This window comes from Dendrobates tinctorius, unplaced genomic scaffold (assembly GCF_039654945.1).
Source record: "Dendrobates tinctorius isolate UK_male_01 unplaced genomic scaffold, ASM3965494v1 ptg000028l, whole genome shotgun sequence".
Classification (NCBI taxonomy): domain Eukaryota; kingdom Metazoa; phylum Chordata; class Amphibia; order Anura; family Dendrobatidae; genus Dendrobates; species Dendrobates tinctorius.
The window spans coordinates 49,873,020-50,017,198 of NW_027361696.1; the positions used below are offsets into that span (position 1 = coordinate 49,873,020).

General features: G+C 43.7%; 3 protein-coding genes across 3 annotated transcripts; all 3 read right to left on the reverse strand.

Annotated features, from left to right (window-relative positions):
* Positions 1-7,362: 7,362 nt before the first annotated feature.
* On the reverse strand, positions 7,363-77,651 carry LOC141085001 (urokinase plasminogen activator surface receptor-like). The gene is made up of 7 exons (XM_073569927.1): positions 77,519-77,651; positions 41,327-41,440; positions 27,966-28,106; positions 27,328-27,468; positions 23,798-23,953; positions 21,550-21,681; positions 7,363-7,610 (listed from the first exon to the last, which is right to left on the reverse strand). The coding sequence occupies exons 1-7, from the start codon at positions 77,649-77,651 to the stop codon at positions 7,363-7,365; spliced, it is 1,065 nt and encodes a 354-aa protein (XP_073426028.1).
* A 10,037-nt stretch (positions 77,652-87,688) lies between these two features.
* Positions 87,689-110,126, reverse strand: LOC141084923 (urokinase plasminogen activator surface receptor-like). Its single transcript, XM_073569868.1, has 7 exons — positions 110,072-110,126; positions 105,989-106,105; positions 93,364-93,513; positions 92,291-92,428; positions 92,072-92,215; positions 88,439-88,570; positions 87,689-88,265 (listed from the first exon to the last, which is right to left on the reverse strand). Exons 1-7 carry the CDS (start codon positions 110,124-110,126, stop codon positions 88,024-88,026), a joined length of 978 nt encoding a protein of 325 aa, XP_073425969.1. The 3' UTR covers positions 87,689-88,023.
* Positions 110,127-122,682: 12,556 nt separating this feature from the next.
* PLAUR (plasminogen activator, urokinase receptor) lies at positions 122,683-142,461 on the reverse strand. The gene is made up of 7 exons (XM_073570659.1): positions 142,303-142,461; positions 133,725-133,844; positions 132,685-132,831; positions 132,378-132,521; positions 126,956-127,102; positions 123,446-123,556; positions 122,683-123,348 (listed from the first exon to the last, which is right to left on the reverse strand). Exons 1-7 carry the CDS (start codon positions 142,349-142,351, stop codon positions 123,182-123,184), a joined length of 885 nt encoding a protein of 294 aa, XP_073426760.1. The 5' UTR covers positions 142,352-142,461; the 3' UTR covers positions 122,683-123,181.
* Between the last annotated feature and the right edge of the window lie 1,718 nt (positions 142,462-144,179).

Here is a 144,179-nt window from a genome sequence, read left to right on the forward strand (position 1 = left end):
GGGGAGAGAAGAAGCCAAGTACCTCGGATATGTAGTGGGGCGTGGCGAGATCAAACCCCAAATCAATAAAGTGGAAGCAATTCAGACATGGCCAAGACCTCTGTCAAAGAAGCAAGTTAAAGCTTTCCTGGGGATTGTGGGATATTACAGGAGGTTCATCCCAAACTTCGCCACAATGGCTGCACCTCTAACTGATCTGCTTAAGGGGACGAAGTCAGTGATGGTCAGCTGGTCCGAAGAAGCAGAGTCAGCCTTCCAAGAAATGAAGGGAGCTCTTTGCAAGCAACCCGTTTTGGTGGCCCCAGACTTTAAACGTGAATTTGTCCTCCAGACAGATGCCTCAGATGTCGGGATAGGAGCAGTCCTCTCCCAAGAGATACGTGGGGAGGAGCATCCTGTTCTCTACTTGAGTAGGAAGTTGACTCCTTGTGAGAGAAATTACTCAGTTGTAGAGAAGGAGTGTTTGGCCATAAAATGGGCAGTGGACACATTACGGTACTACCTGGTGGGACGGAAGTTTAGATTAATATCCGACCATGCCCCACTCAGGTGGATGAGGGAAACAAAGGGCAAGAATGCTAGGGTCACCCGCTGGTTCTTAGCCCTACAAGACTTCAGCTTCCATGTAGAGCATAGGGCCGGGAAGCTACATGGGAATGCCGATGCCCTCTCCAGAATCCCTTGCCTGGTAGGTGAAAGTGCCAAGCCCCACGGCTTTAGGCAGAGGGGGGAGGTATGTGGCAGGGCTAAGGGTCGTGTAGTTGATGGGAGATATGTGCCTCATAAATGGCTTGTCTCTATAATGTAAGGCATAAGTAAAGCGTACCAGATATTATTATTGTGGTTGTTTGAAGGACCTGTGGTGAGGTCACAGTCAGGTGACCAGTCAGCTGCTGAGTTTGTGGGTGTGGCTACAGCCTTATAATGTGGCCTGCTCCTGAACCAGGGAGTTGTGTGTGGGGAGGACTAAGCCTCCCATGTGTGCTGAGACTCCTGCTCTGAGTCTACAACTATGGACATTTTGTGTTATTTTGCCTGAGCTTAAAGGCTATTTGTTTGGTGTTACGTTGCCTTGTGCGTTTATGCCGTGAATAAACCGCAAGCACTGTTGAAGAACCTGTCTCATATTTGTCTCCCGCTGCACCTAAGCGAGCCACATCCCCACAATACATATAGATAGATAGATACATATGTATATATTGTGAGTCAGTGACCCCTGTTACAGCTAGGGGGCGCTGTGTGTTCTCCCCAGGATGCGCACGAAGGCGTATTGGGTCTATGGGAATGCATTGAGTTCACAGGCGTAGCTGGGATTGCAATGGGGAAGCAGTGACTGATGTCACAGGTAGGGGTCGCTGTGTAGTCTCCCCAGGATGTGCACGGAAGTGTATGAAGGCCATAGGTGTGCATGGCAGTCACGGGCATAGCTGTGACTGCAATGCAGACTGATAATAAAAGTAAGTGTTAGTCATGGACATGTGAGGCTGTGTGCCCACGTTGCGTTTTTTAAGCATTTCCGCCGTGTTTTTGCCACAGCGGAAATGCTATGGGATTCCGCAGTTGCTGTGCCAATGCTGCCGATTTTTCCACTGCGAAATCGCATAGCGGTAAAATCCGCAGCATGTCCATTAATTCTGCAGAATCGCGGCAATTCCGCTGCCATAGGATTGCATTGAAACACTCACTTTACGCATGTGGCTATGCCCACCATGCATAAAGTGAGCGCTTCATGTGCGGATGGTACCCAGGGTCCGGAGGACAGGAGACCCTGGGGCACATAATGTGAAGTGTTATCATAGGAACACACAAGCAGTGGAGCATAATTACGGTAAGAATACAAAAAAATAATTTTTACATTTTTAACTTAAACTGAAAGATTTAAGTTATTTTTTCTTGCTCGTAGAAGAATCAGGCTGCGCACAATATGACAATCTTTATTTTTATTGCATTGATGTGCAAGGTACAAAACTTTTTTGACTTTTGTATGTCTTTTGCGATGCCCAGAAACGAAGTTAAGAGCAAAATATACATTTTATCGTCCCATAAAATGCATCGTACTTATCAGACAATATATACATCGTAGTATAAGCATCACTATCATGTAAAAATGGCGCTGCAAGTATCCAGCACACAGTCATGATTTACAGTGGGTCACAAACATAAGGGCTGTTCATTCCCACACATGGTCTCTGTCCAAAAAGAAAGAAGGGGCATCGCCCATCACATAGGAAAGTGAAAAAATAAAAAACTTTTGGATACAGTACGGTCTCTACATTGCAGCAGCTAGGTGACCATGCTACAGCTTGTATTACAGCCAAGGGCTGATTCTCCTGGTCATTAAAACATACAGTCAGCAAGATGCAGGTTAGAAGCAATCCCAGCAGATTATCTGTGTATAAGGCTAAGTGCACACGTACCGGAACTCTCGCGGAAGTTACCGCGAGAATTCCGTAATTCCAGTCCACGGGAAAATCACATTTTAAATTCCCGCGATTTTCCCGCGGAAAAACTAGCATTTTGCAAGCGTAATTAGCTTGCAGAATGCTAGCGTTTTCCAAGCGATCTGGAGCATCGCTTGGAGAACTGATTGACAGGTTGGTCACACTCGTCAAACACAGTGTTTGACGAGTGTGACCAACATTTTACTATTGAGGCCGCCTATGCAGCATCAGTAGTAAAAGATAAAATGTAAAAAAAAATAAAAAATGGTGTTATTCTCACCCTCCGACGTCCCGCGCATCCGTTCCCAGTAATCCTTTGCGAAAATGCCTGCGATGACGTCCGTTCTCGCGGGATCGCGATGTCTCGCAGTAAATTCGCGATGACGTCGCGCGAATGACCGCGAGACTTCGCGATCCCGCGAGAATGGACGTCATCGCGGGCATTTTCGCAAAGGACTACTGGGAACGAGAGTGTGAAGAGAAGCGGGAAGGCTGCGCGGGACGTCGGAGGGTGAGAATAACAATATTTTTTATTTTTAAATTCTATTTTTTTACAGGGATATGGTACCCAAAGCCCGGAGGACAATCTCCTCTCCTCCGGACAGTGGGTACCATCCGCAAATGTTCTGCTTACTTTCCGCATGGTGTGCACAGCCACATGCGGGAAGTAAGCGGAACAATGCATTCCTATGGGTGCGGGATCGCCGTGATTCCGCAAATTAATGAGCATGCTGCGGTTTTTACCGTGAAGCGATTCCGCCGCGGTAAAAACCGCAGCATTAGCACAGCATTGCGGAATCCCATAGGAATGCATGGGATGCTTATTTTTCGCGTTTTCGCGGCAAAATCGCGCAGTTAAAACCGCCGCGGGAACGCGAAAAAAACGCCACGTGTGAACTCAGCCTTAATGCAGATGCTGAATAAGCCGGAATTAGTTTAATATTACAATTAAAGGTTTCAGAATAGTGAGTGCAGCTCTGGGGTATAATACAGGATGTCACTCAGAATCAGTAATGTAATGTATGTACACAGTGACTGCACCAGCAGAATAGTGAGTGCAGCTCTGGAGTATAATACAGGATGTAACTCAGGATCAGTAATGTAATGTATGTACACAGTGACTGCTCCAGCAGAATAGTGAGTGCAGCTCTGCTGTATAACACAGGATGTAACTCAGGATCAGTAATGTAATGTATGTACACAGTGACTGCACCAGCAGAATAGTGAGTGCAGCTCTGCTGTATAACACAGGATGTAACTCAGGATCAGTAATGTAATGTATGTACACAGTGACTGCACCAGCAGAATAGTGAGTGTAGCTCTGGAGTATAATACAGGATGTAACTCAGGATCAGTAATGTAATGTATGTACACAGTGACTGCACCAGCAGAATAGTGAGTGCAGCTCTGGAGTATAATACAGGATGTAACTCAGGATCAGTAATGTAATGTATGTACACAGTGACTGCTCCAGCAGAATAGTGAGTGCAGCTCTGCTGTATAACACAGGATGTAACTCAGGATCAGTAATGTAATGTATGTACACAGTGACTGCACCAGCAGAATAGTGAGTGTAGCTCTGCTGTATAACACAGGATGTAACTCAGGATCAGTAATGTAATGTATGTACACAGTGACTGCACCAGCAGAATAGTGAGTGCAGCTCTGCTGTATAACACAGGATGTAACTCAGGATCAGTAATGTAATGTATGTACACAGTGACTGCACCAGCAGAATAGTGAGTGTAGCTCTGCTGTATAACACAGGATGTAACTCAGGATCAGTAATGTAATGTATGTACACAGTGACTGCACCAGCAGAATAGTGAGTGTAGCTCTGGAGTATAATACAGGATGTAACTCAGGATCAGTAATGTATGTACACAGTGACTGCACCAGCAGAACAGTGAGTGCAGCTCTGCAGTATAATACAGGATGTAACTCAGGATCAGAAATGTAATGTATGTACACAGTGACTGCACCAGCAGAATAGTGAGTGCAGCTCTGGGGTATAATACAGGATGTAACTCAGGATCAGTACAGGATCAGTAATGTAATATATTTTCAATGTTACTTACATTTTTATAAATTATATCTATGTATATATACCGTATATCAACTATAACAGATTTTAAAATTACACATAAACGTATAATAGAAGTGCATTTATAATATATCTATGACCAGCATAGCTTGTATTCCGACTTGTCATTCACGTTTTGCTGCTTTTTGCACACTTTCCCAGCAGAGGGCGCTATTGGTTTATAAAATAAGTATTTTTTCTTTCCATGGGTTGAAATGTCACAAAGAAATCTGATGAATTTAAAGATATTATTCCCTAGTATTATCCCTGCCTTGATCTATATAATTTAGCTTGGAGCAAACAAGAGTCATTCTAACAAGAAGACCTGCATTTATCAATTTTCAGGAACTATCGTTTAGTTGAGCAAATACCTACTAGAGAGCCAGGAAATTATCCTACCTATGTCACAAGGTGCAGAGGAATCCTGTAGAACGAGCTTTTTTTTAGGCCATTGTTTTGAAAAAGGAATTGGTGCTATATGACCATAAATGCTTCTGCTTGACCCTTGGGCCAAAAGCAGCAAAGCCATAATTGAGTCTTATATCGTCCCACATAAGACTTGTCTCAAAAAAATTGGTACAGTTTCTCTGAGAATTTCATCCAGACTTCAGAGAGGTTTGAGATTAGTACACAGAGTTCCAAATCCCCTTCATAGACTTAAAGTGGTTGGCAACCTTTTTGTACATTTTTTTTAATTAAATGCATGTATTTGGGGCCAAAACTCATTTTTGCAATTGTGCCTCAAAAAATGTTTTGCCACGTTTGCCTTCTGTAGCATTTATGTTGCTTTGTCTATTGCTGGCTGTGGAATGAGTTAACTGAGAATCCGTCAGTCAACTCATTAAACTAATGTGACAGAGTTTGTAACTCTTTTATTTGTCATTTTCTGAGCTGCTCTCCTACGATTCATAACCAGAGACCACATCAAACTTTAATATGCAGAGACTGAAAGAGCCTGTAAAAGCCAAACGGTGCAAAATATTTAATGAAACCCAAATACAAAAATGATTTTTAGTTACAAATACATGGAATTATGTAAGAAAAAAAGTGTCCCCCAACCCCTTTAACAAATTATAAAGTTTACCATAAATGAACTGCATATTGCTTTATCATGAAGTTCTATGTATAAACAGTATGCAGTAAATGATTGAGCTCCTACTAGTGGTGGCTAAATACAGGAAATATTTTAAAGTTTACTTCTATAGCTATTTAAAGGGAATCTGTCACCCCATTTTCGGCCTATAAACTGCGGCCACCGCCATCAGGGGCTTATCTACAGCATTCCATAATGCTGTAGATAAGCCCCCGATGTAACCTGAAAGATAAGAAAAACAAGTTAGATTATACTTACCGGGGGCGAGATCCGGTGCGGTGGGTATCGCGATCCGATCCGGCGCCTCCCACCTTCTAGAGATGATGTCCTCCACCTTGCTTCATGCTGCGCTCCGGCGCAGGCGTACTTTCTCTGCCCTGTTGAGGGCAGAGTAAAGTAGTGCAGTGCGCAGACGGTGGAAAAGGTCAGAGAGGTCCGGCGCCTGCGCACAGCAGTACTTTTACTCTGCCCTCAACAGGGCAGAGAAAGTACGCCTGCGCAGGAGCACAGCATGAAGCAAGGAGGAGGACGTCATCGCTAGAAGATGGGAGGCACCGGATCGGACCACGACACCCATCGGACCGGACGCCTGGGTGAGTATCATCTAACTTGTTTTTCTTATCTTTCAGGTTACATCGGGGGCTTATCTACAGCATTACGGAATGCTGTAGATAAGCCCCTGATGGCGGTGGCCGCATCTTTTAGGCTGAAAATGGGGTGACAGATTCCCTTTAAGCGATTTCGAGCTATGTAGAAAGCTGGACAGATAAATGTTGGCCAAAGACTCATTTTAAGTTTAATATTAACATAAATTTTAGAAAATTCCAACACAATTTTAGTGGCAGGGTATGGCACCGCTATGGGGCCCCAAAAAAGTAACGTGGTTTCGAAGGGGGAAAGAACATTGTGTTCACATGTAAAACTGTAATCTCCATCAAGCTCATGACCTATTTATATTTTAATTAACATATTTCACTACTGAAAAAAAATTCAATTTTTGTCCCCCCGCCCTATCCTGAGTCCGACATCGAGGCTATAGACTTACTTTTTGTCTCATGCAAAATTTTGTAGTTTGTCGAGTTCACACTGAAAAGACTTAAGAATGTGTGAGAAAATAAATTTAATTTCCGGGAACATGTAACACATTGTGCAATGACATTAGACATTCCAGGAGAGGTACAATTTTTTACACAACACTTTTAAAAGCGCTGACGATGGTGAAGAAAAGACGTAATTGGGGCAGCAGTATAGCTGGAGTGGCACATCGTGGAATGGCGGATTTATTAATTTCATTTTCTCGTTAATTTTCTATACCGATGGAGAGTAACAAACAAATCTAGGTTACATTTCAAAATACTTAAAATATTAAAAGTAACAAACAAAGCCAAGGGAGCCTCAGCAATAAGCCAAAGCTGAAGTAGTCAAATGTTGACCATTCGAGGTGGTGGTGTCACCATTAATCTGGAGGCAGTAATTGCTTATCGGATGGCGGAAAGTCAACTTATTTAGGAAAGATTACCCATTTTGCCATGGATACCTGGACTCTTGAGGCACAATTGGAAATTGGACCTGGCATTCCGGTTAACTCTTCAATCATTTCCATAAGAACCAACACAATGGAGAAGGAGTCGGAGCATTTTGGTAAATCCAATTGGTATCCAAATTAAAGGACATGTCCTGAGTTCTCCAATATAAATAGCACGTCTTCTGTACAAGTCTTTCTTAGGGTTTTCTGTAGGATAATGCTAGGGAAAGTGTCGCATTATAGCATATATTAAGCCTATAAGGAAGGCAGGGAGCCTTAAGTCTGTGTTTAGTCTCGTGGAGCTACTGATCACATCAGTGGTGGTGTTGGTCTCCCGTGTAAAATTATTACAGTAGCTTCCAGCGCAACACTGGATCTCCGAAACGTTGGGTATTTCCTGTGATGGGTACGTGGATGAACAAAATGTCACTGTACTGCAGCCTTTCATGATTGTTGTCCGATTCTTATCTACAGATAAAAAGATGAAAAAGGAAGTCTACACTGTTCATCTTTACATGTATAGCACTCTAACAATATAAAGAGATGGCACTGTCTGCTTGGCAGTAATCTCGATGTGTACATGAGGCAACAAACACCTTCCATGGGTACAGTATTTTTTATGTCTTTGGTGTATATTGCTGGAGGAGCGTGATTATGTGCGTGCATGCACTCATTAAGCCCAAGGCAAGAAAAGTTTAGCAGTTAAAGCATCTTCAAAACAGGGAAATAATTTTTTGCTTCAGCATGTAAAGCTTGAAGAATTAGTGATTTACTTCCTTGAACAACATTTAATATAAACAAAATGTAACCCTAATACTGCCCCTATGCACAAGAAAAAAACTGCTATAATATTGCCTCTTATGTACAAAAATCTAACTACTAGAATACTGCCCCCTATGTACAAGAATATAACTACTATAATACTGCTCCTATGTACAACAATATAACTACTATAATATTGCCCCTATGTACAAGAATATAACTACTATAATACTGCCCCTATGTGCATGTGCAAGAATACAACTACTGTAATGCTTCCCCTATGTATAACAATATAATTAATATAATACTGCTCCTGTGTACAAGAGTATAACAACTATAATACTGATCCTTTTGTACAATAATATAACTAATATAATACTGCTCCTATGTACAAGAATATAACTATTATAATACTGCCCCCTATGTACAAGAAAATAACTAATAAAATAATACCCCTATGCACAAGAATATAAATACTATAATACTGCTCCTATGTGCAAGAATATAACTACAATAATTCTGTCACGTATGTACAAGAAAATAACTACTATAATACTGCCCCCTATGTGTAAGAATATATCTAATACTGCCCCTATGTACAAGAATATAACTACTATAATACTGCTCCTATGAACAAGAATATAACTATTATAATACTGCCCCTTTATACAAGAATATAACTACTATAATACTGCTCCTATGTACAAGAGTATAACTACTATAATACTGCACATATGTACAAGAATATAACTGCTATAATACTACACATATGTACAAGAATATAACTACTATAAAACTGCTCCTTATGTGTGGGAGAGAGGGTCCCCGCCGAGTGTCCGGGTCGGAACCAAGGGGACCGTCACCTGGGTTCCGGGGGAAACTGTTTCCGGGGGACAGAGTTCAAGGATGGACCATGGAGACAGACAGGTGGGCTGGGGAGAAGCCAATATAAAAGGGGCGGGGAACGCGAGTCACCGTGAGTCAGCAGAACGAGACAGAAGGAGCAGGAGACCGTGGGAGCGACTGAGAGCCAGAGCGACTTACCGGAGCCAGGAAGGAGGCCAGAGACAGGAGAGATACTCCCCTTGGACATCAGTGGGACGACGCCGAGACGACCATCCGAAAACCGCTGCCCCGTTGCCGCCTCGCTCCTGCCCGTGGCTGCGGCCTGCCCGCAGACACCAGCGGCCGCTGCCGCCTCACTTCAGCCCGAGGCTGCGGCCTGTCTCCCGCCACCCGCAGCCACTCCACTTCTACCCGTGGCCACGGCTAGTTCTGTGCCGTCGTCGGCCACCACTGTCCCGCTCCAGTCCGCGGCAAGGGCCAGGCCGTTGCTCGCCGCGGGTCCTCCGTTGCAAACACTGGCTGCGCAGGTGACCTGCCAGCCGCCACCCCGCATCGCCGCTGCTTGCCCCTATCTGGGGGCTGCGGCCCATCTGTCCAAGGACTCCTCCAGGGCCTGTTGTGCCCCTGCTCCACCGGAGCGTTGGAACGCTCGAAGACTACGAAAGATCTTTAGCGGCTGGGCCCAGCGGCTGCTATGCCGAAGAACCCTCGTCCGGGACGCCGAGGGACGTCGAGCCGGTTAAGTGACACTATATAGTTAAGGACCCGTAGTCGGCCATACCGTGGCCCTATAGTGACCGGCTTTGCCGGACTTAATCGTGTTCTTAGATATCCGTGTTGGCTTGTATTGAGTCCCTGCGAGGACAATTCCTGTTATTTTGGTTGGTTGATTAGACTATCCTTGCGGATAGTTACCTATCTAATATATAAAGCTCAAAGTGTGTGTGTATGTATGTATGTATGTGTATGTATGTGTGTGTGTGTGTGTATGTCCGGGATAGGCATCCGCACCGTCGCAGCTATAGCCACAAAATTTGGTACAGTCACACGTCTGGACCCTGAGAGCGTCCTAAGCTATGTTGTGAGGTGAAATTTTAACCCCACGCGTTCCAATTCACCAAACAATTTTGCCCCTGTCTACATACTGAGGAAAAAGTGTGTGCGCGTCAAGCCCCGCCCCTCATTATGATGTCATAATGCCCCTATCTACATAATGGGGAAACAGTGTGTGCGTATCAAGCCCCGCCCCTCATTATGATGTCACAATGGTTGCCATGGCGACGCTGATGTCATCATAGGTTGCAAGCCCCGCCGCTCATAATGATGTCATAATGGTTGACTATGGGATGGAGGTTGTGTGATGGGTATATGGGCACTGGACTATGGGATGGAAGATATGTATGACGGGTATATGGGCACGGGGCTATGGGATGGAGGATGTGTGATGGGTATATGGGCACTGGACTATGGGATGGAGGATATATATGACGGGTATATGGGCACGGGACTATGGGATGGCGGATATGTATGATGGGTATATGGGCATGGGACTATGGGATGGAGGATATGTATGATGGGTATATGGGCATGGGACTATGAGATGAAGGATGTGTGATGGGTATATGGGCACTCGACCATGGGATGGCGAATATATATGATGGGTATATGGGCATGGGACTATGGGATGGAGGATGTGTGATGGGTATATGGGCATGGGACTATGGGATGGAGGATGTGTGATGGGTATATGGGCACTCGACTATGGGATGGAGGATATGTATGATGGGTATATGGGCACGGGCCTATGGGGTGGAGGATGTGTGATGGGTATATGGGCACGGGACTATGGGATGGAGGATATGTATGATTGGTATATGGGCATGGGCCTATGGGATGGTGGATATGTATGATGGGTATATGGGCACGGGACTATGGGATGGAGGATAATTATAATTTGTTATAACTAACCACAGTTAGTTACTATGCCTGGGCAGCGCCGGGCTCTTCAGCTAGTAAACCTATAAAAGTTGTTACAAAAAACACAAAACTGTCTCGCATCTCGACACTGCATCCTGCGTAACTGCTAGTACCACATATGTACAAGATTATAACTGCTATAATACTGCACCTATGTAGAAGAATATATCTACTATAATAATTCTACTATGTACAAGAATATGACTACTATATTACTGCCCCCTATGTACAAGAATATAATTACTATAATAATGCCCCTATGTACAAGAATATAACTACTACAGTAAAATGCTGCTTCCCTACGTCCAAGAATATAACTACTATAATACTGCTATTACGTAAAGAATATAGCTACAATAATACTGCTCCTATGTACAAGAATATAAATACTATAATACTGCCCCCTATGTTCAAGAATATAACCATTATAATACTGTCCATATATAAAAGAAAATAACTACTTTAATACTGCCCCCCTGTGTACAGAAATATAACTACCATAACACTGTTCCCTATGTACAAGATTATAGCTACTATAATACTGCCGCTTTGTACATGACTACTATGTACATGACTATAACTACTTTAATACTGCCCTCTGTGTACAGGAATATAACTACTATAATCCTGCCCCTATGTACAAGAATATAACTAATATAATACTGCTCATATATTCAAGAATATAACTACTATAATACTGTTGCTATGTACAAGAATATAACTACTATAATACTACCCCCTATGTATAAGAATATAACTACTATAATATTGCTTTTATGTACAAGAATATAGCTATTGTAATACTGCCCCTATGGACAACAATATAACTACTACAGTATAATACTGCTCCTTATGTGCAATAATATTGCCCCTGTGTACAAGATTATTACTATTATAGAGGTGCCCCTATGTACAAGAATATAACTACTATAATACTGCCCATATGTACAAGAGTATGACTGCAAGAATACTGACCATATGTACAAGATTATAACTACTATAATACTGTTCCTATGTACAAGAATATAACTACAATAATACTGCCCCCTATGTACAAGAGTATAACTACTATAATACTGCTACCTATTGTGAGGCAGTGACCCCTGTTACAGCTAGGGGGCGCTGTATGTGCTCCTCAGGATAAGCATGAAGGCGTAAGGGTGATAATGAGACAGTGAACGGCATGGTTGTAAATGGCCGGTATGTGTCGCAGAGGAAGTCTGCGCTGTAAGCCCGAAATGTTGTTGCTCTGGGATTTGTAGTTCCACAAGTGGTTTTGTTTGTTTACTAGGGGGGCTTATAGGGTTAGTTGGAGAGCTGGGTGGGAATGACTAACCACACATGCACCTCCCACCTATCGGGTTGGCTACAGTTATATAATGTGACTGAGGTCTGGTCACATGGTCCGAGTGTATGCACCTGAATGGTCAGTGTATAAAAAACTGGAGTCTGAACTGAAAAAGTAAATTAATGTGTATGCACAATGAAAGTGCATATTAACACATGGCCATTAACCAGAGAAAACAAAAAACACAAAAATCCTAAGCTAAAAAGTAAAAAATAATGCATAAAGGTAATAATAATAAGGGTATTTAGTAAACATAATTTTGATCAAAATAATGTACAAGCCATCCCGCCACGTCACGGCAACCCTTGTGGGACAGTCCTACTCTAGTATTTAAAACCTTTTCACTTGCCAAGTGACGTGAATGTGAACAAGGATCGAGCGACTGAACCACTTGTAACAGCTTAGGCCAGACAGGATGGTTTTCCCAGCTCAGAAAGAGGGCGGTCACACTCATATATGCACAGAATGCACAATGAAATGAATAAAAAACTGGAGTCTGAACTGAAAAAGTAAATTAATGTGTATGCACAATGTAAGTGCATATTAACACATGACCATTAACCAGAGAAAACAAAAAACACAAATATCCTAAACTAAAAAGTAAAAAATAAACTGCAAATAATGCATAAAGGTAATAATAATAATAATAAGGGTATTTAGTAAACATAATTTTGATCAAAATAATGTACAAGCCATCCTGCCACGTCACGGCAACCCTTATTAGGTTTTAAATACTAGAGTAGGACTGTCTCACAAGGGTTGCCGTGACGTGGCGGGATGGCTTGTACATTATTTTGATCAAAATTATGTTTACTAAATACCCTTATTATTATTACCTTTATGCATTATTTGCAGTTTATTTTTTACTTTTTAGTTTAGGATATTTGTGTTTTTTGTTTTTTCTGAATGGTCAGTGTGTAAGGTCCCGGAAGGCTGTGTGTTGGAAGGTCCCTCTTTCTGAATAGCACATGGAGAAGCCATGGACCTGAAGACCGTGTATGTGCAGAGTCTGACGGCACTGCGTCGGGGAGCTACCGTTCTTCTAAGGATTTGGACTGTCGAGAGTGCCCTGGTCACAAGGACGGTGATCCCAGTAAGACATTTTCCCAGGAGTAAGGACTGACAAAGAGTCAGCATGTGGAGCAGGAGCTCCTGTAAGGTAACTCTACAGACTATTGGTGCATGTTATGCTCCATGGAGGTTACTGGACTGTTCGGAGTGCGGTCACCCACGGCAACTGGACAGTGATACGTCCGGCGTGTTTAGTGGCTGTGAGTTAAGCCATGAATTATGAAGTGTAATGGACTATGTGTGGTGCGGTTTATGATGGTCAAATAAACCGTAATAAGACTGTTTTGTGGGGAAAATGTGCCTGCGTGCTTTCATCCCGTTGCTAAACGAGTGTCCCCCAACACAATGAGTAAGCGCTGTCTTACACTATGTACACAAACTATAACTACTACTCTTGGTGAGAGAGGTAAAGAAGAACCCCAAGATCACTGTGACTGAGCTCCAGAGATGCAGTAGGGAGATGGGAGAAAGTTCCACAAAGTCAAATATCACTGCAGTCCTACAGCAGTAGGGCCTTTATGGCAGAGTGGCCAGATGGAAGCCTCTTCTCAGTGCAAGACATATGAAAGCCTGCATAGAGTTTGCTCAAAAACACATGAAGAACTCCCAGACTATGAGAAATAAGATTCTCTAGTCTAGTGAGACGAAGATAGACCTTTTTGGTGATAATTCTAAGCTTTATGCGTGGAGAAAACCAGGCACTGCTCATCACCTGCCCAATGCAATCCCAACAGTGAAACATGGTGGTGGCAGCATCATACTATGGGGGTGTTTTTCAGCTACAGGGATGGGGCGACTGGTTGCAATTGAAGGAAACATGAATGCGGCCAAATACAGAGATATCCTGGATGAAAACCTCTTCCCGAGTGCTCTGGACCTCACATTTGGCCGAAGGTTCACCTTCCCACAAGACAATGACACTAAGCTAAAATAACAAAGGAGTGGCTTCGGAACAACTCTGTGACCATTCTTGACTGGCTCAGCCAGAGCCCTGACCTAAACCCAATTGAGCATCTCTGGAGAGACCTGAAAATGGCTGTCCACAAATGTTCACCATCCAACCTGACGGAACTGGAAAGGATCTGCTAGGAAGAAAGGCAGAGGATCCCCAAATCCAGGTGTGAAAAACTTGTTGCATCATTCCCAAGAAGAATCATGGCTGTACTAGCTCAAAAGGGTGCTTCTACTCAATATGAGCAAAGGGTCTGAATACTTATGACCATGTGATATTTCAGTCTTTCTTTTTAATAAATTTGTAAAAATTTCTACATTTCTGTTTTTTTCCATCAAGATGGGGTGCAGAGTGTACATTAATGAGATAAAAAATGAACTTTTTTGAATTCACCAAATGGCTGCAATGAAACAAAGAGTGAAAAATTTAAAGGGGTCTGAATACTTTCCGTACCCGCTGTAACTACTATAATACTGCCCATATGTACAAGATTTAACTACTATAAAAGTGCCCCTATGTACCACAATATAACTACAATATCACTGTTCCCTACGTACAAGAATATAATTACTATAATACTGCCCCTATATACAATAATATAACTACTTTAAAACTGCTCTTATGTACAATAATATAACTACTATAATCCTTCCCTCATCACAAAAAGAAAACCGGAAGCTATAATACCATAAAATTTACAAAATTTTATTAGAATATATTAAAAAATGGCACATCAATATACCGTGCGCTCCCTTGGAAGAAGCAGCATGTGAAACGTGCATCGGAGTGCCACGGTCTACAAAGGTACAGAGTATTTTACTCAGCTGTTTTCCGCGATATATTTTTTTGCTACACACTTTTTTAGTTGCGCTTATTCCTATGTACAATAAGTAATTCATTTCTGAGAATACTGGATTTTTTCATGCAAACCAGCTGGTTTTCCTGGATAGGAGTTATATATAAGTGATCCAACCCCGTTATTCATTATGCACTTTAAGAGATATATTCAGCCTTAATTGAACCTTTGGTCTCATTGAAGCCGTTTTTTTTCGGTTCCCTATGCACTTAGCACTTTATTTTTATGACTGACTAATTAGTAGTTTATATATTGCATGCATGCACTTTTTTTACAGTAGTAGCGGGACTGTATAGCTAATATTTTAGTCTCATATACCCTACCAGGTTCTCTGTGATTTTCCTAGTGACCGTTTTTTTGCATTTTCTGTCCCCATTTTTTAATTATATTGATGTACCACTTTTTAATATATTCTAATAAAATTTTGTAAATTTTATGGTATTATAGCTTCCGGTTTTCTTTTTGTGATGATTTGTATTTGGAGGCTGCCATTTATCTAGGTAATTTATGGTTTCTGAAGTTTATAATTCTTCCCTATATGTACAATAATATAACTACTATAATACTGCCCCGTATGTACAAGAATATAACTACTATAATACTGCTCCTATGTACAAGAATATAATTACTATAATACTGCCCCGTAGCAAATAGGTAATAGACATACTATATGAGGAGGCCAAAAAATCAACGATTTATGATGGCCGTAAAAGTGATCAATAATATAAATCATATATCATGATCCACATAGTTGAAACAGGACAAATGCAGGACAACTGCACATTGACTAGAAATTACCAAAAAAGAAAGCAGTAAAAAAATCCATAAAATAACAATGTTTATTGAAAATACTAATAAATATGGACACACGGTATATGGAAGGGGAGGAACAGCATATAAAAAAGCACAATGGTCCTTAGGGCCAACTATGCTGCGGACACCCCATCAGGCAAATAGAATGCAGAGCTAAACATTATGGCCAATAATAAGACAGGGGCACATAATTACATGTAATATGGCAAGAAGTGTATATAACATCATCATGTAGCGAGTGCTACTGCCCTTAATAAAAGATGCTCCCTGACAAAATAAAGGGTACTGGGTCATTAGATGATTTGTGCACTGAGCACATCATGGCAACAATATAAAGAACTGCACAACTATACCTGGGAGGAGTGAAGCAGCAAGGTCGGTCCTATCCCCGACGCGCGTTTCGGAGCCAACAGGGCTCCTTCCTCAGGGGGCGTGGAGAGTGGCGCAACCATCGAGTTTATATAACGCGCCCGCCATAGGTCATCAAAATGCGCAGCAGCCCATCGTCAGTCAGCTGGATCAGTGCTGCAGCGAAACCGGAAACACGCGGGCCCACGTGATCCAGCACACCGGGCAAGGAACGCCCACTGGCTAACCGATGGACAGCGCGCATGCGTGTGAATGACGCCAGGCTGAAGCCGCCATATTTAGAAAGGGCAAAGTATGGGGCAAAGATACATGAATACACAAAAAAGCAAAATATAAATAGAATATACACCCAAAGTATAGCGTCAAAGTACAAACTGATAACAGTTATACAAAAAAGGCATGTATATAAAATATCTGAACAACAAATATTACACTGGGCATATTGCACCGGCCTATGTCAATAACAGATAGCCATTGCCAATGGCAGAGCGCTGCATATAGAGTATATCAATGCTCACATATTCAAATTCGGAGCTAAACAGACCCATAATTGTGCGAAACCCGCTGTTTTTGGCTCTATGTTGTACAGAAAATAATATCCATATATAAATGCAGCTGTCACAATTTACGCATAGACTATTACTGTATGCCAAGGTGTCTTAAGACCATCAAAAAATCCCCACATATGAATGGTTAAATACATGGAGGAAAAGGTCACAATATACACATGCACAGTGAAATAAAAGATTACAAAACACAAAAAAATGACAGAATATGGTTAACCAACATAAAATTGTACAGTACACTTGACTATAATACAATATGAATGGCAAAAAAACAGACTGTCACTAAAAGATGACAAGTATATACTACCCCATATATACCGGGTGAGTCATAAAGGACGGACGTTTTTAAACTAATCATAAAATCGTTAAATATTTATTAAATATAAATGTATTCACAGATTTGGTTACGTATACTAATAGCATTTGACAAATTCAAGTGTGGAAAACAACATCTGCCATGTGGTGGCCATTATCAGTGATGCATTTCCAAAGGCGTTCTTGGAAGTTGGCATCAACACGTTCCAACACAACTCTGTCGATTTGGGCAACTTCCACTCGAATAGCTTCCTTCAGTTCTTGTAATGATCGAGGCTTAAGCTTGTATACACGTGATTTGAGGTGACCCCATAAGTAATAATCGCACATGGACAGGTCTGGGGACCTAGGAGGCCAATTAATATCGCCAAACCTGGAAATGATGCGACCAGGGAAGAGAGGGCGAAGAACGTTCATTGTTGCTCCGGCTGTGTGGGCCGTTGCCCCATCTTGTTGAAACCACACACTAGAGATGGGGATATGTTGCCGTCGTAACTCAGGAACAAAGAAGTTATTTATCATGGCGATATAACGTTGTGAGTTCACGGTAACAGTATTGCCATTATCGCCTTCGAAAAAGTACGGACCGATCACGCCATATTTGCCCATAGCGCACCACACCGTTACCTTAGGGCTGTGCAGCGGTCGTTCATGTAATTCTTTCGGATTTTCATAGGCCCAATAACGGCAGTTCTGCTGATTAACCATGCCATTGACATGGAAATGAGCTTCATCACTCATGAATAAAATAAGGTTGTCGTTTTGCTCAATAATTGCTTCCATCTCATGTGCGAACTTCAGTCGCGCTGCGTAATCCCCGCGCTCCAACTGTTGCACAATGGCCAATTTATAGGGGTGGAAATGCAGGTCTAAATGCAAAATACGCCTTACTGTACGATTACTGAGGGCAAGTTCTAAAGAATGTTTCCGAGCAGATCGACTCGGACTACGCAGCATGGCTTGCCTGACGCGTTCCACATTTTCAGGGGTACGTGCCGTTCGTGGAGCCCCCGGTGGTCGTTTGTTCATTAGTGTACCTCGTGTACGGAGTGCTTCAACCCAACGTAGGATAGTGTTACGAGCGGGAACAGCTTGATTTCTGTGAATATTGAAATGACGCCGAAACTCACGCTGAACGGCTGTGATACACTCATTATTCTTGACAAAACTGTCGTACGCAAAAACGCGATGTTCTATCGTCCACGGCACCATAGCTTAAACTGAAACTAAAATAAAAACAATGCTTTCACCTCACAAACATAACCCCGCCTCCCGCACATCTCTACCTACACCTGGTGGTGAGTTATAGCCACTTCAAATACATCCGTCCTTTATATTTAATGATTTTATGATTAGTTTAAAAACGTCCGTCCTTTATGACTCACCCGGTATATTATGTATTGATAAAATGAGTAAACTGATACATAACACAAGTCTGTCAAACTATATCAAGTTATATCAGAAAAGCCAACATAGGTATGGCATCCACATAGCAACTTTATGGTGCCAGACGATCTTCAGACTCTATCAACAGTTCCAAGAGATATCAGATCATGTTCAGAATACTACAAAAAATAATAAATAATAGCACTGATCCAGCTGACTGACGATGGGCTGCTGCGCATTTTGATGACCTATGGCGGGCGCGTTATATAAACTCGATGGTTGCGCCACTCTCCACGCCCCCTGAGGAAGGAGCCCTGTTGGCTCCGAAACGCGCGTCGGGGATAGGACCGACCTTGCTGCTTCACTCCTCCCAGGTATAGTTGTGCAGTTCTTTATATTGTTGCCATGATGTGCTCAGTGCACAAATCATCTAATGACCCAGTACCCTTTATTTTGTCAGGGAGCATCTTTTATTAAGGGCAGTAGCACTCGCTACATGATGATGTTATATACACTTCTTGCCATATTACATGTAATTATGTGCCCCTGTCTTATTATTGGCCATAATGTTTAGCTCTGCATTCTATTTGCCTGATGGGGTGTCCGCAGCATAGTTGGCCCTAAGGACCATTGTGCTTTTTTATATGCTGTTCCTCCCCTTCCATATACCGTGTGTCCATATTTATTAGTATTTTCAATAAACATTGTTATTTTATGGATTTTTTGACTGCTTTCTTTTTTGGTAATTTCTATAATACTGCCCCATATGTACAAGAATGTAAATACTATAATACTGCTCCTATGTAGAAGAATATAACTGCTATAATACTGTCTGTGCCCTACGTACAAGACTATAATAATTATAATACTGACCCTATGTGCAAGAATATAAGTACGATAAGACTGTCCTCTATGTACAAGAATATAACTACTATAATGCTGTCTTTTGTACCAGAATATCAATACTATAATACTACCCTATGTACAAGAATATAACTACTAAATACTGCTCCTACGGTATGTACAAGAATATAACTACTATATTACTGCCAGTATATACAAGAATATAACTACTATAATACTGCCCCTATGGACAAGAATATAGCTGCTATAATACTGCACCTATTTAATAGAAAATATCTCCTTTGTAGAAGAATATATCTGCTTTTAAACTGCTCCTTACGTGCAAGAAAAAAACTAGTATAATACTGCCCTTATGTATAAGAATGTAAGTACTATACTATTGCTCCTATGTACAAGAATATATCTGCTATACAGTGCTGTGCAAATTAATTGGGACCAAGCTTTTTTTTAAGTAAAATCGTAAGTTGGTTACCAGTCAGTGATTCAAACCAGTTTTAACTGCTTTGAACAGGCACTCACACCTACAGTGGGGAAAAAAAGTATTTAGTCAGTCAGCAATAGTGCAAGTTCCACCACTTAAAAAGATGAGAGGCGTCTGTAATTTACATCATAGGGAGACCTCAACTATGGGAGACAAACTGAGAAAAAAAAATCCAGAAAATCACATTGTCTGTTTTTTTTCATTTTATTTGCATATTATGGTGGAAAATAAGTATTTGGTCAGAAACAAGCAATCAAGATTTCTGGCTCTCACAGACCTGTAACTTCTTCTTTAAGAGTCTCCTCTTTCCTCCACTCATTACCTGTAGTAATGGCACCTGTTTAAACTTGTTATCAGTATAAAAAGACACCTGTGCACACCCTCAAACAGTCTGACTCCAAACTCCACTATGGTGAAGACCAAAGAGCTGTCAAAGGACACCAGAAACAAAATTGTAGCCCTGCACCAGGCTGGGAAGACTGAATCTGCAATAGCCAACCAGCTTGGAGTGAAGAAATCAACTGTGGGAGCAATAATTAGAAAATGGAAGACATACAAGACCACTGATAATCTCCCTCGATCTGGTGCTCCACGCAAAATCCCACCCCGTGGGGTCAGAATGATCACAAGAACGGTGAGCAAAAATCCAAGAACCACGCGGGGGGACCTAGTGAATGAACTGCAGAGAGCTGGGACCAATGTAACAAGGCCTACCATAAGTAACACACTATGCCACCATGGACTCAGATCCTGCAGTGCCAGACGTGTCCCACTGCTTAAGCCTGTACATGTCCGGGCCCATCTGAAGTTTGCTAGAGAGCATTTGGATGATCCAGAGGAGTTTTGGGAGAATGTCCTATGGTCTGATGAAACCAAACTGGAACTGTTTGGTACAAACACAACTTGTCGTGTTTGGAGGAAAAAGAATACTGAGTTGCATCCATCAAACACCATACCTACTGTAAAGCATGGTGGTGGAAACATCATGCTTTGGGGCTGTTTCTCTGCAAAGGGGCCAGGACGACTGATCCGGGTACATGAAAGAATGAATGGGGCCATGTATCGTGAGATTTTGAGTGCAAACCTCCTTCCATCAGCAAGGGCATTGAAGATGAAACGTGGCTGGGTCTTTGAACATGACAATGATCCAAAGCACACCGCCAGGGCAACGAAGGAGTGGCTTCGTAAGAAGCATTTCAAGGTCCTGGAGTGGCCTAGCCAGTCTCCAGATCTCAACCCTATAGAAAACCTTTGGAGGGAGTTGAAAGTCCGTGTTGCCAAGCGAAAAGCCAAAAACATCACTGCTCTAGAGGAGATCTGCATGGAGGAATGGGCCAACATACCAACAACAGTGTGTGGCAACCTTTTGAAGATTTACAGAAAACGTTTGACCTCTGTCATTGCCAACAAAGGATATATCACAAAGTATTGAGATGAAATTTTGTTTCTGACCAAATACTTATTTTCCACCATAATATGCAAATAAAATGAGAAAAAAACAGACAATGTGATTTTCTGGATTTTTTTTTCTCAGTTTGTCTCCCATAGTTGAGGTCTACCTATGATGTAAATTACAGACGCCTCTCATCTTTTTAAGTGGTGGAACTTGCACTATTGCTGACTGACTAAATACTTTTTTTCCCCACTGTATATTATAGTAGTTATACTACTCTACCATGTTCTTGTCTCATCCATAAATTAACAGTGCTCACTGCTCAGTATAATAATATTTATAAAATATAAGGTTTTTTTTTAGTACTGTTTGATATTTAGGCACATTTTTGATAATTGCAATGCTTACCAAAAACCTCCATGCATCTGATGAGTGTGCCTTTACACTGCACCGATACTTGTTTCGCTACAGCGCACTCATTTTTTCCAGTCTCCAAGCATCCAAAACATGATATTCCATTGTTGTTAGTAAGTTTAGGAACTGGGAAGATAAAACAGTAAAAAATAAATAAATCACATCAACATCAATAAGCAAAAGCTAGAAACCTCTTTTACACCATAAAATAAAATGCTGGACATTTTATGAACTATAAAGTAATTTTCTTTAACTTAATACAAATAGATATATTTCATTAATTGGATGTTACCCTCCGAAAACAAAATAATATTCAATATTTATCAAAATGATGGGTATATGATTTTATTTGATTAATTTAGTAGATACATTTGCTCATCTCGAATGTGGGAGGGCACTTTCTGGCGATACATAAGAGGTGTGCTGAAAGCCAATTAGATGATTCCCTTAGCTGCTCTTGCTCCTCTCTCACAGCTTGCAGTCTCACTTACGCACTATGAGGAGCTGACTATGAACTAAAGATTATTAGACCAATGGACGTAGAGCAGAGTCCAAGGGTCTAAGGGATACAGACTTTTTTCCAGCACGGAGCACCAGTATGTTGATCTCATTGTTTTGTTTTATTGGAGAGTTTCTTGCTCATCTCTTTAAGGTGCACAAATCTCTCCTGGAAAGTGTTCAATCTCAGGAATCAATGTTTCCATTCAGTGACAGTAATCAGAGTAAGATTTAAGGGCTGGATCTCATGCATAAGGCCTACATTAGCTGTCCTGCATCTGATGGGGAGCATGTGGGACTTTGTTCCTTTGTGCATGGGGCTTCCCTACTACACAACCCTCTAGAGAGGCTGGAGACTGAGCTTCTAGAACATTCTTCAGTAAATGTTTAAAGGGGATAGTGTGAACACTTCTGCCCATCCAGGTGGCTGATCCCAGGAGAGGGAGAACAATAAGTGACATTAAGGGGTGAGGATCTTTTGCTGAGATCCTAGAGCCCATGTATGGATGTCCTATGTAGAAAGGCTATCGATTGCTGGCTGGAGATGGATACACGTTTTGCGGTCATGGGATCTGTTGTCTGAAATTGAGGAACTATTCTAAGGACTTTTTTTTGCTGGCTGGAGCTGGATACATGTGCTACAGTCATGAAATCTGTCGCCTGGAAGAGCACGGAGTGTGACTACACATTATTTTGGTCGGAGATTTAAAAGCTGTGAGCCAACAAAAAGTTGGGATACAGTGGATATCGTATGGTATAGGGGCAGTGGAACTACTGGCCCCGGGTTGGGATCTTGTGGACTGGGGGCCATTGCATTGTGGCCATCTACCTGGAATTGCTGTAAGACCATGGACGTAAGGAATAAAAAATAATTATTACAACACACAACTTCAGATCCTCACAAAAACTGGTTGAGAAAAACTGCATACTCTCCTCCCTGCCTTTTATTTTCTTTGTTACACAAGGTGGGTTTTTTAAGTGGGAGGGACGGCAGGGTGGGAAAGAGGGGAAGTCGAGCTGCATTATGGTGCAAGTCTTAAAAATTTTCCAACCCATGTATGTAGTAGATCCTAAAGGTACTGTCACACTTAGCGATGCACCAGCGATCCCGACCAGCGATATGACGCGGTCAGGATCGCTGGTACATCGCTAAGTGGTCTCTAGTGAGCTGCCACACAGGCAGATCTCACCAGCGACATCGCAGGGGTCGGGGGTCGCTACTTACCTGTCAGACGAGGCGATCCTGACGTCCTCCCGCCCGCGTCCACGCGTCGCTCGTCTCCACAGCAGGAAGCTGACGACGAGAAACGGTCCAGGACGTTCTCACGCTATCAGCGATAACCAGCGGGGGAGCGGTCGGAGGTAAGTATCAGACATAGCGATATCGCTAGCAATATCGCTATAATGTCACAAATACCAGTGACGTTATAGCGATATTGCTAGCGATATTGCTTAGTGTGACAGGCCCTTAAGTTGTATTATTTTAGATTTCTATGGGTTAGTTCATCTATGGGTTGCAATAGTCTGTCTATGTCCTGTGGAAAGGAAGTATTACCAATGCCTGCTTTGAAAACTTTATCCACTAAATACATGCACTTTGTGATATCAAGTAACATCAAGGTAAAAGTTCTCAGCTGTCATGTGGCAAAGGGCAAAAGATGGATGTTATTGACAGTTTCAAGAAAATCTTTTATGGGATCGATATTATAGCACTATATGAGACCTCCAAGCATATTGTACTTACCTTGCTGACTGGCGGTGTTGCAGCGATTCGTATTGCAGCATGAAAAATAACTGTACCGTTCATAGCTTCCTGTGTTGAAGGCAAACAGGTTTGTACATGTTTCTCCAATATTTGCTGATCCACAACCTAGCACATTCGATGATGTAGAAAGTACACCTGAAAGAAAACATGGCTGTGTTGTTTATTGCATGAATTCAGTAACCTTCACGATAGATGCCTTACCGTGTCACAATGATTACTGTCCTGTATTTTTTTTATAAAGATGATGGCTCATGGTAACTTATCAATTTCTCCACCAAAGTAAGAGCAACCAAAGGCAATTGTTAGTTTCTCCATTACTTGTTATTATTGAGCTTTTTGAAGGCACAAGAAGCCCTTTAGGGGTCATGAGACGAGAAGGAAGAACAAACTCACGTGGTCTTCATTCTCCAAGGATGATGTCAACCTGTAGTGGTTTACATGACCTGGAGATGAAGGTACAAGTAGCCCTTTACTTGTCACAAGACCTATAGCAAAAAAAAGAATCCTAAATTCATGTGGTTTCCAACTCCTTTCCCAAAGATAATGTCAACCTGTGGTAGATTATATGATCAGGAATATATTTTTTCTATGGCCAACCTTTTGCTTCTGATTTATCGTACAGAGGAAGGCCCATTTCACTAAAATGATTTTAAACTGTGGTGGTTCCTTCTCTCCGAATGCACCACTGGGAAACATGGAAATAGCCTATAAACATGGATATTGAGTAAATGTGGGTGGGTGTTCCAGGCCAGATTCTTGCTCATGGCAAACACTGATTGATACAACAAGCTGATTAGCACTTATTTAAGACCGATTAAAACAAACCGCTTCAAACTACATGGAGACTAATGATTGCCAGTCCAGCTAAGTACATACTGTATATTGTCAGCGGCACATCCTCCAGTATGACCAACAGTTTGGACTTCCATCTTTCCATAGTTCTCTTCTAAATCATCTAAAGAGCATGAATTCCTTTATCTCCTGGTGATGTGAACCACCACAGATTGACACCAACTTTGGGGAAGGAGATGGAGACAAAATGAGTTTGGACTTTCTTCTTTCCATAGGTCTCATAGCATCAAAAGAGCTTCAAGTTACTTTATTGACAGATTATGTGAACTACCATAGGTTGACATCATCCTTATGGAAGGATGTAAAAAAAACACATGTATTTGGGCTTTCTTCTCCTCATAGGTTTAATAGTACATAAAGGGTTTCTTGCACCTTCATCTCCAGGTGAGATAAACTACCATAGGTTGACATTATCCTTGGAGAAGGAAGTAGAGACGTGTTAGGGCTTCTTTCTCTCCTTAGGACATACATCCTTTGTTTACACAAGGCAATGAGCTTGCAAGCTAGAATTATTATCAAGCCTTCATGAACTATGTGATTTTGTTAATTCATCAGCTGATCACTACAGTTTACAGGGCCCACTGATCATGAATGAGCATTCTCATTGTCATGCTCACGCCTTGACTGGTGGGCGTGAGCCGGGGGGTTGTGGCCCCACTGTGCCACAAACCAGACTTCCCTAGAAGGGGTGTGACTAAGACAGCTGCCTTGGTCTTCTCTGGAGCCTCTAATGGTGAGGTCAGTCTTGTGCGGCAGGCAGCTGCCAGGTGCCACTCCAGGGTGGTGTCTGGCTGTGGCTGCTGATCCCACTTGGGGAGACGGTGGCACAGCTGAGACACTGGCAGGCAGGCTGGCACAGCAGAGACACAGGGCAGGCTGGCACGGCAAAGACACAAGGCAGGCAGGTGTGGTGTACGAAGGAACAGGTAGGGGCCTGTTCACACAGCAGGTGCGGGTACTGGCCAGAAGGAATGGAATATGGAGGAACAGGTAGAGTCCTGTTCACACCGGAGATGCAGGTACGGGTACTGATAGGAAAGAGTGGAGTATGACGGAACAGGCAGAGAGCTGTTCAGACAAAAGATGCAAAAACTGGTTCAGGAACCAGTACAGGTGGGTACAACAAGGATCCACAGGATACGGAATGGAAACGGAGCAGAACCACAGGGTTGCAGAGCAGGGTAGAACCGCAAGGGGCGGAGCAGGGTAGAACCGCAAGGCTGCGGAGAGAAACTGCAGTTTGCAGCAAGAGGTTCTGCAGCAGCAGGTGCAACCAATTGCTCAGGCAAAGTTCAGTGGGAGCAGCTGCCCTAAATACTAGAGGGCTCTTGGTAATTGGTGCACCCTGACTCCATAAGAACTAGAGAGATCCGGCGCCGCCCCCCTATACACACAGCCAGGAAATAAGCAAAGAGCAGACAGGAGACAAAGCATGGAGCTGGCAGTACACAGAAATCACAGCATGGCCTGGAGCAGTGAGCAAGTTGGTGAGTGGGGCATGGATACCATGCAGCGATGCCAGCAGGGTTGTTACACTCATTATTATTAATCTGCGGAAAAGGACTTTAAGGATTGCTGCAGATGACTTGGGTTGTGCACCAGCAGCAGAAGTAGACTCTATTTTAGTTCCTCCTGGCTTGAACTTGATTGTCTCTTCATTTTCCCTCATGCTATGACTTTTAATGTGTCATTATGTATACCTTTATCTTGGTCTCCATTGTAAATTTCGTCATCGTAAATTATTAAGATTAAAACAATCTAAAACTTTGAACTAAATTCCAAAAGAACATTCTTCTCTTGTCTGCAGCAGGAACCCAATGATCCAGGCCACACATTAAGTAGAGTAGTGCTTCAAACAGGAATATGTAAACAGCAGATCAATTTCAAGGAATGTTAAGAAGAGATGGGATAAAGAGTTCTGACGCGCACATCAAAAACCAAATGGAAATCAGACTTCAAGACTTTATTTATAATGACAGGACAGCAGCCGGCTCATATGATTAAATGGCCTCCTGGGGGAGTCACTCTGCACAGTCTGGCTCAAAAATAGGCCATTATAAGCCGACCACTGGGGTGTCAAAGTTTCCTCTTCAAAAAAATGGAAGTCGAAGAAAAAGCTTAGCTTTATATAGCTTTATACCTTGAGGGCGAGTTTACAAGACAGATGGGGCACAGGAAAATTCATTTTATTTTACCAGATTTAATTATTTAGTCATGAGAAGTCAAAGAAAAAAGAATAGGTGAAAACTTGTTGATTGCTCATGGTCCAACTGCTGGGGCAACAAATGATTCCAGGATCGGGGCTCTAGGAAATTGAGAATAGGACTTTTTTCATGCTTGACTTCTGCTCCATTCTTCGTCTATTGGACTGCCAAAAGTAAAGAAATAAACTAAGTACAACAGCCCTATAAAAAAGAATGGAGTGGAGGCCAAGCATGCTTAAAGTCCTGTTTCCAGGTCCAAGTGTTTGGACTTCCAGTTGATGGAAATTTATATCCCCATAGGACAGGATAAAAATTGTCAGAATATTGTTATGATGCTGGCTTATTGGAATTAGAGTAAATATTCAGATCTTGTCTGTTATAAACCAAATGAAGCAATGTACAAGTTCCAGCAGCATCAAATAACATAAAATATGGTGCAAACGAGGCTCTCACCATTCTTCCATTCCTTTGTGGCCATGTTCACACAATAGTTGCTGACTTCATCGCAAAATATGGATTTATACGAGGACGAGCAGCCAACAGAAGAACTTGGACAAGAATTACATTGTAAGCGGTTCATGTAAACCTGAGAAGCTGAAGAAAGAAAACAGTGATACTTGTATTATTGGACAAGATACATCGGGGGCAAGCAGTATTTTATAGATAAGGAGCAAGTGACATTGTAGCCGCTTGCTAATAATCATCTGGCAATAAAAAGTTTTTTCATTGGTTTCCAAATGTAAATGAATTGAATCAAAGATGGTGATGTTGCAGTTTCAATACCAGTTTTATGATTCTGACATCGACAGAGCTTCCTTCCTCTCTCTACCCAAGCTGTAATGAAGGGCGCTGGCTTAGCTAATGAACTGACCAAGATAGCTAGTCCCCCTTAATCATACAAGATTGGCAAAACCTTTTGATTTGTTGCAAAACCCTTTTAACTATTTGTCTGTAAAAACACGGTGGCTTGTAGGGGAAAACCAATGAAAAACACTTTTAATAATTGTTATAAATTGCAAAATTAACTATTCAGGTATGGCCAAATTACAACCCTCAGCATACTAATAGCTACAGATGATGTGAATACTTACTGGAGTACCGGTTGATGTTGCAGAAGTTACTTTCACAGCATGTTGAAGTCATGTAGACTGAACGAGTCCCTGTATCGATGATTGAGGTTTGGTTGCACATATAAGTGGTGGAGCAGCCCTTCATCACAGTGTTACTATCACCTGCAGGTTACAAATTGGTCAATGTATTAGTCATTAATTATTCAAGTTATGCTTCAAGACTTGCCTCTCCGAATCTTCCTAATTCTAAGGCTTAAGTTACTGAGTCACCATCTTTGGGTCATTCTTTGATCTTTCTGCTCCTTTGTCACTGATCATAAGTTAGGCAAGCATAAGTGAAGTGCCCATTATGGGACCTGCAGGTCATGTATTCAGCCTAAATTTACCAATTAGGGTGATGATAAAACAAATAAATGTGTCATGAAGTTAAGGACAAAATTCTATAAAATGTGGGTTTAGTTCACAAAAGTGTCAAATAATACACATATATGATATTTTAGAGAGGAGCAAATAAATTTGCAGGACCAAGTCGGGATTCCATGGCCTTTTGCATGCCATTTTTCCCTTAGCTAATAATCTAGGGTTCTATTGAAAAGTAAATGTATCTTTCCTTATATGACTGAGTCAACAGAAAAATAAAAAACTAAAAATGCTTGGTTCTAAAAGCCCAATTGATAGGAGTCGTTGGACACAACTCTTGGTTTTATCTAGCAGTACATGCCCTAACAAGGTCCAAGACTGGTGGGCAGAATAAAAATGTGGACAGTTAGGATGCATATAGGATCCGAACCCCCTTCGAAGTTAGCAAGAGATGTCTAACATTGCAGACCTTCAAGAGTTGGTCTCCACTTTCGGCACTGGCTCATAGTGGAGGGTCTCGATTGGAGAAGCTCCTTTATTACCTCCATCTACACCATCAAGGCAAGAGCAATAACCAAAATGGAGAGCCCCTTAAAGATATATTTCCCCCCTTAAACATCATAAAGGGTGATCCAGATTTAGAGAGCCATTCTTAACGAATCACTTCCATTCTGGTTCACATAACCTGTCCATGCATTTCCTGCATATGTCATGGCTTTCTAAAACCACATCCTAAGTGATCACCAACTGTGTCTATTTAAATAGAACCCCTGTAAAAGATGTGAAGACGTTAATCGTTTTTAACAAGATCGCCCCCTGTGTTTCAATCTCTACTATTCTACAGGTTGGGGCAATGCCATAATGTTAAATATTCTGCTTAGTAAAGATTTATATCTGACTGAGATACTGAAGAGCTCAAAATCATTCTGCCAGAAGAACGTCAGTGGTGTTCAGAATGTATAAAGATTTTCCCGGCTTGGGGGCTTACCATGAATTTACAACTGTGACAGAACCAGTCTAGACAACTTCAGTCTCATAACAGCAGTCTCAGCAATGGAAAATGTATGAAGAGGTACCTAAGTCAATGCGCAAGCTCCGCCGAATCATACATTTGCATATTGTTCTCTCATCTGTGAGATTCATTTGATAAAACAACATTTTCTCCTCTATTTAAAAAAAAAATCCACAAATTGCAGTTTTTATTGGGGTAGTTTAACCAAATTTGTATATTTTTTCTGGGCTAGCAGACTCTTCAGCTTGCCATATGAGTAGTAAACCAAGAAGAGAAGAATACAGTTAGGTCCATATATATTTGGACAGAGACAACATTTTTCTAATTTTGGTTCTAGACATTACCACAATGAGTTTTAAACAAAACAATTCATCAGATGCAGTTGAAGTTCAGACTTTCAGCTTTCATTTGAGGGTATCCACATTAAAATTGGATGAAGGGTTTAGGAGATTCAGCTCCTTAACATGTGCCACCCTGTTTTTAAAGGGACCAAAAGTAATTGGACAATTGACTCCAAGGCTATTTCATAGACAGGTATGGGCAATCCCTTCATGATGTCATTCTCAATTAAGCAGATAAAAGGCCTGGAGCCACTCTTGCCTCTGGTTCGCTCTTCCAGATATCAGCTTTTCAGTGGAAGAAATCCAGTGGACCCCCATTTTAAGAACAGATCCCTGTACAGAAGTTAAAGGTTGAACACCGAGGTTCCTCTGGAATCTGTCAAATATAGTAGCTTGCGCTAAGTGTGTCCAAGGTAGCATTTTTGAGCCTGTGGCCTCTGACAGATGGAGCTCCATCTGTTGTCATTTCCACCAATCCAGTTCTTGCACACCCCCTCGTTTTGCATCCCTCATACAAAAAAAGAAATGTATGATTCTTGGGCCCTCACGTGTGTTCTATTGCTTCCTGTGTGCACCCTATTACATACCCAATAACAAAATAGTATGGACCAGCTTGAGTTGTCCCTCCTGGGATCCATGCCAATTGGTGGTCATCTGAAGATATGCTCTTCTCCTTTGCTTTCGAATTTTAAGAGCACAAAATTGGATCCATATTTTGATTACAAAGAATGTTCAACTAATCTCCATAGGGATTCTGCACACCCTAAGCAGGTCTCTAATGGGTTCAGTCTCTGCCAGAGCATAGTTTAAAAAAATGTCAGTTTTGGGACCTGATGGTTCATTTTGGCAGCCATGGCAGTAGAGATACCCTAGTACCCACCTTATCCAGCAAACAAAGTTAAAGAAAATCCTATCTGCTGCACAGTAGACTGCCTTGTTATCTTGCAAAGACTTGTTTCGACCTCCTCCACCGAGGCTACAGAAAACAGTTGAAAATTGCACAAGACATTGCTTATCTTCAGGCGAGAAAACATTTCAAACTAGGGGAAAAAAGTGCGGCACAAAAAACATGTTCAGAGGAATGCTAGTGGTAGTCAATAATTAATAAATGGAGATAAGTTGAATTATGTGCTGATTAATTTAATCATATATGTGTTAGGAACGGCGGAACACACTAAATAAATAAATAATAAAGTGCGTTCGCCGCTCGGGGTCCCCCGTGCAGGAGATGACAAAACTGCTGCTAATTAATGGCAGACGCGCTATATGGCGATATAATGCGCTCGGGTTCAACGTCACCCGAAGTGCGCAGAGGGGACACTGTTTAACTCACAGAGGCACTGGAACATAAACATACACACGGAGCCAGTTAGACTTCACCGGACTCAGTGAAATTGCACGCACGGTATCTGGTCACAGGACACGGGTCCAAGACAGGGGACGGTGTCCGTCTAGACCTACCGTGCGTGCGGCGTCGCTGCTGCGGACGTCGGTAAGTGCTGCTACATGCAGCACGGTGGCAGAGACAGCCGCTAAGTGATGGTGCATTGAGAGACGTGACACCACCGGACGCTAGTGTAGAGGTGCGGTGTGCACAGTGGCCTATGGCTTGCCACTGACTGGCGCGGACTCTTACTATAGTTCCCTATCCACATATGAAATATCAGAGGGAAGGGGTTTCAAATGAGTCAGTCACCAGAATCATACATCCATCACCAATCACATATCTAGCAAGAAGAGTCTATACTAGCGCATGGCCGAATGGCCATGCGGTCCTTTTATAGCCGTGCACTGCCGGGACCTTCCAGATCTCTGAGATGGACCAATCAGATCAGGAGAAGGACCTGAGCACATGACTCCCGACCTCCAATGGGAGATCGTCTCATGAGCATGCTCAGTGGAGTGGCAGCGGGACTTAGCCTCAGGAATAACTTACTGCAAAGCAGTATGTGAGGCTCTGGACTCCTGTTGTGTACCTGCAGGAATCTGATGCCTAACAATATATTGGTAGCAGCTCAGTTTATCTCTTATACAGAGTCCAGCGTACACTATGAATAGTGTAACAATGCTACATTCTTGTAGGGCGATATGAGGTATTACAGGAACCGTTTCAGTTTAAAAGTCTGGCTGGTTTATTTATTACAAACCACTTAATAGGAAATTTAAATAAAGCCCTTGTCCGGCACAAAGTGAAACATAAAGTAAACCGTCCATGTGGGTCGCCCCCGCTGGCTTCACCCAGGGCTGTGGGGTACTCGGTACCGGGCCGGTATCAGGGGGATGATGTGTCACAGCAGCGCTGACCCGGTTCGTGGCCCTGGGCCCCAATATCAATGGCGGTGGTGTTTGGTTGTAATGTAAAGTTCGTGACGCCACCCGTGGTATTCGGCAGGTAAGATGGTAAGCCAACGCTGCTTGCAGATCCACTGGGACTGATGGTGTGATGCAGCTAAGATGGTGTAGCTCCCCACAGGTGGAGCTGTAGTCCCAGGGCAGTGTATAGGTGCGATGGAGGAGTAGGGGCACAGAATGGTGTAGATGTTGATACCCCCAATGTAGCGGTGCTGATGCGGAATGAATGGAGGACACCAGGGCTTGCAGTTTCAAAGCTTTACTCACAGTTCGTAGTGCACACAAGTGCTCACTTCGGTACCGTGTCCTCCAGGACAGAGGCCCAGCCAACCTCCAGGCAAGATCGGGCTCTCCCCGCCAGCACCCCTCCAACATGTGCCTTTGCTAAACGACTCCTCTATAGCGCCTACTGGTGTGAAGAGCTCCAGCACCGTGGTTCTCTGAAGTTCCTCCTGTCAGATGTTCCTAACAACTCTCTCACTTGTATGACAGACACCTGTAGCCTGCTTCAGGGACTCCCTTCTCCTGAATCCCGGCTCTCTATCCATTTCGCTGTTGTGTCCCAAGTCTTGGATGGGAGTAGTGCATTTACAGCCAACTACTCCACCGGTGTCTGCTGCAGAACCATAAGTGTCCATACAACCTCGGGGACCGGGCCCCGGCCGTGCGCTGAGAACCTATAGGTAGGGTTCCTATCCAACCCACTCCTCCTCTCTGTTCTCCTTCCACTTCGTTCCGTACTTGTCTTTCTCTCTCTTATGGAAATGCAGGTTACAGTTCTACGTCTCTCTCTCTCTCTCTCTTTCCCCTGCCAGCTGGCTCAGGTCACTGAGGCGGCTGCAGCACTCTTTCTTCTCTTTCTTTCTTCCAGGGACCCTCACTCCTGTCTGAGTGGCTTCCGTCCCAACTGACCTTCTGTCAGCCTGTCCTCCTCAGGGACTGACCTCGACTCCCCTCTGGTAGACTGACCTAACTATCTCTGACGGCCAAGGGACTAAGTCCTAAGGGACTTACCTGTAATTCTATCTTTCCCATTCTTTTTATACTAACTCCACCCACCTCCCAGCACATCTCGTGTTACGAAACAGGGTTCCATGAAGGGTGCTCTGCTACCCCAAGCCTGAAGCTGCTAGGTGTCCCTGCTGAACTATCCTGTGTGTGGGATGCAGGTGTTGGAGTGTGGCAGGGAGTTCCCACCTTACCTGGATGGTGGGGCACTACACCTTAGGAGAAGGTGCAGTATCTCTGTGGCGACTGAGCCTCAGGGGCACCACACATGCAATAGTGCGGGTTTGCACGCTTGGCTTAGAGTCCAGCTTCTTAGTTGTTTAGCAAAGCCACACAATCCAGGAGGTCTACACACCTCCATACACAGAACCATCTATCAGATAAACAGGTCAAATTTTACAATGTGAAACACATCCAGGAGTAGAGATACGGTGAGCAGCTGTCCCGCCCTAAAGGCCCCTTTACATTTAGCGATGCAAAAGCGATCCCGACCACGATACGACCCAGTCAGGATCGCTGGTGCATCGCTAAATGGTCGCTAGTGAGCTGCCAAACAGGCAGATCTCACTAGCGATGCAGCAGCGGTCGGCGGTCATACTTACTTTTCAGACGCGGCGAGGGTGTCCGTCTTTCGCCTGCGTCCATGGCTCGCTCGACGAGAAATGGACCAGGTCGATCTTGCGCGATCAGCGATAACCAGCGGGGGAGCTGGTCGGAGGTAAGTATCACATGTAGCGATATCGCTAGCGATATTGCTGCTGCGTCACAAAATCGGTGACGCTTTAGGGATACTGCTAGCGATATCGCTATGTGTAAAGCCCCCTTAACTCTTCACCTGCTCACAATAAGACCTGGCCCTAACATGTCTGATTAACCCCTCTTAGTACTATGTGTACTAGAGCATTATTCCAGGTTTATATCACAGATGACATGCACCCCTTTGATACATATCACCCATCCACTATGTCCGGCAGCCACCTTACAATAAATATAAAGTTAAAACATCTGAAACATCCTATTTGTTTCTGCCTGCATCTGCCACTTGGGGGAACTTAGGTGCTGACTGCATACTGTTAAAATTACTTTGCATAAACCAATAGTATAATTGAGGAAACTTTGTAAATTATCTTATCTGAGATCTATGCTTCACTTCCTTCTTATGTGCTTGTTTTTGTCTCCCCCCACCACCTGAAATCATCATTCACTCTAAAAATCAGCTTAATTCCATCAGGATAACTAACAACTCACTGAAGGATAATTTTATATCTACCTATTGAAGTCTTTAGGTTGTAAGAGGAGAGAGTGAGAGAGACAGAGAGAAGGTGCTGCTGTGGGGAGGAGGACTCCCAGACAGTGAATGGGCAGGTACCCAAGGGACCGCCTTCAGGGTTCTTGAGGGAACGATACCGGGAGGACAGTAAAAGGAAAGACTTGACTGAAGTTGTCAGGGAAACAGGGGGTGGGGCAAGCTTAAAGGGAGCAGGGGGCCCGCTGAAGTGGCAGTTGACAGGAAGTCGGACAACAGACAGGAAGCCGGGTGAGACAGAGAGAACCGAGGGAGCAGACAGTGTGTGGTGGAGAGACCGACAGGGGCCTGTGAAAGGAAGGAGACGCCTGCACCGCCCCACCGTCATCGTTTCTTCAGGGCCTGTTGCGCCCCACCGGCATCGTTTCTTCAGGGCCTGTTGCGCCCCACCGGCATCGTTTCTTCAGGGCCTGTTGCGCCCCACCATCATTGTTTCTTCAGGGCCTGCTGTGCCCCGCCGGCATCGTTTCTTCAGGGCCTGTTGTGCCCCACCGGCATCGTTTCCTCAGGGCCTGTTGCGCACCACCGGCATCGTTTCTTCAGGGCCTGTTGCGCCCCACCGGCATCGTCTCTTCAGGGCCTGTCGAGCCCAGTTCCGTCCCGGAATATCAAGGCGTCAAGGCAGCCGCATCAGCGATCTCAATGCGGCCACGCTTGTGATTCTAACAGACCCCCTGGAAGGATAAGTTTAATATAGGAGCTAAGGACCCGTAGTTTGGTCATACGTGGCCTATAGCACCCGGGCAAACCGGGTTAATCGCATTGCAATAAGAAACAAATAGTCCCTGCGTGGACTATTTGTTGTTAAAGCTTTTAGTTTGCTCAAGATAGCCCCAGCGGCTACAGTTTATAAAAGTTTATTCCACACACCATACTCAGTCTCGTGTCTCGTAACTGCATCCTGCGAACCTGCTGAACCCTACACTGCTACTTTCAAGTAAGAGTTTATCAAATTTCAGAGCTGGATTCACAGCTACACTACTCTGTACTGATCTTTCAGTTCCTGCTTCAGAACATGTACTACCCAGAGACAGAAGACCAGTAATCCCTTATATCGCTGTGTGTAGTATATGGGAGACATCATAACTGTTAGTCTCCATTTACAAGTTCAGAGACAACTGAAAATTAGAGAGAGAGCCCACAAAGGGGAAAACTACAAAGTTCAAATCATATAATTGACGGAATTAGTGTTACTCCTCTAATCACAAGACAGCTTATTCTCACCAGTCACCTGAAATGACAGTTACGCTTCAATAACAGCACAGTAAGTAGGAGTAATAGCTGCACTGCTCAGTATATAGTCATCCATTGACTGCTGCTTCTAAATTTGTGCTACATAGACATAGAAGACCAGGAGTCCCTCATGTCTGTGTGTTCAGTTTATGGGAGACATCATAGCAGCTATTCTCCACTCACTATCTCAGAGACAAATAAAAATTAAAGATGGAGCCTGCAGAATAAAAAACTGCCGGCTACAGATGATGTACTGCCCAGAAATAGAATTAAGTTATATACAGGACAACTTATTATGAACATTTGGAAATGTCAGTTACACTTTAATCCCTTTCTGACGTCTCACGTAATGATCTGTCCGTGTGACCTGGGCCTGTCTGACTATGGACGGATCATTACGTCATCGCGGGGTGTGCGCGGCCGATCACGGCCGGGTGTTAGCTGATTCTCACAACTGATACCTGGCACTAGGTGCCAGGAGTGGTCACAGACTGCTCCTGGCACTTTAACCCCCGAAATGAGGCGATCGAACATGATCGCAGCATTATGGGAGCAGGCAGAGGGCTGACAGCCCCTCTGCCTTTGGATCGGAGACCCCGCGGCATGACACGGGGTCCCGATCACTGCCATGGTAACCCGATGTCATCACGACGACATTTGGGTTGCGAGAGCTAAAAAACTTCCTGGTCATGTGCAGTGCATGATCAGGAAGTCTCTCAGTGTCAGTGCACTAAGTGCAGCGCTGACAGCTTCTATAGCATGCAAATGCTGTTTCATCTGCATGCTATAGAAGCAATCAGCCTGCAAAAAATGGATGTCCCATAGTGGGACAAAGTGTAAAAGTCAGAATGAAGTAAAAAACATTTTTTATATAAGGTAATTGTAAAATATTTTAAGATATAAAAAATAGTAATAAAAAAAAGTATACACTATATTCTATCACTACATAAATATTTGAATGAAAAAAAATATAAACAGTAAAAGTACACATATTTGGTATCACCACGTCCGTAACGACCTGACCTATAAAACTGTCCCACTACTTAACCCCTTTAGTGAACACCATAAAAAAGGCAAAACAACAATGCTTTATCATCATACCACCGAACAAAAAGTGGAATAACACCGGATATAAATAAACATGGTACCACTGAAAACGTCATCTTGTACCGCAAAAAACAAGCCACCATATAGCTCCATCAACAGAAAAATAAAAAAGTTATAGCTCTCAGAATAAAGTGATGCAAAAATAATTATTTTTATATAAAATAGTTTTTATTGTATAAAAGTGCCAAAAAATTTAAAAAATGATATAAATGAGGTATTGTTGTAATCATACTGACCCGAAGAATAAAACTGCCTCGTCAATTTTATCACACACGAAATGGTATAAACACTCTTTCCAAAAAGAAATTCGTGAATTGCTATGTTTTGTTCATTCTGCCTCCCAAAAATCGGAATAGAAAGCGATCAAAAATGTCACGTGCCCGAAATGGTACCAATAAAAACGTCAACTCGTCCCGCAAAAAACAAGATCTCATATGACTCTGTGGGCCAAAATATGGAAAAATTATAGCTCTCAAAATATGGTGATGCAAAAACTATTTTTTGCAATAAAAAGCGTCTTTTTGACAGCAGCCAAATATAAAAACCCACTATAAGGCCTCTTTCACATGACCTGATATTTCCAGTACCGGAGATGTCAGTGTCTGTGTGTGTAATACTTGCGGCACATGTGTGGCATACGTGTGCCGCATCAGTACCACAAGGACGGGCGCGAGTGAAGAAGCGTTACAGTAAGCGCTGTTCCCCGGCGCCGGGTACTGAACACGGCTCTCATCATTCTCCCCTGCTCTGCTGGTTCTTTCCAAAATGGGGTCACTTGTGGGGGGTTTCCACTGTTTACGCACATCAGGGGCTCTCCAAACACAACATGGCGTCTGATCTCTGCCATGTGTCCAAACAGTGGTTTACCCCTACATATGGCATACTCAGGACAAGTTGCACAACAATTTTTGGGGTCCAATTTGTTCTGTTACCCTTGGGAAAATCAAAAATTGGGGGCAAAAAGATCATTTTTGTGAAAAAAATATGACTTTTTAGTTTTACGGCTCTATGTTATAAACTTCTGTGAAGCACTTAGGGGTTGAAAGTGCTCACCACACATCTAGATAAGTTCCTTAGGGGGTCTAGTTTCCAAAATGGTGTCACATGTGGGGGGCTTCCACTGTATAGGCACATCAGGGGTTCTACAAACGCGACGTGGCGTCCGATCTTAATTCCAGACAATTTTGCGTTGAAAAAGTCAAACGGTGCTCCTTCCCTTCCGAGCTCTGCAATGCACCCAAACAGTGGTTTACCCCACATATGGGGTATCAGTGTACTCAGGACAAATTGCACAACAACTTTTGTTGTCCAATTTCTCCTGTTACCCTTGGTAAAATAAAAAAATGGACCTGAAGTAATTTTTTTGTGAAATAAAGTTAAATGTTCATTTTTTTTAAACATTCCATAAATTCCTGTGAAGCACCTGAAGGGTTAATAAACATCTTGAGTGTGGTTTTGAGCACCTTGAGGGGTGCAGTTTTTAGAATGGTGTCACTTTTGGGTATTTTCTATCATATAGACCCCTCAATGTGACTTCAAATGTGAAGTGGTCCCTAAAAAAATGATGTTGTAAAAATGATAAACCGCTGTTTAACTTTTAACCCTTATAACTTCCTAACAAAAAAAAATTTGGTTCCAAAATTGTGCTTATGTAAAGTAGACATGTGGTAAATTTTACTTATTAAGTATTTTATGTGACATATTTCTGTGATTTAAGGGCCTGAAAATTCAAAGTTGGAAAATTGCAAAATTTTCGCCAAATTTCCATTTTTTTCCCAAATAAACTCAAGTCATATCAAAGAAATCTTACCACTATCATGAAGTAGAATATGTCACGAGAAAACAATGTCAGAATCACCGGGATCCATGGAAGTGTTCCAGAGTTATTACCATATAAAGGGACAGTGGTCAGAATTCTAAGAATTAGCTTGGTCATTAACGTGCAAACCACCCTCAGGGGTAAATGATTAAAGGGGTTGGCCAAAAATCATTTTTCAATTAAATAATCCACTAGTAAAATAGATCAAATGTATACTCACTTTGGCCGGGTCTGTGGAAGTTATCTGACATTGCACATGAGCCCAGTAACCAGTCTGTGGCGTTTTTTCAGTTGCCGAGTTCTTACTTCCTTCGGACGAATGGCGAACAAGTGAAAGAAGTAAAAGTGCAGCAGGCCAATAGCGGCCTCTGATTGGCTGCAGAACTGCATAATAATTCCACAAGTATCCTGGCAGACCCAGCGGCAACATTGCTGGAACAGCACCGGTGTGAGAAGTGAGTATGCGTTTTTTTAAATTTTACTTAATTGTTTGTAAAAAAGTGTTGTCCAGAGAGTGGACAACCCCTTTAATAATAGCACCATTTTCAGTAAACTCCTCTGCTCCCCCTTGGGATCGCTGCAGGGATCTAAAATTCTATGTTTTAACTGTATGTATTTGCAGAGGTTTGGTGTCACTATTGCGTCTACCACACCGGAAGCAGTGAATGACAGTTCATCCAGTCTTGGACAGGGGTGTGCTGAGCTGTGAGTATGTTGACTGATAGTTCAACAGTCCAATCAGGGCCGGGGAGTGTCGGGGCTTCCTCCATGTGTCTGCTATTTAGCTGGCTCTCTGCCTACAATTAGTGCCAGTTGTACCTGTGCTCAAATAATGTGCACTTGCTCTGCTCTCTGTGTTCTTGTATTTGATCTTTGCTGCCCGACCTTGGACCTTGCCTCTGACCATCCATTTGCCTTGCCCCTTTTGTCTTGATTCACTGCCTTCCTGGAATTCTGACCTCGGACGTTGACCTGACTATGCCTATGCCTTACACATTTGTATATGACGAGCCTTGTTGGTATCTGACCCTGGACCTCTTTACTACCCGAACCTCATGGCTTGTCTGTGAGTTGTAAAGTATCAGCATAGAGCCTTGGAACTAATGACATGATTATAAAGCTTGCAAATTGAGGACTATTCTTTTTGCTCCGATCTCTTCACCCTTTTTGTCTGTAATCATCAGAGGTGATGAATGGCTCCAGAGATTGCTTTCCTATTAGCATTCATCTTGTATTATCTTATTAGCTGTTTTGTTACTCCTTTATGTTCCTTAGTCTCCTGCGATCGGGGGAAATGAACTGAAAGGCTGCTGCTGAAGGGCTCGAGGGAGCGGAGAAATGCATGAATAAGCAGGACTAGGGTCCACTGAACCTTAAAAAGATCCATAAGCTGGCACTAGGCGAATGCCCATAGGACTGTTTTATGGAAGCAGAATAGTACAGATCTACTTACTACTATCTTCTCCTCTTTCTAGACCTGCATATCAAGCAAATCTAAGCTGGAAATGAGAATACAGGAGGCAGACAAACGCTCAAACTAACTGCACTGTAGGAAGCAACATTAACCCTTCCAAAGCCGTACCACATACAACAAGGCAGTGGAAGATTTTGAAGGGTTTTTTGCTAACATTTTTTTATCCAGAGTAGAGAGCTGACTGTCTGTTTGGCTACAGGGATTATTTTGGAAACACATAGTTTTGCATAGGAGATGCATGCACAAATCGGTAGACTATTCGACATCTCGTTTTTGTTACATGCACTGGATTTGTAAAATGGCTTCAAACTTATGCATACTGTGAGGCAGTGACCAGTGTCACATGTGAGGGTCGCTGTGTGTCTCCCCCAGGATGGCGTATTGAGGCCATGAGAGTGCATTGCAGTCACAGGCGTAGCTGTGGTTGCAATGCAGACTAAAGTGAGTATACTGTACATCTTGGACATGCTAGTTGTCAAGGGCAGATTTAGGGAAAACCTGATCTGGGTTTTTCGTGTTTTGAAAAATGGTAGATGGTGCAGACCATTTCATTCCCAGCCCAGGTTTTCCATGTGCCTGAAGGCCACAGATTTCTGTTAAAAGCCTTGCAGTATATGGTTTGGGTGTGTCAGGTTCAGAGTCAGTGTCAGTCTGGTGTTGGCAGGAAAACAGAGCAGGAGGCTCTGCAGAGCTCCACCTGTGTGAGGTAACATAGGCCAGCGGAGCCAAACAGCCAAGGCAGCCGAAAGGCCTTGCACCCACAGCGTACACAGTAGTACAGTCACCCACGGTAAATGGTCAGAGGAGGCCTGGTGTATTTAGTGACTGTAAACTGGAGGATATGGTTCCTGGCTGCGATCTGGAGGATATTGTGCACTGTGTCATGCTGTAAGTAGAACATTAACACGGCGGTGCAGTCGCCCAGGGCAACCGATCAGAGGTGGACTGGTGTGTTTAGTGACTGCGATCCAGAGGATATCGTGTGCTGTGTTTTGCTGAGTTGACCATTACAGAGACGTTTTGCTTTGAAATTTGCTGGTTCACTGCCTCATCACTGCTCAGTGTGGATACCACTGCACTACAATACCCATTCATTTAATTTACTGGACTTATCCTTAAATGCTTTGCTTTTAGACTAAATGTCAATTAAAGATACAGAAGGATTCTAATGAGTGCTCTAGTTCATTTCATCGTCTCCGCAGGGCAAATGAAGTATTACATAGCGTTTCTAAAAATGAACGTATTGTCTGTACAATGCAGGACAGAACAGGTCCTCCAGACTGAGAGGTTCTTTGTAACCGCTCTTGTTTTAAAGGAATACCCTCTATTTACTGAGAACTGGACAACCCCTTTAATGCATTTTGTCTCACCTTGTGACCTATAAGCTATGGAGATGCAGCTGGTCTCGTAGGATGCACATGTCCTCACCACCATACGGCACGATGAGCTTGTACCGATGCACTGTAAGCATCTCAGGCAAAGCACTGGGGGAAAAGAAAAAGACATGAGTAACACAAAGAATTAATTGTATCCTCTTGCATAAAGTCTTCATATTTCATTGAGAAGATTCTCAGCCATATATGTCTCCTAAAGAAACACCAACCAATATACCAGTACCCTTCCAACCCGTTACCATGTCAAGAGACAAGTCAGGGGAACGACATGGAACATTTTGGATTTGTGGCTCTGCTGCACCTAATATTGGAATTTTCTGTCCTCGAATCTCACCATTGTGTCAACTTTCATAATCCGCCTCCCAACTTTTCTAAACTTGTCCCGATTGTCGTAGTCCATCTCTTTCATAGTGAACCTTTAGTTTAACTCATTCACAACCGGCGACATGTCCCTAACTTTGATGCGGGCTCACAAGCTGAGTCCGTATCCTTTCCTGCACTCGATGGTTGATTTAATAAGCCATCAAGTGCCTCTAACAGCGGCGAGTGGATCCGAGAACCAACTGCTCTGTTAACATGTTAAATGCCGCTGTCAATCATTCATTTCATACTAGCAGACAGTAAGTGCATGATTGATCCCGCCCATCGGCGCCTTTTTCTTGTGATCGCAGGGCGGTGATGGGCTATCATGACAGCCAAGGGTTTTCTGAACTAACCTAATCCTCCTGTGAGCACCGACTCATGGCCTGCAATCATAGGAGATCGCAGGGCTGGAGCTCTGCTATGTGTAACACAGGTGATTGGACTATAGCAGCTTCAAGTCCCCTAAGGGGACTATTAAATAAAGTAGAAAGTAAAAAAAAAAAGTTTTAAAAAATATTCAACAAATAAAAAAACATAAACTTTCAAAACACCCCCGTTTTGTGTTGCTCTGTTTCTTGCTGGCTGCAGAATGAGTTAACTGATAATCATCAGTGAGCGATATTTTGGATACCAGTTTGTTTTTTTTACCTGTATTTTTCTTAGCTGTTATCAGCTGATTTATGACCACAGACCACATGAAAGTTCAATGTGCAGGTTAACAAAGAGCCGAGTGAAGCAAAACGGGGTAAAATTTGAGAGAGAGAGAATTTTTTCGACCGCCAGAAATGATTTCAGGGTTAAATTTCCAGCTGACTTCTTTCCCCCGGGCATGCGCATTATAAAATGCGGATCCTGCAGCACAAAAAAATGTTGCATGGTCCGTCCGGGCATGTCGGCGGATGCCAAAAAAATGTCGGATGCGCAAAAAAACGGATCCAACGGATGGCCATCCGTCAAGATCCGCCGTTAATGCAACTCAATGGGGAAAAAAAAGGATCCGCCAAGCAAAATGGTGGATCCGTTTTTTGGGGAAAACGGCGGATTTTGACTGATGGTGACAAACGGAAGTGTGAAACAGGCCTTAGTCCTAATAATTTGCTACAACGTATCATTTCAGGTAGAATGTATCAGCTTGCAATGGTTTGTATAATCTAGGTAAAAGTTGTGGCAAAAACTAAACTGTGAGAACCATTGTTTTTTGTGGTACATTATAATTTATGATATTGGTACATTTAGGTCAATCTGTTTTGTGTTTATTTATAAGCCTAGTAACTTTGGGGGTCTTAATATACTGAAAAAAACTCAAAAATAATATCATTTTTAAAACTGCACTCACAATGAAAACTGCTGTCAAGCAGTTTATTAACCCTTTGGGTGATTTTCAGGAATTAATGCAAAGTGACATAACAGGAATGAAAAAGTGTATTTTTACCATCTAAATGTTGCTGACTTGGGAACAGCTCCCTATAACAGACTTGAAGGTCGGTATTTGGTCATGAATTGCCATGGCAAATGTCAGGACCACACAGTGATCTCAGGGTGCCGATGGGGATAAAAAGGGAGAAGCCACACTCTTTTAAACATTTATATGATGTAGTAACTATTGAAAGCAGCATCTAAGGGGATAAACAGATATGGATGGTGACAACACTGATTGAGGCTGATGCAGCAAGTTGTCATCTATAGGGAACAGCCGACAGCTGCTGCATTGTCACCTCTATGGGGATGCTATTGTCTTATATCTCAGGTCAGTAAAAAGATGTATTGGTGGTCATTAAGGGGGTTTTAAAAGAGATGACTTGAAACCTAAAGTGTATTCAAAAGTTACAGTGTTTTTCAATACTGTGTATGTGGTCTAGGTTCTGCAATTTTTCAGCCAAGGGTGGAGGAGCAACTATGATGTCTGCCATACACAGCACACAGACATGATGGACTCCTGCTCTCCTGTCTCTATAGCACACACAGACATGAGGGACTCCTGCTCTCCTGTCTCTATAGCACACACAGACATGAGGGACTCCTGCTCTCCTGTCTCTATAGCACACACAGACATGAGGGACTCTTGCTCTTCTGTCTCTATATCACACACAGACATGAGGGATTCCTGCTCTCCTGTCTCTATAGCACACACAGACATGATGGACTCCTGCTCTCCTGTCTCTATAGCACACACAGACATGAGGGACTCCTGCTCTCCTGTCTCTATAGCACACACAGACATGATGGACTCCTGCTCTCCTGTCTCTATAGCACACACAGACATATTAATAATCTTTATTTATATAGCGCCAACATATTCCGCAGCGCTTTACAGTTTAACAGTTTCAAAACACAAGTCATAAGGAACAACGTTAACAATACAATAATTATAGCAAAATAAGACGAAATAAGATGAAAAAAGACATGATGGACTCCTGCTCTCCTGTCTCTACAGCACACACAGACATGAGGGACTCCTGCTCTCCTGTCTCTATAGCACACACAGACATGATGGACTCCTGCTCTCCTGTCTCTATAGCACACACAGACATGAGGGACTCCTGCTGTCCTGTCTCTATAGCACACACAGTCATGATGTACTCCTGCTCTCCTGTCCCTATAGCACACACAGACATGAGGGACTCCTGCTCTCCTGCCTCTACAGTACACACAGACATGATGGACTCCTGCTCTCCTGTCTCTATAGCACACACAGACATGATGGACTCCTGCTCTCCTGTCTCTACAGCACACACAGACATGATGGACTCCTGCTCTCCTGTCTCTATAGCACACACAGACATGAGGGACTCCTGCTCTCCTGTCTCTATAGCACACACAGACATGATGGACTCCTGCTCTCCTGTCTCTATAGCACACACAGACATATTAATAATCTTTATTTATATAGCGCCAACATATTCCGCAGCGCTTTACAGTTTAACAGTTTCAAAACACAAGTCATAAGGAACAACGTTAACAATACAATAATTATAGCAAAATAAGACGAAATAAGACGAAAAAAGACATGATGGACTCCTGCTCTCCTGTCTCTACAGCACACACAGACATGAGGGACTCCTGCTCTCCTGTCTCTATAGCACACACAGACATGAGGGACTCCTGCTCTCCTGTCTCTACAGCACACACAGACATGAGGGACTCCTGCTCTCCTGTCTCTATAGCACACATAGACATGATGGACTCCTGCTCTCCTGTCTCTACAGCACACACAGACATGATGGACTCCTGCTCTCCTGTCTCTATAGCACACACAGACATGAGGGACTCCTGCTCTCCTGTCTCTATAGCACACACAGACATGAGGGACTCCTGCTCTCCTGTCTCTATAGCACACACAGACATGATGGACTCCTGCTCTCCTGTCTCTATAGCACACACAGACATGGGGGACTCCTGCTCTCTTGTCTCTACAGCACACACAGACATGCTGAACTCCTGCTCTCCTGTCTCTATAGCACACACAGACATGAGGGACTCCTGCTCTCCTGTCTCTGTAGCACATATAGACATGATGGACTCCTGCTCTCCTGTCTCTGTAGCACACACAGACATGATGAACTCCTGCTCTCCTGTCTCTATAGCACACACAGGCATGATGGACTCCTTCTCTCCTGTCTCTACAGCACACACAGACATGATGGACTCCTGCTCTCCTGTCTCTATAGCACACACAGACATGAGGGACTCCTGCTCTCCTGTCTCTATAGCACACACAGACATGAGGGACTCCTGCTCTCCTGTCTCTATAGCACACACAGACATGATGGACTCCTGCTCTCCTGTCTCTATAGCACACACAGACATGGGGGACTCCTGCTCTCTTGTCTCTACAGCACACACAGACATGCTGAACTCCTGCTCTCCTGTCTCTATAGCACACACAGACATGAGGGACTCCTGCTCTCCTGTCTCTGTAGCACATATAGACATGATGGACTCCTGCTCTCCTGTCTCTGTAGCACACACAGACATGATGAACTCCTGCTCTCCTGTCTCTATAGCACAAACAGGCATGATGGACTCCTTCTCTCCTGTCTCTACAGCACACACAGACATGATGGACTCCTGCTCTCCTGTCTCTATAGCACACACAGACATGAGGGACTCCTGCTCTCTTGTCTCTATAGCACACACAGACTTGATGGACTCTTGCTCTCCTGTCTCTATAACACACAGACATGAGGGACTCCTGCTCTCCTGTGTCTACAGCACACAAAGACATGAGAGGACTCCTGCTCTCTTGTCTCTATAGCACACACAGACATGATGGACTCCTGCTCTCCTGTCTCTATAGCACACACAGACATGATGGACTCCTGCTCTCCTCTCTCTATAGCACACACAGACTTGATGGACTCTTGCTCTCCTGTCTCTATAACACACAGACATGAGAGGACTCCTGCTCTCTTGTCTCTATAGCACACACAGACATGATGGACTCCTGCTCTCCTGTCTCTTTAGCACACACAGACATGATGGACTACTGCTCTCCTGTCTCTATAGCACACACAGACATGATGGACTCCTGCTCTCCTGTCTCTATAGCACACACAGACATGATGGACTACTGCTCTCCTGTCTATATAGCACACACAGACATGATGGACTCCTGCTCTCCTGTCTCTTTAGCACACACAGACATGATGGACTCCTGCTCTCCTGTCTCTATAGCACACACAGACATGATGTACTCCTGCTCTCCTGTCCCTATAGCACACACAGGCATGATGGACTTCTGCTCTCCTGTCTCTGTAGCACACACAGACATGATGGACTCCTTCTCTCCTGTCTCTACAGCACACACAGACATGATGGACTCCTGCTCTCCTGTCTCTATAGCACACACAGACATGATGTACTCCTGCTCTCCTGTCCCTATAGCACACACAGGCATGATGGACTCCTGCTCTCCTGCACACACAGGCATGATGGACTTCTGCTCTCCTGTCTCTATAGCACACACAGACATGATGGACTCCTTCTCTCCTGTCTCTACAGCACACACAGACATGATGGACTCCTGCTCTCCTGTCTCTATAGCACACACAGACATGATGTACTCCTGCTCTCCTGTCCCTATAGCACACACAGGCATGATGGACTCCTGCTCTCCTGTCTCTGTAGCACACACAGACATGATGGACTCCTTCTCTCCTGTCTCTACAGCACACACAGACATGATGGACTCCTGCTCTCCTGTCTCTATAGCACACACAGACATGGGGGACTCCTGCTCTCTTGTCTCTATAGCACACACAGACATGATGGACTCCTGCTCTCCTGTCTCTATAGCACACACAGACATAATAATAATAATCTTTATTTATATAGCGCCAACATATTCCGCAGCGCTTTACAGTTTAACAGTTTCAAAACACAAGTCATAAGTAACAACGTTAACAATACAATAATTAAAGCAAAATAAGACGAAATAAGACGTGATGGACTCCTGCTCTCCTGTCTCTATAACACACACAAACATGAGGGACTCCTGCTCTCCTGTCTCTACAGTACACACAGACATGATGTACTCCTGCTCTCCTGTCTCTATAGCACACACAGACATGATGGACTCCTGCTCTCCTGTCTCTATAGCACACACAGACATAATAATAATAATAATAATAATCTTTATTTATATAGCGCCAACATATTCCACAGCGCTTTACAGTTTAACAGTTTCAAAACACAAGTCATAAGTAACAACGTTAACAATACAATAATTAAAGCAAAATAAGATGAAATAAGATGAGATAAGACATGATGGACTCCTGTTCTCCTGTCTCTACAGCACACACAGACATGCTGAACTCCTGCTCTCCTGTCTCTATAGCACACACAGACATGAGGGACTCCTGCTCTCCTGTCTCTGTAGCACATATAGACATGATGGACTCCTGCTCTCCTGTCTCTGTAGAACACACAGACATGATGAACTCCTGCTCTCCTGTCTCTATAGCACACACAGGCATGATGGACTCCTTCTCTCCTGTCTCTACAGCACACACAGACATGATGGACTCCTGCTCTCCTGTCTCTATAGCACACACAGACATGAGGGACTCCTGCTCTCTTGTCTCTATAGCACACACAGACTTGATGGACTCTTGCTCTCCTGTCTCTATAACACACAGACATGAGGGACTCCTGCTCTCCTGTCTCTATAGCACACACAGACTTGATGGACTCTTGCTCTCCTGTCTCTATAACACACAGACATGAGGGACTCCTGCTCTCCTGTGTCTACAGCACACAAAGACATGAGAGGACTCCTGCTCTCCTGTCTCTTTAGCACACACAGACATGATGGACTCCTGCTCTCCTGTCTCTATAGCACACACAGACATGATGGACTACTGCTCTCCTGTCTATATAGCACACACAGACATGATGGACTCCTGCTCTCCTGTCTCTTTAGCACACACAGACATGATGGACTCCTGCTCTCCTGTCTCTATAGCACACACAGACATGATGTACTCCTGCTCTCCTGTCCCTATAGCACACACAGGCATGATGGACTTCTGCTCTCCTGTCTCTGTAGCACACACAGGCATGATGGACTCCTGCTCTCCTGTCTCTGTAGCACACACAGACATGATGGACTCCTTCTCTCCTGTCTCTACAGCACACACAGACATGATGGACTCCTGCTCTCCTGTCTCTGTAGCACACACAGACATGATGGACTCCTTCTCTCCTGTCTCTACAGCACACACAGACATGATGAACTCCTGCTCTCCTGTCTCTATAGCACACACAGGCATGATGGACTCCTGCTCTCCTGTCTCTGTAGCACACACAGACATGATGGACTCCTTCTCTCCTGTCTCTACAGCACACACAGACATGATGGACTCCTGCTCTCCTGTCTCTATAGCACACACAGACATGAGGGACTCCTGCTCTCCTGTCTCTGTAGCACACACAGACATGATGGACTCCTGCTCTCCTCTCTCAATAGCACACACAGACTTGATGGACTCTTGCTCTCCTGTCTCTATAACACACAGACATGAGGGACTCCTGCTCTCCTGTGTCTACAGCACACAAAGACATGAGAGGACTCCTGCTCTCTTGTCTCTATAGCACACACAGACATGATGGACTCCTGCTCTCCTGTCTCTTTAGCACACACAGACATGATGGACTACTGCTCTCCTGTCTCTATAGCACACACAGACATGATGGACTCCTGCTCTCCTGTCTCTTTAGCACACACAGACATGATGGACTCCTGCTCTCCTGTCTCTATAGCACACACAGACATGATGGACTACTGCTCTCCTGTCTATATAGCACACACAGACATGATGGACTCCTGCTCTCCTGTCTCTTTAGCACACACAGACTTGATGGACTCCTGCTCTCCTGTCTCTATAGCACACACAGACATGATGTACTCCTGCTCTCCTGTCCCTATAGCACACACAGGCATGATGGACTTCTGCTCTCCTGTCTCTGTAGCACACACAGGCATGATGGACTCCTGCTCTCCTGTCTCTGTAGCACACACAGACATGATGGACTCCTTCTCTCCTGTCTCTATAGCACACACAGGCATGATGGACTCCTGCTCTCCTGTCTCTATAGCACACACAGACATATTAATAATCTTTATTTATATAGCGCCAACATATTCCGCAGCGCTTTACAGTTTAACAGTTTCAAAACACAAGTCATAAGGAACAACGTTAACAATACAATAATTATAGCAAAATAAGACGAAATAAGACGAAAAAAGACATGATGGACTCCTGCTCTCCTGTCTCTACAGCACACACAGACATGAGGGACTCCTGCTCTCCTGTCTCTATAGCACACACAGACATGATGGACTCCTGCTCTCCTGTCTCTATAGCACACACAGACATGATGGACTCCTGCTCTCCTGTCTCTATAGCACACACAGACATGAGGGACTCCTGCTCTCCTGTCTCTATAGCACACACAGACATGATGGACTCCTGCTCTCCTGTCTCTACAGCACACACAGACATGATGGACTCCTGCTCTCCTGTCTCTATAGCACACACAGACATGAGGGACTCCTGCTCTCCTGTCTCTATAGCACACACAGACATGATGGACTCCTGCTCTCCTGTCTCTATAGCACACACAGACATATTAATAATCTTTATTTATATAGCGCCAACATATTCCGCAGCGCTTTACAGTTTAACAGTTTCAAAACACAAGTCATAAGGAACAACGTTAACAATACAATAATTATAGCAAAATAAGACGAAATAAGACGAAAAAAGACATGATGGACTCCTGCTCTCCTGTCTCTACAGCACACACAGACATGAGGGACTCCTGCTCTCCTGTCTCTATAGCACACACAGACATGAGGGACTCCTGCTCTCCTGTCTCTACAGCACACACAGACATGAGGGACTCCTGCTCTCCTGTCTCTATAGCACACATAGACATGATGGACTCCTGCTCTCCTGTCTCTACAGCACACACAGACATGATGGACTCCTGCTCTCCTGTCTCTATAGCACACACAGACATGAGGGACTCCTGCTCTCCTGTCTCTATAGCACACACAGACATGAGGGACTCCTGCTCTCCTGTCTCTATAGCACACACAGACATGATGGACTCCTGCTCTCCTGTCTCTATAGCACACACAGACATGGGGGACTCCTGCTCTCTTGTCTCTACAGCACACACAGACATGCTGAACTCCTGCTCTCCTGTCTCTATAGCACACACAGACATGAGGGACTCCTGCTCTCCTGTCTCTGTAGCACACACAGACATGATGAACTCCTGCTCTCCTGTCTCTATAGCACACACAGGCATGATGGACTCCTTCTCTCCTGTCTCTACAGCACACACAGACATGATGGACTCCTGCTCTCCTGTCTCTATAGCACACACAGACATGAGGGACTCCTGCTCTCCTGTCTCTATAGCACACACAGACATGAGGGACTCCTGCTCTCCTGTCTCTATAGCACACACAGACATGATGGACTCCTGCTCTCCTGTCTCTATAGCACACACAGACATGGGGGACTCCTGCTCTCTTGTCTCTACAGCACACACAGACATGCTGAACTCCTGCTCTCCTGTCTCTATAGCACACACAGACATGAGGGACTCCTGCTCTCCTGTCTCTGTAGCACATATAGACATGATGGACTCCTGCTCTCCTGTCTCTGTAGCACACACAGACATGATGAACTCCTGCTCTCCTGTCTCTATAGCACACACAGGCATGATGGACTCCTTCTCTCCTGTCTCTACAGCACACACAGACATGATGGACTCCTGCTCTCCTGTCTCTATAGCACACACAGACATGAGGGACTCCTGCTCTCTTGTCTCTATAGCACACACAGACTTGATGGACTCTTGCTCTCCTGTCTCTATAACACACAGACATGAGGGACTCCTGCTCTCCTGTGTCTACAGCACACAAAGACATGAGAGGACTCCTGCTCTCTTGTCTCTATAGCACACACAGACATGATGGACTCCTGCTCTCCTGTCTCTATAGCACACACAGACATGATGGACTCCTGCTCTCCTCTCTCTATAGCACACACAGACTTGATGGACTCTTGCGCTCCTGTCTCTATAACACACAGACATGAGAGGACTCCTGCTCTCTTGTCTCTATAGCACACACAGACATGATGGACTCCTGCTCTCCTGTCTCTTTAGCACACACAGACATGATGGACTACTGCTCTCCTGTCTCTATAGCACACACAGACATGATGGACTCCTGCTCTCCTGTCTCTATAGCACACACAGACATGATGGACTACTGCTCTCCTGTCTATATAGCACACACAGACATGATGGACTCCTGCTCTCCTGTCTCTTTAGCACACACAGACATGATGGACTCCTGCTCTCCTGTCTCTATAGCACACACAGACATGATGTACTCCTGCTCTCCTGTCCCTATAGCACACACAGGCATGATGGACTTCTGCTCTCCTGTCTCTGTAGCACACACAGACATGATGGACTCCTTCTCTCCTGTCTCTACAGCACACACAGACATGATGGACTCCTGCTCTCCTGTCTCTATAGCACACACAGACATGATGTACTCCTGCTCTCCTGTCCCTATAGCACACACAGGCATGATGGACTCCTGCTCTCCTGTCTCTGTAGCACACACAGACATGATGGACTCCTTCTCTCCTGTCTCTACAGCACACACAGACATGATGGACTCCTGCTCTCCTGTCTCTATAGCACACACAGACATGATGTACTCCTGCTCTCCTGTCCCTATAGCACACACAGGCATGATGGACTCCTGCTCTCCTGTCTCTGTAGCACACACAGACATGATGGACTCCTTCTCTCCTGTCTCTACAGCACACACAGACATGATGGACTCCTGCTCTCCTGTCTCTATAGCACACACAGACATGGGGGACTCCTGCTCTCTTGTCTCTATAGCACACACAGACATGATGGACTCCTGCTCTCCTGTCTCTATAGCACACACAGACATAATAATAATAATCTTTATTTATATAGCGCCAACATATTCCGCAGCGCTTTACAGTTTAACAGTTTCAAAACACAAGTCATAAGTAACAACGTTAACAATACAATAATTAAAGCAAAATAAGACGAAATAAGACGTGATGGACTCCTGCTCTCCTGTCTCTATAACACACACAAACATGAGGGACTCCTGCTCTCCTGTCTCTACAGTACACACAGACATGATGGACTCCTGCTCTCCTGTCTCTATAGCACACACAGACATGATGGACTCCTGCTCTCCTGTCTCTATAGCACACACAGACATAATAATAATAATAATAATAATCTTTATTTATATAGCGCCAACATATTCCACAGCGCTTTACAGTTTAACAGTTTCAAAACACAAGTCATAAGTAACAACGTTAACAATACAATAATTAAAGCAAAATAAGATGAAATAAGATGAGATAAGACATGATGGACTCCTGTTCTCCTGTCTCTACAGCACACACAGACATGCTGAACTCCTGCTCTCCTGTCTCTATAGCACACACAGACATGAGGGACTCCTGCTCTCCTGTCTCTGTAGCACATATAGAAATGATGGACTCCTGCTCTCCTGTCTCTGTAGCACACACAGACATGATGAACTCCTGCTCTCCTGTCTCTATAGCACACACAGGCATGATGGACTCCTTCTCTCCTGTCTCTACAGCACACACAGACATGATGGACTCCTGCTCTCCTGTCTCTATAGCACACACAGACATGAGGGACTCCTGCTCTCCTGTCTCTATAGCACACACAGACTTGATGGACTCTTGCTCTCCTGTCTCTATAACACACAGACATGAGGGACTCCTGCTCTCCTGTGTCTACAGCACACAAAGACATGAGAGGACTCCTGCTCTCCTGTCTCTTTAGCACACACAGACATGATGGACTCCTGCTCTCCTGTCTCTATAGCACACACAGACATGATGGACTACTGCTCTCCTGTCTATATAGCACACACAGACATGATGGACTCCTGCTCTCCTGTCTCTTTAGCACACACAGACATGATGGACTCCTGCTCTCCTGTCTCTATAGCACACACAGACATGATGTACTCCTGCTCTCCTGTCCCTATAGCACACACAGGCATGATGGACTTCTGCTCTCCTGTCTCTGTAGCACACACAGGCATGATGGACTCCTGCTCTCCTGTCTCTGTAGCACACACAGACATGATGGACTCCTTCTCTCCTGTCTCTACAGCACACACAGACATGATGGACTCCTGCTCTCCTGTCTCTGTAGCACACACAGACATGATGGACTCCTTCTCTCCTGTCTCTACAGCACACAAAGACATGATGAACTCCTGCTCTCCTGTCTCTATAGCACACACAGGCATGATGGACTCCTGCTCTCCTGTCTCTGTAGCACACACAGACATGATGGACTCCTTCTCTCCTGTCTCTACAGCACACACAGACATGATGGACTCCTGCTCTCCTGTCTCTATAGCACACACAGACATGAGGGACTCCTGCTCTCCTGTCTCTGTAGCACACACAGACATGATGGACTCCTGCTCTCCTCTCTCCATAGCACACACAGACTTGATGGACTCTTGCTCTCCTGTCTCTATAACACACAGACATGAGGGACTCCTGCTCTCCTGTGTCTACAGCACACAAAGACATGAGAGGACTCCTGCTCTCTTGTCTCTATAGCACACACAGACATGATGGACTCCTGCTCTCCTGTCTCTTTAGCACACACAGACATGATGGACTACTGCTCTCCTGTCTCTATAGCACACACAGACATGATGGACTCCTGCTCTCCTGTCTCTTTAGCACACACAGACATGATGGACTCCTGCTCTCCTGTCTCTATAGCACACACAGACATGATGGACTACTGCTCTCCTGTCTATATAGCACACACAGACATGATGGACTCCTGCTCTCCTGTCTCTTTAGCACACACAGACTTGATGGACTCCTGCTCTCCTGTCTCTATAGCACACACAGACATGATGTACTCCTGCTCTCCTGTCCCTATAGCACACACAGGCATGATGGACTTCTGCTCTCCTGTCTCTGTAGCACACACAGGCATGATGGACTCCTGCTCTCCTGTCTCTGTAGCACACACAGACATGATGGACTCCTTCTCTCCTGTCTCTACAGCACACACAGACATGATGGACTCCTGCTCTCCTGTCTCTATAGCACACACAGGCATGATGGACTCCTGCTCTCCTGTCTCTGTAGCACACACAGACATGATGGACTCCTTCTCTCCTGTCTCTACAGCACACACAGACATGATGAACTCCTGCTCTCCTGTCTCTATAGCACACACAGGCATGATGGACTCCTGATCTCCTGTCTCTGTAGCACACACAGACATGATGGACTCCTTCTCTCCTGTCTCTACAGCACACACAGACATGATGGACTCCTGCTCTCCTGTCTCTATAGCACACACAGACATGAGGGACTCCTGCTCTCTTGTCTCTATAGCACACACAGACTTGATGGACTCTTGCTCTCCTGTCTCTATAACACACAGACATGATGGACTCCTGCTCTCCTGTCTCTATAGCACACACAGACATGATGGACTCCTGCTCTCCTCTCTCTATAGCACACACAGACTTGATGGACTCTTGCTCTCCTGTCTCTATAACACACAGACATGAGGGACTCCTGCTCTCCTGTGTCTACAGCACACAAAGACATGAGAGGACTCCTGCTCTCTTGTCTCTATAGCACACACAGACATGATGGACTCCTGCTCTCCTGTCTCTTTAGCACACACAGACATGATGGACTACTGCTCTCCTGTCTCTATAGCACACACAGACATGATGGACTACTGCTCTCCTGTCTCTATAGCACACACAGACATGATGGACTCCTGCTCTCCTGTCTCTTTAGCACACACAGACATGATGGACTCCTGCTCTCCTGTCTCTATAGCACACACAGACATGATGGACTACTGCTCTCCTGTCTCTATAGCACACACAGACATGATGGACTCCTGCTCTCCTGTCTCTTTAGCACACACAGACATGATGGACTCCTGCTCTCCTGTCTCTATAGCACACACAGACATGATGGACTACTGCTCTCCTGTCTCTATAGCACACACAGACATGATGGACTCCTGCTCTCCTGTCTCTTTAGCACACACAGACATGATGGACTCCTGCTCTCCTGTCTCTATAGCACACACAGTCATGATGTACTCCTGCTCTCCTGCCTCTACAGTACACACAGACATGATGGACTCCTGCTCTCCTGTCTCTATAGCACACATAGACATGATGGACTCCTGCTCTCCTGCACACACAGACATGAGGGACTCCTGCTCTCCTGTCTCTACAGCACACACAGACATGAGGGACTCCTCCTCTCCTGTCTCTATAGCACACACAGACATGAGGGACTCCTGCTGTCCTGTCTCTATAGCACGCACAGACATGATGGACTCCTGCTCTCCAGTCTCTATAGCACACACAGACATAATAATAATAATAATCTTTATTTATATAGCGTCAACATATTCCGCAGCGCTTTACAGTTTAACAGTTTCAAAACACAAGTCATAAGTAACAACGTTAACAATACAATAATTAAAGCAAAATAAGATGAAATAAGATGAGATAAGAAATGATGAACTCCTGCTCTCCCGTCTCTATAGCACACATAGACATGATGGACTCCTGCTCTCCTGTCTCTACAGCACACACAGACATGATGGACTCCTGCTCTCCTGTCTCTACAGCACACACAGACATGATGAACTCCTGCTCTCCTGTCTCTATAGCACACACAGAAATGGTGGACTCCTGCTCTCCTGTCTTTATAGCACACACAGACATAATAATAATAATCTTTATTTATATAGCGCCAACATATTCCGCAGCGCTTTTCAGTTTAACAGTTTCAAAACACAAGTCATAAGTAACAGCGTTAACAATACAATAATTAAAGCAAAATAAGATGAAATAAGACGAAATAAGACATGATGGACTCCTGCTCTCCTGTCTCTACAGCACACACAGACATGAGGGACTCCTGCTCTCCTGTCTCTATAGCACACACAGACATGAGGGACTCCTGCTTTCCTGTCTCTATAGCACACACAGACATGAGGGACTCCTGCTCTCCTGTCTCTATAGCACACACAGACATGAGGGACTCCTGCTCTCCTGTCGCTATAGCACACATAGACATGATGGACTCCTGCTCTCCTGTCTCTATAGCACACATAGACATGAGGGACTCCTGCTCTCCTGTCTCTATAGCACACACAGACATGAGGGACTCCTGCTCTCCTGTCTCTATAGCACTCACAGACATGAGGGACTCCTGCTCTCCTGTCTCTATAGCACACACAGACATGAGGGACTCCTGCTCTCCTGTCGCTATAGCACACATAGACATGATGGACTCCTGCTCTCCTGTCTCTATAGCACACATAGACATGAGGGACTCCTGCTCTCCTGTCTCTATAGCACACACAGACATGAGGGACTACTGCTCTCCTGTCTCTACAGTACACACAGACATGAGGGGACTCCTACTCTCTTGTCTCTAAAACATACACAGACATGAGGGACTCCTGCTCTCCTGCCTCTATAGCACACACAGACATGAGGGACTCCTGCTCTCCTGTCTCTATAGCACACACAGATATGAGGGACTCTTGCTCTCTTGTCTCTATAGCACACACAGATGAGTCGCCCTCGCACACCCAGGGCAGCGGGGTACTCGGTGCCGGGCCGGTGCCAAGGTGGGAATGTGTCACAGCAGCGGTGACCCGGTCCGTGGCCCTGGGCGCCTAATATCAATGGCGGTGATGTTAATGGTGTTAAAGTCTATATGAATAGTTCGTGACGCCACCCGTGGTGTTTGGCAAGTAAGATGGTAAGCCAACGCTGCATACAGATCCGCTGGGACTGATGGTGTGGTGCAGCAGAGATGGTATAGCTCCCCACAGGTGGAGCTGTAGTCCCAGGGCAGTGTAGGTGCAATGGATGAGGAGAGGCGCAGAATGGTATGGAGGCTGGTAACCAGGTGTAGTGGTGCTGGAATAACTGGAGGACACCAGAGTATGCGGTTCCAAAGCTTTACTCACTGTTTGCAGTTCACACAACTGCCTGTCTCCGTACTGTGTTCTCCAGGTCAGGGCTCCAGCCAACCTTCAGGCAGGATAGGATTCTCCCTTCCACACTCCACCAATATGTACCTTCACTGAACTACTCCTCCAATGCGCCTTTAGGTGCGAAGCACTCCAGTACTTAGTTACCCTGGAATGCCTCTCTCTAGGTGTTCCTAGTCTTTACTTGTATGACAGACAGCTGTAGCCTGCTTCGGGGACTCCTCCCTGCGTCCCGGCTTTCTATTCAGTTGCTGTTGTGTCCCTAGTCTATGATGGGAGCAAGGCGTTAGCGGCTCGATACTCCTCCGGTGTCTGTTGCCGGACATAAAGATCCAATCAACCTCGGGGACCGGGCCCCGGCCTTTGCTTTCTCTGGACTGGAAGGGTTCTCTCTCTTTCTCAACCTGCTTCCCACCGTCCTTCTATTCTCCTTCGTTCCGATCTGTTCTCTCTCTCTTATGGAAGGTTAGGTTATCAATCTTATCAGTCTCTTTCTCTGGTCTTTCTCGTGTCAGCAGCCCAGATCACTGGGACCTGCTGCAGCACGTCCCTCAGACACCCATCTTCTCTCTCCTCTAACCAACTAGCTACTAACTTTCACTCTTCCCACTCTTTTGTATCATCTCTCTCCACCCGCCTTCCAGCACATCTCGTGTTACGAAGCAGGGTTCCACGAGGGGTGCTCTGCTAACCCCCAGCCTGAAGCTGTTAGGTGGCCCCACTGAACTATCCTGTGTGTGAAATGCAGGTGTGGAGCGTGGTCAGGAGTTCCCAGTCTCTATAACACACACAGACATGAGGGACTCCTGCTCTCCTGTCTCTATAGCACACACAGACATGAGGGACTCCTGCTCTCCTGTCTCTATAGCACACACAGACATGATGGACTCCTGCTCTCCTGCCTCTTTAGCACACACAGACATGATGGACTCCTGCTCTCCTGCCTCTATGGCACACACAGACATGAGGGACTCTTGCTCTTCTGTCTCTATATCACACACAGACATGAGGGATTCCTGCTCTCCTGTCTCTATAGCACGAACAGACATGATGGATTCCTGCTCTCTTGTCTCTATAGCACACACAGACATGAGGGACTCCTGCTCTCCTGTCTCTACAGCACACACAGACATGAGAGGACTCCTGCTCTCCTGTCTCTATATCACACACAGACATGATGGACTCCTGCTCTCCTGTCTCTATAGCACACACAGACATGATGGACTACTGCTCTCCTGTCTCTATAGCACACACAGACATGATGGACTCCTGCTCTCCTGTCTCTTTAGCACACACAGACATGATGGACTCCTGCTCTCCTGTCTCTATAGCACACACAGTCATGATGTACTCCTGCTCTCCTGTCCCTATAGCACACACAGACATGAGGGACTCCTGCTCTCCTGCCTCTACAGTACACACAGACATAATGGACTCCTGCTCTCCTGTCTCTATAGCACACATAGACATGATGGACTCCTGCTCTCCTGCACACACAGACATGAGGGACTCCTGCTCTCCTGTCTCTACAGCACACACAGACATGAGGGACTCCTCCTCTCCTGTCTCTATAGCACACACAGACATGAGGGACTCCTGCTGTCCTGTCTCTATAGCACACACAGACATGATGGACTCCTGCTCTCCAGTCTCTATAGCACACACAGACATAATAATAATAATAATCTTTATTTATATAGCGTCAACATATTCCGCAGCGCTTTACAGTTTAACAGTTTCAAAACACAAGTCATAAGTAACAACGTTAACAATACAATAATTAAAGCAAAATAAGATGAAATAAGATGAGATAAGAAATGATGGACTCCTGCTCTCCGGTCTCTACAGCACACACAGACATTATGAACTCCTGCTCTCCCGTCTCTATAGCACACATAGACATGATTTACTCCTGCTCTCCTGTCTCTGTAGCACACACAGACATGATGGACTCCTGCTCTCCTGTCTCTACAGCACACACAGACATGATGAACTCCTGCTCTCCTGTCTCTATAGCACACACAGAAATGGTGGACTCCTGCTCTCCTGTCTTTATAGCACACACAGACATAATAATAATAATCTTTATTTATATAGCGCCAACATATTCCGCAGCGCTTTTCAGTTTAACAGTTTCAAAACACAAGTCATAAGTAACAGCGTTAACAATACAATAATTAAAGCAAAATAAGATGAAATAAGACGAAATAAGACATGATGGACTCCTGCTCTCCTGTCTCTACAGCACACACAGACATGAGGGACTCCTGCTCTCCTGTCTCTATAGCACACACAGACATGAGGGACTCCTGCTCTCCTGTCGCTATAGCACACATAGACATGATGGACTCCTGCTCTCCTGTCTCTATAGCACACATAGCCATGAGGGACTCCTGCTCTCCTGTCTCTATAGCACACACAGACATGAGGGACTCCTGCTCTCCTGTCTCTACAGTACACACAGACATGAGGGGACTCCTACTCTCTTGTCTCTAAAACATACACAGACATGAGGGACTCCTGCTCTCCTGCCTCTATAGCACACACAGACATGAGGGACTCCTGCTCTCCTGTCTCTATAGCACACACAGATATGAGGGACTCTTGCTCTCTTGTCTCTATAGCACACACAGATGAGTCGCCCTCGCACACCCAGGGCAGCGGGGTACTCAGTGCCGGGCCGGTGCCAAGGTGGGAATGTGTCACAGCAGCGGTGACCCGGTCCGTGGCCCTGGGCGCCTAATATCAATGGCGGTGATGTTAATGGTGTTAAAGTCTATATGAATAGTTCGTGACGCCACCCGTGGTGTTTGGCAAGTAAGATGGTAAGCCAACGCTGCATACAGATCCGCTGGGACTGATGGTGTGGTGCAGCAGAGATGGTATAGCTCCCCACAGGTGGAGCTGTAGTCCCAGGGCAGTGTAGGTGCAATGGATGAGGAGAGGCGCAGAATGGTATGGAGGCTGGTAACCAGGTGTAGTGGTGCTGGAATAACTGGAGGACACCAGAGTATGCGGTTCCAAAGCTTTACTCACTGTTTGCAGTTCACACAACTGCCTGTCTCCGTACTGTGTTCTCCAGGTCAGGGCTCCAGCCAACCTTCAGGCAGGATAGGATTCTCCCTTCCACACTCCGCCAATATGTACCTTCACTGAACTACTCCTCCAATGCGCCTTTAGGTGCGAAGCACTCCAGTACTTAGTTACCCTGGAATGCCTCTCTCTAGGTGTTCCTAGTCTTTACTTGTATGACAGACAGCTGTAGCCTGCTTCGGGGACTCCTCCCTGCGTCCCGGCTTTCTATTCAGTTGCTGTTGTGTCCCTAGTCTATGATGGGAGCAAGGCGTTAGCGGCTCGATACTCCTCCGGTGTCTGTTGCCGGACATAAAGATCCAATCAACCTCGGGGACCGGGCCCCGGCCTTTGCTTTCTCTGGACTGGAAGGGTTCTCTCTCTTTCTCAACCTGCTTCCCACCGTCCTTCTATTCTCCTTCGTTCCGATCTGTTCTCTCTCTCTTATGGAAGGTTAGGTTATCAATCTTATCAGTCTCTTTCTCTGGTCTTTCTCGTGTCAGCAGCCCAGATCACTGGGACCTGCTGCAGCACGTCCCTCAGACACCCATCTTCTCTCTCCTCTAACCAACTAGCTACTAACTTTCACTCTTCCCACTCTTTTGTATCATCTCTCTCCACCCGCCTTCCAGCACATCTCGTGTTACGAAGCAGGGTTCCACGAGGGGTGCTCTGCTAACCCCCAGCCTGAAGCTGTTAGGTGGCCCCACTGAACTATCCTGTGTGTGAAATGCAGGTGTGGAGCGTGGTCAGGAGTTCCCAGTCTCTATAACACACACAGACATGAGGGACTCCTGCTCTCCTGTCTCTATAGCACACACAGACATGAGGGACTCCTGCTCTCCTGTCTCTATAGCACACACAGACATGATGAACTCCTGCTCTCCTGTCTCTATAGCACACACAGACATGAGGGACTCCTGCTCTCCTGTCTGTTTAGCACACACAGACATGAGGGACTCCTGCTGTCCTGTCTCTATAACACACACAGACATGAGGGACTACTGCTCTCCTGTCTCTATAGCACACACAGACATGAGGGACTCCTGCTCTCCTGTCTCTTTAGCACACACAGACATGATGGACTCCTGCTCTCCTGCCTCTATGGCACACACAGACATGAGGGACTCTTGCTCTTCTGTCTCTATATCACACACAGACATGAGGGATTCCTGCTCTCCTGTCTCTATAGCACACACAGACATGATGGATTCCTGCTCTCTTGTCTCTATAGCACACACAGACATGAGGGACTCCTGCTCTCCTGTCTCTACAGCACACACAGACATGAGAGGACTCCTGCTCTCCTGTCTCTATATCACACACAGACATGATGGACTCCTGCTCTCCTGTTTCTATAGCACACACAGACATGAGGAACTCTTGCTCTCCTGTCTCTATAGCACACACAGACATGAGGGACTCCTGCTCTCCTGTCTCTATAGCACACACAGACATGATGGACTCCTGCTCTCCTGCCTCTATGGCACACACAGACATGAGGGACTCTTGCTCTTCTGTCTCTATATCACACACAGACATGAGGGATTCCTGCTCTCCTGTCTCTATAGCACACACAGACATGATGGATTCCTGCTCTCTTGTCTCTATAGCACACACAGACATGAGGGACTCCTGCTCTCCTGTCTCTACAGCACACACAGACATGAGAGGACTCCTGCTCTCCTGTCTCTATATCACACACAGACATGATGGACTCCTGCTCTCCTGTCACTATAGCACACACAGACATGAGGGATTCATGCTCTCCTGTCTCTATAGCACACACAGACATGATGGACTCCTGCTCTCCTCTCTCTATAGCACACACAGACATGATGGACTCTTGCTCTCCTGTCTCTATAGCACACACAGACATGAGGGACTCCTGCTCTCCTGTGTCTACAGCACACAAAGACATGAGAGGACTCCTGCTCTCTTGTCTCTATAGCACACACAGACATGATGGACTCCTGCTCTCCTGTCTCTATAGCACGCACAGGCATGATGGACTCCTGCTCTCCTGTCTCTTTAGCACACACAGACATGATAGACACCTGCTCTCCTGTCTCTATAGCACACACAGACATGAGGGACTCCTTCTCTTCTGTCTCTACAGCACACACAGACATGAGAGGACTCCTGCTCTCTTGTCTCTATAGCACACACAGACATGAGAGAACTCCTGCTCTCTTGTCTCTATAGCACACACAGACATGATGAACTCCTGCTCTCCTGTCTCTTTAGCACACACAGACATGATAGACTCCTGCTCTCCTGTCTCTACAGCACACACAGACATGATAGACACCTGCTCTCCTGTCTCTATAGCACAAACAGACATGATGTACTCCTTCTCTCCTGTCTCTATAGCACACACAGACATGAGGGACTCCTTCTCTCCTGTCTCTACTGCACACACAGACATGAGAGGACTCCTGCTCTCTTGTCTCTATAGCACACACAGACATGATGGACTCCTGCTCTCTTGTCTCTATAGCACAGAAAGACATGATGGACTCCTGTTCTCCTGTCTCTATAGCACACACAGACATGAGGGACTCCTGCTCTCCTGCACACACAGACATGAGGGACTCCTGCTCTCCTGTCTCTATAATACATATAGACCTGAGGGACTCCTGCTCTCCTGTCTCTATAGCACACACAGACATGAGGGACTCCTGCTCTCCTGTCTCTATAGCACACACAGACATGAGGGACTCCTGCTCTCCTGTCTCTATAGCACACACAGACATGAGGGACTCCTGCTCTCCTGTCTCTACAGCACACACAGACATCTGGGACTCCTGCTCTCCTGTCTCTATAGCACACACAGACATGAGGGACTCCTGCTCTCCTGTCTCTATAGCACACACAGACATGAGGGACTCCTGCTCTCCTGTCTCTACAGCACACACAGACATGGGGGACTCCTGCTCTCCTGTCTCTATAATACATATAGACCTGAGGGACTCCTGCTCTCCTGTCTCTACAGCACACACAGACATGAGGGACTCCTGCTCTCCTGTCTCTACAGCACACACAGACATGAGGGACTCCTGCTCTCCTGTCTCTACAGCACACACAGACATCTGGGACTCCTGCTCTCCTGTCTCTATAGCACACACAGACATGATGGACTCCTGCTCTCCTGTCTCTATAGCACACACAGACATGAGGGACTCCTGCTCTCCTGTCTCTATAGCACACACAGACATGAGGGACTCCTGCTCTCCTGTCTCTACAGCACACACAGACATCTGGGACTCCTGCTCTCCTGTCTCTATAGCACACACAGACATGATGGACTCCTGCTCTCTTGTCTCTATAGCACAGAAAGACATGATGGACTCCTGTTCTCCTGTCTCTATAGCACACACAGACATGAGGGACTCCTGCTCTCCTGCACACACAGACATGAGGGACTCCTGCTCTCCTGTCTCTATAATACATATAGACCTGAGGGACTCCTGCTCTCCTGTCTCTATAGCACACACAGACATGAGGGACTCCTGCTCTCCTGTCTCTATAGCACACACAGACATGAGGGACTCCTGCTCTCCTGTCTCTATAGCACACACAGACATGAGGGACTCCTGCTCTCCTGTCTCTACAGCACACACAGACATCTGGGACTCCTGCTCTCCTGTCTCTATAGCACACACAGACATGAGGGACTCCTGCTCTCCTGTCTCTATAGCACACACAGACATGAGGGACTCCTGCTCTCCTGTCTCTACAGCACACACAGACATGGGGGACTCCTGCTCTCCTGTCTCTATAATACATATAGACCTGAGGGACTCCTGCTCTCCTGTCTCTACAGCACACACAGACATGAGGGACTCCTGCTCTCCTGTCTCTACAGCACACACAGACATCTGGGACTCCTGCTCTCCTGTCTCTATAGCACACACAGACATGATGGACTCCTGCTCTCCTGTCTCTATAGCACACACAGACATGAGGGACTCCTGCTCTCCTGTCTCTATAGCACACACAGACATGAGGGACTCCTGCTCTCCTGTCTCTACAGCACACACAGACATCTGGGACTCCTGCTCTCCTGTCTCTATAGCACACACAGACATGATGGACTCCTGCTCTCCTGTCTCTATAGCACACACAGACATGATGGACTCCTGCTCTCCTGTCTCTATAGCACACACAGACATGAGGGACTCCTGCTCTCCTGTCTCTATAGCACACACAGACATGAGGGACTCCTGCTCTCCTGTCTCTACAGCACACACAGACATCTGGGACTCCTGCTCTCCTGTCTCTATAGCACACACAGACATGAGGGACTCCTGCTCTCCTGTGTCTACAGCACACAAAGACATGAGAGGACTCCTGCTCTCCTGTCTCTATAGCACACACAGACATGATGGATTCCTGCTCTCCTGTCTCTATAGCACACACAGACCTGAGGGACTCCTGCTCTCCTGTCTCTACAGCACACACAGACATCAGGGACTCCTGCTCTCCTGTCTCTACAGTATTTTGCCAATGATTAGAAGCAGTTGTAGCAGCATGGAGGAGCAAACACAATATAAAAAGTTGTACAATGTTACAACATACTTTTTGCCTCAATTATTTTAAGGATCTTGCCTGCTGTCAGTGAGTAGAAGCTTTCGGAAATAATACTTGGACATACATGGAAGGTACCTGTTACATGACAGCAAGCAGAAGTCTTTAAAAGTTTTGAATGTGTTGTAAGAAGCATATTGTGAAAATGTAAAGCTTTACAAAGGCAATGTCATTTGGGGAGGGTTTGGTAAAAAATGCAAATTTTTTTTTTTTTTTTCGAAGCCGGAAACTATTTGTAGTTGCATCCCTTGTGTACGCCTGCTTCAGCCTTTTGCCCCCGGGGGCTGTGACATTTGCTCCTGGAGCTTGGAGCTTTAAATAGAACTATTCTCAGTACACAAAGGAGTAGGCGTCATGGCGGAGACTGCGACACATATACATACAGACAATACGCGCTGAAAAGATGTTTGCCAAGATTTCTAAATACAAAAGCAGCACATTCTGCAAAGTCCAAAAATATTGCGAGTGTCGTATAGCTGAGGCCCAGCCCTACATGCCTCAGATTGCTAGTGAGGCAGCGCACAGCCCTACGTCATGGGCAGGGTCGTCATGTGGGATGCATCACTTCCTCTGCTTAGAAATCTAAACAATTAGGGACGTCAGTGCCGCAAATGTGGGGAAATTCCCCAATTTCCGATGCTTTGGTGTTTATTTTGCTCATTATTCTCATTAAAATTCATGCTCTAAGTGACGAGCTCAGCTTTGTTGTATTGTCAGATGTGGATCTGCTGCATCTGATCCCTGAGAATTGTCCAGGAGACTGTGGGATCCTGGAAAAGTGTTTTCAGCACCAACCAGGACGGACAGTTCCTCATCATAATCCACTTATTTCTGCTTTCTCACAGCATAAAAGGAAGTTTCATAATTTGTATTTTACCAGTTAATATGAAGACTACATATACTGTATACTGTATATACATTGTACATATGTAAATACATAAATAGTTAATAGATATTTTATAGAAGATAGATATTAGATATATGTGTAGATAATAGATGGATAATTATGAAATAGAAAAATATATAGATATATGATAGATAGATAAATCCCACATCATCCAGTCAGCCAGAGCTACCGGACTACTACCACTAATATCCCACGTCATTCCATCAGCCAGAGCCACCGGACTACTACCCCTAATATCCCACATCATCCCATGAGCCAGAGCCACCGTACTTGGACCCCTAATATCCCACATCATCCCTTCAGCCAAAGCCACCGGACTACTACCCCTAATATCCCAGATCATCCCATCAGCCAGAGACACCGGACTACTCCCCCTAATATACCACATCATCCCGTCATCCTGGGGTCAGAACCAGAGCACTGAGTGGAACAGTCCTAACTTTCATACCGGGGATCCCTTTAAGAGAGGCCTTGGGTCAGAACCAGAGTGCTGATTGGATTTGCCCTCACTTCCATACTGGGGATCCCTTTAAGAGAGACTGGGATCAGAACCAGAGCGCTGAGTGGATTTGCCATGACTTGCATACCAATGATCCCTTTAATAGAACCCTGGGGTCAGAAACAGAGCATTGAGGGATTTGCCCTAACTTTCATACAGGAGATCCCTTTAAGTGAGCCTGGGGTCAGAACCAAAGCGCTGGATGGATTTGCCCTGACTTCCATACCGGAGATCCCTTTAAGAAAGGCCTGGGGTCAGCACCAAAGTGCAGAGTGTATTTGCCCTAACTTCCATACTGGGGATCCCTTTAAGAGACCCTGGGGTCAGAACCACAGAGCTGAGTGGAATGGTCCTAACTTCCATACCAGGGATCCCTTTAAGAGAGGCCTGGGGTCAAAACCAAAGCACTGGATGGATTTGCTCTGACTTCCATACCAATAATCCCTTTAAGAGGGAAGATGTGCCTACGGAATGGAGGATGTGTGATTTCAATATGGGCAGGGAGGGGGGGATTCATTTCTGTCAAGTTCCAAAGACCTACTGATAGGGAATTTAGATTGTGAGCCCCATCGGGGACAGTGATGATGATGTGTGCAAACTGTAGAGCGCTGCAGAATATGTTAGCGCTATATAAAATAAAGATTATTATTATTATTATTATTATGTGCTCTCTGGTCCTTTCTGAGGGTAGACAATGATGGCTGGGAGCTTATGTTCCCGGGGATGCTAGATTTCTCCCATCATAGCAACCAATTACAGCTCAGCTTTTGAACAGCTCTGGTGAAATGAAAGATGCTTTGTGATTGGTTGGTGATACACACACACACACACATACAGACATACATTCACTTTTATATATAGAGATAGACAGGTTGGAGACAGATAGGTAGATAATTGAGAGATGTATGGATCTATCTATTATCTATCTATCTATTATCTATCTATCTATCTATCTGTCATCTATCTATCTATTATCTATCTATCTATCTATCTATCGTATATATCTGTCTATTATCTATCTGCCATCTATCTATTATCTATTGTCTATAATCTATCTATTGTCTATTATCTATCTATTATCTATCTATTGTCTATTATCTAGCTATTATCCATCTATTATCTATCTATTATCTATCTATCTATCTATCTATCTAATATCTGCAGTCAGTGATGTAGATCCATGTCACGTTTTGTAGGTTTGTCACAATAGATCGTACTTGGATTAAAGGATTACTCCACCCAGAATACCTCTTTCTTCTGCTGCTTTATCCCCGGACGACCTGTCATCTGATCCTGACCTCTTACCTGACTCTTCCCATCAATCTACCAGTGTATCAGCAGTCAGTATATCAATGATAACAATGTATTGAGGAATTACAATTTGTGCAATTTTCCCCATGTTACTTCTTCTTTCATTTGTGTCTTCACTCTTCACCAGTCGTGGTAAATCCTAGGGATCTGCCACCAATATCTTATCTTGGGCCAGCCTACTACAGTTTCTAAGGATTCGGCAGCGTCCCTTTTGCTGCGGCACTCCAGGTACAGTAATTACGAGATCTAATAATACAGCGATTATTGTCAATTATCCCGGATTTATTACGTCGACTTTTTATTGTTTTTTTTTTCTTCTATGTCAAAAATAAGTAAATTCAGACTCATTTGTAAGTTTATGAAGCAGAAAGATCCCTAATTTTCCATCTTCAATGAATTTATTATGGATAACGGCAGAAACAAACAGGCTTATCTCTGCACAGCCGGAGCAGACAACGTCGCCTCAGATAATGCCGCTTGTAAAATATGAAAGAGCAAATTGCTAAAAAGGGAGATAACAAGTCTTCAATCACCAGGAAACATCAAGGCGGCGCGCTTCAGCTGGGGCACGGGCGATAATTACACGGGAAGGCTCTGCCATTATCTGGTCACTGCACGCAGGTTGGGGAAAAACAGAGCCCAGTCGTAATGCCGGGGTCACACTGGCGAGGAATACGGCCGAGTGAGAGGCGCTAAAAGCACGCATTAGACACTGACCAATGATTCTCTATGGGGACCCTCGCACCAGCTGTATATTTCTCATCCGTATTCTACGGTCCGTGCCAATCGCAGCATGCTGCGATTGTCAGCGTACTACGCCCGTAGTACGCCAATGCAAGTCAATGGGTGCGCAAAAAATACGGATTACACATGGACCACACATGTGACTTGCGAGAAATACGCACCAGGTGTCTTTTAGCAATGCCGACAATTCAGTGCGCTATACAGTAAACTCACACTGACAGGTTTAATAAAGAAACGAAAGAATAGATATAGAAACATAGACTACATATATATATATATATATATATATATATATGCATTCTATGTGTCTATATCTATTCTTTGGTTTCTGTTAGAAACCGTGTCATAGGGCTCCATTATATGTCCATTTTGCAAGCCTGCGAGAAAATCTCGCCATACGGATTACATACGGATGCTGACATGCGCAAAATACGCGACCACACCTTGATTACGGATGACATACGGAGCACTGTTTAGGGGCCATTCATCCGTATTACACATGTAAAATACTGACAGTATTTTGCGTCGGTTAGTGTGACCCCGGCCTAAAGGTAAATCTATGTACGGACACGATTCTTTGTGATTTCATGCGCAAAGCATTTAGAAGATGTTTTCAATGGGAGCGGCACAAGACAGGAAGGGATTTTCACCACTTGCGAAAATGCAGTGTCTCCCAACCGCTGGTGTTCAAAATTCATCATGCCCTGACAGTTGCATGCTCGTCCTCCGCTCCATTGATTGTCTATGACACTGCTGGAAAACGCTATTTCCAGCAGTACCATAGACAAAATATAGATCATAAATGTACATGCTAAATCTTCGCTTCATTTCGACAGGTTCTCAATACCACTCAGGTTCTTAGTTAGGGCTCTTTAAGACATCTGTGGACTTTGGTCTGATCTTGGATGCAATGTACGGACTGGCTGCGTGTCTCATAGAAATATATGAAGCTGCCATGCTCGGGTGCGTAGAATCGTGGCCAGTCCGTGCTTTAGCAGTCCGTGATCTGGCACATGCATCTGTATGAGCCCTTAGTAAGAAATATCTATCTTTGGAAAGCACCTTTAAAGAGGTTTTCTCATGTTTAATATTCAGGAGCACAGAGCTCCTCTGCCTCTCAGCATCCTGAAGATGGGAACAGTGCACTCCTGATGATTGACAGTTCAGACCAGCGGCATGATCGCACCACTGATAGCAGAGGCAGCTTTCTTTCTGCAACACAGGGAAGCTGATTGGATCTGGTGATCAGAGCAGCTCTTACAAGCGCTATAACAAAGAACTTGTAAGCGCTGTGCTCCTCACCAAAGAAACTGGCACCCTTGGATAACTGTAAACTATAAAACTTAGAACATTTTTTGAAGGGAATCTGTTAGCAGGTTCATACTATGTAATCTGAGTGCAGCATAATGTAGGGGTTGAGACCCTGATTCCAGCGATGTATCATTTACGAGGCTGTGTATTTGTATTACTGTTTCAATAAAATCATTGTTTTATCAACAGGAAATTATCACTATGGGACTAGGTGTCTCATGCCTTCTTGTCCAACCAGGCCCTTAACACTAATCGTACACAATAGGCAGCCAATCAGTGGAGTGGGCAGGGTAACACACAGCTCAGCATTCGGAGCTCAGCACCAAAAACAGGGATTGTATCACAACTGCTGCACCCAGTATCATGCTGCTCTCAGATAAAATAGCAAAAACTTGGTAACAGATTCCCTTTAAAAAGAGGTAAATTGCAAAGTTGCCTGTTTTAAAAAATTTTTAAGCACCGTTTATTTTTCCCTGCAGTCTAATAAGCATTTTTTATATTTAACAGTCAATATATTATGAGGAAAGAGTTTTTTTATGGAATTTCATGTTATACTGTATATATATATATATATATATATATACTAGAAGGTGGCCCGATTCTAACGCATCGGGTATTGTAGAATATGTATGTAATCTGTCATCCCACTTTTGCCCCATAAGCTGGGGCCACCGCTATCAGGGGCTTATCTACAGCATTCTGTAATGCTGTAGATAAGCCCTCGATGAAACCTGAAAAAAACAAAAAAAAACATTAGATTATACTCAATGGGGGGCGGGGGTGGGTGCGGTGGGTGTCGCGGTCTGGTCTAGCGCCTCCCATCTTCATACGATGATGTCCTCCTTGCTTCTCCCCGGCTCCTACGCACGTGTACTTTATCAGCCCTGTTGAGGGCAGAGCAGAGTACTGCAGTGTGCAGGCACCGGGAAAGGTCAGAGAGGTCCGGCGCCTGCGCACTGCAGTACTTTGCTCTGCCCTCAACAGGGCCGATAAAGTACATGTGCGCAGGAGCCGAGGGAGAAGCAAGGAGTAGGACGTCATCCTATGAAGATGGGAGGCGCCGGACGGGACGGCGACACCCATCGGACCGGACCGAACGCCAGGTTGAGTATAATCTAACTATTTTTTGTTATCTTTCAGGTTTCATCGGGAAAGACGATTATATAGCAGATATATATATATATACAGTATATAGTGAGGAAAAAAGTATTTAGTGAGCCACCAATTGTGCAAGTTCTCTTACTTAAAAAGATGACAGAGGCCTGTAATTGACATTATAGGTAGACCACAACTATGAGAGTCAAAATGAGAAAACAAATCCAGAAAATCACCTTGTCTGATTTGGCAGGATTTATTTTGCAAATTATGGTAGAAAATAAGCATTTGGTCATTAACAAAAGTTCATCTCAATATTTTGTTATATATCCTTTGTTGACAATGACAGAAGTCAAATGTTTTCTGTAAATCTTCACAAGGTTGGCACACACTGTTGGTGGTATGTTGGCCCATTCCTCCATGCAGATCTCCTCTAGAGCAGTGATGTTTTGGGCCTGTCATTGGCCAACATGGATTTTCAAATCCCTCCAATGGTTTTCTATGGGGTTGAGATCTGGAGACTGGCTAGGCTACTCCAGGACCTTCATATGCTTCTTATGAAGCCACTCCTTCATTGCCCTGGCAGTGTGCTTGGGAACATTATCATGCTGAAAGACCCATCCATGTTTCATCTTCAATGCCCTTGCTGATGGAAGGAGGTTTCCACTCAAAATCTCACGATACATGGCCCCATTCATTCTTTCATGTACATGGATCAGTCATCCTTGTCCCTTTGCAGAGAAACAGCCCCAAAGCATGATATTGCCTCCCCTATGCTTCACAGTAGGTATGGTGTTCTTTGGATGCAACTCAGCATTCTGTCTCCTCCTGACACGACGGGTTTTGTTTCTACCAAACAGTTCTACTTTGGTTTCATCAGACCATATGACATTCTCCTAATACTCTTCTGGATAATCTAAATGCAAACTTCAGACAGGCCTGGACATATACTGGCTTAAGCAGGGGTACATGTCTGGCACTGCAGGATCTGAGTCCCTAGCAGTGTAGTGTGTTACTGATGGTAGCCTTTGTTACGGTGGTCACAGCTCTATGCTGATCATTCACTAAGTCCCCCGTGTTGTTCAGGGATTTCTGCTCACCGCTCTTGTGATTATTTTGACCCCACATAGTGAGATATTGCGTGGAGCTCCAAAACAAGGGAGATTATCAGTGGTCTTGTATGTTTTCCATTTTCTTATTATTGCTCCCACAGTTGATTTCATCACACCAAGCTGCTTGCCTATTGCAGATTCAGTCTTCCCAGCCTGGCGCAGGGCTACAATTTTGTTTCTGGTGTCCTTTGACAGCTCTTTCGTCTTCACCATAGTGGAGTTTGGAGTGTGACTGAGGTTGTGGACAGGTGTCTTTTATACTGATAACAAGTTCAAACAGGTGCCATTACTACAGGTAATGATTGGAGGACAGAGGAGCCTCTTATAGGCCTGTAAGAACCAGAAATCTTGCATGTTTTTAGGTGACCAAATACTTATTTTCCACCACAATCTGAAAAATAAATCTTGTCAAATCAGACAAGGTGATTTTCTGGATTTGTTTTCTCATTTTGACTCTCATAGTTGTGGTCTACCTATGATGTCAATTACAGGCCTCTCTCATCTTTTTAAGTGGGAGAGCTTGCACAATTGGTGGCTGACTAAATAGTCAAAAAAATAAAGGGAATACTAAAATACCACATCCTAGATATCTCTGAATGAAATATTCCAGTTGCAAATTTTTATTCATTGCATAGTGGAATGTGTTCAGAACAATAAAACATAACAATTATCAATGTAAATCAAAATGAATATCCCATGGAGGTCTGGATTTGGAATGATACTCAAAATCAAAGTGGAAAATCAAATTACAGGCTGATCCAACTTCAGTGGAAATACCTCATGACAAGGAAAAGATGCTCAGCATTGTGTGTGGCCTCCACGTGCCTGTATGACCTCCCTACTGTACAACGCCTGGGCATGCTCGTGATGAGGCTGCGGATGGTCTCCTGAGGGATCTCCTCCCACACCTGGACTAGGGCATCTGCCAACTCCTGGACAGTCTGTGGTGCAACACGACCTTGGTGGATGGTGCGAGACATGATGTCCCAGATGTGATCAATCGGATTCAGGTCTGGGGAATGGACGGGCCAGTCCATAGCTTCAATGCCTTCATCTTGCAGGAACTGCTGACACACTCCAGCCATATGAGGTCTGGCATTGTCCTGCATTAGGAGGAACCCAGGGCCAACTGCAACAGAATATGGCCTCACATGGGGTCTGAGAATCTCATCTCGGTACCTAATGGCAGTCAGGCTACCTCTGGCGAGCATATGGAGGGCTGTGCAGCCCTCCAAAGAAATCCCACCCCACACCATTACTGACCCACTGCCAAACCGGTCATGCTAAATGATGTTGCAGGCAGCAGATCGCTCTCCATGGCATCTCCAGACTCTTTCACGTCTGTCACATGTGGTCAGTGTTAACCTGCTTTCATCTGTGAAGAGCACAGGGCGCCAGTGGCGAATTTGCCAATCCTGGTGTTCTGTGGCAAATGCCAAGCATCCTGCACGGTGTTGGGCTGTGAGCACAAGCCCCATCTGTGGACGTCGGGCACTCAGACCATCCACATGGAGTCGGTTTCTAACCGTTTGTGCAGACACATGCACATTTGTGGCCTGCTGGAGGTCATTTTACAGGGCTATGGCAGTGCTCCTCCTGTTCCTCCTTGCACAAAGGCGGAGGTAGTGGTCCTGCTGCTGGGTTGTTGCCCTCCTATGACCCCTTTCTCATCTCCTGGTGTACTGGCCTGTCTCCTGGTAGCACCTCCAGGCTCTGGACACTATGCTGACAGACACAGCAAACCTTCTTGCCACAGCTCGCATTGATGTGCCATCATGGATGAGCTGCACTACCTGAGCCACTTGTGTCAGTTGTAGAGTCCGTCTCATGCTATCACGAGTGTGAAAGCACAACCAGCATTCAAAAGTACCCAAAACATCAGCCAGATAGCATTGGTACTGAGATGTGGTCTGTGGTCCCCACCTGCAGAACCACTCCTTTATTGAGTGTGTCTTGATAATTGCCAATAATTTCCATCTGTTGTCTATTCCATTTGCACAACAGCATGTGAAATTGATTGTCAATCAGTGTTGCTTCCTAAGTGAACAGTTTGACTTCACAGAAGCTTGATTTACTTGGAGTTATATTCTGTTGCTTAAGTGTCCCCTCTATTTTTGCGCTCTATATATATACAGTGGGGAAAAAAAGTATTTAGTCAGTCAGCAATAGTGCAAGTTCCACCACTTAAAAAGATGAGAGGCGTCTGTAATTTACATCATAGGGAGACCTCAACTATGGGAGACAAACTGAGAAAAAAAAATCCAGAAAATTACATTGTCTGTTTTTTTTCATTTTATTTGCATATTATGGTGGAAAATAAGTATTTGGTCAGAAACAAGCAATCAAGATTTCTGGCTCTCACAGACCTGTAACTTCTTCTTTAAGAGTCTCCTCTTTCCTCCACTCATTACCTGTAGTAATGGCACCTGTTTAAACTTGTTATCAGTATAAAAAGACACCTGTGCACACCCTCAAACAGTCTGACTCCAAACTCCACTATGGTGAAGACCAAAGAGCTGTCAAAGGACACCAGAAACAAAATTGTAGCCCTGCACCAGGCTGGGAAGACTGAATCTGCAATAGCCAAACAGCTTGGAGTGAAGAAATCAACTGTGGGAGCAATAATTAGAAAATGGAAGACATACAAGACCACTGATAATCTCCCTCGATCTGGTGCTCCACGCAAAATCCCACCCCGTGGGGTTAGAATGATCACAAGAACGGTGAGCAAAAATCCCAGAACCACGCGGGGGGACCTAGTGAATGAACTGCAGAGAGCTGGGACCAATGTAACAAGGCCTACCATAAGTAACACACTACGCCACCATGGACTCAGATCCTGCAGTGCCAGACGTGTCCCACTGCTTAAGCCTGTACATGTCCGGGCCCGTCTGAAGTTTGCTAGAGAGCATTTGGATGATCCAGAGGAGTTTTGGGAGAATGTCCTATGGTCTGATGAAACCAAACTGGAACTGTTTGGTAGAAACACAACTTGTCGTGTTTGGAGGAAAAAGAATACTGAGTTGCATCCATCAAACACCATACCTACTGTAAAGCATGGTGGTGGAAACATCATGCTTTGGGGCTGTTTCTCTGCAAAGTGGCCAGGACGACTGATCCGGGTACATGAAAGAATGAATGGGGCCATGTATCGTGAGATTTTGAGTGCAAACCTCCTTCCATCAGCAAGGGCATTGAAGATGAAACGTGGCTGGGTCTTTCAACATGACAATGATCCAAAGCACACCGCCAGGGCAACGAAGGAGTGGCTTCGTAAGAAGCATTTCAAGGTCCTGGAGTGGCCTAGCCAGTCTCCAGATCTCAACCCTATAGAAAACCTTTGGAGGGAGTTGAAAGTCCGTGTTGCCGAGCGAAAAGCCAAAAACATCACTGCTCTAGAGGAGATCTGCATGGAGGAATGGGCCAACATACCAACAACAGTGTGTGGCAACCTTGTGAAGACTTACAGAAAACGTTTGACCTCTGTCATTGCCAACAAAGGATATATCACAAAGTATTGAGATGAAATTTTGTTTCTGACCAAATACTTATTTTCCACCATAATATGCAAATAAAATGAAAAAAAAAACAGACAATGTGATTTTCTGGATTTTTTTTCTCAGTTTGTCTCCCATAGTTGAGGTCTACCTATGATGTAAATTACAGACGCCTCTCATCTTTTTAAGTGGTGGAACTTGCACTATTGCTGATTGACTAAATACTTTTTTTCCCCACTGTATATATATATATATATATATATATATATATATATAATCATCAATTCTTTTATTCTTTTTTTCTATTATTCTTTCATTTTACTAATAGTTTGCCCATAGTAGATATTAAGAACTAATTTAAAAAAATTCTGATACCTCTGGATTTTTTATTACCATCTTCTCAACTATTCAAAGGTCACTGCCATCGCGTGTCTCTGTCACTCTACTTACTGTATAACTTATCATGTTTTTTTGGTTGTGGTAAAGTGACTATCCATAATTCTAAAAACATAGCTGCCTTCTTCCAAAAACAGCACTTCACCTGTCCACAGGCTGTGTCTAGTATTGCAGCTCAGCTCCATTAACAGGAATGTTGCAGATCTATAGTACTGCACACAACCAGTTAATGTGTCATTTATAATGCAAAACAATAACTTTATTCTGTGGATCAGTACAGTTATGAAGATACCAAATTTATGTAGATTTTTTAATGTTTTAGTCCTTTTTTTGGAAACCCATCACCAACCTGTGATCATTTTGCAGGGTGATGGTATAGGGAGTCCTTTCTGCTTCTCAAACGGATTGGGAGTTAAATGTCTGGGATCGATTAGGAGGTAACTGCGAGCCTTGACATTATGGCTCTTGGTTCTCGTCACTGATGAGACTCATCACCATGGTCGTGTCTCGGGATTGTTTGACACAATTGCAATGATGTGCAGTATGTAATGTATGTGAAGTAGAAGGACGACTTTAGGTCCGGGTGACCATGCATTTCCATGATACTACTGTAATGGGCCTGAGATCAGTGTTGTACTAACCCAGCAGAAGACCGCCCCATAACCAGAGGCAAGGAAACAGGAAAATGGGCCAGAAGGAATTTGGGCAATCGGAATAATTTCTTATGGGAACCAAAGGTGTCTCAGTTATATAGGACTACAGAAAGTAAATCTTGGAGTGATGTAAGGTAATGGTGGTGCATGAGCTCCTGTAATGGGAGACAATTCCAGGAGTAGAAGTTCAGTTAAACTTTTCAGAAAAACTTTCTAACAAGTTCCAAGTTCATTCATGTAACTTTGCAAAAAAAAAAAACCTGTGCTTCCGAGCTTACTGGATACTATGCATCAATGACACAAAGCCCACCATGATCACTGCTAGATCATCAGCTCTGACAGTTGCATAATTAGCCATAGATTCTCCTATGAATGGAAGTACCAACCATTAGGGGTCTATTCCAGAAACCCCCACAGGACCTTAATGCTATTAGTTTGAGATGCTTATTTTTTTTTTTATTGGTAATACCAGTGGTCTGCATCATATGAACCTATGGCTTTGAAAAACTGCAACCATCAGCATGCCCTGATGCATCAACAACTGAGGAAGACACAGGCTGGGGAACACTTACTGAGTGATCCTACGCTATCAAGAACTGGCTGAAGCCAATAGAGGAAGATGCCCCTCTATAATAGACCCCTCCAATGTGAAAACTTTTCTTCTATTGTCAGTAGACATGTCTTCACATAATGGATACAGAAGTAAAATGTTACAATAGCAGAAAAATTTGTGGAGGGATGAGTAACCTCTCAAATTTGTCTAATCGAATGCTAGATGGCGATTTTGACTGTGAAACAGGTTGAGTACCAAAGATTGCTCTGTGCCGTTGCTATATCACAGTGCAATGCAGGTGAATCGGGTTGCAAGGTACTGCAACCATGAGAAGCAAATCACAAAAAAATCAAACCAGAGCTGACGTTTTGCAACTTACTTTTCGTGGTACCGTAGTGGGCACAATTCAACCCCACTCACCTGCATTGCGCTGCGATGTAACAAGGACACAGAGCAATGTTTGCTGCCCAACCCTGCGTAACACCCAAAAGTCGCCATCTAGCCCTAAAATTAACATTTTAGAAGTGTTTGAAGTTGGAGACTTAGGAACCATTATGGGCTCCTTTTTAGGTCATGATCCATCAATAGAGGTAAAGCACAAGCCATGTGCTCTCGGTGCCAGCTGCCAGGCATCAAAAAAAAACCACACTTTGCCACTGTTCGGCTATCTAGTTACATAAAGGAAATCAGTTTATCCACTTCAATCTGTATTTTTCTTTAAAAAAATACATCTCTATTAACAATTAATTGAATCCATTTCAATGCAGAAAAGTAAGATAAAAAATCTGTCTTAGTAAGGAAAGAAAAAGTACACTACCCATGTTCTTAATTTTTTTTCTGAAATAGATTTTAATGATAATGAATAAAAAAAGTAATTTTGTAGAAAAATACAGAGTGAAGTTAGTATTTCCATCAGTCTCTAAAAACACCCAGCAATGGGAATCTCCAATATCAACAATAGAAAATTGTGGGAATGGGTGTGGTCTTTGTTTTCTATATTATCTAGTTACGGTAGCGAGCTGAATCTTAGCATTTGGTAAATAAACATCTTGGTACAAAAGGGACAACGGAACTGATTTGATCTACAAATGATCAATCTATCCCTGTCTTGGCATCATTTTAAGTCTCATGCTAGTTTCCTCATCTCAAGCACATATATTAGCAATCTAGGGTTAGAAATCAATGGAAATTAATATGCCAGTGTAATGGAACCAGCACACAAGGGGTAAAAGAATCTTCCAAGAACAAGTAGGGAACATATTGTACATAATGGTAACTACTTAAATTCTAACTTAGTGCTGAGTCCCCTTAGTAAAGTCATTCACGGGCTTGGACTGGCCCATTGGAGAACAGGTATATCCAAGGGTAGGCCTCCCACATTTGCAGGGCTTGGCACAGTACACTTAATGCATTATTTACAGATGAAAGAAACATCTTATCATTGATTTAACAAACTACCCAGTTAATTATGTCGAAGCATAGACAAGTTTATGAATGATGGTCAGGTAATATCACATGTAGTTGAACAGTGAGCCTTGAGTTTCAACATCTCTGGTGGGCCCCTGGTACCCGGCCCAATACTTGTCATAGAGGTCCCATGTTTAATGGTGATTACTGCTACAACTCTATACCTTTTAACTAGCAACCATATGGATATCAGACCCGTTCAAATCCAATATTTATATATGAAAAGATACAAAAGATTTACGAAGATTCCAAACTATACAAAACTCTAATATAGCAATTGTATAAGTGTAAACTCCATACAGATCTCGGGCAGGTCTAGACTGACAGTGTGGGGTTCTCAGGGATGGGCACTCACCTTGTGAAATGTGGAGGCAGAGCAGTAGCAGGGTCCAGCCTTTCGCCATTATCGCCAGGTGTCCAGGTCAGCCCCTAGGCTCTCTCCCCCCAGCCAATGTTGGACGGTCTGCGGGGGGAGGCTTTGTCCGCACCTGTCTCTATGCTGGATAGCACTATGGAGAGTTGAGAACATAGCTGAGAACTGGTTTGGTGATGAAGGACACACCTCGCCTTTTTCTTTTTTCTCCTCCCTTCATTGCAAAAAAAATGCAGAAAAAAATTGTAAATTTTACAGTGAGGAACACTTGACCTATAAGACAGGAGAAACACCCAAAAAAGTAAATGCCATTATGTGTTAATCATTTGGCCTGACGCATCGCAATCGTAATCAATGTCCATTTTGCCGGCCTCGTTTTCAGGATGCCAAAGTCTGAAGAAATCATCAATTACAGCAACGTATTTGTTATTATTGACAAATACAGAACAATACTATGTAAGGGTGGTTTCACATTAGCGTTTCAGGGTGCAGCGACGGCCTGCGCACGGCAGCCGCTAAGCCCCGCCCTCTGCTGCGCCTCCTCCGGTAGCTCCGCCTATGGGCGCATGACGCTGCATGCGTCCTGCGTCCCCTATCTTTATCACTGGGGACGCAGGCAGTGCGCAGTATGCATTTGGCGGCGCATGCGTCCTTTTGACGGTTTGCCAAGCGCAACCAAATTGCAACAGGTTGCGTTTGGCGCTGGTCGGCGCACCGTCAAAAGGACGCATGCGCCGCCAAATGCATACTGCGCGCGGCCTGCGTCCTCAGTGATAAAGATAGAGGACGCAGGACGTATGCAGCGTCATGCGCCCGTAGGCGGAGCTACCGGAGGAGGCGTGGTAAGGGGCGGGACTTAGCGGCGACTGTGCGCAGGCCGTCGCTGCGTCCTGAAACGCTAATGTGAAACCACCCTAATGTAATCTGATCCATTGTGCTGCACTGTCAAAATACTCATCCAATACATCTCAGCTGCTGCAGAAACTCATAATACACCTCACCTGCTGCAGAACCTCATACTACACCTCACCTGCTGCTGAACCTCATAATACACCTCAGCTGCTGCAGAACCTCACAATACACCTCAGCTGCTGCAGAACCTCATAATACACCTCAGCTGCTGCAGAAACTCATAATACACCTCAGCTGCTGCAGAACCTCACAATACACCTCAGCTGCTGCAGAACCTCACAATACACCTCAGCTGCTGCAGAACCTCATAATACACCTCACCTGCTGCAGAACCTCATAATACACCTCAGCTGCTGCAGAACCACATAATACACCTCAGCTGGTGCAGAACCTCATAAAGCACCTCAGCTGCTGCAGAACCTCACAATACACCTCAGCTGCGGCAGAACCTCATAATACACCTCTGCTGCTGCAGAACCTCACAATACACCTCAGCTGCTGCAGAACCTCATAATACACCTCAGCTGCAGCAGAACCGCATAATACACCTCTGCTGCTGCAGAACCTCACAATACACCTCAGCTGCTGCAGAACCTCATAATACACCTCAGCTGCAGCAGGACCGCATAATACACCTCTGCTGCTGCAGAACCTCACAATACACCTCAGCTGCTGTAGAACCTCATAATACTCCTCAGCTGCGGCAGAACCTCATAATGCACCTCTGCTGCTGCAGAACTTCATAATACACCTCAGCTGTTGCAGAACCTCATAGTGAACCACAACTGCTGCAGAAACTCATAATTCACCTCAGCTGCTGCAGAACCTCATACTACACCTCAGCTGCTACAGAAACTCATAATACACCTCAGCTGCTGCAGAACATCATTATACACCTCAGCTGTTGCAGAACCTCACAATACACCTCTGCTGCTGCAGAACATCATAATACACCTCAGCTGCTGCAGAAAATCATAATACACCTCAGCTGCTTCAGAACCTCATAGTACACCTCAGCTGCTGCAGAACCTCACAATACACCTCAGCTGCTGCAGAACTTCATAATACATCTCAGCTGCTTCAGAACCTTATAGTACACCTCAGCTGCTACAGAGCCTCATAATACACCTCAGCTGCTGCAGAACATCCTAATACACCTCAGCTGCTGCAGAACCTATTAATTCACCACAGCTGCTGCAGAACATCATAATACGCATCAGCTGCTGCAGAGCCTCATAATACACCTCATCTATTATATCTGTTAGATGTGGCTGTTGGTTGAATTTTCATTCTTCCCAGCCACCATACACATGCATGCTCAACTCAGATGAGCATACATGTGCTTTCATTTTGGAATGTGGAGTAAGCTGCTGCCAGACACTTGAGATTGTCGAAAGTGGAAGTTCAGTTTACATTTTCTTTGTGCCGATATGATTGTGACCAGGACAAGACTGGACATTTCTGCCTAAAGATAAAGCAAAGCTGTAAGGGTCATATTACTGAACAGAGCGCATCTTAATGCTAAGGGGAGGGATATCCACTGATGAAGAGAAGACAGAATATCCCTTTATGGGACCATAATAAATGTACTTGTTTAAACAAAATAAAGATTGAATTGCCCATACAGATTGATCAAAAGTTATTTCTGTTGTTTGCGGCTCCATGCCTAGTTTCCCAACCAAGAAGCGCAGCACTTACAAGAACTTGTAAGCACTGAAGCAGGCCGGATTGCTGGATCTGACGGGTTTCAGGGTCCCCTCTCTCCTCTCCCCCCATTTCCCAAAGCTGCTTCTACTTGCTCCAGGGGAGAGCGCACAGTTCGGACCAGAAGCGCAGAACTTGCAAGCTCTTTGCTATAGAGCTTGTAAGCACTACTCAAAAACTGACCTGATCACTGGATTTGGCCAGTTTCATTGTCCCTGCATTCCTCCATTGCTGCAGAGGCAAAGCTGACTGTACTTGTATCATGGAAAAGTATACAATTTAGACCATGAAGTGCAGCACTTACAAGCTCTTTGCTATAGAGCTTATAAGCACTGCTCTGAAGCTGGCTGGATTATTGGATCTGGCCAGTTTCAGTATGCCGCACTTCTCCAATGCTGCAGAGGCAAAGCTGCCTCTACTTGCATTATGGAAAAATGCACAGTTCGGACCAAGGAGTGCAGCGCTTACAAGCTCTTTGCTATTGAGCTTGTGAGCATTACTCAGAAGCGGCCGGACTCCTGGACATTGACAGTTTCCGTGTCTCCGCTCTCCTCCGATGCTGCTTCTAATTGCATCATGAAAGAGTGCACAGTACGGACCATGGATTGCAGCACTTGCAAGCTCTTTTCTATAGGGCTTCTAAGCACTACTCTAAAGCTGACAGTATCTGGATAGTTTCAGTGTCCTTGGATAGTTTCAGTTCTTTGCTATAGAGCTTGTAATTACTACTTTGAAGCTGGGTGAATTGTTGGATATGGCCAGTTTAAGTGTCCCCGCTCTCCTCCGATGCTTCTTCTACTTGCATCATGAGTAAGCTCACAGTACAGACAAAGAAGTGCTGTGCTTACAAGCTCTTTGCTATAGAGCTTGTAAGCACTGCTCTGAAGCAGGCCGGATTGTTGGATTCACCTTGTGCTACTATGTTGCTGCCAATGTTCAAAAGCATACTGCGCCCACACAAGCAGAAATCCGGGACATTGTACTCCTGAACTGCAATCATAAGAATATCCCAATTATATGTATCTTCTTCTGTAACAGAAACATGATACTTGTACATTGCCAAAGATGGTAATTTCCTATCACTATTTAGGCTTCATGGTTCAATGCCTTCACAAGTGATATCTCCAGACGTTTATTTTCTTCTTCTGCAGAGTTTAGTAGACATGATTGTCATGGTGCAGAGAGTTTCTTTGTATCCAGGACATCCTCCACTTCCACCCACCACGGTTCAATTACTTTTAAATGTGTGTAAGTCACTAATAAGTTAAAAGACGGGGACTTGGGAGCGTCAAACCTCGACTCAAGAGTGTTTTGACCTAGCTCCGACATTTGGGCTACCCACAGGGTGTTGGTAAAAGACAGACTAGACTTTGAGAAGAGACTGATCTGTACGCTTGGACTGTCGGGGCCATAGAGATTTGTATTGAACCCCAGTGGGAAGTGATGTAAATAAACCTTTTGGGAATTGGGTCTTGGTTCAACTTTTGGTACCCGTGGGAACTGATGTCGAGGAACCTTTTGAGGCATCTACCTTTTGGATCTTGGCTTAACTTTTGGCATTGAACCTGATAAACCTACTTCATTCTAGGAACAAAAGAACACCCCAAAGTAATGTGACGAGTTCCCGTCTTCTCCATCTCTATTGTTCTCACACCTGTATTTACTCCACTAACAAACTTCTTAAAGAAACATTTCTGTCAACATCGTTCCACATCCTACAACACAACCCTTGTTGATCGAAGACCATCTGCAGACGGTTCAGCCTGGCAAATCAATGTTAGGAATGTATATAATTCCAATGGAGCCTTGGTGTGTCCACCAATAGACAAAAAGATACTTGATCTTCTGGTTCAAAGACGTCTAATAGCACCTTTCAAATATTTTAGGAATTTGGTGACAGCAGCATAGCTATCTCACTGACTGTGGGTGTCCATGAATTAGGTACTTCTATTGAGATCAAACTGAGTGTGATGGGATCAACCAATAGTCTGATGTGTATGACTTCAGAAGAAAGAAGGGTCAGGCATATCGGACATTACCATGCCTTATCTTTTTGTACTCAAGGAGATTTTTAGCAGCTAATTTTCCCTTTTTTTGGCCAGCATAAGACTATAGACAATCACATAGATGATTTATGCCTGTTAATTCTCGTATCATTGCCCTACTGGATGTTTTTCAATGTAGAACTTTGTGAGGTATGTTTGTGTTGTCTGGGTGTGTCTAGCCACACCCAACACGCCTCTTTTGTACCTTTTAAATTTTGCATTTTTAATTTCCTCTTTGTTTTGCTTCGGACATCATGTATTTGTGCTCAACATTAGAAACTATTTTCTGCATGCCTGATTGGTGGAGGTCATTTTTAAAGTTGGCCAATTTCGTAGTCTACTCCAAAAGACTGTGTAAAAGAGTGTTATCACTTTTAATACTACAGATGTACTCCAGAAAAAGACGAAAGATCAGAAATCCAAATGCTGGGAATCTAGTTGCTACTCTGGCTGCCACTTCAGTTCCTGTTGATGTTAGCTTCTTGGGAAGACCACATGGTTGGCCTCTGATGCATTGGTCCAACCATACACCTTATTTAATGAACAGAGATGCCAGGAACTGAAGTAGTTTCCTGATTACTCAAACACTTCACTCTATGGAAGTCACACCAGTCAGACATTGAAAGCCATCACCATGAATGTCTGGAGCAAGATAAGCCCTTAAAGGTCCCATTTTGTAGCTCATATTTTTTATATTTTGTGTTTTTGAGTTTCCTATTTTTCACTTTTCTGATCTTTGTACATCACATATTTGTGCACAACATTTTTTTTTATACCCGCTTGGTGGAAGTGTCTTTAAAGTTGGCCAACCTCATAGGAGCTCAGGGCTTCACAACTTTTCCAATTGTCTGTGTAGCGCACAAGATCATTCTTAATACCAAAGATATCTCCTTTGTCATGCATAGAAGGCCACGAAGGATGTACAATCGAAAGAAGAAAGAAGCTGCACTTCCTGCCACTTTAGATCCTGTAGGTTGGTGTCAATTTTTTGGGAAAGCCACTTGGTTGACCTTTGACTTATAGGGCCAACTATACAGCTTCAAAAACGGGCAGAGTTTCCAGGAACTGAAGAAGTTTTCTGATAATGCAACCACTTCATTCTGAAGCTACAACATTTGGACATTGAAAGTCATGGTCACCAATGTCTGAAGTTAGAGGAACTCCTTGATGGTCCCATTGTGTGTACCCATGACCCAAGAGGATATAAGTCTCCTACCTACTATCTAGTAATTATGATTATTTTATAAAGTAGATTCCTTTATGACATACACCAATGGGATGTCAGTCATGAGCTGGGATGCCAGCTGATTCCACAAAGGGGCTTCGACATCCCAGTAACCATTTAGTATTGTCATGAGATTCTCCTGTCTTAAATTCCCCTGTAAATATTCTCATAATTAAGAAGATGAAGAAGATTGGTGATTTTCAATCTTTGAAAACAAGAAATTGGAAGATCATGTTCAAGATTGGAGGTGGATTACCATTGATCCAAGTAAGGACTTGGAGAGGAGGTCATACGTGACAATTTTCTCCTCAATTTCTTTATAAATTTTCTTTACTTACAGTTGTAAAAAAAGAAAAAAATGATGACGGCATCTTTTCTCCACAGTTATAAGATGAATTTACAGGTCACATGACGCAGAATCTAGTTAAGAAAAGTAAGAACGTTCTTCACATGTTACCAAACCCTTGAGGCACCATCTTATAAGTCAGCTTCTGCCAGAATCTTCTGATTATTTATAGATGTGACAAGTCTATGAAGACTATGGTGACTCACACAGGATTTTATTAACTTTAACAAGCACATCTTGTACATGTATATGACATTGTTCACCCAAAATACTCAGATAATGAACCAACACCGATAAATCCAGAAAGTTGTCTTTACTATGAAATACATTAAGAATAACAATTTGAAGAAACACCTTCATTCTTATGCTCATAAGGTGCAATTACATACATATACAGATAGACACTTATATCAGGACCCCATCCTCTTTGTCATCTTCGAGCTACACCATTGTTGACTGCCAGTCAACCTGAAAGCTCTTAAGACCCTTTCCAATGACAAGTTATGGGCCTTCATTATAATCTATTGTATCCTGATGTTGCATAGGTGATTTTTTTTTATTTAAAGCAGTGTTCACATCGTGTTTCGCTCACCACTTTTTCAGGGGCTTTCATACCCCAGAAAACAGTACTCAGAATTTTAGCGTTGTAGCTTGGGAAATGGACTCATTCATGTTTTGGTCTTCATTTGTCTAAGTGAATTCAATGGATACATTAGGGGTAGATGTGAATGTAATTTTTCTAGTGTTGAGACAGAAGCCCCCAATGGACTGCTGGGCGACCTCCTCATTCTTTCAGCCAGGTAAATTAAAGCTCAACCATGTAAAATCCCAAATCCTGATCATTTTGGACTTAGGTGAGATAAGCCATCACTAGACATGTTTGGCAGCAGCATACTTCCCTCTCCTCTACAAAAATGGGAATGTTGGGCCTTGCTTGGGTGGCATTTCAATGTATGCAGACTATGTTATTATATACGTATGTTAGGAATCTTTAGGAATCTTGTTGCTAGATACCTTTCTATTTTAAACATTTTCAGAGTTCAAATATTAGCTATTGACTCATCTCTTTAGGTTCCCACATATCCAAACATCTGTAATATAGCAGTGCATTCACAGATCTCCAGGACTATCCAGCCAGTACAGGGAAAAAAATTCTCTCCCACCAGTAACCTCCTTAGTGGACATTTCTGCTGGATGGTCACTCTTTTGGCAATGTCTGGTTCCCCTGATGAAGCAATCCTGTGAAACATACATCAGCTCAGGAGCTTTTTGTCATTCTCTTTGCTAGCTATTTATATCCATTTACTTTTCTTGTCATATACATTGATCTAACTACTATAGACAAAGACCTTTTTGGCCTTTGCCTTGTGCATTTGGCATACAGCACTTTAGTCAAACTGTGCTGTAGCTTATTTATTGCATTTATGCACTTAGATTCAATTAACTCTTTATGCAGGCCTTTGTGTCACTTTTACAGTTATTTCTTGACAAAAATTAATGCAGCTGCTAACAGGATTATATTGCAGTTTTTTCTTGGCATTTATACATTTGCATCCAATCAATACTCATATCTATTTTTGCAAGTTACTTTTGTCTAGGTGGGACATATTTTATCGCCTTTGAGGATTGTCTGTGTAGGTTCTTGTATCATTTTACACGCTCTTACATGTTTTTTTATTTTGTATTATTGTTTATGAAAGAATATATATTTTTTGAACATGGGTCCCTTTCGGCTATTGTAGGTAACGTTTATAGGATCTTATATTTTTTGAACAGCTGATTATCACTTGTATCTTTCAGTGTGAAGAGAAAAAAAAAGCAAGTGGGATGGAAGTATGTAAAAATATGTCTGGAACTGTTATGGGGGCTGTGGTAAAGATAGGTAGGACTGGGTTAAATTCTAGTTCTGCAGGTCTTAATTAGATGCACCTGCTTGCTTTAACTAAGAATCGGGGTCTGTTGCCACTAGGTGTGTCACTCTGCTGGATGTTGAGTAGTCTAGTGTGCTGGTGGTGAGTGACAGGCGAAAATGTGAGCTATACAGTATCTGGGATAGAGATAAGCCAGTGTCTCTCTATGAATGGAGACTGTTTGAGTCAGCTAGGAAAGCTGTGCAGTCTGTTTGTTGGAGCTGCAGAGAAATGTGCCCAAAGTTGAAGTCTTCTGTTTGGTGCTGGAAGCTACTGGAGATCAGGAAGAAGGGGATACCAAGACTGGTGGGATCGTGTCTCTGCTGTGTATGAAGTTTTCTCCTGAAGAAAGGACTGTAATCTGTTTGGGTGAGACCGCACTGACATATATGTGCTGCTGAATGAGCTGTGTATTTGCTGTGATACCTTTGTGCCCAGAAGAGGCTGTTTTTGGTTTTGAATCCCTTGAAGTTTTATAAAAGCAATAAAAGTGCACCTGTTTGGACCAAACAGCATTGTCAGCGTGAACGCTACCTGAGAGCGTAGAGAATGAGTCTCAGTTAATAACATTGACGAAGCGGTACTGACATAGGGGAAACATCTGGCGTCACCGTTATGGGTCAGAGGTTGGTAGAGTTACTGTGGCATTGGGTATTTGATTAAAAGTCATCCTAAAATTGTGCTACAATTAAGTTTGGAATCATGGATCCAAATTCTCTCTCAAGGCAACCTAGGCTAAAGATATTTTCTTGGCAAGGACTTCATGCTGGGTGTACGAAGAATGAGCTTGTACTAGGACATGGTGCAAAAACAGCGTTTACATGCTCTACCCATTCAGTTTACAACCCTGGTTCAATCATTTTGCTTGTGGATAAGGGAGACTCCAGAGTTTCATGATGTAGGAGTAAGTAGTCTTCTTCGTCCTACCACCAAGTGGTATCAATCACAGGAATGTCCATAACCCCTTCATAAGTACCAGTAGGGCACACGCTATCAGGAACAAGCTCCCATGTGCCGTCGCGGTGGAGCCTGAATTGTAATAGGATGCGATATTTCCATTGTTGCACAGATTGCCCTGGCAGCAGTGCACTTTTTGGCTGGGCTGTAGAAACGGGGACGCGGCGAGACCATAGCACACGTCACTGGAGCAGCAGCCTCGCATCAGAGTGTTCCCCCGAGGAAATCCTGTACAAAGATCCACAGAAAAGAGTTAGTCTATATATATATTAATTACATTACCCAATCCAATGTGTAAAATCCGCTCAGCTCCATGGAAGTCAATTGAACCGAGTTTCAACACCACACACAACCTTAGGAAACTTGTGTTCTTGTATTTTCACAAGAAACCAGCCTATTACCTACTATATCCAGGCACGAGGTCATGTTTCCCATACACGAGGCTATTTTGGTGATGGGTGCTGTGCATTCTCCTTTGCCAGTTTCGTTGCATGCGTAGCACTGCATGCCAGTTAGGGTCAAATTCACTGTCACTGTTGGAGAAAAAAAAAGACAATGGAAATAGTTTGTCACCACAGAGGTATTGCACCTTCTCCTAAGGTGTAGTGCCCCACCATCCAGGTAAGTTGGGAGCTCCTTTCCACACTCCAACACTCGCATCCCACACAACAGGGTAGTTCTGCACAATCACATTGCGGCTCAGCGCTTAGAGAGTAGCAGAGCACCTCTGGTGGTTCCCTGCATGGAACACTGGACGTGCTGGGAGGTGGGTGGAGTTGAGATCCATATAAAAGATTGGGAAGGTTTAGAATTACAGTTCAGTCTGACTGTCTAGAAGTCAGTCTGACGGGAGGTCAGGCGGGAGGAGGACAGTCAGTCAGGAGAGTCTGAGGACGGGTCCGAGCAGCTGCCTCGGTGATCTGAGCCAGCTGGCACGGGAAAGGAACAGAAGGAGAAAGATGTAGAACTGCAACCTAAGCTTCCATAAGAGAGGGAAGGAACAGTGCGGAACGAAGGAGTAGGAGAACAGAGAGGAGTTGTGGGTCGGAAGAGGAACCCTGCCTATAGGTTCTCAGTGCAAGGCCGGGGCCCGGTCCCCGAGGTTGTATGGACGCTTATGGTTCTGCAGCAGACACCGGTGGAGTAGTTGGTTGTAAATGCACTACTCACATCTAAGACTTGGGGCACAACAGCAACTGAATAGAGAGCCAGGACTCCGGAGAAGGGAGTCTCCGAGAGAGGCTACAGCTGTCTGCCATACGAGTAGAGTTGTTAGGAACATCTGACAGGAGGAACTCCAGAGTATCACGGTACTGGAGCTCTTCACACCTTAAGGCGCAATAGAAGAGTCGTTCAGGAAAGGTACATGTTGGCGGAGTGTTGGAGAGGAGAATCCTGACTTGCCTGGGAGGTTGATTGAGTCTCTGCCCCGGAGGACACGGCACGGAGGCAGGCACCAGTGTGTACCACGGACTGTGAGTAAAGCTTTGGAACTACAAGCCCTGGTGTCTTCCATTCCTTTGTGCGCTAACACCGTCAGCACCGCTACATCTGGGTACCAGCATTCCTCACACCGCCTGCGCCTATCCTCATCTATTGCAATTACACTGCCCTGGGGTTACAGCTTCACCTGTGGGGAGCTACACCATCTATGCTGCAACACACCATCAGCCCCAGAGGATCTGCACACAGCGTTGGCTTAACATCTTGCTTGCCAAACACCACAGGTGGCATCACGAACTATTCCATTTCATTAACTACATTCCCCCATTACTTGGGTGCCCAGGGCCACGGACCGGGTCACCGCTGCTGTGACAAATTCCCCTAACACCGGCCCGGTACCAAGCACCCCACAGCCCTGGGAGGGCGACCCAATTTTGGCGTCACGAACAGGATGACGAGACCCGATACCATCGAGTTCTGTGCGCCTGAAATTGTGAGACTTTGAACTTTTGAAAATGTGCAGAAGACCCAATTTAATAGACTGTAAAATGGACATTAGAAATGGCCGCTGGCGCAGAGAAGAAGGGCGTGAAGAGATGGGAGGTCCTAGGAAAAGACCGCGAAGAGTATTGGGCCTTCCCTGCCTGAATTACTATGTGACAGCAACATGGCCCACCCCCCGAGTAGTTCGTATACTGGCTTGGTATGGAGGCGCTGGAAGAAGACGCCGCCCCTGGAAGGAGGGGCAGAAGAAGCCAGTGGCGGGAAAGGGGCCGAGGCAGGAAGAAGAACGCCAGAACGCCATTTTGGAGAATGAGGGAAGGAGGCCTGCGGAGCACGGGGAAACGGATCTCCCTGGCGCCATGGCTGAAGGCTCCAACCCGATCTCAGAGATGAACCGCCGGCAGCTGGAAGAAGAAATAGTCGAGCTGACCACCCGGCTGCAGCTGAGACAGGAGGCCTTGGAGAGGCTGAACCGGCAACATGCCCAGGAGGGGCCTACGCTTGCGGTACCCGCTCCACCGGTACCTGCTGAGGCCGCGCTATTGCCTGGACCTGACGCGGCTGCGCAGGTCCCATCGGAGACCCCTGCGGACCCGGAACCATCACCCGCTCCACCACCGCTGGCACCCTGGCCAGCCATTCCGGTGGATATCCCGGCAGCAGCTCACCGCCTCAAGCCTGCACCGGAGCTGGAAGACTGCCAGGAGTGCCCAGGTAGGACTGCAGCCCCTGAACCTGGGAAGGCCCTGGGTTGTGCGCCCGTGGTAGCGGCAGGGCAGGTCGTGCTGGACCTTGTCTGGGACCGGGATGCTAGTCCCGAGGGTGAGACATCTGAACCCCTAACGGTGGTGCCGCGGGCCCCGGTGGGTGCGAGCAGGTCCCGGGAGGAGCGGGAGGAAGAAGAGAACTGGGCCAGCTGTCAGGCCACCATCCGGCAGCTGGCAGCTGAATATCGGGAGAGGAAGCAGAGAAAGATGGCTGTGCTGGGCCCGTATCTAGCCCGAAAGGAGAAAACCGTGATGGTCACTTTGGTCACCGGGATTCAGCAGGATGGGGCCAGGTTCTCAACGTGAATCGGGAGCGGGGGTTCGGGTTTATCTCTGACCCCAAACGGATCTCCGACCTGTTCTTTAGCCAGAGAGACGTTGAGTCCCATCTGAGTAAGGGACACCTGGACCGGAATCTGGAACCTGGGGAGTATGTGACATTCACCCGGCATGAGGGGCTCAGGGGGTGATATGCCCTGAATATACGCCGTATCCCGGAGGAGCTTGCTGAGAGGTACAGGCTGAAGCGACCTGCTGCACCTCCACCCACAGTTGTTACCCAGACTGCTAGAACACCGGCTGCCCTTGCACCAGCTCCAGCCCGGCAGCCTAAGCCAAAGGTCCCCAACTTGACACCTTGGAAAGAGGAGTACCTGAGGATGGCCAATGAGTACCTTGCATCTGGTAGCAGTTCCAGTTCGGCTTCCAGAACCCTTTGTTGTCTTGCAGCCCGCGGACGTGCTGTGTTTAACGGGGGGGGGGGGGGGTTGGCTTAACATCTGCTTGCCAAACACCACAGGTGGCGTCACGAACTATTCCATTTCATTAACTACATTCCCCCATTACTTGGTCGCCTAGGGCCACGGACCGGGTCACCGCTGCTGTGACACATTCCCCTGACACCAGCCCGGTACCGAGTACCCCACAGCCCTGGGAGGGCGACCCATCACCACCCTAGATTTCACCAACCAACTCCAAAAAGAGACCCATGGGTTCAATGGCACAAACAGACAGAAATGAGTCCCTGTGCAAGAACACTATATGAGTCCTTTTCATTTTTCACAGTTCTCCTATGACAGAAGCTCCTTATTGCTCTAGGAGGTGGTAGTGGCCCCATTACTTCTTGGGCCTCAGGCTGCTCCAATGATATGTCCGCCCCTGCTTGGGTTGTATTTTATGGGAAGTTTGTAAACCTCTACCTCTTTTCTGAAAATGAAAAGATGGAGCATATGGAAATCCAACAGCCCAATCCTGTATCTAGGTAGGGCACTGTCTAAAAACGTAACAAAAATGTCTCATTTGCTTTTGAGTGCACAGTACCTGCTTGAACGCCATGGTTGCAGTACTTGTTCCCACAACATGACACCTCCGTGTAAACCCTGGGACCACCGGTGTTATATGCCAACTGCCGACCACACAGGTTACCCGTTGCACAACCTTTATAGACAACGTTCGAGCTGGAATCTGCAGAAATGGGAGAATTATTAGGAATGGGATCTGTGACGAGGTGTCCATACACACTTCACGGGCTGGTCTTACCATTGACATACACAGTTTGGATCGTCATGCAGCGATCTTGTACTCCGCCACATTGGAGGGATGTCAGGTTGGACGCTGCACAGGTCACATTGTTACCTTCACAGGACTCACAAAATAGAGCGGCAACAGGGACTCGAGCTGGAAAAGAAAATGAAAGTCCTGAATAAATAGGAAGAAAATGACCACAATTGGATGATCTTTCCTAAGCCGGATCAGAACTACATTTTCTATTCTAAGGCTACTTTCACACTTGCGCTTTTTTGCTGCGCATTTTTTGCGCACACAAACGCATGAAAAAAACGCATCATGCGTTTGTGGGTGTTTTTTTGCGGGTTTTGGTGCGCTTTTTTAAAAAACGCATGCGTTTTTTTGCGCATACGTGCACGTATGCGCACCCAAAGACTATAATGGGTGTTTTGCTGTAAAAAAACGCATTGCGTGCGCATGCGTTTTTTTGGGACAAGTCGGACGCACAAAAAATGCAACAGGATGCATTTTGTGCGCCCGAGTGCACACTACAAAAAACGCATGCGCGTACAAACGCATGTGTATGCGCACCTATGCGCACCCATGTTAAAGTATAGGGGAAAAAACGCATGCGTTTTTTTGCGCTACAAAAAGCGCAAAAAAACGCAAGTGTGAAACCAGCCTCACATGGACATGAAATTGCTTTCAATCTAAAGTTCTCTGCACCATGATCTGTTAATTTCCACCATGATCTTATCAATTCAATTTTCAATTTCATGTCCTTTTCTAAAAAGTTACCAGGGAACCCCAAAACACCATATTGGGGATCATAAGAAGAAGCAAGTCCATACTCTTCTATTTCTCGGAGGGTGACGCTGTCAAAGCTCCCATTTTAATAAAATGATTTACAAATAGACTTCTAGAATTGAGCACCATTGGTACCATTTGTGAATTAGGTCCCCATATATTTAAAATTTGGCCCTTCGGCTTTTGCACCATCAACTGCATCGGTTGAACGAGAGCCTCCTATAAACTGTGAATAAATGGAAAATATTATCTATTGACAGCATAGGATGAATATTCTGACTGACTTGCTTGTAACATACCGTAGTAGGTGTCAGTGTTGCATAAGTCTGTGATGCAGCACGTGGAACTAACATAGGTTTTCCTGAAGCCCAAATCCGTATAAATTGTCTCATTGCACACAAGCCCCTGTGAACAACCTTTGTATGTCCATTCTGTAACGCTCCCATTCTCTGAAAAAGAATGCATAATAGTAGTTACATTCTTGTACATAGGGGCAGTATTATAGTAGTTATATTCTTGTAAATAGGGGCAGTATTATAGTAGTTATATTCTTGTACATAGGGGGCAGTATTATAGTAATTATATTCTTGTAAATAGGGGCAGTATTATAGTAGTTATATTCTTGTACATAGGAGGCCGTATTATAGTAGTTATATTCTTATACGCAGAAGTATTATAGTAATTATTTTCTTGTACATAGGGAATAATTTTATAGTAGTTATATTCTTTTACATAGGGGAGCGATATTATAGTAGTTATATTCTTGTACATAGGGTCAGTATTATAGTAGGTATATTTTTGTACATAGGGGCAGTAGTATAGTAGTTATATTTTTGTACATAGGGGCAGTATTAAAGTAGTTACAGTATATTCTTATACATAGGAGCAGTAGTATAGTAGTTATATTCTTGCACATAGGGACAGTATTATAGCAGTTATATTCTTGTACATAGGAGCAGTAGTATAGTAGTTATATTCTTGCACATAGGGGTAGTATTATAGTAGTCATCATATTCTTGTACATAGGGGCAGTATTATAGTAGCTCTATTCTTGTACATAGGAGCAGTAGTATAGTAGTTATAATCTTGCACATAGGGGCAGTATTATAGCAGTTATATTCTTGTACATAGGGAGCAGTATTATAGTAGTTACAATCTTGAATATAGGAGCAGTAATATAGAGTTATATGCTTGTACATAGAGGGCAGTATTATAGTGGTTATATTCTTGCACATAGGGTGCAGTATTATAGTAGTTATATTCTTGTACATAGGAGCAGTATTATAGTAGTTGCAATCTTGTACACAGGTGCAGTATTATATTATTTATATTGTTATATATAGGGGCAGCATTATAGTAGTTATTTTCTTGTACATAGGGGCAGTATTATAGTAGTTAGATTCTTGTACATATGGAGCAGTATTATAGAAGTTATATTCTTGTACATAGGAGCAGTATTATAGCAGTTATAATCTTGTACATAGGAGCGGTATTATAGTAGTTATATTCTTGTACATAAGGGCACTACTATAGTAGTTATATTCTTTTACATGGGGCAGTATTGTAGTAGTTAGATTCTTGTACATAGGGGGAGTATTATAATAGTTAATTTTGGAACATAGGGGCAGTATTATAGTAGTTATATTTTTGAACACAGGAGCAGTGTTATAGTAGTTATATTCCTGTGCATAGGAGCAGTATTATAATAGTTATTTTTTATATAGGGGCAGTATTATAGTAGTTATATTCTTGTACATAGGGGGCAGTATTATAGTAGTTATATTCTTGGACATAGGAGCAGTATTATAGTAGTTATAGTCTTGTACACAGGAGCAGTATTATATTAATTATATTGTTATACAGAGGGGAAGCATTATAGTAGTTGTTTTCTTGCACATGGGGGCAGTATTATAGTAGTTATATTCTTGCACATAGGGGCAATATTATAGTAGTTATATTGTTGTACATGGGGCAGTATTATAATAGTTAGATTCTTGTACATAGGGGCAGTATTATAGTAGTTATATTCTTGCACATAGGGGCAATATTATAGTAGTTATATTCTTGTACATGGGGCAGTATTATAGTAGTTAGATTCTTGTACATAGAGGCAGTATTATAGTAGGTATATTTTTGTACATAGGGGCAGTATTAAAGTAGTTACAGTATATTCTTGTACATAGGAGCAGTAGTATAGTAGTTATATTCTTGTACATAGGGGTAGTATTATAGTAGTCATATTCTTGTACATAGGGGCAGTATTATAGTAGTTATATTCTTGTACATAGGAGCAGTAGTATAGTAGTTATATTCTTGCACATAGGGGCAGTATTATAGCAGTTATATTCTTGTACATAGGGGGCAGTATTACAGTAGTTACAATCTTGAATATAGGAGCAGTAATATAGAGTTATATGCTTGTACATAGAGGGCAGTATTATAGTGGTTATATTCTTGCACATAGGGTGCAGTATTATAGTAGTTATATTCTTGTACATAGTAGCAGTACTATAGTAGTTGTAATCTTGTACACAGGAGCAGTATTATATTAATTATATTATTATATATAGGGGCAGCATTATAGTAGTTTTATTCTTGCACATAGGGGCAGTATTATAGTAGTCATATTCTTGTACATAGGGCAATATTATAGTAGTTATATTGTTGTACATGTGGCAGTATTATAGTAGTTAGATTCTTGTACATAGGGGCAGTATTATAGTAGTTATTTTCTTGTACATAGGGGCAGTATTATAGTAGTTAGATTCTTGTACATATGGAGCAGTATTATAGAAGTTATATTCTTGTACATAATAGCAGTATTATAGTAGTTATAATCTTGTACATATGGGCAATATTATAGTAGTTTTATTCTTGTACATTAGGGCACTACTATTGTAGTTATATTCTTTTACATGGGGCAGTTTTATAGTAGTTAGATTCTTGTACATAGGGGAAGTATTATAATAGTTAATTTTGGAACATAGGGGCAGTATTATAGTAGTTATATTTTTGAACACAGGAGCAGGGTTATAGTAGTTATATTCTTGTGCATAGGAGAAGTATTATAATAGTTATTTTTTATATAGGGGCAGTATTATAGCAGTTATATTCTTGTACATAGGGGGCAGTATTATAGTAGTTACAATCTTGAATATAGGAGCAGTAATATAGTGTTATATGCTTGTACATAGAGGGCAGTATTATAGTGGTTATATTCTTGCACATAGGGTGCAGTATTATAGTAGTTATATTCTTGTACATAGGAGCAGTACTATAGTAGTTGTAATCTTGTACACAGGAGCAGTATTATATTAATTATATTATTATATATAGGGGCAGCATTATAGTAGTTTTATTCTTGCACATAGGGTATTACAGTAGTTATATTCTTGTACATAGGGCAATATTATAGTAGTTATATTGTTGTACATGTGGCAGTATTATAGTAGTTAGATTCTTGTACATAGGGGCAGTATTATAGTAGTTATTTTCTTGTACATAGGGGCAGTATTATAGTAGTTAGATTCTTGTACATATGGAGCAGTATTATAGAAGTTATATTCTTGTACATAATAGCAGTATTATAGTAGTTATAATCTTGTACATATGGGCAATATTATAGTAGTTTTATTCTTGTACATTAGGGCACTACTATTGTAGTTATATTCTTTTACATGGGGCAGTTTTATAGTAGTTAGATTCTTGTACATAGGGGCAGTATTATAATAGTTAATTTTGGAACATAGGGGCATTATTATATTAGTTATATTTTTGAACACAGGAGCAGTGTTATAGCAGTTATATTCTTGTGCATAGGAGCAGTATTATAATAGTTATTTTTTTATATAGGGGCAGTATTATAGTAGTTATATTCTTGTACATAGGGGCAGTATTATAGTAGTTATATTCTTGGACATAGGAGCAGTATTATAGTAGTTATAGTCTTGTACACAGGAGCAGTATTATATTAATTATATTGTTATACATAGGGGAAGCATTACAGTAGTTGTATTCTTGCACATAGGGGCAGTATTATAGTAGTTATATTCTTGTACATAGGGGCAATATTATAGTAGTTATATTGTTGTACATGGGGCAGTATTATAGTAGTTAGATTCTTGTACATAGGGGCAGTATTATAGTAGTTAGATTCTTGTACATAAGAGCAATATTATAGTAGTTATATTCTTGTACATGGGGCAGTATTATAGTAGTTATATTCTTGTACATAGGAGCAGTATTATAGTAGTTATATTCTTGTACATAGGGGGCAGTATTATAGTAGTTATATTCTTGTACATGGGGCACTATTATAGTAGTTAGATTCTTGTACATGGGGCAGTATTATAGTAGTTAGATTCTTGTAAATAGGGGCAGTATTATAGTAGTTATTTTCTTGTACATAGGGGCAGTATTATAGTAGTTAGATTCTTGTACATATGGAGCAGTATTATAGAAGTTATATTCTTGTACATAATAGCAGTATTATAGTAGTTATAATCTTGTACATATGGGCAATATTATAGTAGTGTTATTCTTGTACATTAGGGCACTACTATTGTAGTTATATTCTTTTACATGGGGCAGTTTTATAGTAGTTAGATTCTTGTACATAGGGGCAGTATTATAATAGTTAATTTTGGAACATAGGGGCATTATAATATTAGTTATATTTTTTAACACAGGAGCAGTGTTATAGTAGTTATATTCTTGTGCATAGGAGCAGTATTCTAATAGTTATTTATTTATATAGGGGCAGTATTATAGTAGTTATATTCTTGTACATAGGGGCAGTATTATAGTAGTTATATTCTTGGACATAGGAGCAGTATTATAGTAGTTATAGTCTTGTACACAGGAGCAGTATTATATTAATTATATTGTTATACATAGGGGAAGCATTACAGTAGTTGTATTCTTGCACATAGGGGCAGTATTATAGTAGTTATATTCTTGTACATAGGGGCAATATTATAGTAGTTATATTGTTGTACATGGGGCAGTATTATAGTAGTTAGATTCTTGTACATAGGGGCAGTATTATAGTAGTTAGATTCTTGTACATAAGGGCAATATTATAGTAGTTATATTCTTGTACATGGGGCAGTATTATAGTAGTTAGATTCTTGTACATAGGAGCAGTATTATAGTAGTTATATTCTTGTACATAGGGGGCAGTATTATAGTAGTTATATTCTTGTACATGGGGCACTATTATAGTAGTTAGATTCTTGTACATGGGGCAGTATTATAGTAGTTAGATTCTTGTACATAGGGGCAGTATTGTAGTAGTTATTTTCTTGTACATAGGGGCAGTATTATAGTAGTTAGATTCTTGTACATATGGAGCAGTATTATAGAAGTTATATTCTTGTACATAATAGCAGTATTATAGTAGTTATAATCTTGTACATATGGGCAATATTATAGTAGTTTTATTCTTGTACATTAGGGCACTACTATTGTAGTTATATTCTTTTACATGGGGCAGTTTTATAGTAGTTAGATTCTTGTACATAGGGGCAGTATTATAATAGTTAATTTTGGAACATAGGGGCATTATTATATTAGTTATATTTTTGAACACAGGAGCAGTGTTATAGTAGTTATATTCTTGTGCATAGGAGCAGTATTATAATAGTTATTTATTTATATAGGGGCAGTATTATAGTAGTTATATTCTTGTACATAGGGGCAGTATTATAGTAGTTATATTCTTGGACATAGGAGCAGTATTATAGTAGTTATAGTCTTGTACACAGGAGCAGTATTATATTAATTATATTGTTATACATAGGGGAAGCATTACAGTAGTTGTATTCTTGCACATAGGGGCAGTATTATAGTAGTTATATTCTTGTACATAGGGGCAATATTATAGTAGTTATATTGTTGTACATGGGGCAGTATTATAGTAGTTAGATTCTTGTACATGGGGCAGTATTATAGTAGTTACATTTTTGAACACAGGAGCAATGTTGTAGTAGTTATATTCTTGTGCATAGGAGCAGTATTATAATAGTTTTTTTTTTATATAGGGGCAGTATTATAGTAGTAATATTCTTGTACATAGGGGCAGTATTATAGTAGTTATATTTTTGCACAAAGGGGCAATATTATAGTAGTTATAGTCTTGTACATAGGGGGCAGTATTATAGTAGTTATATTTTTGTACATAGGGGCAGTATTATAGTAGTTATATTTTTGTACATAGGGGCAGTATTATAGTAGTTATATTCTTGTACATAGGGGGCAGTATTATAGTAGTTATATTCTTGTACATAGGAGCAGTATTATAGTAGTTATATTCTTGTACATAGGGGTCAGTATTATAGTAGTTATATTCTTGTACATAGGGGTCAGTATTATAGTAGTTATATTTTTGTACATAGGGAGCAGTATTTATAGTAGTTATATTCTTGTACATAGGGGCAGTATTATAGTAGTTATATTCTTGTACATAGGAGCAGTATTATAGTAGTTATATTCTTGTACATAGGAGCAGTATTATAGTAGTTATATTCTTGTACATAGGGGTCAGTATTATAGTAGTTATATTTTTGTACATAGGGAGCAGTATTTATAGTAGTTATATTCTTGTACATAGGGGCAGTATTATAGTAGTTATATTCTTGTACATAGGGGGCAGTATTATAGTAGTTATATTCTTGTACATAGGGGGCAGTATTATAGTAGTTATATTCTTGTACATAGGGGCAGTATTATAGTAGTTATATTTTTGTACATAGGGAGCAGTATTTATAGTAGTTATAGTCTTGTACATAGGGGCAGTATTATAGTAGTTATATTCTTGTACATAGGGGCAGTATTATAGTAGTTATATTCTTGTACATAGGGGTCAGTATTATAGTAGTTATATTCTTGTACATAGGGGCAGTATTATAGTAGTTATATTCTTGTACATAGGGGCAGTATTACAGTAGTTATATTCTTGTACATAGGGGTCAGTATTATAGTAGTTATTTTCTTGTACATAGGGGTCAGTATTATAGTAGTTATATTCTTGTACATAGGGGGCAGTATTATAGTAGTTATATTCTTGTACATAGGGGCAGTATCATAGTAGTTATATTTTTGTACATGTGAGTATTAGGGTACTCAACTGCACATATATTCATCATGCGCCATGGGACTTTGGCAATCCATTATGCATTGAGTTCTTTTTGTGACAGTAAACAATGTATTTTTGGAGATAATAGCCCTTTAAGTTATATTTCAGGGAAAAAAAAGCAATGCACAACACAAGTATAAAAGAGATAAATGCTTTGAGCTACAAAACTGTTCCCAATGTTTCTATATTTAAATATTGAATGCAAAAAGATCTTTGTTGGGAAGAATAGGCAGTTTGACATGTTATTTGTGCATAAAAGAAATCCCTGGGCTTCCACAGTAAGTGGCTGTGGTTGAGGTCTCTGCAGGCTCCTGCTGAGGAATAAAGATTCTCAGAACCGAACTGCGGCAGTCTGACAGAAATACTGAAATAACTACGCGTTAAAAGACCAAAGCAACCCATACATGGTGTAATCTTAAAATAGACCTTAGTAATCCATTGACTCAAAGGTAGATACCCTAGAACTGACCCTCCCATTAAATAAAGTGCACACATTAATTTAACCTTTACATCTTTCAAAGCTGTGAGATCACCTATTGTGAATGGTGGATCCTGTGTTATCTACTGTATATAGAAGTGTTATCAGTCATTGTACAGGAGGAAGTGAGCTGTGACATCAGCTATTGTGAATGGTGGATCCTGTGTTATCTACTGTATATAGAGGTGTTATCAGTCATTGTACAGGAGGAGGTGAGCTGTGAAATCAGCTGTTATCAATGGTGGATCCTGTGTTATCTACTGTGTATAGAGGAGTTATCAGTCATTGTACAGGAGGAGGAGGTGAGCTGTGACATCACCTATTGTGAATGGTGGATCCTGTGTTATTTACTGTATATAGAGGTGTTATTAGTCATTGTACAGGAGGAGGAGGTGAGCTGTGACATGAGGTGAGCTGTGACATCACCTATTGTGAATGGTGGATCCTGTGTTATTTACTGTATATAGAGGTGTTATCAGTCATTGTACAGAAGGAGGAGGTGAGCTGTGACATGACCTATTGTGATTGGTGGATTCTGTTTTATCAGCTATGCATAGCAGTCATTGAAATCCTGCCTCTGCTGATAATGAGACTGCTGCAAACTTTTCCTGAAATGACAAAAAGTAAAATATAGCCCCAGGGATCCGTGTGAAATTTGCTAAATCATTTTTTATGCAAATTCTAATATGAGAAAAAAATATTGCCATTATTTTCTTAAATATATGTAACACTTGAACTAGGCAATATTTTGTTTTCTCATGATGCAAAAGTAAAAAATATATGTTCCTTATTTCTATGAATATGACGAAGGGGCCACTTTATAAAAAAAAATCTCCACCTCCTTGTAGTAGAGGCAGGAGTTTTTAAGTTTTTGTGCTGCATGACGTATTCTGCTACTGAAAACTCTCTGAATTATGGAAAAATCTGATTAACGCTATGTACCCACCTTGCAGAAATGCTGCAGAAATTTCCGCAACATTTCTGCGACTCTCACCAAGGGTAAATCGCATGCGAATTCGCATGCGTTTTTCCCGTGAAAAAAACAAGCGTTTTGCAAGCGTTTTTCGCTTGGAAATGTGATTGACAAGTTGGTCACACTTGTCAAGCATAGCGATTGACTAGTGTGACCAACTTTTTACTAATGATGCAGCATCAGTAGTAAAAGATAGGATGTTAAAAATAATAAAAAATAGTGATATTCTCACCTTCCACGGCCGCTGGAGCCTTCCTGCGACGTCATCAGCGGTCATTTGCGCAAAGCATTACTGGGACCGGAAGATGCCGGGAGCGCGGCGGACAGGCGGGAAGGCTCCGGCGGCCGGCGGAAGGTGAGAATATCACTATTTTTTAATTTTATTCTATTTTTCACAAGAATATGGTACCCAGGCCTGGAGGAGAGTCCCCTCTCTTCCAGGCCCTGGGTACCATCCGCACATGAAGCGCTCACTTTATGCATGGTGGGCATAGCCACATGCGTAAAGTGAGCGTTTCAGTGCAATCCTATGGCAGCAGAATTGCCGCCATTCCGTAAAAAGAATGAGCATGCTGCGTATTTTTCCGCTACGCATTAGCACAGCATTGCGAAATTCTATAGCGATGCGTTTTCTTTGCGTTTTCGCGGCGATTCCGCAGCGGAAAAGTGCCACGAAAGTACAAAAAAAAGCATTGTGTGCACACAGCCTAATAGTCCAGGATTCTGATCTTTGCAAATGCTAGAGACTGGATGTTAGGGATCCACTGTCCGACAAATAGAGTTTGTCAGTATTGACATCCCCCATCTACTGGTTTCTTACAGAAAATTAATAACTAGAGTTCGAGACCAAATTGTCCATCAAGGGAGGATTTTGCACTTCTAAAACCAGACTATTGTGTACCTCACATTGCCTAATTAATTAGATTTTTATAAAAATGTATCAAATGAAATTTTATAGAGTAACATTGCATCCTATTGCTGCTCCTGTAGATATTTTTATGAAAGCTACAATGAGTGTTCCATAGTCCAGTTACAATGCACTTTGGTGAAAAAACAGTGGCAGACGTAAAAATCCCAAGGGTTGGTCTCCATTGCTAATGTGGGATGGAGTAATAAGTGTCACGATCCAGGTTGGATTATGACAGATTTTGCACAAGTGACCTTTTTTTTTCCTTTAAGCTGTTTGCTTAAAGTTAGTTTTGCCCCCGGTGGCCATTAGGGTCACACTGTGGTTGCTTTAGTTCTAGTTTTGCCCCCGGTGGCCGTTAGGGTAATTGCACTCTGGTTACTTAAGTTTAGTTGCCCCCGGTGGCCGCTAGTGTTATTGCACATGATAATGAAGCAGGTGTGATTCCCTGGCTGCTACCTATAAAGGAGTAGCAGGTGGTCTCACTCACTTTTGGTGATATTGCTCGTTTCCAACCAAGGTGAAGGAAGGAACTTCAGAGAGGAGTTCCTTGCAGCTCAGGGGAGCGCTGGTGTAATAGCTTCATGCGGAAGCTGAATTCAGGTGTCGAGCTTCAGGGGTGAAGCTGAACTTTGGTGTCGTACTCTGTTGCTGGGAGCAATAGCAACAGAGCAAAGCTAAGTGGTGTTTTTCCCTGTTTGTTACTTTCCTTGTGTGTGTGTATTAGTGCAGTGGTGGGATTAGTTTCTGCACCGTCCAATTCACTAAAAAGGGATAGGTTCAGGGCGAGCTAGGGATTTGAGGTATCCAGCTCGTCGCCAGGTGCGGAACCTTCCTAGGGATCGTCAGGAGTGTAGGGACACTGACTCAGGGGAGTGTAGGAGGTCTTCATGTCCCCGTTCCCTATTGCAGGGCCCTCCATTGTAACGGTTTCCCCGGTGTTTCCCTTAACTCTGTTTAAATTCGCCCTGCTGGAGGCGGTGTATCCAGGCTCACGGGTGTTATAGAAATTCGCCCTGCTGGAGGCGGTGTATCCAGTCACACGTGACATTACATTATCATCAACCCTAACATTTTTCTCTGGTGAGCCATGGGCCAAGTTCAGACCGGTGAGCAGTTGCTGCTGGTCCTCACTGAGATGAGTAAGGAGCTGAATGAGGTGTTTAAGCAGCACCTGCAGCGGAATTATGGGTCTGAGGCCTACCCTCTGCCTCAACTAGAGGGTCCATTTGTGGCTTTGGCGAAGATGCACCTTAGAGTCCTTGCTGGGGAGCAGGACTTGCTTATACATGCGGACGTACCCAGGCAGGTGGGAGGAGTTGGTGTCCCCATGGTGCTGCCTGGTGTTCCGCAAGGTGAAGGGGTACGTCCCCATAGTGAGCAGACTAATAATTTAGTCCTTGGCACTCACGCCGAAACTTCGGTAATATCAGAGAAGCCGTGTCCCCCTGGTCGTGTGGAGGAAGACGACCTGGGAGTGTATATTTCCTCCTCGCCCTCAGAAGGTACTATGTCAGCAGAGGTGATGGTTGGCGAGGTACCTGAGGGCATACCGGTGCTTGTTAACAGTGGAGCAGAAGTCAGTCCGGTGGATGCTCAGTTTGTCCAAACTCATGGTCTGAGGTGTGAGATGCCGGACAAACCCATAAGCGTCCAAGCCATTGACTCTGTCCCACTGAGCCAGGGGGGGTTAAACCAAGTCGTAGAAGACATTGTGCTGCATAGTGGACATAATGATGAGTCCCAGTCATACTACGTCTTGGAGGGAAATCCAGCACCTATCGTTGTGGGCCCCCCTTGGTCTAAAAAACACAACCCCGTCTTAGATTGGCGGACTAGGAAAGTAGTCAGCTGGGAGCAGTCGTGTGAGGGCTGCTGCCTTGGGGCTACTGTCTCTGCCATCTCTCTACAAACCTCCCCTTCCTCTCCAGTGGTAGCAGCTGAGGTGCTGCAGGAGAGTAGGGGCAAGGCTCAACCCTCGCCATTAGCCAACCCTGAGAGGCGCAGACCTCGTAGTGGGAGGGGTTGGAGGGTGGTGTTTCCTTTGGTGAATTGCGGGGGTGTGAGTGTGGTGACACAGGGGGACGCCTCTGTTGTCAGTTTCAGAAAGAGTTCACCGTATTGTGACAAACGAATGTGTGGCAATAAACATTCAGGTCCGGACCTGTGTGTGAACGAGCATGTAAGGGTAGCCACCAAAAACATCCAGTGGAAGTGTGTTGCGGGGGTCTGGAATTCTCAGGTGATCGGGCCGTATCTGGTGTCGGCCATCATCGGCCCGGAGACTTACCAGCTGGAGTTACCCACAAACTTGCCCATACACCACTCATTCCCCAGATTGGCGCTTTGGAAAGGGATGGTGCCTCCGGAACATACATTGCCAATACCAGCGGTGCTCGTTTGTCATAAACCTGAAGTTCAGGTAGTTGTTGGGGTGAACTCTGGATCTGGGCGTCCCCACTGTAGGTGTTTTTTTTTTTGGTGAAGAGCGGTCTTGAGGGTCCAGAGGCCCCTCTTTGAGGGAGGGTACTGTCATAATCCAGGTTGGATTATGAAAGATTTTGCACAAGTAACCTTTTTTTTTCCTTTAAGCTGTTTGCTTAAAGTTAGTTTTGCCCCCGGTGGCCATTAGGGTCATTACACTGTGGTTGTTTTAGTTCTAGTTTTGCCCCCGGTGGCCGTTAGGGTCATTGCACTCTGGTTACTTTAGTTTAGTTGCCCCCGGTAGCCGCTAGTGTTATTGCACGTGATAATGAAGCAGGTGTGATTCCCTGGCTGCTACCTATAAAGGAGTAGCAGGTAGTCTCACTCACTGTTGGTGATATTGCTCATTTCCAACCAAGTCTGGTGAAGGAAGGAACTTCAGAGAGGAGTTCCTTGCAGCTCAGGGGAGCTCTGGTGTAAAGTCTGGTGAAGGAAGGAACTACAGAGAGCAGTTCCTTGCAGCTCAGGGGAGCGCTGGTGTAATAGCTTCAGGCGGAAGCTGAATTCAGGTGTCAAGCTTCAGGGGTGAAGCTGAACTTTGGTGTCGTACTCTGTTGCTGGGAGTAATAGCAACAGAGCAAAGCTAAGTGCTGTTTTTCCCTGTTTGTTACTTTCCTTGTGTGTGTGTATTAGTGCAGTAGTGGGATTAGTTTCTGCACCGTCCAATTCACTAGAAAGGGATAGGTGCAAGGCGAGCTAGGAATTTGAGGTATCCAGCTCGTCGCCAGGTGCGGAACCTGCCTAGGGATCGTCAGGAGTGTAGGGACACTGACTCAGGGGAGTGCAGAAGGTCTCCACGTCCCCGTTCCCTATTGCAGGGCCCTCCATTGTAACGGTTTCCCCGGTGTTTCCCTTAACTCTGTTTAAATTCGCCCTGCTGGAGGCGGTGTATCCAGTCACACGTGACATTACATTAAGTAGGTAAAGCAGAAACATGGGCACCTTACCAGTTACAACTGTGAACGACTGTGACATACAGTTGGTCTGGTCCAAGGTGCAGAGCTGAGTAGATTCCTGGCAGTCGTAGGGAAATCCCGAGCAAGTGATGCATTTCAGGGATAAAACTAAGGAAAAAAAAGAGTAAAAATAGAGTTAAACTTGCAAAACAGTGAGATCCACAAATGCTCATTAAATAAAGGATGACCATCTAAGTGCAATACTTTGATTAGACCTCCAAAGACCAAATGGTAGCAGTGCACTCCATCTGGATGGCCATCAACAGGGAGAGTGACCAACTAGGAGAGTCTCCAACTGGGAGAGTCACCAACTAGCAGTTTCACCAACTGTGAGAGTCACCAACTAGGAGAAAGTCACCAATTAGGAGAGTCACCAACTGGGAAAGTCAACAACTAGGAAACTCACCAACTGGGAAACTTATTAACTGGGGAGAGTCTCCAACTAGGAGAGTCACCAACTGGAAGAGTCACCAACTGGAAGAGTCACCAACTGGAAGAGACACCAGCTGGTAGAATCACCAACTAGGATATTCACCAAATGGGAGAGTCATCAATTGGGAGAGCCACCAACTGGCAGGGTCACCAACTAGGAGAGTCACCAAGTGGGAGAGTCACCAACTAGGAGAGTCACCAACTGGGAGAGTCACCAACTGTGACAGTCAAAAACTGATACAGTCCTCAACTAGGAGATTCACTAAGTGGGAGACTCACAAAGTGGGAGAGTCATTAATTAGGAGAGTCACCAACTGGCAGAGTAACCAAGTGGGAAAGACATCAACTAGGAGAGTCACCAACTAGTAGAATCACCAGCTAGGAATTCGCCAAGTGCGAGAGTTACCAAGTGGGAGAGTCATCAAACAGGAGAATCACCAACTGGCAGGGTCACCAAGTGGGAGAGTCACCAAGTGGGAGAGTCACCAACTAGGAGAGTCACCAACTGGGAGAGTCACCAACTGTGACAGTCAAAAACTGGTACAGTCCTCAACTAGGAGATTCACCAAGTGGAAGACTCACAAAGTGGGAGAGTCATTAATTAGGAGAGTCAACAACTGGCAGAGTAACCAAGTGGGAAAGTCATCAACTAGGAGAGTCACCAACTAGGAGAGTCACCAAGTGGGAGAGTCACCAGCTAGGAATTCACCAAGTGCGAGAGTCACCAAGTGGGAGAGTCATCAAATAGGAGAATCACCAACTGGGAGAGTCACCAAACAGGAGAGTCAACAACTAGGAGAGTCACCAACTGGGAGAGTCACCAACTGGGATAGTCACCAACTGGTAGAGTCATCACCTAGGAGAGTCACCAACTAGGAGAGTCACCAGATGGGAGACTACCAACTAGGAGAGTCACCAACTAGGAAAGTTACCAACTGGGGAGAGTAACCAACTAGGAAAGTCACCAACTGGGATAGTCACCAACTGGTAGAGTTATCAACTAGGAGAGTCACCAAGTGGGAGAGTCACCAACTGTGACAATCAAAAACTGGTACAGTCCTCAACTAGGAGATTCACCAAGTGGGAGACTCACAAAGTGGGAGAGTCATTAATTAGGAGAGTCACCAACTGGCAGAGTAACCAAGTGGGAAAGCCATCAACTAGGAGAGTCACCAACTAGGAGAGTCACCAAGTGGGAGAGTCACCAACTAGGAATTCACCAAGTGGGAGAGTCACCAAGTGGGAGAGTCATCAAATAGGAGAATCACCAACTGGGAGAGTCACCAACTGGAAGAGTTCACAACTGGGAGAGTCACCAACTGGGAGAGTCACCAACTGGGAGAGTCGCCAACTAGGTTATTCATCAACTTCAAGAGTCACCAAGTGGGAGAGTCACCAAATAAGAGCGTCACCAACTGGGAGAGTCACCAACTAGGAGAGTCACCAACTAGGAGAGTCACCAACTGGGAGAGTAACCAACTGGGGAGAGTCTCCAACTAGGAGAGTCACCAACTGGAAGAGTCACCAACTGGATGAGACACCTGCTGGTAGAGTCACCAACTAGGAGATTCACCAAGTGGGAGAGTCATCAATTGGGAGAGTCACCAACTGGCAGGGTCACAAAGTGGGAGAGTCACCAAGTGGGAGAGTCACCAACTAGGAGAGTCACCAACTAGGAGAGTCACCAACTGTGACAGTCAAAAACTGGTACAGTCCTCAACTAAGAGATTCACTAAGTGGGAGACTCACAAAGTGGGAGAGTCATTAACTAGGAGAGTCACCAACTGGCAAGTAACTAAGTGGGAAAGTCATCAACTAGGAGAGTCACCAACTAGGAGAGTCACCAAGTGGGAGAGTCACCAACTAGGAATTCACCAAGTGCGAGAGTCACCAAGTGGGAGAGTCACCAAATAGGAGAATCACCAACTGGGAGAGTCGCCAACTGGGAGAGTCAACAACTAGGAGAGTCACCAACTGGGATAGTCACAAACTGGTAGAGTCATCAACTAGGAGAGTCACCAACTAGGAGAGTCACCAGCTGGGAGAGTGACCAACTAGGAGAGTCACCAACTAGGAAAGTTACCAACTGGGGAGAGTAACCAACTAGGAAAGTCACCAACTGGGATAGTCACCAACTGGTAGGGTCATCAACTAGGAGAGTCACCAACTAGGAGAGTCACCAACTGGGAGACTCACCAACTGGGAGAGTCACCAACTGGGAGAGTCGCCAACTAGGTTATTAACCAACTTCAAGAGTCACCAAATGGGAGAGTCACCAACTAAGAGCATCACTAACTGAGACAGTCACCAAGTGGGAGAGTCACCCACTAGGAGAGTCACTAACTAGGATAGTCACCAACATGGAGAGTAACCAACTGGGATAGTCAGCAACTGGCAGAGTCATCAACTATGAGAGTCACCAACTATGAGAGTCACCAACTAGGATAGTCACCAACTGGGGAGAGTCACCAACTGGGAGAATTTGTATTTGGAGGAACTCGGCTCTTGAAGGTTCGATCTAATGGAGTTGTAAAAAGCTGGATAGCCATTAATGCAGAATCTTGTGCCACCTACAAAGGCAATTACACAGTTCTAATGACTGATGGAGGCATGGAACCAGAGATGGGAAGAGAGGGAAGAAAACGCTTACTCTGCCCGGAGCCTCTGTAGTCAAGAGCTAAATGCCACTGCGCCGCTTACTTCATTGAAGATGGCATCACACGTGGCATCTCCTGCAGCTGCAGATGTTTCCTAGATCAGCATCCTCCTAATTTGCTCATTAACCCAGTTTTCGTTTAACCCCTTTGCAACTGTAATAACATTACTATCTACTGATGAGAACTAATTTTAGTAAATAAAAGAACAATTAAAAAAGGATGCCATTCAGAAGAGATATTGAAACACCATAAATTGCCGATTTTTTATTTTGTCGCCACAAGTCCTACAATAAATACAATTAAAAAGTAAATAAAAAATTCTGAGTTACCCTCCAAAAACATCCGTTTAACATGTCTCCCCCTCCCCCCCCAAAAAAAAAAAAAGAAAAAAAAGCCCTTGCGCAGCTCCATTGATGGAAAATGATAAAAGTTTTGGGCCTGAGAAAAAGGCGACACAAACCAATTTTTCTTTTAACAAACTTGACAATTTATGTAAGCCACAAAAAATATATAGGTTTGGTATCTCCATAATCGTGACCAGCCTGGAGAATTAAACTGCTGCACAATGAACACCATAAAGTGAAACAACTCCCAAAATGGTGGAATTGCATTTTTTCACCATTTTATTCCATTTTCCAGTGCATTTTATGGTAAAATGAAGCACAAATTGGCTGAGTCCTTAAGGAGTTAAACTCAGTACTAAATCCGTCTTCAGTAAGCTCCCCTTAGTGGTGGCCTAGATTAGAGGTGCAACTAAGGATGAGCAATATGGGCATGTGCCCAGGTGCGGAATGCCAGGGGGCACAAACAAGCCACTCTGACTTTCACCAGGGTAATTAAATACAAGACTAGGGCTCTAATATGGCATTTTACAAGTAAGAAGCCACTCGGTGCATTATTACCATACCAACACGTTCAGCTCTGCTACATCCATAACTACACCAATACAGATTTGCAGCCTCCCAGACATGTGTAATGTACTGACCTGGTGATAGAGACACACAGAGGAGCAGGACGCCCAGCCAGCCGGTCATTTTCATTATTTGGCCCTTTTTTTTTAATTCTTCCACCTGTTTCTCTCTCCTGGGCTCATTCAGCGTAACTGATCCACCCACCGCCGCCGTCAGTCGTTCCGTCCCCGCCCTGACATTTTCTGTCTTTCTGCCCTTTCTACATATTTCAGTGCTCTCTGTAATACAACGAGAGTGAAAAAGCCCCGCAGCAATGAAAGCACGGGAGCAACAAAAGCAAAAAAGACGACTTATATGTAAATAGGACAGGTTAAATCCAACTGAGATAGATAGCAGATAGATAGATAACAGATAGATAGATAATAGATAGATAACTGATAGATCGATAATAGATAGATACATAGATAATTGATAATCAGATAATAGATTAAAAGATAGATAATGGATAGATTATAGAACAATAAATATATAGATAATATATAGATAGATAATAGACAGATAATAGATAGATAAAAGACATAATAGATAGATAGACAATAGATAATAGATTTATAATAGATAGATAGATAATAGTTAAATAGATAATAGATAGAGGATAGAAAGACAGCTAATAGGTTGATAATAGATAAATTGATACTGTAGATAGATAGGTAGATAGATAGAAAATAGATAGATAGATAGATAGATAGATAGATAGATAGATAGATAGATGATTGATAGATGATAGAGAGAGAGAGAGAGAGAGAGAGAGACAATGGATATTGTCATGATCCAGGCTGGGGTTTGTATCCTGTCTCCCTTTCCTGGTCTGATCATGTCAAGGGTGAACATTTCTCTGCCTCATTCTGGCTTCAGGCTGGCTATTTCTCTCCACTGAATCCTGCAGGTGGTGTCAGCTATAGTTTCTGCCTACAGCGTGAGTAGCTGACTCTGTGTATGCCCTGATTTGTCCTCCTGTTGCTGACTTTGCCCGTGTCTGTTTGTTCCCCTCTTCACGTCCAGACTCTGTGTTCCCCCTTTCATGTTTTGGACTCTCTGGTATTTGACTTGGCTTGGACCCTGACCTGCTATTTGTCTCTTGTCTTTGGCATATCTGCTCCTGACCGGTACTGACCCTTTTGGCTTGTTTCTGACTCTGTGTTGCTTATTCCTTGGGTACTGTGCTACAGACTAATATCGACCTGGCCTGTTTGACTATTCTGCTGCCAACTGCTGGTAGCTTCACTGCTGCGCTGCAGGTCTGCTCTTGCTGTGTGCAGTCCTCCCTCCACTCTATTGCCATCTGGTGGAGCTTGCATCTACCTGCATAGCGGCAGCATGACAGATATATAGAATAGATAGATTGATAGATAGATTGATAATAAATAGAAATATAGATAATAGATAGATTGATAGATAATAGATGCATAGATAATAGATAGAAATATAGATAATAGATCCATACATTGTTAGATAGATAATAGATAGATACATAGATAGATAGATAAAATATATATAATAGGTAGATAATTGATAGCTTGATAGATAGATAATAGATACAGTGACGGAAATAAGTATTTGATCCCCTGCTGATTTTGAAAAGTTTGCCCACTGACAAAGACATGAACAGTCTATAATTTTAAGGGTAGGTTAACCCCTTTGCGACATGCACCGTACTAGTACTGCTCTGCAGGAGCTGCGATTGTGTCCAGAGTACTAGTATTGTGCCATGATCGCGTGCGGGTGTCAGCTGTATGTGACAGCTGACACCCCGCAGCAATGCCCGCGATCGGTGCTAGCACCGATCATGGGCATTTAACCCCTCTGATGCCGCTGTCAGTAATGTCAGCGGCATAGAGAAGCATCGCGGAGGGAGGGGGGATCCCTGCGCTCTTCCCTCAGAACAACGCGATGCGATCACATTGTTCTGGTGATCTCCATAGAGACCCCGACACCAAGATGGCCACGGGGTCCTTCTGGGTCTTGCAGGGAAGGTGGCTTATGAGCTCCGGCATGCCTCCTTCTCTGCCTGTCAGATCCTGATCTGATATTCTGTAGTGCAGACTATAAGATCAGCTATCTGACATTATATAGTAATGTCCCATACTGGGAAAATGTAATGAAGTTAAAAAAAATATATTATAATGTGTAAAAATATTTTTTTTTAAATCCCCAAATAAAGAAAAAATAGATAAATATTTTACCAATAATACATTTATGTAAATAAAAAAACAATGAAAGTACACATATTTGGTATCGCCGTGTCCATAATGACCTAAAACTGTCCGACTAGTTAACCCCTTCAGTGAACACTGTAAAAAGATAAATAAAAAACGAGGCAAAAACAGTGCTTTATCATCGTACCGCCAAACAAAAAGTGCAATAAAACGCAATCAAAAAGATGGATGTAAATAAAAATGGTACCACTGCAGACATCATTTTGTCCCGTAAAACATGAGTCACCATACAGCTCCATCAGCAGAAAAATAAAAAAGTTATAGCTCTCAGACTAAAGTGATGCAAAAATAATTATTTTTTCTATAAAATAGTTTTCATTGTGTAAAAGTTCCAAAACATAAAAAAATATAAATTGGTTATCGCGTAATCGTACTGACCTGAAGAGTAAAGCTGTCTTACCAATTTTACCACACGCGGAACGGTATTAAAAAAAAAGCAATTCCTGAAATGATAGTTTTTGTTCATTCTGTCTCCCAAAAATTGGAATAGAACGCGATCAAAAAATGTTACGTGCCCGAAAATGGTACCAATAAAAACGTCAGCTCGTTCCGCAAGAAACAAGCCCTCACATGACTCTGTTGGACGAAATATGAAAAAATTATAGCTTTCAAAATATAGTGAGGCAAAAACTATTTTCACAATAAAAAGCGGCTTTTAGTGTGTGACAGCAGCCAAACATAAAAACCTAATATAAATCTGGTATCGCTGTAATCGCACCTACCAGAAGAATAAAGTCACCTAATCACTTATACCGCACGAGGAACGGCATATAAAAAGTAAAACCAATTCTTCACATGCTGTTGATTTTTTATTAAGCCTCCCAAAGGTGGCAGTAAGGCTCAGCGCACATTTATCCCGCGCTCCACGCTGAGCGCTTACACCAGGGTTTCCGTGTAAATCTCTGAAATACGTAAATAAGACAGAACCCTGGCAGAAAATTCCCTATAATGAGGCAGATGGAGCACTGCGGACGGCATAGCACCTGTGATCCGGGGGTGTCTTTTTAGGATTGCATATACGAGTGCCATCGGCCACAGTTTTGTGCACTTCTGAAAAGAAGGAAAATGTGGAACAGAGCCCAGACGTAGTCCAGAGTAACTCTGCTGCCTCACTATAGTGAATGGATCCATTGGTGTTTTCATCTGAATCACGTCACTCAGAGATTTAGATGTAAACTCCAAAGTAAGTGGTTGGCATAGAGTGCCAGATAACTGTGATCCCAAACATTATGTAAAATGTTCCCAATAAAAGCTTCCACTCGATCCACAAAAAAAGCAAGTCTCCACTCAGATTTATCATCTGTTAACAGAAATATAGGGGGCTCCCACATTACTGGTGGAAAAAAGGCTCTGGAAAAGCAAAATGGCTCCTCAACCGCCAAAAGAAATTCAGCAAATTCTCCGTTCCCAAATCCAAATGCCCCCCATCCCTTCTGAACCCCAGTGTGCCTAACCCAGATGTAGCACCCACATGTTTGGCATTACTGTAGTGATGAGAGTCCACCTAATTAACAGGTGCGTGTCTCCAGAAGCATGAGCTGGGCATAATGCACTGGTCACTACAGCGTACTGGTCACTACAACGACAGTTTGCAATTTTCACTCAGCAACATCCACTGCTACCTGTTTCTGGAAAACACCCATGGAGTCAAAATCGTCACTATACCTGTAGATAACTTCCCAAAGGTTTATACCGTAATTTGCAAAATGGGGCCACTTGAGAGGGATTCTGCTTTTCTAGCGCTCCAGGAGGCAAAAATGTCCCTCCCAAGTCACTCCGAATGGCAAAGTGGTACTGTACAGCCACATATGGGATATTTCTACATTCATATGAATTCATTGAGAGGTTTAATTGGTAAAATGGGGTCACTTATGGTGGGTTCTGCTGTTCTGGCACCTCAGGTGCTCTGTCAATGTAACATGGCACCCTCAAACAAGTGCAGCAAAATCTGCACTGTAATATGGCTCTACTTCCCTTCTGAGCCCTGCTGTGCGCTCAAACAGTGGTATTCCCCAACATATGGACTATCGGCGAACTTAGTAGAAATTGTACAACAAATTGTATGGAGCAATTTCTCCTGTTACCCTTATGAAAATGCCAAATATGGAGCTAAAAAAGATTTATTTGGGAAAAATGTGATTATTTTCTTATTTCCACGGCTCTACGCTATAAACTTCTGTGAAGCACCTGTGGGTTCAAGGTGCTCAATACACATCTAGATAAGTTTCCGAAGGGGTCTAGTTTCCAAAATGGTGTCATTTGTTGGGGATCTCCAAACGCGACATGGCAACCCCTAATTATTCCAGCATATTTTACATTCAAAAAGTCAAATGGCGCTCCTTCCCTTCCAAGCCCTGCCGTGTGCCCAAACAGTAGATTTCCCCCATATATGGGGTATCGGAATGCTCAGGAGAAATTGCACAACAAAAAGTATGGTCCATTTTCTCCCGTTACCCTTGGGAAAGTAAAAAAATTACGTCTAAATGGAAATTTTTGTGAAAAAAAGTAAATGTTTATTTTTTCCTTCCACATTCCAAAAATTCCTGTAATGCACCTGAAGGGTTAATAAACTTCTTGAATGTGGTTTTGAGTACCTTGCGGGGTGCAGTTTTTAGAATGGTGATATTTTTGGGTATTTTCTGTCATATAGGCCCCTCAAAGTCACTTCATGTGTGAGGTGGTCACTATAAAAAGGTTTTGCAAATTTTGTTGTAAAAATGAGAAATTGCTGGTCAACTTTTAACCCTCATAACTTCCTAGCAAAAAAAATTATGCTTCCCAAATTGTTGTGATGTAAAGTAGACATATGGGAAATGTTATTTATTAACTATTTTGTGTCATATGACTCTCTGATTTAAGGGCATAACAATTAAAAGTTTTAAAATTGCGAAATTTTCTAAATTTTCGCCAAATTTCCATTTTTTATAAATAAATGCAAGTCATATCAAATAAATTTTACCACTATCATAAAGTGCAAAATATCACAAGAAAACATTCCCAGAATCACCAGGATTTGTTCTAGCGTTCAAGAGTTATTACCTCATAAAGTGGTCAGAATTGTAAAAATTGGCCTGGTCAGGAAGGTGAAAGCAGGCTTCGTGTCAAAGGGGTTAATTTTAATATTGAGAGATAGAATATCAAAAATAAAATCCAGAAAATCACATTGTATAAATTATATAAATTTATTTGCATTTTGCAGTGAGAAATAAGTATTTGATCCCTCTGGCAAATAAGACTTAATACTTGGTGGCAAAACCCTTGTTGGCAACCACAGCAGTCAGACGTTTTTTGTAAATGATGACGAGGTTTGCGCACATGTCAGGAGTACCGTTACACCTAGCGATGCACCAGCGATCACGACTAGCGATATGACGCAGTCAGGATCGCTGGTGCATCGCTGGGTGGTCGCTAGTGAGCTGCCACTCAGGCAGATCTCACTAGCGACATCGCTGGGGACGGGGATCGCTACTTACCTGTCAGACGCGGCGATCCTGCGTCCTCCCGCACAGCTCCACGCGTCGCTCGTCGTCACAGCAGGAAGCGCCGCAGGAAGCTGACAACGTGGAATGGTCCAGGAGCTTCTCGCGCGATCAGCGATAACCAGCGGGGGAGCTGGTCGGAGGTAAGTATCACATGCAGCGATATCGCTAGCAATATCACTGCAACGTCACAAAATCGGTGACTTTACAGCGATATTGCTAGCAATATCGCAGTGTGTAACGGGGGCTTAACTCGTCTGTAGGAGCCAGAACTCTTAATGGTGGGTAGGGGATCAAATACTTATTTCTCACTGCAAAATGCAAATAAATTTATATAGATAGATGATAGATAAATAGATAGATAATAGATAGTTAATAGACAGACAGAAAATAGTTAGATAATATATAAAGAAAACGAAAAGCAGCACGGGCAGATAACATTCCTGGGTGCCGTGCCTCCAAGGCAATGACTAAACCTCCATATACAGACAAAGGCTCACAATCCTGAGCCAAAACGTCGCCATTTTGGGCAATTACCGTAACTAGCCACAATTTTTCACAATGAACTTGTGTGCTGCCTTCTTTTTATGTCTGTAGATAGATAGATAGATAGATAGATAGAGAGACATAGTAAGAGATGAGATCTCTAGGGGTTTGTAGATAGATAGACAGAGAGACATAGTAAGAGATGAGATCTCTAGGGGTTTGTTGTCGGGATCTGACCTTCACTGATCCAAAAGTTCCCTCACCCCCCCCCCCTTGTGGACGGAACAGTAATGTCCCGACTTCACCACCACTCCATGACTTTCTCCATCAGTCCCGTACTTGGTGTGCCCAAGAGGGGTTAACTATTGTACGTCCCTTGGCATAAACATATAGATATAAGATTATGCCAGACTAGTTTCTTCTTAATAAAGAAGACCTTTGGGTGACTCATGGCTGACGACTGCTGCGGAGAAATCTCATCACTTCCCGATAGATCTGGATCTTCTATTTTATCTATATCAGATTAATTACCATGGAACAATTTATTTTGGAGTGCTTGGTGCCGCTCTCAGGTATTGAAGACGCTGCGCTCACTGTGCGGATTTTCATTAAATTTGCATTATTGTTTTAGTAACCCCGGCTCTCCACCAGAGCGACATGGCGCCAATCTTATCAAAACAAGATAATTACTACAGCAGATTTCAGGTTGGTTCCTGCACGTGCTCCTCCGGTAGGAAGCAGGTAGACTGAGAGATAATTGAAAAACAAATTATAAATTCAGTTTCCTCCAAGACAAAGCGTCACCCCCTAAAGATGACTTCCCGGGGGGTTCAGTGTTTCTCCGACGTGTTGTCCACAACTATATCAATTTCATCGGACTCCTCTGGTGTTTTGCAATATTATCACATGACGCTGCCTGTCAGAAGCAAAAATTACATTTTTGGGGGATTTGTGGGGTGCAATAGCAAATTTCAAAGTCGACCCCCTACAGGTTTAGCAATTGGATCCCGTAAAAGAGGACGGAGACGTGTGGATTGTGGATCAGTTTCACTTAGCTCATGGAATGGGGGATAAGACAATTTTTGGATTTCTTCTAGCTGGTATAATTCAGGTTGAGCCAATAACCCCTCAAAGACAAGGCAATTTTTAATTTTTGAGCTTTATTTTTATTCCTCCCCTTATTCCAAGAGCCATAACTCTTTTATTATTCCGTCCACATTGCTGTATGTAGGCTTGAGGTGTGGTCCTCAAGGGAAGAGCAGTGGATCACACACCCACTTGGCTATAAACACTAGATTTATATGCAACAAAGAAGGAGCCATATCTCAGGAACGGAATAAAAGAAAAACAATACCAGTCTCTAAGGACCAGGGATGGTGGTTTACGAGCCTAATCCCTGGTGTCCAGTGGTATTGTTCCCTTAGCCTCCAAAGTCCCTAATTACTAGCAGCTTAGTGTTTCAGGTCCATGCATGAAGCGGCGGCGTATACCTGTTTGCAGTCAGATTGTGGTAGAATGTTTTACCAGAATGTTCTGTATCTTTAATAATAATGGACGTTACAGCTAATATTCCAGTGTGCACAGACTTTCATCCGGCGATTTAGTGGAAGTGATACAGTCTTAATTGGATTCTTTATCTGACCATAGTTTTGAGAAACACAGATTTGTGTAATCTCATCAGCGGCAAAAAAAAAGTTCCGTTCTTCAAGGTCACGGAGAAAAGACTTCTAGGTATTCTTCTATCTGGAAATTTCAAGGAGGAAAAAAAATAAAAGTATCCGAGGGAAGTTTGCAGCGTTACACAAGATCACTTTGATAGATCTTAAAATGTACTGTATATATTTTTTCATACCAAAAAACAAGTTTAGGGGTCATACGTACACTCACTGGCCACTTTATTAGGTACACCTGTCCAACTGTGTGTTAAGACTTAATTTCTAATCAGCCAATCACATGGCGGCAACTCAGTGCATTTAGGCATGTAGACATGGTCAAGACAATCTCCTGCAGTTCAAACCGAGCATCAGTATGGGGAAGAAAGGTGATTTGAGTGCCTTTGAACGTGGCATGATTGTTGGTGCCAGAAGGGCTGGTCTGAGTATTTCAGAAACTGCTGATCTACTGGGATTTTCACGCACAACCATCTCTAGGGTTTACAGAGAATGGTCCGAAAAAGAAAAAAAATCCAGTGAGCGGCAGTTCTGTGGCCGGAAATGCCTTGTTGATGCCAGAGGTCAGAGGAGAATGGGCAGACTGGTTCGAGCTGATAGAAAGGCAACAGTGACTCAAATTGCCACCCGTTACAACCAAGGTAGGCAGAAGAGCATCTCTGAACGCACAGTGCGTCGAACTTTGAGGCAGATGGGCTACAGCAGCAGAAGACCACACCGGGTACCACTCCTCTCAGCTAAGAACAGGAAACTGAGGCTACAATTTGCACAAGCTCATCGAAATTGGACAGTAGAAGATTGGAAAAACGTTGCCTGGTCTGATGAGTCTCGATTTCTGCTGCGACATTCGGATGGTAGGGTCAGAATTTGGCGTAAACAACATGAAAGCATGGATCCATCCTGCCTTGTATCAACGGTTCAGGCTGGTGGTGGTGGTGTCATGGTGTGGGGAATTTTTTCTTGGCACTCTTTGGGCCCCTTGGTACCAATTGAGCATCGTTGCAACGCCACAGCCTACCTGAGTATTGTTGCTGACCATGTCCATCCCTTTATGACCACAATGTACCCAACATCTGATGGCTACTTTCAGCAGGATAATGCGCCATGTCATAAAGCTCGAATCATCTCAGATTGGTTTCTTGAACATGACAATGAGTTCACTGTACTCAAGTGGCCTCCTCAGTCACCAGATCTCAATCCAATAGAGCATCTTTGGGATGTGGTGGAACGGGAGATTCGCATCAGGGATGTGCAGCCGACAAATCTGCGCCAACTGTGTGATGCCATCATGTCAATATGGTCCAAAATCTCTGAGGAATGCTTCCAGCACCTTGTTGAATCTCTGCCACGAAGAATTGAGGCAGTTCTGAAGGCAAAAGGGGGTCCAACCCGTTACTAGCATGGTGTACCTAATAAAGTGGCCAGTGAGTGTATATATATATATATATATATACAGTATATATATATATATATATACACGGCAGAGAAATGTCGTCACAGGAATGCAGAGACTCTACGGGTGTGTCATGGGAGAGACTTCAGAAAAAAGGAGAAACGATCAGAAAAAAGGAGAAACGACAATATCAACAAGACCGCGTCAATTACACGACCTGCACCACGTGACCCATGTCATTCTCACGATTACTCCGAAATGACGTAGGGTCCCTTAGGACTAGATAAACAATGGCTGCAGTTCACTAAACCAGAGGGATTAGTAGTAGTAGAGTTTATTAACACTGTCTGGTTTTGACAACACATAACTAATAAAGTTTCCCATTCAGCCAGAGTGAATAAATGTCGCTCTCGAGGACCTGACATTTCCATACATCACAAGAATAACTCATAGATGTTAATAAAAACTGTGTAATGCTTCTTTTCTCCTGTGGGGGAGCTGTGGAGAAATTGAACACTAACTACCAGATTCCTCAACAGATTACCCCAGCAATCATGTGTAATCTGTAGAGAAATCTGGTAGTTCAATTTTTACACAGCTCGCCCACAGGAGAAATTAAGTATTACACAGTTTTCATTAAAATCTAGTAGTAGTAGGACCCTTCTGGCAAAAAGAGATTATCTAGAGTGGAAGGGAGCAAGATTACAGTTGTGGCCAAAAGTTTTGAGACTGATACAAATTTAGTTTTTCACGTTTTGCTGCTTCAGTGTTCTCCGATCTTTTCGTTGGATGTTTCTATGGTTATTAAAGTACAATTATCAACATTTCAGAAGTTTTTAAACTTTTATTGACAAATACATGAAGTTTATGGAAAGACTCAACATTTCCAGCGTTGACCCTTATTTCTCCAGACTTCTGCCCTTTTCCCCAGTATCTGGATATCGGCTTTTGGGCATTATCCTATTTGATGGCCACCCATTCTTGTCTCACCAGCGCTCGGATTTTATCACGATTTCTGGGTTTTTGTTTGTCCACCCACTTTTTGAGGGTTGACCACGGGTTCTTAATGGGATTGCTAGCTGTGGACCCATAATTTCAATATTTTGTCTCACAGAGCCACTTAGTTAACACTTTTGCTTTGTGATGTGGTTTTGATCATGTTGGCATGTTGGAAAAAGCATAATTACCACATTGTCCTGATCTTTAGGAGAAGTTGCTTTCGGAGGAGGTTTCGATCCGTTTCTTTATTCATGGCCATGTTATTAGACAAACTTGTGAGTGAGTCCCCTCCATGGATGAAAAGCCCCCACACATGAATGGTCTCAGGATGCTTTACAGCTCACGGGAGACAGGACTAATGGTACCGCTCACCTCTTATTTTCAGGACAATCATTTTCTCAAACAGTGTAAAGGAAGCTTCATCAGAGAAAATATCTTTATCCCAGTCCTCTGCAGTCCAATTCCTGTAGTTTCTGCAGAATTTCAGTCTGTCCTTGATGTTTTTCTTGTAGAGAAGTGGATTCTTTGCTTCCTTTCTTGACACCAGGCTGCCTCCAAAAGCCTTCACCTCACTGTTCTTGCAGATGCACTGATCCCTGCCTGCTGCCATCTGTGAGCAAGCTCTGCACTTATGTTGAGCTTATCCCTTAGCTGAATCCTCTTTACGAGATTTTCCTGGCACTTGCTGTACTTTCTTCACAACAATTGAACCCAATTCTTTGAATTTCTTGATAATCTGATCAGCTGTTGATTTAGTGGCAATTGTACCAGCAGCAATGTCCTTGCCTGTAAAGCCCTTTTGATGCAAAACCAATAATTATTTCCTTGGAGGTAACCATGTTTCACAGAAGTTGACAATGATTTTCATCACCAGACCTCTTTTTAAGCATCCAGTATTATTTTAGAATTCAATCAGCATGACAGAGTGATATTAGCTACCTTGTCCGCATTAACGCCTTCTCTTGAACTACCAAGAAGATCAGTGAATGATGTAATCAGGTCAGCGGCAAACGTGAAAAGCAAAATTTGTGTCACGACTGATAGTAAAAGGGAAGTTACGCTCAAATACAAATATGTGTGTTCTAGTGCCTATTGGCCCTTGGTACAAAGATATACATCTTTCCTATTGGCCCTCCAGCACCCTTATCACGGCAGGCCGATGTTTTGCCCCATTGTCGCCGTCTTTGTACTCCTGTGAAGCCCAGGAGTACTTACTAATGTGTTGTAGTATATAGAATATATTACAGTAGATTCCAGGTTTAAGGAAGTTAACTTCTTTAATAGATTTCTGATCCACAGTCTAGAGGGCATTTATTCACCCTCCCCAGGTCTAGCATTGCCTTCTGCCACCTCTCCGGTGACTGTGTACAGATTACAGTTGAGACTTCACCTTGACAGTGCTGCAGGCTATAGCTGAGCTCATCAGCCCTGCTGATGTGGATGGTAAAAGTCACTGAGCTCATGATTGGCTGCAGTGATGACATGTCATCACCGCTGCAGCCGATCAAGAAAGACAAATAATCAAAGGCGAATACACTGGCTAGCAGGTGGGTGCAGAAAAGCTCTGTTTGTTTGTTTTTTTTTGCATCCCTGAGACTTTGTAGTAATAATATTTGCAGGAGGACAACCTCTAAAGGGTACTAAAGAAAAAAAAAAGGTTTTAAATATATTAAAAAACGAAATAAAAAAGAATATATTACAAAATTAAATCAATGAAATATATATATCTAAAAAATGTAATATCACCATATCCGCAAAATTCCTTTCTAGGCAATTATAAAATTAATTAACCCATGCAGTAAATGCTGTAAAGAAAAAAAATAAAACGCCAGAATTGTTGTTTTTGGTCACGATCGCCCTTCAATATGAAATAAACATTGTATTTAAGGAGTTTCCTAAGTCTTTCAGAACAGGTCAGTAATCATCACAAATCGCAAACCAAAGTTATATTTTTTCACATTTTCAGCTCTTGATGTTGACAGTAATCTGTCGTAGGAGGAGATCATGGATGCCTTTGAGATTTGTGATTGTTATGACGCTTAGAATTTTATAGGCTAAAATGTTCTAGAAATGAAGGGAGTGACTTGTCAAAGGTGGAATTATAAATTCTGAATTATGTATTGTGTATTGCAAAAGAAGGAAGAAAAATATTCAATACTGGTCAGACTGGTGCTGATTAAGAGCTCCACCTGGTGGTGGCACAGGAAATAGATCACATAATAATCGATGCATATTGCAGAGCTCCATCAAGTGGTGGGATAAAGTAATACACCATCAAACAACTCCCCATATCTCAGCTTCCCAGAGCGCTAGGACACTCCTACATTTGAAGATTAACAGCTGATTTTGCTATATGCAAAATATAAAAAAGGTTGCACTCACTTTTATTATATTTTTTTTAATTAAAACACAAAATGTTAGACTGCGGTTAATGCGGTACTGTGTTCTTAATTTTTTTTTCCAATTTTTAAATCATGGATCAAACAAAGTTCTTTACAGGTTCAATACCCCTTTAAGACATATGGAAGTTCCCACGTTCACAACCTTCTTCTTAGCCAGATTGTAGAGTGTTATACTACTTTTCCCCTGTAGTGGCCACCGCAGTGTAAATGTGTAGCCAGTAACTGCTGATCAGGGAATTGCCTGAATTTGAAAAAGTTGCCATGGTGATAGAACCCTGGAAGATCAAAAAGAATCCACAGGCAGACACTGTATCCACGCAAACCCACAGGATCCACCAAGATGTGGGTGGAGCATGTGTAATCCCACCCTTTTTGGCCCAGGATAACACAAATTTAATGTCAATGTTGGCATTTGTCGGCTATAGGATTATATAGAATTAAATGGGGACTGGTATAATTTACTGTAGAATTTCAGCCTCTTATTCGTCAGAGCCGCCTTTAGTTCCCTTTTTGTGGTTGTGATTGCAGCGTGAATGACCACAGCACAGAGTGTTCTTCCATCCTGGGATGTTGAATTGGGGGTAGAGACCTTGACAGAAGGCTTCAGTAGCGCACCCACTCATCACCACATCATCTGGAGAGGAACCTGTAGAAAAAATATCAAGCAATCACAAGATTTATGGTCACAAAAGATGTTGTGTATGGCATAGACCGTACTGTGGGACAAGCTTATGAGCTCTCACCTATCAGGTCCATACACTGGGTCATCGGCCCGCGGCACTTCATTGTGCCAGACTCTCCAGGCGATGAGTGACTATAACACTCTAACCCATTCTCTGACCCTGGGTCTGCATCTGAGAGTTGAAGATAACAGGATATGTTTAGACACTCTTCAAAGGCAGAAATATGGCGGCATTCAACGGTCAATAATATATGAACTCTTATTCCATACCGAGAACACCCCTCAAGACAGGTCATATATAGAGAACTCGTCACAAGATCACAAGACCTGATGTATACCAAGATAACCCACAAGATCTGCTGTAAACAGAGAACAACCCTCAAGACCTGCCCTTTATAGAGAACACTTCACAAGACAAGCCGTATACCGAGATAACCCACAAGACCTGCCGTAAACAGTGAACACCTCACAAGACCTGTTGTATGCTGAGAATACTTCATAAGACCTGCTGTATACCAGGAAAAGCATACAAGACCTGCCATATACTGAGATATCTGCCGTACACTGGGAAAACCTTACAATATATTTCATATACCAGAAACACACCACAAGACCTGCCGTATACTGGAAACACCCTACAAGACCATTCACATACCAGGAACACCCTATGAGACCTGCTGTATACCAGGAACACCCCACAAGACCTACTGTATACCAGGAACACCCCAAAAGAGCCACCTTATTCCAGGAACATCCCACAAGACCTACTGTATACTGGGAACACTCCGCAAGTTCTGCAGTATGCCAGGAACAGCCCACAAGACCTGCCGGATACTGGGAACCCCCCACAAGTTCTGCAGTATATCAGGAACACACTAAAAGACCTGCTGGAACACCTCACAAGGCCTTTTGTATACTACAAAACTCCAGAACACCTGCTGTATACTAAGAAACACCTCACAAGACCTTCCGTATGCCGGGAACACCCCACAAGACCTGCTGTATACCAGGAAAATCCAACAAGATCTGCCGCATATTGTGAACATCCCACAAGAACTGCCATTTACTGGAAGCATCCGACAAGACCTGCAGCATACCGGGAACAACCCACAAGACCTGCCTTATGCTGGAAACACCTCCAAAGACCTGCCATATACCCGGAATATCTCACAAGACCTGCGCATGGTGGTACCACCCCACAAGATTTGCAATATACTGGGAACACCCCACAAGACCTGCTGTATACCAGGAACATCCCACAAGACCTACTGTATACCAGGAACACCCCACAAGTTCTTCTGTATACCAGGAACACCCCACAAGTTCTGCTGTATACTAGATTCACTCGACAAGACCTGTAGTATACGGAGAGCACTCAAAAAGACCTGACGCACAATGGGAATACCCAACAAGGTCTTTTGTATACCAGGAACAACACAGAAGACCTGCCATGTACCGGGACCACTCCACAACACCTGCCATATACCGGGAACATTCCACAAGAACTTCAGCATACAAGGAACACCCTACAAGACTTGTCAAATACTGTGAACATCCTACAACACCTGCATTATACCGGGAACACCCCACAAGACCTGCCTTATACCGGGAACATCCCACAATAACTGCCATATAAAAGGTACACCCCATAAGACCGGCAGTATACTGAGAACACCCAAAAAGACCTGAACAACCCACAAGGCCTTTCGTATACCAGGAACACCACATAAAACCTGCCATATACTGGGAACACCCCACATGACATGCTATTAAAGTCATAGCTGAAAGTGTTGGCACCCTTGAAATTTTTCAAGAAAATTATTAAGTGTTTCTACAATAAAATTATTGCAGTTACACATGTTTTGTTATACATGTTTATTTCCTTTGAGTGTACTGGAAAAAAAAAAATGAAAAAAGGCAAATTGGACATAATTTCACGCAAAACCCCCAAAATGGGCCAGTCAGAATTGTTGGCACTTTTCCAAAATTGTAGTTAAACAGCTGTTTTTCAAGCTTGTGATTCTCTTTCGAAACTCACCTGTGGCAAGTGACATGTGGGCAATATGAAAATCACACCTAAAACCAGATAAAAAGGAGAGCATTTGATTCAGTCTTTGCATTGTGTGTCTGTGTGTGCCACACTAAGCATGAACATAAAGAGGAGAAGAGAACTGTCTGGTGACTTGAGAACCAAAATAGTTCAAAATAGTTCAATAATATCAACAATCTCAAGGTTACAAGTCCATCTCCAGAGATCGTTATGTTCCTTTGCCCATGGTACGCAACATAATCAAGAAATTTACAACCAATGGCACTTTAGCTAATCTCTCTGGATGTGGACAGCAGAGAAAAAATGATGATAGGTTGCAGCTTAGGATAGTCCGGATGGTGGATAAGCTGCCCTAATCAAGTTCCCAAGAAATTCAAACTGTTCTGCAGGCTCATAGCGCATCAGTGTCAGCAGGAATTATCCATCAACATTTGAATTAAAGGAAATGCTATGGCAAAAGACCCAGAAGAACCCCACTGCCGACACAGACATAAAAACGCTAAACTGCAGTATGCCAAAATGGACGTAAGTATGCCAAAATCCGTCTGGGAAAGCGTGTTGTACAGAGATGAGACCAAGATATAGCTTTTTGGTAAAGCACATAATTCCATTGTTTATCGAAAACGGAATGAGGCCTACAAAGAACAGTACCTACAGTCAGATATGATGGATGTTCAAATATGTTTGTGGGTTGTTTTGCTGCCTCTGGTACTAGGTGCCTTGACTATATGCAAGGCATCATGAAATCTGAACATTGCCAATGGATTTTGGGTCTCAATGTAGTGCCCAGTGTCAGAAAGCTGGGTTTGTGTCCTAGCTCATGGGTCTTCCAGTAGGACAATGACCCCAAATATACTTCAAGAAGCAACCAGAAATGAATGGAAATAAAGAGCTGGAGAGTTCTGAAGTGGCCTGCAATGATTCCGGACATAAATCTCATTGATCACCTGTGGAGAGATCTTAAAATTACTGTTGGGAGAAGGCGCCTTTAAATATGAGAGAACTGGAGCAGTTTGCAAAAGAAGACTGCTCCAAAATTCCAGTTGAGAGGTGTAAGAAGCTTGTTGATGGTTGTAAGAAGCGATTGATTGCAGTTATTTATTCCAAAGGGTGTGAAAGCAAATATTAAGTTGAGGGTGCCAACAATTTTGTTCAGCCCATTTTTGGGATTTTGTGTGAAATTTTGTCCAATTTGCCTTTTTTCATTTTTTTGTTGTGTTCCAATACACATAAAAGAAATAAACAAGTGTATTACAAAACTTGTAATTGCAATGATTTTCTGGGAGAAATACTTCATTTTCTGGATCAATGTCAAGGGTGCCAACATTTTCTGCCTTGACGGAATATAGATGCTGTGACTCAGTCATTTGACATCACAATTTGGCCCTAGGAAAAGTCGCTCAGATCTTTGTGCTTGCTTATCTTTACATCGGCTTCAAGAACTGACTGTTCACCTGTTCCCCAAAATATCCCACGGCTTCCAGGAGCCATTGTACCCGGGTTAACATTTTTTTCGCTTACCCTTGAAGTGCCCTCGGTTGCACTGGCTTCCTTTACAGCAGTGAGGGCTGGAGGCATATGATATGTGATTTTGCCCGTTGCTGAATGCAGCGAGCCCTGGACAGGTGGACGTGTTACTGCAGCTTTTTATCATGGTGTGCCGAGTGTCTGTCATAACCAGAAACAGAAAATATATCTAAATATGGAACATGTATTATACGTATTATTTTTCTAAAATATACAGTATATATTAATATATCCTAAAAATGTATAAAGTATATACGTATCGCCTTTCTACCTGGTGGTGACTGTAGCCCTGCAGTTATTATATCTGCTCAGTAGGGGACACTCTCCTATAACTCAGTCCATATAATTACAGGGGGATGTTGATATGAAAAATCGACATGTCGGGAGCGGTGTGTACTTGGAGTAGGAATTAATACCACTCTATTCCTGTACATGAAGATTTACTTGTCACATCAGCGCCCCGGCGTCCATTTCCAGCTCCCTGTTCATCGTCATCCCATTTTATTTCTCTTTTTTCCTAAATGGCAATAGGGTTATTAAGGGGATTATCCAACTCTTAAGCCCTTCTTAATCTGTCAGGACTAATGCACTGGTACTCAGGACAAGACGGAGTGTGTCATTATGAATAATTTAGATTTCGAGGGAGCAGAACATAACATGGAGGCCTAAGTGTGGCTATGGCAATCTCTGCAGCGTCCCACTGACCTCTCTAGAGAAAGGTTATCATGTGGTTATTGCAGGATACTGTTATATATAATTGTACGTTACGGCAACAAGACTGGCTGATGGTTACAATCACCGATCAGGCAGCTCTAATTAACGCCGCCCACAACCTGTGAATTCAGGGGTGGCTGTTGTTAACTGTGATATTCAGATTTCCCTTCTGTCACACACATAGGGGTCGAGGAAACTGGGATATGAAGGGTAAAGTGGTTGTCACTGTTAGAAAAACACTGGCTGGCACTGTTCTAAAGGCACTGTGGTTGGCACTATTATAGAGGCAATATAGATGGCACAGTTATAGAGACACTCTGATTGGCACTGTTATGGACACAATATATAGTAGTTGGCACAGTTGTAGAGACGTTGTGATTGGCATGGTTATGAACGCAATGTACGGTAGATAGCACAGTTATAGAGACGCTGTGATTGGCACTGTTAGGGAGACACAGTGGTTGGCACTGTTATAGAGGTAGTGTACATGACACAGTTATAGAGACGCTGTGATTGGCAGTATTATGAAGACACTATGGGTGGCTGAGGCTCTGTTATAGAGGTAATGTAGCTGACGCAGTTATAGAGACACTGTGATTGGCACTATTATGGAGACACTGTGGCTGGCACTGTTATAGAGGCATTGTTGTTGGCACTGTTATAGAGGTAGTGTACATGACACAGTTATAGAGACGCTATGATTGGCAGTATTATGAAGACACTATGGGTGACTCTGTTATAGAGGTAATCTAGCTGACGCAGTTATAGAGATGCTGTGATTGGCAATGTTATGGAGGCACTGTGGGTGACTGTTATAGAGGTAGTGCAGCTGACGCAGTTATAGAGACACTGTGATTGGCACTGTTATGGAGACACTGTGGCTGGCACTGTTATAGAGGCATTGTTGTTGACACTGTTATAGAGGTAGTATACTCGACACCGTTATAGAGATGCTGTGATTGACACTATTATGGAGGCACTATGGGTGGCTCTGCTTTAGAGGTAATGTAGCTGACACAGTTATAGAGATGCTGTGATTGGCAGTGTTTTGGCAATGTTATGGAGGTACTGAGGGTGGCTCTGTTATAGAGGAATGCTGTGATTGACAATGTTATGGAGACACTATGGGTGGCTTTGTTATAGAGGTAGTGTAGCTGACACCGTTATAGAGACACTGATTGTCACTGTTATAGAGGCACTGTGGGTAGCTCTGTTATAGAGGTATTGTAGCTGACACAGTTATAGAGACACTGTGATTGTCACTATTATAGAAGCACTGTGGGTGGCTCTGTTATGGAGGTAATGTAGCTAACACAGTTATAGAGATGCTGTGATTGGCAATGTTAAGGAGACACTGTGGCTGGCTCTGTTATAGAGGTAGCGTAGCTGACACAGTTATAGAGACACTGTGATTGTCACTGTTATAGAGACACTATGGGTGGCTATGAAATGAAGCATTGCGACAGGAACTGTTAAAGAGGCAATGTGGATGGCACTGATTTAATATCATTGTGGTTGCCATTGTTCGAGAGCTTGTAGTAGGGTCAATTTGGCCGACACTTTTATAGGATAATGTTGCTATGACATGAAGCTAATGTTAGACTGGGGTGCCATGGGCCCACCAGTAACATCAATTCCAGGGCCCCACTTTACAGCTACATTCAAATATGACTTTATCCTCATTCACAAAATTCCATAGCAATAAACTAGGTTGATTGTTAAATTAATAAGGTTCTGCCTTGGTTTGTATATGATGAATCAAGTGTATTATGCCAAGTACTGCTCATATAAGTGGATGGCGGTCCATTCCTTCATAGGGGCCCATCGGTGGATGCTCCTGTTTTCCTGTGGGCCAGTCCAAGCCTGCAGAACGCTAGTGTCTTGCTTAGATTCTGATATAGGGCACTGTGGCTGCAGTATCGATGGAGTGCGGGGACACTAAAGCTGTCTGGAATGCTTGCAAGAACGCTTTCCTTGTCTAGGAAACTGACCACCTCTTATACTTTGCAGCAGTGGCCTGTAATCTAGGCAAACTATAGAATTAAATATTCCTCAATTCATGAGAACAGAGAGGATTTTTAACAAGAGCCAAATTGCAAAGTTGCTTGGATTTAAAAGCATTTTGCAATTTTATCCACTTACCAACATGAGAACCCCCTTTTTTAAATAAATTAGGATAAACCATGAAATATTTAAAATTTTGGAGAAAAAAGTGAAATATTCCAGCTCCTGTCTCATCCTTCTACTGATACTTACAAAGCAGCGGCTAAATGTTTGTAAAGAAAACACATCGAAATGAACAAGTTATTCGACAAAAAGCGAAAACGGCTACAAAACAAGCGGATGGCGAATCTGGGCTCATAAAATATAAGATAGGACACTGTAATAATATCCTCACCACGAAGCACATTAATCATTTTATTATGCTATTATACAGAAGGTCTCTGCTCACGTCAGAAAAACTTTAGGAACAAAGACGCTGTAAGCCTACAGTTTTAACGATGTCTTGACTTTTCCTTTATATTTTCTAATTTCGGTAGTGGAATAAAATTCTACTACGGTCTAGTCAATATTCCTTGTGATTGCCATTGTTTGTCTTCTCTTCATTTATAGGGTAACTAAACTTTTAAATAATGTTTTAGCCCCCAACTGTTGATCAATGGGGTCCGGTTCTTCAGACCCCAAGCGATCACTCAAACCATGGGTCAGAAGAGCTTATGTTATGGTTGAGATCAACCAGATGGAAAGTCTATGGGTCCATCCACCACTACAAATATATACAAGGGTGTTGGTAATCAATATTGAGGAGGTGGAACTACTTGATCCATATCCTGTTCAAATCAGGCAAGTGGCCCTAAAAACAGGTAACTTCTGGGAAATTTGGGCGAGTTACCAGCTCTTTTGTGGCACTCCTGAGGATTCAGTTGCCACAGAGGTACTGTACCTCCTCCTGAGGTGTGGTACCCCACCATCCAGGTAGGTTGGAGGCTCCTGACCACGCTCCAACACTTGCATCCCACACAACACAGTAGTTCAGCAAAGCCACATTGCGGCTCCCTGCTTGGAGTGTAGCAGAGCACCTTTGGTGGCTCCCTGCTTGGAACACGAGACGTGCTGGGAGGTGGGTGGAGTTAGAATACATAAAAGAGCGGGAAGGTTTAGGAGTTCAGTTGGGTTCAGTTCAGTTCAGAGGAGTGAGGAGAGAAGATCCCTGGGAGAGGGATGGAGGAAGGAGGTGCTGCAGCAGATCTCAATGACCTGGGTCTGCTGGCACGGGAAAGGAAAGAAGGAGAAAGACATTGAACAGAAACCTGATCTTCCATAAGAAGGAGAGACTAGTACGAAACGAAGGAGTAAAAGGGAACAGAGGACGTGGGTTAGGAGAGAACCGTGCCTAGAATTTCTAAGCGCAAGGCCAGGGCCCGGTCCCCGAGGTTGTATGGATACTAAGGGTCCTACAGCAGACACCGGTGGAGTAGTGAGCTGTAAATGCACTACTCCCATCTCAGACTTGAGGACACAACAGCAACTTGGATAGTGAGCCGGGACTTAGGAGTAAGGGGTCCCTGAAGCAGGCTACAGCTGTCTGCCGTACAAGTATAGCAAGTATAGTTCTTGGGAACATCTGTCAGGAGGAACTCCAGTGTAACTCAGTACTAGGAGTACTTCACATCAAAGGCGCTATAAGAGGAGACGTTCAGAAAGGCACATGTTGGCGGAGTGTTGGAAGGGAGCATTCCAACATTCCAACCATTCCAACCTGTTGCCTGGAGGTTGACTGAGTCCCTGACCCGGAGGACACAGCACGGAGGCAGGCACATGTGTGTACTTCAGACTATGAGTAAAGCTTTGGAACTACATGCCTTGGTGTCCTCCACTTATTCCGGCGCCAACCTGCCCAGCACTGCTACATCCCTTGTGCCTGACACTACACCATCTACGTGTCACTTCACCTACTCTGCCCTGGGACTACAGCCCTGCCTGTGGAGGGCTATAACATCACTGCTGCACCACACCATCTGTCCCAGAGGATCTGTCTGCAGCGTCGGCTTACATCTTCATTGCTGAACACCACAGGTGGCGTCGCGACTTACACATTGACACTGAACATTTACAATGGGCGCCCAGGGCCACGGGCCGGGTTCCAGCTACCGTGACATCTCCCCCTGAGGACCATCGGGCCCAGTACCGAGTACCCCACTGCCCTGGGTGTGAGGGCGACCCACTTTCACTGGAGCATAAATTCAAACCTCTACTGCAAAATCTCTTAAAGGGTCCCCAACTAGCACTGGTCTTCAATAGTATTGTTTTTTCTTTGTATGGACCAAACTGACCTTTTAGGCCACTCTGGGGACTCATGGACCTGGGTGCGCCTTAAAGCCATGCACTCATTACTTCCTGCCCTTGGTCTCAAGACCTGGATCCCTACCAATCAATAGCTAGGTGATGCTCAGCACTCTTACATCCATATGACAAAGAATTGCATTGGGGTGAGTGGTACCAAGTCTTAACATGGGTTCCCAGTTGTCCAAACCAACACTACCCCTATCATATTCAAATTGGAAGTCCCTATGGAATTAGAAAACCCTAATAAGACAATAAGATACCAGAAATGAGAATATGTAACCAATCACCCACCCAGTTTATGTTTTTTTTTACTCTCCAAAGCGCTTAAAGCCCCTTGATCACTTGTAAAACCTACCTTGACTTAATGTTGTGGTGATGGACAACTCAATACAAGATTTCTGAGAGGGTTCACATCTCAGACTTGGAAGGTCACTGCCACCACAAGCTAAAGGTTGTCCTTGACACGCCAAACACTCGGTCCAGGAATCCTCTCCGAGATCTGAAATTGAGATGGTATAGTGAGTCTGGTCGTGAGGAACATGATTCAAAAAAATGTTCCAAATGGCATGTAACAGAAGTCAAATGCTGGTTCGCTCAACCTTAACACCTTCTCAAGAATGTCCTTGTATGGATACAAGGACACATACAGAAGATCTACTAACCTGGCACTAAGTCTTGGTTACATAGGTCTTTATCACAACAATGACTGGTCTGACTGGTGTCGATGTGTTTGAGGGAGCCTGTCAGAGTTTGGTTGCAGGTTTCTCCAGAAGAACATCCTTTAGTTAGGACCCCAACATGCAACAAACCTAAGAACAGTAATATTTCATCATAATTGTATACATAGTACATAAATATATCTGGCTATTCACTAAGGACTCCTACTCTAGATGTAGCAGATATAAAAGTTAAATCAGCTGCACTCAAAATCATTTTCAGAAAAAATTTAATAGTTACACCACCAAAAATTACACCATAAAAAATCATTCATGATAAGAAAAAGAGCAAATAGCGTGTGACGTTTCGACCTCGTCTGGGTCTTTCTCAAACAACGCTAGCGTTATCTCATGTTGGCCATATATACAGCAAAATCAGGCTGAGGGGTATTAAGGGTTTTTTTGCTTAATGGAACAGTGACCGGGGGACATAGAGTAGGTGCGCGGTTATGCGCTATCGCTGCAGTGACGTCAGCACAGAAAGACCCAGACGAGGTTGAAACGTCACACGCTATTTGCTCTCTTTCTTATCATGAATGACCTTTTGTGGTGTAATTTTTGGTGGTGTAACTATTACATTTTTTCTGCAAATGATTTTGAGTGCAGCTGATTTAACTTTTATAAATTAAATCCAGTTCAGCCAACACTTCCTGCTTTCTTTAATAGCTGTGTGCACCTCCTTTTTACCTATCTAGATGTAAGAGAGACATTTTTCTTGAAGGGGAAAACCGGATTAGAAGATCATCAGTATGTGAAAATGGCCTTCAAAAAATATCTCTTCGAGTAGGGAGCTAGTTGGGTCTCATAACCATGACGTTGGAATGTGGCTTTATACAAACAAGTATTGGAATATCAGGAGGCATGGTACTGGGATGTGGGGGCCTTCAGATATAATTGATGGAGAATGCTATCCTCTGTATTATTCTAGTGACATGTCAGGAGTGGAGTATAGGTAGACTTTAAAGATGACCAAAAGATCTACTCACCACTATATGTCATAATTGTAGAGCTGCAGTGTGGCTTTGTACTGTCACATGTCATAACTGTCTGTTCTGTAGTAGCATGATCCGGAACACCCTTGTAGTGGTAACACTGGAGGCCAACAGCTAAACACAGAGGAAACAAAGATAAAAGAATCACAGTCAGAGCTTAGTCTCATATCAATAACTGTAATCTTACATTATTATAATAGTTATATTCTTGTACATAAGGGCAGTATTATAGTAGCTATATTCTTGTACATAAGAGCAGTATTATAGTAGTTATATTCTTGTACATAGGGGCAGTATTATAGTAGTTATATTCTAGTACATAGGAGACAGTATTATATTAGTTATATTCTTGTACATAGGGGCAGTATTATAGTAGTTATATTCTTCTACATAGGGGCAGTATTATAGTTGTTATATTCTTCTACATAGGTTGTACATAGGAGACAGTATTATAATAGTGTGACAGAGTCACTGGCTTTGTGGAGGAAGGGAGGTACGTGTCACTGCGCATGCAGCGGTCAGTGATGTAAAACCGGAATGTTTTTATGTTTCCAGCATATTAGGTGCTGAGAGGCTGGTACAGAGTTTAATAGGACCGATTTATGTGAGCAGCCGCAGTGCGGGTGGGAGGGTGCTCTTCGTACCCCTTTTCCTTGCAGGACCTGTAGGTGTATGAGTACCTGCAGTGATGTCATGATCACATGACTAGTGCATGTGATGATATATCTGGACCTGTGGTTCAGTCTGTGTTGGGAGAGAGGTGGAACTCCCACGTTTCTCTCATAGGAGCTAAGGATGCTGTGTGCGTTACCTGCGGTGAAGCCTGCAGGACAAGGACTCTGAGAGACTTTATTTTTGTTTTACCTTTTTGCCAGAAAGGCTTTGTTTGTTTGCTTGTTTTTCCTGAACTCTGTGAAGGTTTATGCTGTCTATCTTTGTGAAGCAGCAGAGCGAGTGAACCCCTCACACGTGGTGCTTTGGGTGTGGGCAGCGATCCAGGAACCTGGATAGAGGCTGCGGACAACTGCATGTCCTGGGTGAAATCCGCCGTCCTGCACAAGACATCCGGTAACATGGAGGAGCTGGTGAAACATCTTGTGCAGGCACATCAGCGACACCAACTTGCTAGTAAGCAGACACAGCTAGCACAGCAAGAAACAAATAAGCTGTTGATACAGAAGCTTCAACAATTTCAGCAGAGTCTTCCGTCGGAGCAGTGGGCAGAGGTAATGGTGCCATATCTGACGGGGGAGCCCCAGAAGTCATATTATGACTTAGCCCTCCAGGATGCCAAGGAGTATGGGAAGTTAAAAACTGAGATACTGGCACGCTTGGGGGGTGATAATGTCTGTAAAGGCTCAGCGAGTCCACCGCTGGGCATATACTGGCGATAAACCCCCTCGCTCGCAGATGTTTGACTTGCTACAGCTGGTCCAAAAGTGGCTGCAGCCAGAGTCATTTACTCTGGCCCAGATGGTCGAGCAGGTGGTGATGGATCGATTAATTCATTCCTTTCCCAGGCCAATACCGACCTGGGTTGCCCAGGGCGACCACCGGAATGCAGATGATTTGTTTCGGACTGGTTGAGAGCTACCAGGTGGTGCATAAATCCCTGGGGAGACCAGATGTTACTACGTCCCTCTACTGGGATACCCAAAAGGGGGTGGGATCACCAAAGAGGGTGGCTAGGCCCACAACAGTGGGCTGACCCAATCTTGCTGAGGGGACCTTTAAGACTGGGATGAAAGATGTGATCTGTTGGCTGTGTCACAATCCCGGGCATGTAGCCGCCCGGTGCAATATACTTCCTGAACCTCGGCAGACGGTAATCATATTATGCTTACCCATTCTGCGGGGTGGACTGTAAATCCAGCGATGGCCCCCAGTCGTGTGCCGTCTCCATCAATGGGGTGAAGATCCTCAAGCCTGGACTCTGGAAGTCTGGTGACACTAATCAGCACTGCACTAACGCACCAGTTAATCCCCAATAAGATGGTGGGTGTCTGCTGCATACATGGAGACGCCAAGAACTATCCTGTCACCAGAGTAACTATGGGGACAGACTGTGTAAATAAGACCCACGAGGTTGGGGTAGTGAAAGACTTGATCCATCCCGTCATAGTGGGTCGTGACTATTCCTTATTCTGGGATTTGTGGCAGAAGGGGGCTGTACCGAGTGTCGGGGTGCAAAGCCAGGTCCCTCTGGAGGTAAATCCGTCGGGGACCGAGTTGATAGAATTTCCCCTTTGTGTTCTCGCTGGAGAGGGGAACAAGACTGTACCTGAGGAGCCCAGCTTCCCTGACTTAGAGGTGCTTGGAGAGAACTTTGGGACTTCTCAGCTTCGAGACCTCACATTGAAATATGCTTTTGAAAATGTCACTGTTTGTAATGAGTTTGCTCAAAAGCAGGGGGCTGACACCAGGTTCCCTCATTTTGCTGTGACTAGAGCGCTACTGTATCGAGTGGCCAAATTGAGGGTTGGAGAAATTGTGGAATAGCTGTTAGTTCCAACATCGCACCGGCGGAGAGTTCTAGATATGGCCCATGCACATAAACTGGGTGGTCACCTAGAGGTAGAGAAAACCCAGGAGAGAATACTGCAGAGATTCTATTGGCCAGGTTGTTGACGTGAGATTCTAGATAATTGTAGGACTTGCTCCACCTGCCAGATAACTGCCCCTGTGTCTCACTTCAGAAGCCCCTTAGTGCCATTACCAGGGATAGAAATTCCCTTCAAGAGAATTGCTATGGACCTGGTGGTGCTATAGGATTTTTACAGGATGAAAATGATGAAATGGTAAGACAGGATGTTGAGAAGGCCGAACTTTTAAATTCCTATTTTGCATCTGATTTCTCTCAGAAAGGAAATGTAACATCAACTGTTCTTCACTGTCCTATAAAGGGAATAGAGTACTGAAGGAGATAGCAGAAGAAATTTTTGAACCCCTCTCCATAATCTTTGAAAATTCTTGGAGAACAGGAGAACTCCCAGAAGACTGGATAAGAGCAAATGTTGTTCCTATCTTCAAAAAGGGGAAGAAGGTGGACCCAGGCAACTATAGGCTGGTGAGTCTGACTTCTATACCATGAAAGATCTTTGAACAAATTATTAAACAACATGTATGTAAGTACCTGGATAAGAATGAAGTGATTAAACAGAGTCAGCATGGGTTTGTAACTAATAAGTCATGTCAGACTAACTTAATTTCCTTCTATGACAGAAACACTGATTGGGTGGATCAGGGAAATGCTGTAGATATAGTATGTCTTGACTTCAGCAAAGCATTTGACAAAGTATTTCACACAATCCTTATTGAAAAAATGACTAAGTAGGGAATGGACAAGGCAACTGTTAGGTGGATTCATAACTGGCTTAGTGATCGGACCCAAAAAGTGGTCGTAAATGGCTGCACATCCAGTTGGAAGAATGTCTCATGTGGGGTACCACAGGGCTCTGTCCTGGGCCCTGTATTGTTCAACATCTTTATCAACGATTTAGATGAAGGAATTGAGGGTAAACTGATTAAATTTGCTGATGACACAAAGCTAGGAGGGATAGCTAATACTAGAGAAGAGAGAGAACGGATTCAAAAAGATATAAATAAATTGGAGTAGTGGGCAGCAACTAACAGAATGGTTTTTAACAGGGAAAAATGCAAAGTACTACATCTGGGCAATAAAAATGAAAAAAGCATATACAGAATGGGAGGAACAGGGCCAAGCAACAGCTCATGTGAAAAAGACTTGGGTATACTAATAGATCACAGACTGAATATGAGTCAACAGTGTGATGCAGCAGCAAAAAAGGCAAATGCAATTCTAGGATGTATTAACAGAATCATACAGTCTAGATCACGTGTAGTCATTATTGCCTTCTACTCCTCTTTGGTCAGACCTCATCTGGAATACTGTGTCCAGTTTTGGGTGCCACATTTTAAAAAAGACATCAACAAACTGGAGCGAGTTCAGAAAAGAGCGACTAGAATGGTGACCGGTCTGCAAACGCTGTCTTATGAGGAAAGGTTGCAGGATTTGGGAATGTTTAGCTTGCAAATGAGAAGACTGAGCGGAGACTTAATAGCTGTCTACAAATATCTCTGGGCTGTCACATTGTAGAAGGATCATCTTTATTCTCATTTGCACAAGGAAAGAATAGAAGCAATGGGATGAAACTCAATGGGAGGAGACACAGATTAGATATTAGAAAAAACTTTTTGACAGTATGATCAATGAGTGGAACAGGCTGCCACGAGAGGTGGTGAGTTCGTCAATAGAAGTCTTCAAACAGAGGCTGAACAGATATCTGTCTGGGTGTTACGTCCGTCTGCAAATCTGGGCTGCAGAAAGACAGCGCCCCGAGTAGCACCGACACCCTTTACCCCTATACAGGGATCTGGATTTACTGCAGAGCCCAGGAAGCGCTGTCTGAACAGGAGCAGAGTGCCAGAGCAGAACGGTCGCAATAGAAAAGCAGTGAGGGAGCCAAAAATGAAGTCGGAAACCAGGCGAGCAGTGGAGGTACAGAAACGGCAGGCAGAGGCAGAGTCGAGAGTCCAGGCATAGGTCACAAACCGGGAGAGTAGCGGAGGTACAAAATCGTCAGGCAGAAGAGGGGGGTCAGGAATCCAGGCCAAGGTCAGCGTCAGTAATCGGGAGAAATGCAAGGTACAAAAACGGCAGGCAATAGAGTAGTCAGAAATTCAGGCTGGGGTCAGAGTTAACGATAGGCAATCACAAAGTAACACGTAGGGGAACCAAGAATATATCCGGCGGCTTGCAAGACCAGTCCCAAAGTATTTGAGGGATCAGGTCATCCCTCACAGGCTCCCGGACTGTTGATGTCATCAGAACCGCCCCCAGGACCAGACCCGATGATGATGCACAAACCCCTTCATGACAGACAGCGGAGCGGAGTCTGCGTCCACTAGACGCCTGCGCAGGAACCCTTTCACTGTTGCTGCCATCCCTCGGGCGTGAACCACGGCGCCTCCCAATGGCCGAGGTGGGAACAGCAGGCCCTGAGCTCGACGGCGATGTGTCAGTCCGGCGCCTCCTGGTGGCCGAGGCGGGAACAGCAGGCCCTGAGCTCGACCGCAATGTGTCAGTCCGGCGCCTCCTGGTGGTCGAGGCCCGGACCGCAGCCCCCGAGCCCACGGGCAGCGTGACTGTCCGTCGCCTCCTCGTGGCTGAGGGCGGAACAGCAGGCCCCGAGTCTGATGGCGACGTGACACTGGGATGATTTAGCGAATCCTGCTTTGAGCAGGGGGTTGGACTAGATGGCCCAGGACGTCCCTTCCGACTCTACGATTCTATGATTCTATGATTCTATGATTCTTGTACCTAGGGGAAGTATTATTGTAGTTACATTCTTGTACATAGGGGCAGTAGGCAGTATTATAGTAGTTATATTCTTGTACATAGGGGGAAGTATTATAGTAGTCATATTCTTGTACATGGGGGCAGTATTATAGTAGTTATTTTCTTGTACATAGGAGCAGTATTATAGTAGTAATATTTTTGTACACAGCGAGCAGAATTATTGTAGTTATATTCTTTTTCATAGAAAACAGTATTTTAGTCATATATGCAGTTATAGTCTTTTAAATGAGCCACCTTCTCTTCTATATGATCTATCCAACTAAATTTTTCTTGCACATTCAAGTTCATCACAAATATATAATTTTCCTATCTTGAATATTCTTTTATCTTCAAAGCAAAGTTTTGCTTTTAGTCATATTTTCAGCTTGTAAATCTTGCAGTGATAAACTCAGCTTTTCTAGGGATTCGCTGTATATTTAAAGGATAGGTTTCTCTTAAAGCGATCCTGTCATCATCACATAAAACTGCAACATGGGTTTAAAATGTCAAATAACTCCTGAGCTACCTGCATATCAAGTCTACAACACTGCACAGTAAACATCTGTACACCATAATTATAATACACAGTCAACCTCACATTTTGTGTTCTATGTAAAATACAAATCATGTAATCTCTTGAGATAATTATATACCAACCTCCAAGAGGACTAGCTTGAAGGTCCACAACCTTGATGCAAGGTCTATGAAATAGACCACCCATCTGGTAATATGTATAATACTGCTGCACCTGTATGTTGTAGATGACCATCTGGATCGCCCCCAGGAACGAGGACCATGGTGCCACCACAATCCATGCATCCCCCAGTGGTATAGCATCGTGTGCCAATGCCCAGGATAACCCTCTTATTTTCCAAGCCCAAGAAAATACTGATCTAATTATATTCTGCCCTTTGAAGCTCCAATATTTTTCTGCTTTTTCGGCTGAAATCTGACATAAAATTGAAAAAATTAAAAGTGTTACAATGGTATATTTCTTTTTTACGTTTACTACAATTTTTTATGTAATTTTTCCTTACCCTAGCTGTAACCCTAACCCTATTTAGGATTGAAACAGATGTGTAAAAATGTAAAAGAAATCATATAAAATTAGTGTTTTTTTGTTTTGTTTCTTTTACAAGGGACTGTTCTTTAATGTGAGAATGCTCTCTCAGCAGTTACCTGCCTTTATTCTTACATATTAAAGTGGAGTAGAGAGAGAGAGAGAGCAGTTCACAGGTTTCAGTACTGCTTTGCTGAATTTCCCATGCAGACATTGAGATGAGTTTGCTCTGCACAGGCAGTGACCAGATCACAAAATTTACTAAATTAAAATTTGCTATCTCAGTTGCTGTCTATGCAGATCTCAGATGATGACAAAACTCATGTTGATTGCTGTGCTCTGCGGGATTACACAGCAGACGCAAACTGCTTTACATATTTAGTTCGACAAGCCAAAGTTTCAAAAAGAAGCACAGCGCTGGTGTGTTGCTACAAGACAAAGCAGTGGTTGCTACTGGTCCTCTTGGATCATAAGTGGAGATTAGGGATGAAATTTTGCACCATAATAAAATTTGGTGCTCAGGGTAACAGTCAGTGTGGGCGTTCGATGGAACGCTATTGGCTACCCAAATGTGTAATCTCCTAGAGGGCGCTACCCATGGCCTTAAGGTACGTCAGATATTCCAGCACAACTCAATTTATGTGACGACTACAATTCGAGACACAGCCGATGGTCATGGGTGGCGCTGTTTCTGGACAAGAGAATCTGCTTTTATAATTTTATACATCTATTTATAAGGTGTCCCATCAGCCTATAGACTCAATGGTTACCAAAAAGATGGAAGGTAGCATGACAGCAAAATTGGATGATTCATGGTCTGTATTTAGTTTGAAACCATGAGGACACATAAGCCCGCCGTTAGAGATTTGCAAAGTGGATATCAAATGTATAATGAGTTCAGCTCTGGAGTATTAAAAAAAGTTAGCACTAATGGTCCAGTAGAAGACAACCTGACTCGGAGGTGACTTTAGAGCCAATTTTCTTAATTATATCTATGCCCCAATTATACGACCAGGAGCGTTATTCCTTTGATAGTATTTAGTACTGGGCCACTCCAACCATTATGTGGTCAATGGGCCACAGCAGGCATTCAGCGCAACCCTTGTTCCCCCTGTAGTTACACCCTAAAAATCTTTAATGACTTGTGGTGGACATTGGTGCTTCTTCATGTCTACTTCTTTGGTCATCAGGCTTCTCAATGAGTCAGTCTTGGGTGTTCTGATTCTATCCATATTAAATAATTGAAAAAATTTGAATTAATCGTAAAGTTTAGGACAGTCCAGAAAAATAGCAGATGGCGAAATGACAATTCTATGTTGGCAAATTAGAGTAGTCACTGGCTGCCATCAATGTAATATCGGACCCTGTACTAGATGGCCTTGGTGAGACACCGATCAGTAAATTGCCTGGTTATCCCTGCCCTCTGTGGGTTTCCATCAATTAGCGTGATACAACAAAAAGCTGATCTATTTAATCCATCTGAGAAAAAGAGAGTAGGCTAGAAATCTGCATCACATTAATTACACATTATTACAGATAGAGATTTTACAGGATCGAGCGTATTGACATTTTTGTCATATTTAAACCACTTAAAGGGAATCTGTCACCCTTTTTTTGCCTTATTAGCTGCTGGCATTGACATCAGGGGCTTATCTACAGCATTCTGTAATTGGTCCGGTCCGACGGGTGTCGCGGTCGCGGTCCAGTCCGGCTCCTCCCATCTTCATATGATGCCGGCCTCTTCTTCCCTTCCTGTCGTTGCTCCGAGGGCAGAGCAGAATACTGCAGTGCGCAGGCGCCAGACCTCTCCCGACGCCTGCGTACTGCAGGACTCTGCTCTGCCCTCAACAGGGCAGAGCAGTGTGCCTGCGTCAGAGCTACTACAGGAAGGGAAGAAGAGGACGGCATCGTATGAAGATGGGAGGAGCTGGACAGGACCACGACACCCATCGGACCGGACCGCCCCCTCGGGTTAGTATAAATTAATGTGTTTTTCTTATCTTTCAGGTTACATCTGAGGCTTATCTACAGCATTACAGAATGCTGTAGATAAGCCCCTGATGTCAATGCCGGCAGCTGATAGGGCAAAAAAGGGTGACAGATTCCCTTTAAGGAATTAAAACCTGTCATTGTAGATATCAGTAAGAACTTACCCAGATAGAGGAGGGTGCTGTAGAGGCCAGACCTCAGAAATAGCTTCATTATGGGATTTTTGCTGTAGTTCTAGGAAAAGATGTGACATCCACAGAGTTGATCCTGCAAATGATGTAGAATATAAACAGGTCCTACTGCTCTCGACATGGGAGTACCAGGGAGGGGTGAAAGCCAGGGCGATGTTTCTGTACTAGTGATACCTGCAAGTCAAGGCCTGATGATCCCTTTAGGGGATTAACCATATTATGATTATGCATAATGTTTATAATCACTAATGAGCTGGTTCAGCAATGATGACTAACTCCAATATAATTAATCAACATTATGAAGTCTTTAAAGAGTTTATTTAGGGTTAGATAGGGCCACTGGAGTATCAAAGGATCTATCCGTGGTCCAGAAGAAGACAACCCCAAGTGTTCCAGAAAAAGACAGAAGACAACCTCAAGTGATCCTTACAAAGACAGGAAAAGATAACTCCAAGTGGCGCAGAAGAAGTCAACCCCAAGTAGTCAAGAAGTGGTCAAGAATTCAGAAAAAAGACAACTATAAGTGGTTCAGGAAAAGACTGAAGACAACCTGAAATGGTCCTGACAAAGATAGAAAAGACAAATCCAAGTGGTCCAGAAGAAGTCAACTCCAAGTGGTCCAGAAGAAGTCAACCCCAAGTAGTACAGAAGAAGATAACCTCAAGTGGTCTGGGAGAACCTAAGTTCTCCAGTCAAAGACTGAAAGACAGAAAAATACAACTCCAAATGGTCCAGAAGAAGACAACCCCAAGTGGTCTGGAAGAATACAATCTGTAACGAATGGAAGCGGAGGCAGTGATGGTGAAGTTCACATTCGTTTTTATTTTTTAAGTGGAACCTCGGGACCATGGTCCGGGGGGCTCCGAAGGGGGCGTGACTAGAGAGCCCCGGGCACCCGTAGTAAAGCCCCTCAGGCAGGGCCAGAATGGATTACCCGGAGGACACAGGTGCTACCTCCAGTTTGACCCCGAACACGTGGCAGCTGTCCCAGCGGGACCAAAAGGGATAACAAAAGTTACAGCAGAGTCCGTAATGCGCTGGGTCCTGGATCCGGTTAGTTGGTAAGGAGTCGGTTCCAGTGACCTTCACACAGTCCTTGGACTCGGATGGCTGTAGGCAGAACGGGATGGCTTAGGCCCAGATGGTTGCTGATATAACCAGGTAACACAGGATACTGATATGCTGTGGAAACAGAGAGCATCAGACAATGCACAGAGACTGCAGATGCAGCGCAGACAGGTTAGCATGAGAACTGGATGTAGTAATGATAGATACTTGTTGCTCCGGCGCTCTCCCTATGGAGGAGAGGTCAAAAGTAGCAGCCAGTGAGCTGCCATTGGTTAATTGTATTTTTTGAATAATGCGCGCTTCCCCTTTAAGAAGGCAAGAGAGCCGGCGGGCGTGCCCTAATAGTCTTAGCTACAGATCTCCTCACAGGGCACCAGGAGGAGGAGGCAGAAGGGAGGACAGAACGCTGAGCAGCAGCATGAGATCCAGAGGGGGCCAGCTGCTGCCTATGTGAGGCTCGAGGTGAGTGCCCAAAACGGAGAGCAGCGGCAGGCATGAACGCAACGCCAGGACGGGGGCCAGGTGTAACAGCGGCAAACCTGGCGCAGCGCCAGAACAGGGACCGAGTGTAGCACAATTCGAAGAGAACGAGAAGAAAACAACACCCTTTTGCAAATAATTTTGAGCCAGTCATTTGTTACTTTCTGAATCTCCAAAAGCTGTTCACCTACCAATTTTATCCCCCGTAACCTGTCCATGGCCAGTGAACATTACAAACACTTCTCAGGGAGCGATTAAAGCATCTGAAAATCTCCCTAAAGAATAATTTGTTATGGGATGAA

What these genes read in the sequence shown, in the direction of transcription:
- LOC141085001 (XM_073569927.1), bottom strand. Translation starts at nt 77,651, where the DNA reads ATGGTTCCTAAGTCTCCAACTTCAAACACTTCTAAAATGTTAATTTTA. An exon ending in CATAGCTTATAGGTCACAAG is followed by an intron (nt 28,107 to 41,326) that starts GTGAGACAAAAT and finishes TGTAACCTGCAG; the next exon opens with GTGATAGTAACACTGTGATG. An exon ending in CAACATCAACCGGTACTCCA is followed by an intron (nt 27,469 to 27,965) that starts GTAAGTATTCAC and finishes TTCTTTCTTCAG; the next exon opens with CTTCTCAGGTTTACATGAAC.
- LOC141084923 (XM_073569868.1), bottom strand. Translation starts at nt 110,126, where the DNA reads ATGAAAATGACCGGCTGGCTGGGCGTCCTGCTCCTCTGTGTGTCTCTA. An exon ending in GTCGTTCACAGTTGTAACTG is followed by an intron (nt 93,514 to 105,988) that starts GTAAGGTGCCCA and finishes ATTCTTTTTCAG; the next exon opens with AGAATGGGAGCGTTACAGAA. An exon ending in CCAAACTGTGTATGTCAATG is followed by an intron (nt 92,216 to 92,290) that starts GTAAGACCAGCC and finishes CCATTTCTGCAG; the next exon opens with ATTCCAGCTCGAACGTTGTC.
- PLAUR (XM_073570659.1), bottom strand. Translation starts at nt 142,351, where the DNA reads ATGAAGCTATTTCTGAGGTCTGGCCTCTACAGCACCCTCCTCTATCTG. An exon ending in TACAATTATGACATATAGTG is followed by an intron (nt 132,832 to 133,724) that starts GTGAGTAGATCT and finishes TACTGTTCTTAG; the next exon opens with GTTTGTTGCATGTTGGGGTC. An exon ending in CACCACAACATTAAGTCAAG is followed by an intron (nt 127,103 to 132,377) that starts GTAGGTTTTACA and finishes TGGTTATGACAG; the next exon opens with ACACTCGGCACACCATGATA.